Here is a 143,637-nt window from a genome sequence, read left to right as displayed (position 1 = left end):
TGGTTGTCAGGCTTAAAGTGGTTCCCACAGGCTTCTAAATAAACCAGAAATGAAACCAGAGGTCTGGCTCCGTTTCCTCTGCCACCTCCACTGTGGCTCTGTGTGGTGAGTTGAAAATTCCCCCCCCAGCATTAAAACTGCCAGCCCAGCCCAGCTGGAAGCAAATGGGGCTGTGTTGACAAGCAAAACTACAGTCTACAATGAAATGCAATGAGTATGTACAAAATATACAATAGTTACAGGTATTTACAATTGATAAACAGCACAATAACCCCCCTGGACAAACCAAGGGATTGCCAACAGCTTCCTCCTCATCCCCCCCATTCCCTCCTGTACATGGGACAAGAGAAGAAAGGAGAAAAGCAGAGAGTTTGGTGTTAGTACTTAGCCATAGCAAAGGAACACAGCCAAGGTCAGCAACAGAATCACACAGAATCACAGAATCAACCAGGATGGAAAAGACCTCAGAGATCACCAGGTCCAACCTATTACCTCATACCTAACACCTGCTGACAACTAAAGCATGGCTCCAAGTGCCACATCCGAGCTTCTCGCAGCAGTTAGTATCTGCTAGAGTGAAGGAGACTGAAAGGAGAGCCAAGTTAGTGTGCACAACTAACTTTCTGTTGTTTTTCAGCCCACTGGGATTATTTAGAATCATAGAATCAGTCAGGGTTGGAAGGGACCACAAGGATCATCTAGTTCCAACCCCCCTGCCATGGGCAGGGACACCTCACACTAGATCAGGCTGGCCAGACCTTAGCATTATTTTCCTTTTTACATCCAATGGCAATTTATTTATGTTCTACTACTTTTCTACTCAATCTGTGGAAAATTTTCCTAGGCACAGCCTAAAACTGCCACAAGTCACCAACCCAACACCACCATGGCCATCAAACCATGCCTCAAAGTGCCATGGCCAGATGTTTCTTGAACACCTCCAGGTATGGGGACTCCACCACCTCCCTGGGCAGCCTGTGCCCATCTCTGGCCACTCTTGCAGCAAAGAAATTTTTCCTAATCTCCAACCTAACCCTCCCCTGGCACAATACTGATACTAGGGAGAAGAGCCCAAGCCCTGCCTCACTGCAACCTCCTTTCAGGGAATTGTAGAGAGCAGCAAGGTCTCCCACTTGCTTGGCCAAGTGATGGATGTTTGGTGAGCAGGATGCTTGAGGCAGCAAAGGGACACACCTGCAACTCACGTAGAGCTCCTGGAGAAACCAGGAAAGCAAGCTGGGGAATTTCAGCTCTTTGTGATGTGTGGTGTTCCCAGCATGACAGCCACATTTCCCCCTTTCCTCCCCTCTCCTTAATCCACATGCAAAGGTGAAAGAAAATCTGCTCCTGAATGATTTATCTAAGTGCTATAGGAGGGTCAGGCCTCCTGGTGGATTTGTCAGTGGTCTGTTGCATTGCACCACAGGAGCTGCTGGTCTTTGTCATGCTCCTGGCAGGGGGTAGGGTGGAGGTGTTGGGTTGTGTTACCAGCAGCATAAATTTTGCTGTAGACAGTGTGTGAAAGGAGAATCCTCTTCCTGGTTCTCCGAAGTCACACATTCAGAAGGGCCACCTCAGTAAGAACTTCAGCAGCTGAGAAGGAAGTGTCTGGTTGTGTTTCAGTCACCACAAAGAAAGGTTTGATGGGATAGGCACCACAGGAAATAACACCAATGATTTATCTCCATCTGCCTGGGGGCACTCTGAGAGACTTGGGGCTGTTCAGTCTGGAGAAAAGAAGGCTCTGAGGAGACCTTCTTGTGGCCTTCCAGGATCTGAAGGGGGCTACAAGAAAGCTGGGGAGGGACTTTTTAGGGTGTCAGGCAGTGATAGGACTGGGGGGAATGGAAAAAATATAGAAATGGAGAGATTCAGATTGGATGTTAGGAAGAAGTTCTTCCCCATGAGGGTGGTGAGACACTGGAACAGGGAGGTGGTGGAAGCCTCATTCCTGGAGGTTTTTGCAGCCAGGCTGGATGTGGCTGTGAGCAACCTGCTGTAGTGTGAGGTGTCCCTGCCCATGGCAGGGGGTTGGAACTGGATGAGCCTTGAGGTCCCTTCCAACCCTAACAATTCTATGACTCTATTTTAACTCCACAGCTTCAATGTGGGTAATGACCTTCACTTCTCAGTCTCCAGATAACTTATTAAAGATGTGAGAGGACATATTTCTAGATCTGGTGGCTCAGATTTTGCTTTTTAAAGCAGAGCTCTCTGGGCATGAGCACAGTGGTAGAGCATCTGATTTGACAGACTTTGCCTTTGGAAGGTGGGAAGAGGCAAACAAGGAATGAGTATAGGTTGTTGGTTTCTCTGCTTCAGGAGAATACAGGAAAGGAGTTGGGGACCAAGTAACTGAGAACAGATGGAACAAATTCAGAGGCAGCTTAAAAAAAATTTAAAAGCCATTTCAAAACTGATTTGAATTGAAAGTCTGAGAGCCCTGGGGCTGTTGAGCTTGCAGAAGAGCAGATTGAGGGGGATCTGTTCAATCCTCAGCAGGCCATCAATGACAGGGGGCAAAAGGATGAAGCCAGGCTCTTGTCAGTGGTGCCCAGGGACTGCACAAGGGGCAATGGGCACAAGCTGGAACCCAGAGAGTAGCATCTGAAAAGGAGGAAAAAATTCTTTGGTGTGAGGGTGCTGGAGCCCTGGAGCAGGCTGCCCAGAGAGGTTGTGGCATCTCTTCTGGAGAAATTCCAAACCCACCTGGACATTGTGATCCTGAGCAACTTGCTATGGGTGTCCCTGCTGTAGGACCCTGCTTTAGTGGAGGGGTTGGACAGGATGATGTCCAGAGGTCCCTTTCAATACCCACCATGCTGGAATTACGTGAAAGAAGAGACCAAAATCTGCAGTCAGTATATTGTGAGTTTCTCTTCCCAGAGCAGCCTCAAAATTCTGAAGTCTGCAATTTCATAGAAGGAGGCACAGGTCCCTCTGCACACTTGGCTTGGAGACCTCTTCCAGGTCAGTCATATTTAAAGAAAACTGACTGAAAAACAAAACCCCACCATGGCTTTTGGAGGATGAGCAGCCTGGGATTGGTTGTGTTTCTTTTCATATTCCCTGCTCTCTTTTGGGTTGTGAATAAAAACGTTTCCAGAAATAAGATTGAGAAAGATAAGTGGGAGAGTTAAAAGTGAATTTGCCATCAGAGGACCTTCTGTGTATCCAAAAAAATCTTACTAAGGACCTGATGCTCATTTTGATATGAAGTCTTTCTTCTTCTGGTAGGAAGGATATGACTAACAGAGGCTTTCCTCTTGGTGTAACGAAGCTCAGGATTATATTTGCCTGGCACATGGCTGATGACTCCAGGCCCCTGTATTTCATCTAGCTGTGACTCACTTATTAAATAATAATAACAACCTTATTTATATTATTCCTGTCAACTTTTTATCTAGATGTTTAGCTAAGGAGGCAACTCACCATACAAGTCACCCAACAGAAAGCAAGTTCAACAGATGAAGACTGCAAAAATTGCCTGACAGAAGTAAACACAAGAAACACAAAGATATGCAAAACAGGACTTAATCTCCAGCACACCTAGGTGGATGCAGCTCTACAACCCTTGTCCACTTCCAGCACCTCCAGATCCTTCCTGGAACAGAGGCTCCAGACCTGGACACAGAGCTCCAGGTGTGGTCTCAGCAGAGCTGAGCAGAGGGGGAGAATCCCCTCCCTGGCCCTGCTGGCCACACTTCTCCTGCTGCAGCCCAGGCTCTGCTTGGCTCTCTGGCCTGCAAGTGCTCACTGCTGGCTCCTGGGGAGCTCTCCTCCCCCAGCACCACCCAAAGCCTTTCCATCAGGGCTGCTCTCAAGCCAGTCCCTGCCCAGCCTGTATTGGTGCTTGGGATTGCTCTGACCCAGCTGCAGGACCTTGGTCTTGTTGAACCTCCTGAGGTTGGCTTGTGCCCAGCTCTGCAGCCTGTCCAGATCCCTCTGGATGGATCCCTTCCCTCCAGCCTGTCAGCCACACCACACACCTTGGTGCTCAGGGTGCCTCAATGCCACTGCCCACTGATGAAATTCCACAGATTGAAATTGTTTGTATTGAAAGAACACTTCTAGCATCTCAAGGAGAAGGAAACCCTGATCTGAACCCAAAGTCATCTTCAGAGGGACATGTCCTCCTTCACAGGGGTTCATTCTTCCACAGGCTGGAACTGCCTGTCTCTCCTACGCCCACTCTGGCCTCCCAGGACCACCTTCTTTCTCCATGCAGTACATCTCTCTGAGTGTAAAATTGTTCTTCCTCTTGGAATGAGACAAACCAGTGCTGGAAGACTCCATGTGCAGTCTTCTCAAGTGCTGACAGTCCAGGAAGCCCTTCTGTGATTTCCTGGGAATTGCTACAAAGTGGTAATAGCAGCAAAAACACATTTATAAAGGGGTGTGCCAGGACTAATTCCATCAGCCAAATCCTGCAAATCCTTGGCTAAGCAACACCTTCCAAGGGAAGTCCAAGAAACACCACAACAGACATCAAAAAGGAATACCTCACCAACATGAGGACTTTGCTGCTTCTTCTTCTCAGATAGTGGACACTGAAGGTTTGTGTAATGGTCTCTGGTATCTATCCACCAGCCAGAGAGGCCTGGCCACAGAGTGCATGGGCTGGGAGCTGAACTAGCAGCTTTGTTTGCTGCTGTTGATGTGGATGGGGCTGACCTATGTAAGGGAGCTTCAGTGACACTCCAAAGACAGGAAAATACATGGATTTGGAGGATTCTCCCTACAAGAAAGACAGTGAGTTGCTGGAGCTTATCCAGAGAAGAGCAACAAAGCTGGGGAAGGGTCTGGAGAACAGGGCTGGGGAGGAGCAGCTGAGGGAACTGGGAGTGTTTTGTCTGGAGAAGAGGAGGCTGAGGGGAGACCTCATTGCTCTCTACAGCTACCTGAAAGAAGGTTGCAGTGAGGTGGGGGTTGGGCTCTTCTCCATGGTATCAGGTGATAGAATGAGAGAAAATAGCCTGAAATTGTGCCAGGGGAGGGTTAGAAAAAAATCTATTGGCTGCAAGGGAGGTCAGGGATTGGAACAGGCTGCCCAAGGAGGTGGTGGAGTCACCATGCCTGAAGGTGTTCAAGAAACCTGTGGCCGTGGCACTTGGGGCCAGGGTTTGGTGTTCCTGGTGGTGTTGGGTTGGTAGTTGGACTCAATGATCTCAGAGACCTTTTCCAACTGAAACAATTCTGTGATTCTATAATATCCACATGAGCAGAGGCAGGAGATGATGAGCTTGTGACAAGTGTTGGTAATTCTGGTGGAGAGCTCAGGGGGATGAGTGAGGAAGGAAGGAGACACAACATGGACCTCTGTATGTGCTACTAATGAACCAAGGGAATTGCTGATACTTCACCCTGGGGCTCGACTGCATCAGATTTGTTAGCCTCAGAACTAATTCTGCTACTAGAGTGTAAGGAAAGCTCTGGACTGAAACTAATACCCCAGATGTAAGTAAACAGCTTGGATCTAAACCATGGAAGTGCTCTTCACGTAAATGCTGCTTTATCAGTTTGCTCAAGTGCTGCCTCTTAGCTTATAAAACACTTCCATTTACCCTCTGCTGCAGTCAGCTTCCAGAAACTGCTTGTAAATAAACGTTTCTGATGAGGACTGATAAGTCTCAGAAGCCATAAAAGCATTTTTGTTTGCCAGTTAAAATTCAGTGACCTGAATAAAAAGCAGATAAGGACCAGATATTTGTTCTCTACAAATAGCTTCCCCCCTCTCTCCTTTTTTTCTTTTCTTCACTTTTGTAGCTCCTGCATGTTTGAGATAAACACCTGATGGTTAGGGATGGTTTCTAATTCTTTCTACATTGTGGCTAAGGAAGGGAAACAATGCCTTCAAGATTTTGTGCTGCCTGCCTCTGCCACTTAGTTGAGAAAGCATGGCTGATGTGCAGGAACTCCTTCTTTTTTTCATACCAAAGAATCATTTTGGTTGAAAAGGCCTTTAAGATCATTGAGTCCAACTGTTACCCAAGTCTGCCAAGGCTGGTTCTAAACCATGTCCCTCAGCACCACATCTCTGTGTTTTTTCAACACCTCCATGGATGAGGGTTCAACAGTCTCCCCAGGGAGCCTGTTCCAATGTTTGAGAAGCCTTTCAGTGGAGAAGTTTCTTCTAATATCCAAACTAAACCTCCCCTGGTGCAATCTGAGGCTGTTTCCTCTCTTTCTATCACTTGCTATTGTGGAGACCCAACCTCCACCTGGCTCCTACCTCCTTTCAGGGAGTTGTAGAGAGCAATGAAGTCTTCCCTCTGCCTGCTCTTCTCCATACTGAACACCCCAAGCTCCCTCAGCCACTTCTCCCCAGCCCTGTTCTCCAGACCCTTCATCAGCTTCGTTGCTCTCCTCTGGACCTGCTCCAGCACCTCAATGTCCTCCTTGGAGTGAGGGACCCAAAACTGAGCCCAGCACTCAAGCTATGTCCTCCCCACTGCTGAGTACAGTGGGACAATCACTTCCCTGGTCCTGCTGCTCACACTGGTGCTGATCCAAGCCAGGATGCTGTTGGCCTTCTTGGCCATCTGGGCTTATGTTCAACTGGCTGTTGACCAGCACCTCCAGACAAGAGATCTGAGAATTTCAGAAGGAAGCCAGAACAAGAAGATTTTCATTACCTAATTTGTTTCATGGCTTCATTTCCATTGCTTTCTGCTACTTGAAATTACTGAACCAGTAGTGTGCTCAAGTCGTAGTGAGCAGCACACATCAGCAGTACCCTGCCTACAGCCAGCACGTTCACTGCCAGGGCTTCAGGGCTCTCAACACCTTCCATCAATCACCAAACACACTGACATCCCATTTCCTAAAGACGTCTCTACCCTGCTGTCACTCCAGCAGCAGCAGAGTGCAGACACACCTATGGACAATGAATCTAAATCAGCCTGTGCTGCTGCAGCTGCTTCAGCAAAGCCTTTCTGACAGAAGCTAACCCCCTGAGGACACAGGCTGGTGTGTGAAGCATGACTCCTTTCACTTAACTTGAGCAATCTGAAGACAGCTCTCTGCTCTCATAGAGTCATAGAATCATTCAGGTTGGAACAGACCCTCTGGGATCCTCAAGTCCAACCATTGACCCTACTCTACAAGGCTCACCCCCAAACCATATCCCCAAGCACCACATCCAAACCACCTTTAAACACATGCAGGGATGGTGCCACCTCCCTGGGCACCCTGTTCCAATGCCTGACCACTATTTCTGTGAAAAAAAAGTTCTTAATGTTCAATCTAAACCTACCCTGTTGGAATTTGAGGCCATTCCCTCTTGGTCTGTTGCTAATTACCAGCACCAACCTCCCCACAACCTCCTTTCAGGTAGTTGCAGAGAGAAATGAAGTCTCCTCTTAGTCCAGAGAGAAAGACAGACACCTCTAGAAGATGATTCCTTTCTTTTGGGGTGAATAGGATAGGAGAAGTGAAGTGCTTGAGTGGTCTTACGTGCCCAAACTTCAAATCCAAGAAGGGAGGTGAGAAGAACCTTCTGCAACGTGGTTGCTGTGTGTTTCTATCCAGTCACTGTGCACTCAGCACATCCCTCAGGACTAAACCAGCTTTTCACAGGATCACAGAATTGTTTTGGTTGGAAAGGACCTCTAGGATTACCCAGTCCAACCATCAACCTAACACCACTATGGCCATTAGACCGTGTCCCTAGGTGGCCACGTGTTTCTTGAACACCTCCAGGGAGACGTGAGACAAGAGCTGACCTGGGCCAGTCTTGGTGTGTCCCCTGACAGTCCTAACAGGTTCCATGAAGAACAAAGCCTGAGGTCATATTGAAGACTTGCACTTAGCAAGGGAGAGATGAAATGGATAGGTTGTGTCAGATTTTTAATTACATAGAATCATAGAATTCACAGAATCACAGAATGTTAGGGGCTGGAAGGGAACTCGAAGGATCATCCAGTCCAACCCCCCTGCCAGAGCAGGATCACCTAGAGCAGGTCACACAGGAATGCATCCAGGTGGGTTTTGAATATCTGCAAAGGAGGAGACTCCACAACCCCCCTGGGCAGCCTGGCATTCACTGACTTTAGCACAAGCTGGCTGTTTGAATCCCTTTTCATCTTCCTGATGCACAGCTGGCAGGTTTTGAATCTTTCCAAAGAGGGAGACAACACAAACCCCCTGGGCAGGCTGGTCCAGGACTCTGTCACCTTCACAGTGAAAAAAAAAAAAATCATATTTCCATGGAACGTCCTATGCCTCAACTTCCACCACTGCCCCTTGTGCTGGCATTGGGCATCACCCAGCAGAGCCTGGCTCCAGCCTCTGGGCACTCCCCCTGCACATCTTCATCAGCATCAATGAGGTCACCTCTCAGGCTCCTCCTCTCCAAGCTACAGAGCCCTCAGCTCCCTCAGGCTGTCCTCATAAGGAAGATGTTCCACTCCCCTAATCATTTTCATGGCTCTGAGCTGGACTCCTTCAAGCAGTTCCCTGAGGTCCTTCTTGGACTGAAGGGCACAGAACTGGGCACAATGTTCCAGATGTGGCCTCACCAACCTATCCTGCTCCCTGGCGTTGTGCTTTGCCAGGTGCAAGCCTCTACACTTGTTCCAGTTGGTAAAGACCTCTGAGATGATTGAGTCCAACAGGAACATAGCAGGCAGTGAGCTGGTCCTGCAGAGATTTTTATTCACTATATTCCAGCTTCTAACTGTAGTGGACATAGAACTGTGCAAACAGAAACCACCAAGTGTTTGAGAGGCCTTGCTGTATATTTTCTTGGCCAGACAAAAGAAGGTATGAGCATTGGGCACAGGAATGAAAGCCACTTCACATGGCTGCCTTTCAAGGAATAACATCAGCAGTTAATCTTGGTGTGTGTTCATGTGGTCCCATTGAAATCCTCATAAATGACACCAGAAAGATATCTGCAGCCTCCAATATCCTTTTTAAACCCAGCAGCACTTTTTTCCCAAGACATTTACAAAGTCAATATTTGATATTCTGGTTCCCAGATATCAATAATCTGCAGGTGATGTCATTATAATGTTCACCAATTAAAGGAGGGCTCTCAAACACAGAACCAATGCAACCCCCTCCAGAACAAATAAGCAAATGACTCTTCCTTTCCAACTTCTGCTGCTCTTGCTTCTCTTTTTTGCAAGAAAAAAAAAATGTATGAGAAGGAAATATGTGATCACAGGCTCACAGGATGACAGGGGCTGGAAGGGACCTCTGGAGATATTCAAACCCAACGCCCCTGCCAGAGCAGGAACATAGAATCCAGCACAGGTCACACAGGAACACATCCAGACAGGGCTGGAAAGGCTCCAGAGAAGGAGACTCCACAACCTCTCTGGGCAGCCTGCTCCAGGGCTCTATGGCCCTCACAATAAAGTTCCTCCTCATGTTGAAGTGGAACCTCCTGTGCAAATGAGCAGAACCTGTCCCCTCCCTCTTGATCCCCAGCCCTCAGATATTTAGAAACATTTATTAAATCCCCTCTCAGTCTTCTCCTCTCCAGACTAAACAGCCCCAGGTCTCAGCCTGTCCTCACCAGGCAGTGCTTCAGTCCCTTCAGCATCCTTGTAGCTCTCCCTTGGACTCTCTCCAGCAGATCCCTGTCCCTCTTGAACTGGGGAGCCCAGAACTTGATGCAATATTCCAGGTGAGGTCTCAGCAAGGCAGAGTAGAGAGGGAGGAGAACCTCCCTGGATCTGCTGCCCACACTCCTCTGAAAGCATCCCAGGGCCCCATTGGCCTTCTTGGCCACCAGGGCACATTGCTGTCCTGTGCAGAACTTGTTATCCATCAGCACTCCCAGGTCTGTCTCCTTGGGGCTGCTCTCCAGCAGATCACCTCCCAGCCTGTCCTGCTGCAGTTTGTTCTTCCTTCCCAGCTGCAGGACTCTGCACTTATTCTTGTTGAACCTCATCAGGTTTCCTCTCTGCCCAGCTCTCAGTCTGTCCAAGTCTCACTAAATTGCCACACAGCCTTCAGGTGTCTCAGCCAAGCCTCCCAGTTTGGTATTGTCAGTGATATGATGCTGTTCCTGAGAGCTTCTGGAGCATTAGCACTGCTGACAATAGTTCCTATGGTCCTGTAATAAATGTTGTGATTGTATTGGAGCCTGACACTGCTATAAAAAACAGCTTTTTAACTCACCTGTCATTATTCAGCCTTGCATGGAAGTGGTTCTACACCACTGCTTTTAAATAGTTTGAATAGTTGGCAAGCCTTGGTTAAAAGTTTACCTCTTATTCCACATTTTCCATATTGGTGATCTCTGATTTTGGTTAAAGTTGAACATTCCTGGTATCCCTAATATTCAGTAAGCACTGACACTGTGACCTTTAATATCATAGAATAATTAAGGCTGGAAAAGACCTCCAAGACCATCAAGTCCAACCTTCAATAAGCACTTGAAGAGCAGTGCTCTTGGCTTTCCTGACCACTGGGATCGTGTGTCTGCAGGGAAAATGTTGACCTTGCAAAGGTGTAACAAGTACCTCTGAGTCTGGGTGGTTTTGATGAAGAATTCCAATCCAAACCCCAATTCTGAACCCTTTTAAAGCAAATACTGTGCAGATGTAAACCTGAAACCCTTTGGAAAGATCCATCAGGGCCAGAGAAGTGGCTGAGGGAGCCCTGCCTCTGACAAAGTCCTAGGCTTAGAAGCCCAAAAGCCACTAAGTGACTCCTTAGTGAGGTACTCTACAGAGTCACTGTGGCACCTTGGGAACAGGCTAATGTGCACCAGTGTGCTCCAGCTTTAGTCTTTTGTGTGATAAGGCCTCATGTGCATGATAGATTGCAGAATCATGAATGGTTTGGGTTGGAAGGGACCTCCAAAGCTCATCCAGTCCAACCCCTCTGCAGTCAGCAGAGACATCCTCCACTAGATCAGGTTGCCCAGAGCCCTGTCCAGCCTTACCCTGAATATCTCCAGCAATGGGGCCTCAACTACCTCCCTGGGCAACCTGTTCCAGTGTTCTACCACCCTCATGGTAGTGGAATAGGATATTCATCAAAAATTCTTCTTCATGCATTGATTTAGTATGCAATCATGGAATCATAGACTGATTTGGGTTGGAAGTGACCTTTGAAGGTCACAGAATCACAGAATTATCAGGGTTGGAAGGGACCTCAGAGATCATCCAGTTCTAATCCCCCCTGCCATGGGCAGGGACACCTCACACTACAGCAGGTTGCTCACAGCCACATCCAGCCTGGCTGCAAAAACCTCCAGGGATGAGGCTTCCACCACCTCCCTGGGTAACCTGTGCCAGTCTCTCACCACCCTCATGGGGAAGAATTTCTCCCTAAAGTCTAACCTAAATCTGCTCTCCTCTAGCTTGTATCCATTCCCCCCAGTCCTATCACTACCCTACACCCTCAAAAGTCCCTCCCCAGCTTTCTTGTAGCCCCCTCCAGATACTGGAAGGCCACCAGAAGGTCTCCTGGGAGCCTTCTCCTCTCCAGACTGCACAACCCCAACTCTCTCAGTCTGTCTCCATGGCAGAGCAGCTCCAGCCCTCTGCTCATCCTCATGGCCCTTCTCTGTACCCCTTCCAGCACCTCCAGATCTAACAGAGGCTCCAGCACTGGACACAGAGCTCCAGGAGTGGTCTCAGCAGAGCTGAGCAGAGGGGGAGAATCCCCTCCCTGACCCTGCTGGCCACACTTCTCTTGCTGCAGCCCAGGCTCTGCTTGGCTCTCTGGCCTGCAAGTGCTCACTGCTGGCTCCTGGGGAGCTTCTCATCCCCCAGCACCCCCAAGGCCTTTCCTTCAGGGCTGTTCCCAAGGTCATCTTGTCCAACCACCCTGCAGTGAACAGGAAGGGCTTTGTGAACTGCTTGGTGCTCTTGCACGCCAGATCAACCTGATTGAGAGCTGGTGATCCACTGAGCAGGGAGCAGAGCTGGGACATGTGGCTTCTCCCTTGCTTCACTGCCTGTGTGTGACACCCGGAGATAAAGGCTCTGCCTTTGCCGCAGTATTTGCTTCACTGACTCACAGGCACCAAGAGCCTCTGTACCCATGCGTGGAGCAACAAAGCCACCAGGCTGATGTTAGAGGGGGTGGAAGCGTAGATCTGTATCTTTAGTAACCATAACAAACCTCACTACCTTGTCTGGCATATTTCTGCCTTAGCAGCATGGAGTGCAAGGGCCTGCCGGGAAGGTGCTGCAAGCACAGCGAAAGAAACAAACTCTGATCAGTTGTGTGCAGTTGCCTGGTGTGCTCTGAGTAGTTATTTCTCTCTTTTGAAGATTGAGAGTCTACAATAAAAAAAACAAAAAACCAACACTATTTTCACAAGAGGTAGACCCAGTGCTTGTGGTCACACTTATCTTAGAATCATAGAGTTGTTGAGTTGGAAGAGACCTTAAAAAGCATCTGGTTCCAACCCCCCTGCCATGGGCAGGTGCCCTTCCTGCTACACCAGGTTGCTCAAGGTCCTGTCCAACCTGGCCTTCAATACTTGTAGGCTTGAAGCTTCCATAACATCTCTGGGCAACCTGTTCCAGTGCCTTAGCACCCTCACAGGGAAGGATTTCTTCCTCATATCTAATGTAATTCTTGCTAAGACCTATCTCTGCTTATATATATTGCACAAAATCTTTATCATGCTTTTGACATTATCTCCAAAGGGGCTTAAACTTCCATTGTTTCCTCAAACAAATTTGCCAGTGATTTCTCCAGGGCATCAGCCTCCTGGATTTCAGTCAGGTCTTGAGGAACAGTGCTTGATACTGATTGACAGAAAAGAGAGACTCCTATGACACAGATCATCACAGAATGTTAGGGGTTGGAGGGGACATCCAAAGATCATCCTGTCCAACCCACCTGCCAGAGCAGCATCACCTAGGGTAGACCAGGAATGCATTCAGATGGGTTTTGAATATCTGCAGAGAAGGAGACTTCACAACCCCCCTGGGCAGCCTGGCATTCACTGACTTTAGCAGAAGCTGGCTGTTTGAATCCCTTTTCATCTTCCTGGTGCACAACTGGCAGGTCAGTCTGTGTGTGGCTGTAGATTGAAGACCTGCTAATTCCTTCATGGGTTGGTAGCATGTTAAAGGCATTGATCAATAAGTAGATCACAGAATCACAGAATTAACCAGGTTGGAAAAGGCTTTTGAGCTCATCAAGTCCAACCTATCACCCAACACCATCTAATCAACTAAACCATGGCACTAAGTGCCTCATCCAGGCTGTTTTTAAACACTTCCAGGGATGGTGACTCCACCACCTCCCTGGGTAGCCTATTCCAATAGGTAATAATGTAGCTGAGGAAGGAGTGATGTACAATGAGATCACTGAAGCAAAAGGGAAGATGCACTGATTTGGGGATCATGCCCCACTGGAGGAAGTGAAGACCAGATTCCCACCCTTGGGCTAATAACAGAGAGGCATCAGGAAGTTTATTGTGGAAACAGGTTAACACAGTTACAGAGAAGGTTGCACCCAGTTAATTCACTACATTTCTTTGATTTGAGAAACCAACCAAACAAGGAGCTACTGGAGAGGGTCCAGCAAGAGCTACGAGGATGATTAAGGGACTTGGACATCTCTCCTATGAGGAAAGACTGAGAGCCCTGGGGCTGTTTAGTCTGGAGAGGAGAAGGCTGAGAGGGGATCTGATCAATGTCTATCAATATCTGAGGGGTGGGTGTCAAGAGGAAGGTGCCAGGCTCTTTTCAGTGGCACCCAGAAGTAGGACAAGGAATAGTGGATATAAACTAGAACCTAGGAAGCACCACTTCAACATGAGGAGAAACTTTTTCTGTGAGGGTAATGGAGCCCTGGAGCAGGCTGCCCAGAGAGGTTGTGGAGTCTCCTTCTCTGGAGACTTTAAAACCCAACCTGGACATGTTCCTGTGTGACCTGTCCTGAGTGATCCTGCTCTGGCAAGAGGGTTGGACTCTATGATCTCTTGAGGTCCTTTCCAACCCCTAACATTCTATCACTCTATGCTTCCAAACTGTTCAAAACACTGCTTACTGCATGTGACTGATAAACAAATTAATAAAACAAACACAGGAGGAATTTTCTGAGGCAAAGTGGGAATTAGTTGCTTTAAGAAGTCTCCAAGCCAATATTGGATTGCCCTTCTGGATGGGAATCTGATGGAATGTGCCTGTAAATGAAAAGCATTCAGAAGTGTACTAGACATGGACCAAAACCTGTTGAGCCACTCCAGTACCGTCACACAGAGCTTGTTAGCAGGATCTCATCTGTGATTAGGCTCTGATATGTGAAGGTTTCCATGAATCTCATTACCAAGGCAACCACAGGGAACCCACAGGAGGCCCACGTGAAGATCCATAGATATTATATGGCAGTGTGTGGGGGTTAGAGTGAATGGCAGCAGTAGAGATTAGAGAAAGGTCTTTAGAAGGAAGTTTTGACACTCTTGCAGGTATGAGTTTGCCACTGTCCTGAAGGACATGGAGTTTTGATAGCAGGGAAATCACAGGATCACAGAATGCTAGGGGCTGGAAGGGACCTCCAAAGCTCATCCAGTCCAACACCCCTGCCAGAGCAGGATCATATAGAGCAGGTCACACAGGAACACATCCAGGAGGGTTTTGAATATCTCCAGAGAGGGAGACTCCACAACCCCCCTGGGCAGCCTGGTCCAGTGTCCTGTCACCCTCATAGGGAAAAACATTTTCCTCCTGTTTCCATGGAACTTCCTATGCCTCAACTTCCACCACTGCCCCTTGTGCTGGCATTGGGCATCACCCAGCAGAGCCTGGCTCCAGCCTCTGGGCACTCACCCTGCACATCTTTATCACCAGCAATGAGGTCACCTCTCAGGCTCCTCCTCTCCAAGCTACAGAGCCCTCAGCTCCCTCAGGCTCTCCTCATAAGGGAGATCTTCCATTCCCCTAATAATTTTTGTGCCTCTGCACTGGAGTCTGACAAGCAGTTCCCTGAGATCTTTCTTGAACTGAGGGGCCCAGAACTGGACACAATATTCCAGGTGCAGCCTCACCAGGGCAGAGTGGAAGTGGAGGAGAACCTCTCTCGACCTACTCACCACAACCCTCCTCATCCACCTCAGGATGCCATTGATCTTCTTGGTCACAAGAGCACATTGCTGGCTCATGGTTAACCTCCCATTCACCAGGACCCCCAGGTCCTTTTCCCCAGCAGAGCAGTGAAGCTCTCCAGCAGGTCAGTCCCCAACCTATCCTGCTCCATGGGGTTGTGCTTTGCCAGGTGCAAGACTCTCCCCTTGCCCTTGCTGAATTTCATTCCATTTCTCCCTGCCCAGTTCTCCAGCCCGTCTAAGTAGTTATGCTTTCAGGAGAGTTCTGCTTTCAGGAAAGTGACCTCAGATTACAGCTGCATTCCTTAATTTAGGAAAGATTTCAGATACATCACTTCTTTTGCAGGGTGTGATCTGGTAGAAGAAGCTCAGCCACTTGATATTTGATTAGTACCTTTCAGAGACCCTGAACATGAACCCTTCAGTAGGTGACTCAATCCCCTTTTATCTCAGCTTTAGGCTGTTGTTTCCCATCCAATGTGCCTGTCAAGAGATGGTGATGCTTTGCTGGAAGAAGAGTTATACAAATGAGAATTGATGACCAGAGGTAAGTTCAAAGATACTAATCCCATGGTGGTCTGACTCTGCTTTGGAGGGGTTTTTATGGCTAGAAAACATGCCTTTTATTTTCAAGTAAACATAGTGCTAGTATTGGCCTCTACTCACCAGGGTTCCTCTAACACAAACTGGAGCCCAGGAAGCTTCACTTGAACATAAGGAAAAACTTTGCTGTGAGGGTGCCAGAGCCCTGCAGCAGGCTGCCCAGAGAGGTTGTGGAGGCTCCTTGCCTGGAAGGATTCCAGACCTGCCTGGACATTGTGATTCTGGGCAAGCTGCTGTGGGAGACTCTGCTTTAGCAGGGGGGTTGGAATAGATGATCTGCATAGGTCCCTTCCAGCCCCCACCATGCTGGGATTCCCTGAATATGGTTTGCCACTGGCCATGGGTCCAGTCAAGCTGACCAACCACCTAGAATCATAAAATCATAGAATCAGCCAGGTTGGAAGAGACCTCCAAGATCATCCAGTCCAACCTGTCACCCAGCCCTATCCAATCAACCAGACCATGGCACCAAGTGCCTCATCCAGGCTTCTCTTGAACATCTCCAGGGATGGTGACTCCACCACCTCCTTGGGCAGCACATTCCAAAGGACAATCACCCTCTCTGTGAAGAACTTCCTCCTCACCTCCAGCCTATACCTCTCCTGGCACAACTTGAGACTGTGTCCTCTTGTCCTGCTGTTGGTTGCCTGGGAGAAGAGCCCAACCCCCACCTGGCTACAACCTCCCTTCAGGTAGTTGTAGACAGCAATGAGGTCACCCCTGAGCCTCCTCTTCTCCAGGCTGAACACCCCCAGCTCCCTCAGCCTCTCCTCATAGGGTTTGTGTTCCAGGCCCCTCCCCAGCCTTGTTGCCCTTCTAGAACTTACATGGGTTCTGACACCAGCCATGCAGAACTGAAGCCTGTAGCCTCCCAAAAGATTTCCACTTCCTGTCAACCCACAGTGATTCTGGAATTCTGTGTTGTGCATTGCCTCCAGATGGTAATCACTTAACCACAGACTATTCCTAAACCACCCTGTAAAGCTGTGGGGGGTGAAGGGACCTGAATTCATGTGAGAGTGTTGTTCCTGGAGGTGTGTCTGTGCTTCACATGCAGAGAACATTGCGTGTTAGACAGAGGAAATGCTTATTCCAGTAGTCTTCATGCTCTTTCTGGTTCACTTTTGTCCTGTCTCATATCACAAACTGGCAGGATGAAAGGAAGTGAAAGATCAGCAATTTTTCTCCACCTGTGTCCAGAGTAGAGATCACGTAGGAAAACATTCTGGAGGAAGTCAACACCTTGCTGCTTTGCCTAGAGCTTAAGCACTGCAAGCAGAGGGGTGAGCCAGTGAGCACATGCAGGGAAGAATCTGTCTACGTGTGCTCACGCTTGGCTTTGCACAGTGCTGCTCTGGCAGTAAAGCTGAAGCTGTAACCAAAATTGCACGGTCCTTAATGGGGGCCTTGGGCCCCTATCTGTCTTAAATCTCAACCCTAAGGTTTTTCACTTGACCCCAAAGAGCAGAGCAGCCTGGCTGTGGTGGGAGATCTGGTCATCTCCACGTAGCAGACTGACCTGCCTGCTGCTGACTTCCCATCCATGGCTGCAGGGTCAGGGTCTGCCCACGTGCAGATCTTAACGCCCAAAGCTGATGGACAGGAGTTGCACAACTCCTGGCTCCTGGCTTCTGACCTGTCACACTCTGACCACTGCTCACGTTCTGCATGCAGTAGAGAGATGTATGGAGAGCTAAGTGTCTGCAGAGATGTTCCTCAAAGGCATGGAGATCACATGCCAAGGTAATGCCCCTCTGGCATTATCTGATCTTTGGCAGGAGTCGTGATGCTGACTTTTCTCATCCCTGGAAACATTCAAGGGCAGGTTGTTTGGGGCTCTGAGCTACCTGCTCTAGTTGCAGATGTCCCTGCTGACTGCAGGAGGGTTGGACTGGTTGACCTTTAAAGGTCCCTTCCCACCCAAACCTGTCTGTGACTCTACAACTAAGAAATGCATGTAGGATGTCTGGGCTCAGTACAGGATACAGGATCTGATGCAAATGTGTGTGTGTGATGGGGGTGGCTGGCAAAAGGCAAGCCAAGCCAACTCTGAACAGCAGCAAAGACAACATTTAAGTGCTCTTCATTCTTTAGCAACTGCAGAAAGGGTGTGCACTGAAGCCAGGTTCTAATCTAGTTCCACAATAAGCCTGGAGAATTCTGGCACACAGATGCTTCCCAGTCCTGTGTCTATAATTCAGAGTATACATCCTTAAAGAATGTAGTAATAATGTCTGCACTCTTTGGGACAACTCACACAGCAGATGCAGCAGCATCCTCTTCTCAGTGCTGCAGAATGAGTGAATTGCATGAGCAGGAGATCCTCAGGTTGATGGAGATGGGGACTGCTGCAAGCTGTGTCATCAAGGAAGTGGTGAAGGTACATGGGAGATGTAAAGCTGCCAGTGAAGCTGATGGAGGTAGTAGCAAGACTTGGGGATCTGATAGGCTTTGAAAACCAACCATATCCTGAGCTGCAGCAAGAGAAGTGTGGCCAGCAGGTTGAGGGAGGTGATTCTCCCTCTCTGCTCCACTCTGGTGAGACCTCACCTGGAGGACTGCATCCAGTTCCAGAGCCCCGGTTACATGAAAGATCTGGAGGTGCTGGAAGGGGTCCAGAGAAGAGCCATGAGGGTGATCAGAGGGCTGGAACTGCTCTGCTATGAGGACAGACTGAGAGAGTTGTGTTTGTTCAGTCTGGAGAAAAGAAGGCTCAGGAGACCTTCTGGTGGCCTTCCAGGATCTGAAGGGGGCTACAAGAAAGCTGGGGAGGGACTTTTGAGGGTGTCGGGGAGTGATAGGACTGGGGGAATGGAGCAAAACTAGAAATGGGGAGATTGAGATTGGATGTTAGGAAGAAATTCTTCCCCATGAGGGTGGTGAGACACTGGCACAGGTTGCCCAGGGAGGTGGTGGAAGCCTCATCCCTGGAATTTTTTGCAGCCAGGCTGGATATGGCTGTGAGCAACCTGCTGTGGTGTGAGGTGTCCCTGCCCACAGCAGGGGGGTTGGAACTGGATGATCCTTGGGGTCCCTTCCAACCCTGACAATTCTGTGGTTCTATGAATGGAGAAAAGAAGCAGATGTTTTCATGATGTCTCTATTTTTATTTAAAAGAGAAGATACAGACCTTGCCTTCTAGTCTTCCTTGCTTTTATGTCCTGAACTCCCTGAATTTCTGTTGCTCTAGACTCACACCAGGCAGGCAACAGCACTGCCTTGTGCTCTGCATTTCATGTGCAGGCTTTCATAGCATCATAGAACCCCTCAATCATAGAATGGTTGGGGTTGGAAAGGCCCCCTGGTGATCATCAAGTCCATCTGCTCAGGTAACTCCCAACACAAAGACAGAAGTGGTATTTCTAACAGGTTAAAAATTATGTCTGGATAATACCTCTTATCCTAAAAGGACCCCAGGGGATTCAGCAGCACAGGTATGCCAGCAGCAAACAGCAAAATGAGGCCAGAGGAGCAGGTCAGGTAATTTCTTATCCCTCAAGCAGAAACATGGAGACATTTAAGCTGCATGCCACAGACCTCCCAGGAATTTACATCTATCTGGAATTTCATAGCAGGGGAGATATCATAAAAGGCAGCTGCCAAAATGCTGTGTAGAGGGAAGTAAAAGCTTAAAGGATACATGGACAGCTCATATCCTCTTGACAATCAACCATCTCTATTTAGCCAGCATAACTGCTGCAAATAAGTTTGTGCCTTATCAGCTTGACCACAAAGGTTAATTAAACTTCTCTCTGGATTTGATATCTTTCCAAGAACATGTAGCAAATGATTTGTAGAGGCTAGCCAGCCCGCCACAGGTAATGCTGTTAAACACCAGAGAAGACAAATCAATGAGGGCACAGCAAGCCTGTCAGAAACCTGCCAGGAAAACAGGGAACAGCTTCCACTTGCATAAATTTTCCTCATGTCACAGAGACTACATGATAGAGCCTGACTTGGCATCACTCACTGCTTCATGCCAGTCCTCAGAGCCCTTGGGTGCCTGTCGGAAAGCAAACAGAGCTGATGTTGAGGGGTTGTGTGAAATCTTTCCACTCAGCAGAGTGCTAGCAGGATAAAGCTCTGAAGTGGGCAGGGAGCTGCCATTGACCCAGCAGTGCTGTGCAGGCAGGAGAGCTCGTGGAAATGCTGCAGCAGATCTCTGCTTGTCACTGCTGCTGCACAGGGGAGATGGCCTAAGTGTCAGATCTCACTGTACCCTTCTAGAGCTTATTACCTAAAAGCCTTTGCCTTGCCTCTGGAATGGGTATCACATCAACATTCCACCACCTCCCTGGGCGACCTGTGCCAGCCTCTCACCTGGGGAGAGAACAACTTCCTAACATGCAACCTGAATCTCCCCATTTTTAGTTTTGCTCCATCCCCCCCAGTCCTATCACTCCCTGACACCCTCAAAAGTCCCTCCCCAGCTTTCTTGGAGCCCCCTTCAGATCCTGGAAGGCCACCAGAAGGTCTCCTGGGAGCCTTCTCCTCTCCAGCCTGCACAACCCCAACTCTCTCAGGCTGTCTCCAGAGCAGAGCAGCTCCAGCCCTCTGCTCATCCTCATGGCCCTTCTCTGGACACTTTCCAGCACCTCCAGATCTTTCCTGTAGTAGGGGCTCCAGAACTGGACACAGAGCTCCAGGTGGGGTCTCAGCAGAGCAGTAGAGGGGGAGAATCCCCTCCCTCACCCTGCTGGCCACACTTCTCTCGATGTGAGAGAGGAGAGGAGCTATGACCATTAGTGAGGGAGAGCTGAGGGATGAAGGTGGAAGTCCTCCTCATCCCTCAGCCTGTGGGCAGTGTTCTGCACAGACAGCTGTGTTTGTTAGTGATTTGATTTTATGACAAGTAAACAGTCCCTGCTGCAAATGGATTTATGAGGGAATCTAAGGCAGCTTACCTTCTGCTTTCAGCAAGTGTCAACACTGCTCAAGCCTAATATTGTATCAGGTTTATTGTACTCTTCAGTGGCACTTGTCTGATCTTTTCTATTTGCATAACTTGATAAGGCACCACTGAGGCACACAACTTGGTATAAACGCTTTACCTTGTTATGCCCCTCTCTGGTTCCAGATAAATCTTCTGTGGTTGCTGTAATAGAACATGTTTGCTGTGAGGAAACAATCCCTGTATTCCTGCTGGAAACATAAGAAAAGCTTTCTTACATAGCTGCCATCTTTCCAAGAGGTCCCACTGGCTCTGGGTAATCACCAAACCATGCTGGGTTTTCCTACATGATTGCAGTCATAGAATGGGGGCCCTGGAGCATCTCTGTGAGGAGCAAAGGCTGAGAGCCCTGGGGCTGTTGAGCCTGGAGAAGAGCAGCTCCAGAGGGGATCTGAGCAGTGCTCAGCAAGAGCTAAAGGAGCTGTGGGGGGCAAGAGGCTGGGTGTGTCAGTGTGAGCTCTCCTCCTTCTCTACTCCATCCTAGTGAGGCCACATCTGCAATATTTGGTCCAGTTCTAGGCTCTCCAGTTCAAGAGAGACAAAGAACTACTGGACAGAGTTCAGTGGAGGCAACAAAGGTGACAGAATCATAGAACTATAGAAATTTTTAGGCTATAAGCACCCTTTAAAATCATTGAGTCCATCCACTGAGCCCCCATGATGAGGGGACTGAAGCATCTCTGGGAGGAGCAAAGGCTGAGAGCCCTGGGGCTGTTGAGCCTGCAGAAGAGCAGCCCCAGGGGGGATCTGAGCAGTGCTCAGCAAGAGCTAAAGGACCTGTTGGGGGCAAGAGGCTGGAGCCAGACTCTTGTCAGTGGTGCCCAGGGACAGGACAAGGAGCAATGGGCACAAACTGGAAGCAAGGAGGTTCCATCTGAAGCTGAGGAGAAACTTGTTTGATGTGAAGGTGCTGGAGGCCTGGAGCAGGCTGCCCTGAGAGGTTGTGGAGTCTCCTCTGGAGAGCTTCCAAATCCAGCTGTACATTGTGCTCCTGGGCAAGCTGCTGTGGGTGCCTCAGCTGGAGCAGGAGGTTGGACTGGATGGTCTCCAGAGGTCTCTTCCAACCCCCACCATGCTGGGGTTCTGTGAAATGGGTGATGTTGCCATGAGGAATGGGCACTTCAGTTCTCTTCAGCTGGCTAATCTGTCACTGCCCAGCCACTGATGTCAATGGCTTCCAAAGGGCAATCCACCTCTAAGCTGCCAATGGGATTGCTTTGAATATGGGGGAGAGAAGCTGTAAGCATGTGAAATGAAGGCCTCCTGGCTGTTCCAGTGGTGTAGCATTTTTGTCAGGAGCCTGCTTCTAGCAGATTTATGATGCTTCAGCCCTGAGAGCTGTCACGTAAGGGACTGCTCTCGAGCAAACAATCTTCTTTGCATTGTAACTGCTCAGGCTGTGGGCAAAGGTTCCCTGAGGGGAAAAGCCACTTCCCCAACCTACTACAGGTCATGTTCCTTCCCTTCTGTGCTTTTGGGACACGTGCCTGGGATTTTGCTATAACAGCTGACTGGTGTCCCTGCTTGCATTCATCCCCAGCCCTGCCTTCTCTGAGGTCATTCTGGCAGGACTGTCCCATGGTAAGGTCCATATTCCTCTTCCTCAAGTCTTTTCAATCCCTTCTGTATCAGTAGGATTTCCCACCTTGACCAGTGGGTGTTGCCATGCTCCCCATGGCAGCAAAAAAAAGCTTAAAAACTAAGGAGATGCTTGCTAGGAAAATAATTCTGTATGGGGACGTTCACTACTAAGACAAACATGGTTCTGAGAGCTCAGCAACCCTTCCTTCCCTCTAGTACCTCACCAATCCCTATCACTGAGTCCCAGGATCCCAGAATTGGGGGGGGGGGAGGGGCAATGGACCTCTGGAGCTCATCCCCTCCCACCCCCTGCTGAAGCAGGGCACCCACAGCAGCTTGCCCAGGAGCACAATGGGGTCGATATCCCTGGAGGTGTTTAAGAAGAGCCTGGATGAGGCACTCAGTGCTATGGTCTGCTTGATTAGTTAGGGTTGGGTGATCAGTTGGACTTGATGACTTTAGAGGTCTCTTCCAACCTGGCTGATTCTGTGATTCTGTGTGATTCAAATGGAGAAAGGAACTAGAGGTTGCTGTGCATCAGGCTCCACAAAGTTTGTGACCAGCGTTGGTATTATGCCAGGCTGCAGGGTAGGTGCAGCAGCAGGTTGAATTTTCTCATTAAATGAGCTCAAACTGGCATTCCTAGGGAACTAAATGGCTGAGTGCCTTCAGGAAGGATGCAAAGACTGAGGAAGAAGCAGTCACCTAGACAAAGACAAGGCATGGTGTAAGAGAGGAAAAAGACTGAGCATGAGATCTACTGGTCAAAAAGTAAGTGAAGACCCTGGCATGCATTGATTGGTCCTAGGCAACCTCCACTTTCTGCAGGCATTTCCTCTAGCTGTGCTCATTGCTTTCTCTAGAGAGAACTTTCTTTCTACAGATAGCATTAGCTACAGAGCTAATGCTGCATTGACCAACTGCTCCCCATCTGGCTTACAAGAGGGATTCAAGAGGACGTTAGTACAATGGGTAGCTGGGTTTAGTGGTTCACTGCTAAGATTGCTTCTCCTGTGTGTAACTCAAGGGGCTTTGGTTACCCTTCCCCACACTCACAGCCCTCACCTTTGGCCGGTCACCTCCCACTGTCCCCCCCAGCCAGCAGAGCAGGAAGACTCAGGCTTACACCTACCCACCCAGCACACTTCTTCCTTCCCACTGCTACAAGTCCACACACAGAGATTAAACACTGCAGCTCTGATCACAAGTGTTGAATCAATAAATCAGGAGGAAGACTAAGCAACCTCCAAAGTTTCAGTTTACTTTGAATTGTTTGGAGTCAATTGCTGAGATATTTTTTTCTAAAGGTGTGACCAGATTCTACCAATCCCAGCCACCTTGGAAAGGAAATGGTTCGGCTTTCCCCTCTGAGTACAAACCATGCCCCAGAAAACAATGCCCCAGTTCTTAACATCTCTCCCTCCTCTCAAGTTGCCTGTTGCCATGTCATTTGTTAACTCTTCCAGCTCTTCCCAAGATTACTGTGTTTGCAGAGCTGGAAGATTCCCAGTTAAAGAGAGACAGGAACTACTGGAGAGAGACCAGAAGAGGCTACAAAGATGATGGGGATCCTGGAGTACCTCTGTGAGGAGCAAAGGCTGAGAGCCCTGGGGCTGTTGAGCCTGGAGATGAGCAGCCCCAGAGGGGATCTGCTCAGTGCTGATCAGTACCTAAAGGGCACAGTCAAGAGGCTGGGGCCAGACTCTTGTCAGTGGTGCCCAGTGATAGGACAAGGGGCAATGGGCACAACCTAGAATGCAGGAGGTTTCACTGGAACTTAAGGAAAAAGTCCTTTAGTTTTAGGGTTATAGAATCATACAATCAGTCAGGGTTGGAAGGGACCACAAGGATCAGCCAGTTCCAACCCCCCTGCCATGGGCAGGGACACCTCACACTACATCAGGCTGGCCAGAGCCTCATCCAGCCTGGCTGCAAACACCTCCAGGGATGGGACCTCAACCACCTCCCTGGACAACCCATTCCAGGTGGTGGTGAGACCCATTCCAGGCTCTCACCACTCTGATGGGGAAGAACTTCTTCCTTACATCCAGCCTTAATCTCCCCACTTCTGGAACCCTGTTGCAGGCTGTCCAGAGAGGTTGTGGAGTCTCCTTCTCTGGAGAGATTCCAAACCCACCCAGACATTGTTATTCTGGGCAGGCTGCTGTGGGTGCCCTGCTTTAGCAGGGGTTTGGACTGGATGATCCACAAAGGTCTGTTCCAACCTGCACCATTCTGGGTTCTGTGTGCTGTGGGCCACGTGCTGTTCCTGCACTTGTATCACGAGCACAAGATGTGTGAAGAATGAGTAGAGGAATGAGGATAAGCAGTAGGAGAGGCAATGCAAAAGGAGCTTAGCCTCTCCCAAGCAAAGCAACATCCATTTGTCTTCTCTTTGAGAGAAGCTGTGAAAAGGGAGAAGTCCTGTATGAAAAATCAGAATACAGAATTCAAACAGCTCAAAGTCTGGTTGGTTTTGGTTCCAGTTATCTGGTTTGAACAACTCCTAAAGGTTTTCTGGTTTGCTTGAGGGAGAGAGCAGATTCTGGCCATAGTCATAAGAGCAGTGTGAGTACAATTGGGTCTCTGCTTATCACAGAGTCACAGAATGGTAAAGGCTGGAAGGGGCCTTGAAAGCTCATCCAGTCCAAGCCCCCTGCCAGAGCAGGGTCACCTAGAGCAGATCACACAGGAACACATCCAGGTGGCTTTTGAAAGTCTTCAGTGAAGGAGACTCCGCAACCTCTCTGGGCAGCCTGCTCCAGGTCTCTGTCACCTGTACTGTGAAAAAGTTTTCTCTTATGTTCACATGGACCTCCTCTGCTCCAGCTTGCCCCCATTGCCTCTTGTCCTATCCTTGGACATCACTGAGCAGAGCCTGGCTGCATCCTCCCCACACTGCCCTGCACATCTTTATAAACATGACTGGGGTCACCCCTCAGTCTCCTCTTTTCCAAGCCAAAGAGCCCCCAGCTCCCTCAGCCTGTCCTCAGAAGGAATCAGCAGCTGAAGATGGTGCATAAAGAAAGATGTTCTAAATACTCTCAGTTAGAATTTTATAAGTATTAAGTCATCTCTTTCCTAAAGAGAAATGCCAGCTGATACAAAGGAAGATGAACCATCTCTTTGCAACCTGCTTATTCTTCTGAAAAGGTGGAAGTGACCAAAACAACAACAGGAATGTGCCCTGGAGAGGAGTTGTTGTGTTGGGGTGGATGGAGAAAGTCTCAGCTCATCTAAGCTTAGCAACCATACATCAAATGAGCTGGGAGGGGCACTGCATCCTGATTTTGAGCTGGCCTGCTTAGAGCAGGGGTGGGGAGGTCCCAACCAGCACAGAGCATTCCAGAAACAAATTTCAGCCTCTGTTTCAACCCAGGCCTGAGTTCTACTGATTTCACATAAAGAGTTTGACCAAAGAAGTGACATTTTCAGTTTTAGTTTCTGTTTCCTCTATTTATGATATATTTCAGTGGCTCTGCTGTTTCTGCTCTGATTTTGCTTTTGAAAAGAGCACCACAGACCAGCAGCAGCTCTGGTTATCAGGTGCAATTCTTGGCAGTGAAGGCAAGGAGACTGGAAAATGACTCTGTTGATGGAATTTCCTCAATGCCTTTGGCATTAGACACAATGGAGTGATCATGACTTTGACGTAATCAATTCATTGGAGTATTTGTTTAAGACCAACCCTCCATGACTCCTGAATACACCTCAGTGAGGAAGGGATGGACTAGAAGCCCAGCAATTAACTTTTCAAAAGGAAAAGTCCTTTTTAGAAACAAGAAATCCCCACAGCTTTAGGATCTGAAAGGGCAATAAGTTGACAAACTAAGGATTTGGTTGTTATTAGGACATGGTGCATCAAATACTTGATGCTTCTGACATGGTAGCAGCAGAAATGTAGCCAACTTCCTAGGACTGTGTGCATTGTGAAGTCAGAGAAATGCATGGCTCTGAGGAGAACTTCTTGTGGCCTTCCAGGATCTGAAGGGGGCTACAAGAAAGCTGGGGAGGAACTTTTCAGGGAGTGATAGGACTGGGAGGAATGGATCCAAGCTATAGGAGGGCAGATTTAGATTAGACATTAGGAAGAAGTTGTTCCCCATGAGGGTGGTGAGAGACTGGCACAGGCTGCCCAGGGAGGTGGTAGAAGCCTCATTCCTGGAGGGTTTTGCAGCCAGGCTGGATGTGGCTGTGAGCAACCTGCTGTGGTGTGAGGTGTCCCTGCCCATGGCAGGGGGTTGGAGCTGGCTGAGCCTTGAGGTCCCTTCCAACCCTGACAATTCTATGATTCTATGCTGTGGCCCTTCTAAGAAGCAAAGAAATTCCTCTGTAAATGTAATAGGGTTGATAATTTTTTGGTGTCTTAAACCTGCCTCTACCTCCTCCTCCTCCCTGTTGCTTCTTGCACGAAGCAGCAAAGTGGCAGCTCCAACAGTAGTTTCAGAATAGAGTGGCATAAAGAGCTATCAGTTAGTGACAGGTCCAAGACCACACTAAACAATGACTAAGATTTAACAGCAAACAGCTTTCAGTGCTTCACTGTTACAGCCTTACTTTCCTGAAAAAGGCTGGAGTTGGGATTTTCCCAAAACAGAGCAAAAATCCTGAGATGTGCGTGAGAGGTCTTACCAGACTGAATGTCTGAGGATAGCAAGAGGGGGAAAAGGAAGCAAATCTGGGCCGTGCAGAAACCTCTTTCTGACTACAAACCCAGCTGAGGCCAAATAAAATTAATTTGGAGGGCAGTGACTCAGTGATGGAGAGATCAGCTGCACATGCTGCAGGGAGAGGCACCACAGTTAGGTCCCCAGGAAGCTGGACTTTGATGAACCCCACAGTAGGACTGGCCAGGGCACTCCAGGGCCACACAATGCCCATGACATCCCACCACCCATGTGCCTTCTTAAACTGGAGTAGTCACTGGAGAAGTGCTTCCCCACTTCTCTCACTCCTCCTTCCTCATGTTTTTAGGTTATCAGGTAGTGAGAGGACTGGGGGGACTGGAATAAAGCTGGAAGTGGAGAGATTCAGACTGGACATGAGGAAGAAGTTCTTCCCCATGAGAGTGGTGAGAGCCTGGAATGGGTTGTCCAGGGAGGTGGTTGAGGCCCCATCCCTGGAGGTGTTTGCAGCCAGGCTGGATGAGGCTCTGGCCAGCCTGATGTAGTGTGAGGTGTCCCTGGCCATGGCAGGGGGGTTGGAACTGGCTGATCCTTGTGGTCCCTTCCAACCCTGACTGATTCTATGATTCTATGATTCTATGTTGCTTGACCCACACCTCCCTAGGGAAGAGGACACCAGGTTAGAAAGGAGCAATTTCCCCAGTTTCCCAGTGGCAAGGAGTCCCACAAGATGTGAGCCAATGTACAGGCCGCAGGTCCATGACTATGGCTTCTCCTGGCCCACAGCAGTTTCTATCTGCAGTTGTCTTGGCTGGGAGATTTAGAAATACCCAAAGAAAAAGCTAGGGGAAAACAAGAGGGGAAGTGGAAACCTCCATGCTAGTGCATGCTGTGATGTGATTTGGGGAGGGGTAGAGGTGGCCTGCAGGGCTGTCAGGACACCAGGCAGTGGCTTACACCTGGAGCTGCCAGAACTTAATCCATGGCCTGGAAGAAGGTCCTTGGATAATCTTGAAGAGTTTGCACCTGCCACTTCCTTCCCTCCCTCTCCCATCCCATCAAACACTCCTCCCACATGCAAGCCAGGCAGCTGGGGTGCAGGAATCATTCTCAGAGAGTGCTCCCAGCTGGTGAGGGAAAGATCAAGCAATCCATGGAGGCTTTTGCAGTATCATTGAGGACACACTCCCCCCATCCCTGTGCCGTGCAGCTCTTTGGGCTATTTAAAGAGGAAATGTGTTGACAAGGCTTAGCACAATCTAACTGGAATTGCTGTAAATGCAAAGCACCCATTGGGCTGGAGATCCTGCAGACAGATGGTGATGCGGGGGGTGGTGATGAAAAAAGCAGCACTGGAGCTCTTTCAGCCCTGCTGGGAGGGATGCTGTGCCAGGAACGTGTGTTGTGGTTTAACCCCAGCCAGCAACTAAGCCCCACAGAGCCATTGGCTCTCTCAGAAATGCCAAAACTGGCTTGAAAAGGCCAGTTGGAGCAGAGGGGTTTTCCCTTGGCTCACATGTGCTAGGAACATTATGCAAAAGAACACGTATCCCCTGTCATGAAGGAAGAAAGAGAGTTGACTGTAAAAGTGGGAAAGCCGGGAAAGAATCAGACAGGAGCAGATCCTTGCCAAAGTAAGTGAAGTCCAAACATCCCACCCTTCCCAAATTAGCTTTCTTTCCTGCTTAAGGCACTGTAAATGAAATTCAGTTGGACTCTGACACTATTGAAAGCTGGATTCGGTCCCAATTACGTCGTCCATTGATAGCAAGTGATGGGAAAGTAATGCTGTTTGAACTAATAGCTCACTTCCTTTGCAGTAATTCTTACAACTGTTAGCACATCAATAACTTTAATCATGGGCTGCATTTATAATGGTGCCTTTCTTCACCAGGAATCCTAAGGCTCTTATGAAATGAAGTGATTGCACTGTGTGTGTGCTATCTTAAGTGGAAACACACCCAGCTCCACAGCTCTGCCACACAAACCATGCTTGAAAACATAAGGAGATTAACATTCCTACCAGTCCCTTGCATCTGCTGTTTCCCACAGCATTCTCCTGGAGAAACTGGCTGCTCATGGCTGGGACAAGTGGCTCCTCACTTGGTGAAAAGCTGGCTGATGGCTGGGCCTGAAGAGTGGTGGGGATGGAGTTAATGTAGGTCAGCAGTGGTGCTCCCCAGGTGTCAGTACTGGACAGGGAAATACTCTCCACCATGCATGGCACATCATCATTGTCACAGAATCACAGAATCACAGAATCACAGAATGCTAGGGGCTGGAAGGGACCTCCAAAGCTCATCCAGTCCAACCCCCCTGCCAGAGCAGGAGCACCTATACCAGGTCACACAGGAACACATCCAGGTGGGGTTCTGGATATCTCCAGAGAAGGAGACTCCACAACCCCCTGGGTCCAGTGCTCTGTCACCCTCACAGTGTAATAATTCTTCCTCCTGTTTCCATGGAACTTCCTATGCCTCGACTTCCACCCTGTGCCCCTTGTGCTGGCATTGGGCATCACCCAGCAGAGCCTGGCTCCAGCCTCTGGGCACTCCCCCTGCACATCTTTATCAATATGAATGAGGTCACCTCTCAGGCTCCTCTTCTCCAAGCTACAGAGCCCTCAGCTCCCTCAGTCTCTCCTCAAAAGGAAGATGTTCCACTCCCCTAATCATTTTTATGGCTCTGTGCTGGACTCTTCCAAGCATTTCCCTGAGGTCCTTCTGGAACTGAGGGACCATAACTGGACACAATATTCCAGATGCAGCCTCACCAAGGCAGAGTAGAGAAGGAGGAGAATCATGAAATCATTGAGTTGTTGTGGTGATCATCGGGTCCAAAGGCCAACTTAAGACCACCATGACCATTAAACCACATCCCAAAGTGTGTCCATCACTGCCTGGACTGCCTCAACATCTCTGAGTGATGGGGATAAGAGCACAGAATCAGTGCCACTCTCTGAGAATGCTGAGAAATGACTACATTTATTTTGTCTCTTAGGAAATGTGAGTATATTACAATTATCATTATCCACTGTTGACAGCAGAAGGAGTCAGCACTGGCACTGCTCACAAGCCCAGCATCAATACTTAATCAATCTCTATTCACCATGGTGCAGAGCTAGCATACAGATTGTACCTTCTGCTGCTTTTAAACATATCTAAAGATCAGAACACAGGGAAAAGAGAATGAAATGGCAATCACTCATATTGAGGAGGGAAAAAAAAAAATCATAGTCAGAAGAAGTCAAACTGCATTTCTGAGAAACAAGGTCTGCAAACTATTTCTCCAGTAAAAACCAAACCAAACCAAACAAACCCCAAATCTCTTGCTGGCCAAGCATGGAAAAATGCCTATTCCTTAGGTAAATGTTTGAATAGTCAGAAGAATGGGGGAAAGATGGGGCTAGCTACAGTGTTTTGTGCAGGGGTGTTATAAGGAGCTTTCTTTAGCAGACAGATGTAATAGTGCAAGCTGTAGGAATGCCCTGCCCTGTGAGTCAACAGGCTGACCACACTGCTGCTCTTTGCCACCTCAGAATGAGAAGCAGCAAATGCTTGGGCTACAGGAGCTGAAACTGCAGGGCTAAGATCACAGTCTCACAGTCTCACAGTATATCAGAGGTTGGAAGGGACCTCAAGAGATCATCAGGTCCAACCCCCCTGCCAGAGCAGGATCACTTAGGGTAGTCTGCACAGGAATGCATCCAGGTGGGTTTGGAAAGGCTCCAGAGAAGGAGACTCCACAACCCCCCTGGGCAGCCTGTTCCAGGGCTCTGTCACCCTCACTGGAAAGAAGTTTCTCCTCATGTTGAGCTGAAATCTTCTGTGTTCAAGTTTGAACCCATTGTTCCTTGGCTTGTCACTGTGAACCACCAAAAAGAGCCTGGCCCCCTTCTCCTGACACCCACCCCTCAGCTATTGATAGACATTGATCAGATCCCTCTCAGCCTTCTCTTCTCCAGACTAAACAGCCCCAGGGCTCTCAGGCTCTCTTCACAGGGGAGATGCTCAAGTCCCTTAAGCATCCTCATGGCTCTAAGATTGGTAATGTGGAAATGTGCACCCTGGAATATATCCAAGGTGGCAGGTTGGTCACTCTCCTACTTTTGTAAGAATTACTATCACAGAGTATTGCCCAGAGATGAGGAAGAACTGTAAATGTTATCCAAAATTCCAAATCAGTCACAGAAGGCATATGGAAACTGAGCTTTTATCTCAATTGCTATCAGCTCTTGCTGGTTATGTAAAAAGGGATGGGTTCATGCTTGATGTTACGGCCAAGAGCTTTCCCTTCTGCCTCTCGAGCATAGAAACAGAAAATCAGAGAATCAGAGAATCACAGAAGCACAGAATCAGAGAATCACAGAATCAGAATCATAGAATCAGAATCACAGAATCACAGAACCATAGAAACACATAATCAAAGAACCATAAAATCATAGAATCAGAATCACAGAATCACAGAATCACAGAATCACAGAATCACAGACTCACAGAGTCACAGAATCACAGAATCATAGAATCACAGAGTCACAGAATCACAGAGTCACAGAGTCACAGAATCACAGTCACAGAATCACAGAATCAGAGAATCACAGAATCATAGAATCATAGAATCATAGAACCACAGAATCACAGAATCACAGAATCACAGAGTCGCAGAGTCACAGAATCACAGAGTCACAGAATCACAGAGTCACAGAATCACAGAATCACAGAGTCACAGAATCAGAGTCACAGAATCACAGAATCACAGAATCATAGAATCACAGAATCAGAATCATAGAATCACAGAATCACAGAATCAGAATCATAGAATCAGAGAATCATAGAATCACAGAATCACAGAATCATAGAATCATAGAATCATAGAATCACAGAATCAGAGAATCATAGAATCACAGAATCACAGAATCACAGAATCATAGAATCATAGAATCACAGAATCACAGAATCACAGAATCACAGAATCATAGAATCACATAATCACAGAATCAGAATCATAGAATCACAGAATCGTAGAATCATAGAACCACAGAATCACAGAATCACAGAATCATAGAATCACAGACTCACAGAGTCACAGAATCACAGAGTCACAGAATCACAGAGTCACAGAATCACAGAATCACAGAGTCACAGAATCAGAGTCACAGAATCACAGAATCATAGAATCAGAGAATCACAGAATCACAGAATCATAGAATCAGAGAATCAGAGAATCACAGAATCATAGAATCACAGAATCAGAATCATAGAATCACAGAATCAGAATCATAGAATCATAGAATCACAGAATCACAGAATCAGAATCATAGAATCAGAGAATCATAGAATCACAGAATCACAGAATCATAGAATCATAGAATCATAGAATCACAGAATCAGAGAATCATAGAATCACAGAATCACAGAATCATCGAATCATAGAATCATAGAATCACAGAATCACAGAATCATAGAATCACATAATCACAGAATCAGAATCATAGAATCACAGAATCGTAGAATCATAGAACCACAGAATCACAGAATCACAGAATCATAGAATCACAGAATTAGAATCATAGAATCACAGAATCATGGAATCATAGATTCACAGAATCATAGGATCACAGAATCATAGAATCATAGAATCAGAGAATCAGAATCATAGAATCACAGAATCATAGAATCACAGAATCATAGAATCACAGAATCACAGAATCATAGAATCACATAATCACAGAATCAGAATCATAGAATCACAGAATCGTAGAATCATAGAACCACAGAATCACAGAATCACAGAATCATAGAATCACAGAATTAGAATCATAGAATCACAGAATCATGGAATCATAGATTCACAGAATCATAGGATCACAGAATCATAGAATCATAGAATCATAGAATCAGAATCACAGAATCATAGAATCACAGAATCACAGAATCATAGAATCATAGAATCACAGAATCATGGAATCATAGAATCACAGATCACAGAATCATAGAATCACAGAATCACAGAATCATGGAATCATAGATCACAGAATCATAGATCACAGAATCAAGAATCAGAATCATAGAATCACAGAATCATAGAATCACAGAATCATAGAATCACAGAATCACAGAATCACAGAATCGAGAATCATAGAATCACAGAATCACAGAATCACAGAATCATAGAATCACAGAATCATAGAATCACAGAATCAGAATCATAGAATCACAGAATCACAGAATCATAGAATCACAGAATCATAGAATCACAGAATCACAGAATCACAGAATCAGAATCATAGAATCACAGAATCACAGAATCACAGAATCAGAATCACAGAATCACAGAATCATAGAATCATAGAATCACAGAATCAGAATCATAGAATCACAGTATCACAGAATCATAGAACCACAGAATCACAGAATCATGGAATCATAGATTCACAGAATCATAGGATCACAGAATCATAGAATCATAGAATCAGAGAATCAGAATCATAGAATCACAGAATCATAGAAACACAGAATCATAGAATCATAGAATCACAGAATCATAGAATCATAGAATCACAGAATCATGGAATCATAGAATCACAGTATCACAGAATCATAGAACCACAGAATCACAGAATCACAGAATCATAGAATCACAGAATCATGGAATCATAGATTCACAGAATCAGAATCATAGAATCTCAGAATCATAGAATCATAGAATCACAAAGTCACAGAATGGCCACTATCACCAAGCCATGTCCCTAAGCACCACATCCAAGCAACTTTTAAACACCTCCAGGGACTCCACCACCCTCCCTGGGCAGCCTGTTTCAATGCTTGGTAACCCTTTCTGTGAAGAAATATTTCTTAATATCCAACCTGAACCTCCCTTTGCACAACTTGAGGCTGTTTCCTCTTGTCCTATCACTTGTTACATGGGAAGAGACCAACCCCAACTGCGCTCCAACCTCTTTTGAGGTCACTGTAGAGGACAATGAGGTCTCCCATCGGCCTCCTCTACTGAAGGATAAATAACCTGAGGTCCCTCAACCATTGCTCCTAAGACTTGTGGTCTCAAGGTCCTTCACCAGCTTAGCTGCTCTTTGAACATGCTCCAGTACCTCAGTGACCCTTGTGTAGTCAGAGGCTCAAAACTGAACCTAGTGTTGAAGGTGTGGCCTCAGCAGAGGGGGACAATCACATCCCTAGACCTGCTGGCCACACCATTCCTGATGCAAGCCAGGATGTCATTGGCCACCTTGGCCACCCTAGCACACATGAACACATGAACAGCCCATGTTCAGCTGGCCATCAGTCAACACCTTCAGGTCCTTTCCTGACAAGCAGCTCTCCAGCCACTCTTCCCCAAGCCTGTAACATTGCAAAATCACAGAATCACAGATTCTCTTGGAAGAGACCTCCAAGATCATCAAGTCCAACTGATCACCCAACCCTAACTCACCAACCAGACCATGGCACTAAGTGCCTCATCCAGGCTCTTCTTAAACACCTCCAGGGACACTGACCCCACCACCTCCCTGGGCAGCCCATCCCAATGGGCAATCTCTCTTTCTAAAGCCAAACTTCTTTCTAAGCTCAAGGCTAAACTTCCCCCTGCACAGCTTGAGACTGTGTCCTCTTGTTCTGCCTCTGGTTGCCTGGGAGAAGAACCAACCCCCACCTGGCTGCAACCTCCCTTCAGGTAGTTGTAGAGAGCAATGAGGTCTGCCCTGAGCCTCCTCTTCTCCAGGCTAAACAGTCCCAGCTCCCTCAGCCTCTCCTCACAGGGCTGTGCTCCAGACCCCTCCCCAGCTTTGTTGCCCTTCTCTGGACACATTCATGGAGCTCAAGCCGAAGAAGACTCAACCCTGCACGTGGATAGGAGGGATGAAGGCCATAGAGCCTTCAAAGATGTTCAAAAGCATTTGCTCAGCTACAGCAGGTTAACATTCAGTCTGGTAGTGCTTCATCCTATCTTCAGGAAGGCAGGGACTTCAAACTGTAGCTGCTTCCTTGTAATTAACTGAGCACAAAAGCTGAGCCCATGGAAATTGCACAGCAAACAACTGCTGCTTACTGCTCTGCAGGAGAGAACAATGAGGGCACAGACTCCCATGTTACAACCGCAGAGCAACACAATGTGCTGCATTTTGGGGTGATTCCACTGTGCTGGCATTTGATTGAGGGGGGGGGGGGGGGAAATTGCTTTTGCCAACACCAAACCAGAATTTTCTCCTGGCATGATGTTTTGGTCCCTTCTCACCTCTCTGCCGTGTACAGTCTTTGCTGGAGTCTGCCTGGCCAGTTCAGCAGGAGGTTAGCTGTGCTGCAGACGTGTGGAAAGCAATTCAGTGATTTATGACCTGTATTGAACAAGGGCTTTGAAAAACAAACATTGTCCAGTGCAAAAACACCACCAGTGACACACAGACACACAGCAGTTTGCTGCCCTCGTGTTTTCCTCTGGGATCTCCCCAAGCATGGCAGAATACCACTGGAGTAACTCTTGCTCCCACGGGATATGCCATCTTGGAAGGAAAACCTGGCTGAGCTGAAGGAGATCCAGCCATCTTTTCTGCAGCATGGACACCCAAGGGAGTCTGAGTTTGGGACAGTGAATTTTAAATTACACATGGATCATGAAACAGAGATGGTCTTGAAAGCTTCCACATCTCCTTGTCAGGCATGGCAAAAAGCCCTCTATTGAACATGGGCTTTGGAAAACAAACATTGTCCAGTGCAAAACACCACCAGTGACACACAACAGTTTGGTGCACTCATGTTTTCCTCTAGGACCTCCCCAAGCATGGCAGAATAGCACTAGAGTTACTCTTGGTCCCACAGGATATGCCATCCTGGAAGGAAAAGCTGGCTGAGCTGAAGGGAGTCTGAGTTTGTGGCAGTGAATTTCAGATTACACATGGATTGTGAAACAGAGAGGGTCTTAAAAGCCTCCACATCTCCTTGTCAGGCATGGCAGAAAAAAACAAAATAATCCAACACCAGGTCACTTGCTTTAACCTGAGGCTTTTAGATCAGCACAGTCATGGTGAAGAAAGGGTCACAGAGAGGAGGGGGAGATGACTTCCAGTGGCATTGCTTCAATTAGAAGAAATCATGAAGCTGGTGCTAGAACCCCAGTGTGGGAGCTGGGCAAGGAACCCTAGCTCAGGATGGAAGCTGTGTTAAATGCTCAGCCTGGCAAAGCTCCTGCACATGCCGCGGCAGCCATGATTTATGTCAAGTCATGCACTGAAAGCTGACTTGGCTCTCTGGTCAGGAACATGTTGTTCAAATGAGCAATGTGGACTTCAATGCACACTGAAAGCATCAACATTCCTGTCCCGACTTGTACCACCAAAGCTAATGTCCAGGGTCTGCCCATGAACAATATGAAGAACCTTGAAGTGGAAGAGAGTTCTCAGGTCATCAGATTAGCTTCTTGTATCTAAGAGGAATCCAATCAAATGCTCTGATGTGAGCTAGACAAGAATCGATTCTGTTCAGTGCTCTGCTTACCGAGGCACGTCCTGCAGCTCAGAGCATCTTGGCACAGCCAGCTTTGCACTGCCACAGCTTGTGCCCCACCTTGGGGGGCAGGAAGGCAGAGGTGGCAGCTGTGGGGAGGAGCAGACAGGACAGGGTACCCTTAAGTGCCCCCCAAGGGATTGCAGCCCATGGAGAGCATCTTCAGGAGCAAGATGAGGGATCCCCAGGGTCAAGCCTCCTCTTCATTGGCTGGTGTCCCAGCAGGACTCCAGCCTTCCAACCCAAACTTCCAGACTTCTGCCTTCCAACCCAATCTGTGTTCCTGAGTCCAGCTCTTGAATCCAGTTCCCATATGCTTCTAACTCCGGTCTGAAACTTGCCCAGAGCCTGTCTCCAGCAGCAGTGGTGCCAATGGTGCTGTCATTGCCATCAGGGCTTGGGTTCCATGTTGGTTTGTGTCTCTGTGTCTCCCTTTCGTTGGATTGTTCTCATTCCCATCCCAGCTGGTTCAGTTTCTTTCCCACCCCATCAGTCTCTCTCCCTTCTTCCCTTTCTCTCCCCTTTGGGAAGGCAGAGGGCTTCCTGGAGAGCCTCTGGCACTCAGCTGGTGGCCAGCCCAGCCCTGACCCTTGACATATTCTTTTATAAACATATTTCTCTCTACCCCAAACTCAGCAGATTTTTTTCCTTAGCCATTTCCTGTGGATCATGGATTCATCAAGATGATCATCATGGAACCATCAAGATGATCTTCATGGAAAAGACCTCTAAGATCATCAAGTCCAACTGCCAACCCAGCACCATCAAGCCTACTACCCACTGTCCTGAACTACCATGTCCACATGTTTTTTGAACACCTGTGGGCATGGTGATTCCACCACTTCCATGGGCAGCCTGTTCCAATGCCTGACAACTCTTGCAAGAAAGAAATCTTTCATAATATCCTACCTAAACCTCCTGTGGTGCAACTGGAGGCCACTTCCTCTCATCCTATCACTTGTTGCTTATAGAAGACACTGCACTCCACCTGGCTCAAACCTCCTTTCAGGTAATCATAGAGAGCAAGGTCTCCTGTCAGCCTCCTTTTCTTCAGGCTGAACAATCCCAGTGCCCTCAGCCTCTCCTCTCCAGCCTTATTCTCCAGACCCTTCACCAGTTGCCCTTGTCTGGACCCACTCCAGCACCCCAAAGTCCTTCCTGTAGTTAGGGATCCAAAACTGAGCACAGAATTCAAGGTATGGCCTCACTGGTGCTGAGTACAGAAGGATGTGCCCTGCCTTGACATCCCAGACAGGATGCTGCTGGCTTTCTTGGCCACCTGGGCACACACTGGGCACCTTCAGCCTGCTGTAGACCAACAGTCCCAGGGCTTTGTCTGCTGGGCAGTTTCCAGCTGCTGTTCCCCAAGCCTGTAGCATTGCATGGGGTTGGTCTGACCCAAGTGCAGGACCTGGCACTTGGCCTTGCAGAACCTCACACAACTGATCTCAGCCCATCAATCCACCCAAGATTGATGTTCCAGGGCCTTTCACGCTTGATGGTGTACAAACCATGTCTGATTTCAGATTAAGGAAGAAAAAGCAAATACCTCTGTAAAACCTTTTGCTTATTCCACCCTTCAGGTATTGACTTTCTGGGTGCAGGTGGTGTGTGCACCAAAATAAGCAAATTGACTCTTGAGTCTTCCCCTCAGAAGGCTCTGTCAACATCAGCTCGTTTTGTTTCTCAACAAACATTTGAATTTACAGCCAGAAGGACTGTGGTTGTGAGCAGGAATTAGGAGAACTGTAATAGAGGACACATTAAATTACAGGACTGGTGTAAAACCACTGCAGAGGGCTGCAGTGCTCAGAAACCTCCTGCTGTACTGTGAAGAACATACTAACTCTTCACACTGTCTCTTCAGTGTCTCACTGAAGTTCTGTTGACTTCAGTGAGTTTTGTTATAGCTCCTGTTGGCCCAAGTGAAAGCAGCAACTTGTGCAATAGCAATAGAGGATTGTTTCAAATGGTTCTTGAAGGACTTCATATTTTTATAGAGTCGTGGAATGGGTTGGATTGGAAAGGATCTTTCAGCTCAACACCTCTGCAGTGAGCAGGGACCTATTCAACCAGAGCAGGTTGCTCTACACTTGCATGTGTTCAAGAGAGACAGGGGAAGGCTAGAGAGAGTGCAACAGAGGCTGTAAGGATGACAAACGAACATCTGTCTGATGAGGTAAGGCTGAGAGACCTGGGACTAAAGGGAGAAGAGAAGGCTGAGAGGAGATCTTATGAATGCTTATAAACATCTGAGGAGGGGATGTCAAGCAGAAGGGGCCAGGCTCTTGTCAGTGGTGTCCTGTGATAGGGCAAGGGGCAACAGACAAAAGCTGGAAGCCAGGAGGTTCCACCTCAACATGAGGAGAAACTTTACTGTGAGGATGCTGGATCCCTGGAACAGGCTGTCCAGAGTGGTTGTGGAGTCTCCTCTGGAGAGATTCCAAACCTGCCTGGATGCTTTCCTGTGCAACCTGCGCTAGGTGATCCTGCTTTGGCAGGGGAGTTGAACTCAATGATCTCCAGAGGTCCCTTCCAGCCTCTAGCATTCTGTGATTCTATGATTCTATGCTGTGCTAAAGCTGATGCAAAGTCATCCATAATAAGCTCTTCTATCACTGATTACAGAAATGTAATTAAAACACCACCAGTAGTGAAGTGGCTACACTGGGCCCTGCTGCAAGCAGGATTAAAACAAGCAGACTGTCAAAATGTATATTAGGATCATAAATTACAGCTGCAAAAATGAAAGACCATTTAAGAAGAGTTAATTGTGTTGATCAGGATCATAAATAAAAATCTCATCATGCTAAATGTGTTGATATTTAATGAAAGGAAAGCCCATGAAGTACTTTATCTCCAGAACTGCCTCAAAAAGAATTAATCTCCAAAAAATAATCCAAGACTCCAAAAATAATTCCCAGTAAATCAAGAAAATGTTTACCTTGGATCGGCACATAGGCAGAGAATGAATCACAGAATGGTTTGGGTTGGAAGGGACCTTAGAGATCATCCAGTTCCAACCTCCTGCCATGGGGAGGGAAACCTCACACTGGACCAGGATGCTCAAGACCTTGAACACCTCCAGGGAGAGATCATCCACAACCTCCCTGGGCAAGCTATTCCAGGGTCTCATCACCCTCACTGAAAAGAATTTCTTCCAAATCTCTACTCTAAATCTTCCCTCTTCCAGCTTCAATCCATTCCCTCTCCTCCTGTCACTCCCAGCCCTTGTAAAAAGTCCCTCCTCAGCTTTCTTGTAGCCCCCTTCAGATACTGGAAGCCTGCTGTAAAGTCTCCCCAGAGCCTTCTCTTCTCCAGGAGGTCAAAACTTGTCAGAATCTCCAGATTAAAATCTCCAGATAAAATTGCTCCTTTTTTTTTTTTTTCTCCCCTTAGATTATTTTTCTTAGCATTTTGCCTTCTGGGTGCAATTCATTCTGATCCCCTATCAAAATCTGACAAAGCATCTCAGCATTTTTAGGTCCAACAGTGAATTTTGACTTTTCATCTGCTTTCTTAATAGCTTCACTGCATTAATGGTGCTCTCTAGAGATTATAAAGATTGAGACCTGCCAGAGTGAATCACCTGGCACTTTATCAGGTTGCATTTCTGATATGCTTTCAGTGCCCCTAGTAGAGTTTAGAAGCCAGAGCACAAATAATATGATGAAGTTAGCAGGGCAGTAATCTAATCTAAGTCAAACAGTTTGAAAAATGTTCACTTCTGGAGCTCTTTTTCACCTTGGCAATTTGTCACATTCAAAAATCCTGCAGAAGGTTCAACCAAGGCTGTTTCCTGACACAGCCTTGCAAAGTTCTGCTCAGAGCAAATCAGGATTGATGTGAAATAAAGAAGGTTTCATGCAGAGCATTGGTGGTGAGCTCAGGAGTAGCAACATCACAGGAGGAGAAAGATGGCTTTGCAAAGGGTTTCTGTTTCAGGGCTTTTGTGCATGAAAACTCAGAAATTGCTGCAACTCGTGGTTACTGCACGAAGATTTTAGTGGGGCAGGAGCCTGGGGTGTGGCTGCAAAAAGGTTGGTGACCAGGTGGAGGTTCAGTGAATCATTGAAACATGGAGTCAGGGAATGATAGAATGATAGACTCATAGAATGATAGACTCATGGAATGGTAGAATGATAGAATGATAGAATGTTAGAATGACAGAATGATAGAATCATAGAATGATAGACTCATAGAATGATAGAATGATAGAGTGATAGAATGATAGAATCATAGAATGATAGAATGATAGAGTGATAGAATGATAGACTCATAGAATGGTAGACTCAGAATCATAGAATGATAGAATCATAGAATGATAGAATGATAGACTCATAGAATGGTAGAATAATAGAGTGATAGAATGATAGAATGATAGAATGGTAGACTCACAGAATGGTAGAATGATAGAGTGATAGAATGATAGAATGATAGACTCATAGAATGGTAGAATGATAGAATGATAGAGTGATAGAATGATAGAATCATAGAATGGTAGAATGATAGAATGATAGACTCATAGAATGGTAGAATGATAGAATGATAGAGTGATAGAATGATAGAATGATAGAATGATAGAGTGATAGAGTGATAGAATGATAGAATGATAGACTCATAGAATGGTAGAATGATAGACTCATAGAATGATAGAATCATAGAATGATAGAATGATAGAATCATAAAATGATAGAATCATAAAATGATAGAGTGATTCTATCATTGACCAGAATCATTGATTCTATCAATGACCAGGCAGGGTCTAGACTGGGGGAAAAGAGCCACCCTTCATGAGCACAGCTCACAGGGGACATATGTAATCAAGCCTCTTAAAAACAGATTTGTCCAACAGCTCAGGAGTGCCTCTGCTGAGAGTCATCCTGTTGCAGGTTGTTATTTTGTACTCTAGTAAAATCCAGCTACAGGGACTGGAAGCATCTGGTATTTTTTGGCACGGGAGAGCCCTTTTGACTGTAAAAACATTCCACTTCAATGAACTGGCTGGCTGGGACACACAATCCTGTCACACCATTAAGGTGTCAAGAGGGAGGGGACAGGCTCTGCTCAGGTGCACCCTGTGATAGGACAGAGAGTAATGGCTATGAACTACAGCACAGGAGGTTCCACCTCAACAGGAGGAAGAAATTCTTCACTGTGAGGGTCACAGAGCACTGGAATAGACGCCCCAGAGTCTGTGGAGTCTCCTTCTCTGGAGACTTTCAAGCCTTGTCTGGATGTGTTCCTGTGTGACCTGTGCTGCATTCTCTGGTCCTGCCCTGCCAGGGGGCTTGGACTTGATGATCTCTGGAGGTCCCTTCCAACCCCTAACATCCTGTGAGCCCGTGATCCATGCTTCTGTCACATCATAACATTGATTCCTATGTCAGCTTGTGTTGAGTGACAGCTTGGGTGTCCCACAGAGAGCAAAGAGCTTTTCTCACCCCCAGGTTCTGCACTGGCTTCACTCTAAAGGACAGCGCTGAGTCACCTCACATCTCCAGCTCCAGTTCAGACTGAGCACAAAACTAACCTGTATTTCCTTCCAAGAAAGCTCTGCAGACAAAGCAGGACCTGCCAGTCCAACCAGAATCCATTAGCCACAAAGATGACATATTTCAATGTTTGCTGCCTTGTTTTGACTTCGGGAACAAGGAGAAACAGTACTTAATTACTAATAATCCCTCCAGTGCATTATTAACAGACTATTCTGTGCAAAGAGCTGGAGCCTGCAGTGTTTTACCAGCACCATGTGCAGAGTATTCATCTTTGCTGCTGCTGAAAAGCTTTGCTGTTTTTTTTTTTTGTGCTCTTAGGAGAATCTTGCTCAGGCAAGGCAGGCACTGTATGGGGGAGGCAGGCAGGCTGCTGCAGCTGACTGGGAGGAGTGGCTGACACCCCTCAGGCTGAGCGGTCATTCAGTGAGACCTGGGCAGGATGGAGAGTTGGGCAGAGGCAACCTCATGAAGTTCATCAAGGGCAAGTGTAGAGTCCTTGCACCAGCACAGGTGAGGGGGGACCTGCAGGACAGCAGCTCCACAGGGAAGGACCTAGGAGTGCTGGTGGACAATAAGTTCACCATGAGCCAGCAAGGTGCCTTCATGACCAATGGTCTCCTGGAGTGCACTAAGAAGAGTGTGGCCAGCAGGTTGTGGGAGATTGACCTCTCTCTGTACTTTGCTCTAAGGAGGCCACAACTGGAGCACTAAGACCAGGTCTGGGCTCCCCAGGCTGGGAGAGACAGGGAACTACTGGAGAGAGTCCAGCAGGGGCTACAAAGCTGCTGAGGGGCCTGGAGAAGCTCTGTGAGGAGCAAAGGCTGAGAGCCCTGGGGCTGAGAGCCTGCAGAAAAACAGTCCCAGAGGGGAGCTGAGCAATGCTCATCAACATCCCACCTGGACATTGTGATCCTTAGCAACCTGATTACATTAGCAGGAAGGTTGGGCTGGATGATCCTCAGAGGTCCCTTCCAGCTCCCAACATACTGGGATTCTGTGATCAAAAATAAAACTGTAATTCAGTTTTAAAGCTGTAATAAAAAGCTGTGATTAAAACAAACAAACAAACAAACAAAAAAACCCAAACAAACAAAAAACCCAAACAACCCAAACTATTCTTTCTGAATTGTAGCAGGCTTAGAAAAAAGAAAATAGGCAACAACCAGAAAAACCAGGCCCAAAGCTCTTAAAAAGCAGTGAAATATAACTGTATTATAGAATTCTCCAATATCTGTGAGCCTGGGTGGTATCAGACAGTGATTTAGAACTGTTCCTCAGATAGAACAACAAGTCCTTTCTGCAGGACTTTTCTGTAGCAGACATTCTAATGATCAGGAGTGCCATGCTGTCCTGGGACAAATACCTGTTACAGGTTAAGACTAAATGTCTTAACTGTAAACAAGTTGGCTTTTTTTTTTTTTTTTTTTTTTTGTTTGCTTTGCTTTGTCTTGGTTTGGTTTGGTTTGGTTTTCCCAGAGAATTTGAGTCTTTAGGGACTGGACACAGAATAATCATAGAATCACAGAATTGTCAGGGTTGGAAGGGACCTCAAGGCTCAGCCAGTCCCAACCCCCCTGCCATGGGCAGGGACACCTCACACCACAGCAGGTTGCTCACAGCCACATCCAGCCTGGCTGCAAAAACCTCCAGGGATGAGGCTTCCACCACCTCCCTGGGCAACCTGTGCCAGTCTCTCACCACTCTCATGGGGAAGAATTTCTCCCTAACATCCAATCTGAATCTACCCACTTCCAGTTTTGCTCCATCCTCCCCATTCCTATCACTCCCTGACACCCTAAAAAGTCCCTCCCCAGCTTTCTTGTAGCCCCCTTCAGATCCTGGAAGGGCACAAGAAGGTCTCCTCAGAATCTTCTCTTCTCCAGACTGCACAACCCAAACTCTCTCAACCTGTCCCCATAGGAGAGGAGCTCCAGCCCTCTGCTCATCCTTGTGGCTTTCTCTGGACACATTCCTAGATAAGTTGACCTCATCTCACTGGGCTGCAGAGTTTCTTCTATTTTGCAGCACAAACTTGCTTCTCTCTCTCTGAGCTGCCTGTGCCTGGCTTCTTGCTTCTCTGCTCTGCCTGTGACTTGCAAGCTGCCTGGCTGACCTTCTTGTTTGGGTTTTGTAAGGTACAGCAAGGCAGGGATAACTGGGGCTGGCTGTAATACAGCCCTCTGGACCCTTTGTGTCTCCAGGGGTGAGAGAGGGAGAGCTGGATTATTGTACAAGGAGGTGTTTGTGCTGTTGTTGAACTGTCAATATATGTGAATAGATTTTGTACCTGTTTATTGCCTTTTAGACTTTTATATTCAGTCTACTCTCGTAAAGAGAATTTCATTTTACTTCTAAATTCTGAGTGAGGGGTGGTAAATTTACTCCTTGGGGTAAATTTCCAGTTCATTGAGGGGTGCAATCCAAATCCACAAGCATACCAGGCAGGTAGAGGTAAGACAAAGGGGTGAACACATCATGTCCAGCATGCAAAGAACCTCTGAGGTCTTACTCTGCATTGAAAACAAAACAAGGCAAAACAAACCAAACAAAACAAAACAAAACAAGACAAGACAAGGCAAGACAAAACAAAACAAGACAAACCAAACCAAACCAAACAAAACAAGACAAAACAAACACAACAAAACAAGACAAAACAAACAAAAAAACCAAACCAAACCAAACCAAACACAAACAAAAAAACCCAAACCAAAACAAAACACCAAAAGCAAGCACCTTAATCCATTAGTGATTGGTAAAAACCCCTTGGGGAAGTTGAGCACACTCAAGCATTGCTCCTAAAGCAAAATATGAGACTGCTGGGGAAACTTAGTTTGTTTTTGTGGGGTTTTTTTAACTTAGTGTTTTGGTTGTTTGTTTTTTTTTCAGCTGTTTTTCATATCATTGAGCCTGAGGGAAAGGTGAATTAAGAGGCATAGTTTCTGGTTCTCCCAGAAGTCTTTATGTGGGCAGTAACTGAATACCCAGTTATCCAAGTCTGACAGTGCGGATGGAGGGTGAGAGAGTGCTTGAAGCTGCTGTTCCTTGCACAAAGGCTGGGAGAATCTTTGTAGATCCATAGATTCACAGAATGGTTTGGGAGTTCAATACCATCTAGCTCCAATCCCTCCTGCCATGGGCAGGGACACCTTCCACTATGAGAACCTAGTCTGGGCAGCATGACATAGGATACAGTCCTGACACCCAGGTCAGTGACTTGCTGCTGGAAAGGCACAGATGTCTCTAGCAAGATGGTCAGTCTAATTCTTTTGGTGATGGAGAAGAAACATCCATGGTGGTGCCAGGAGGGTCAGTCTGTCACTCAGACAACAGCCTGCAGACAGACACCTCTCTGTATCAAGCACGCACTGAAGGCTATAAAAATTCATGGATCTACAACAAAACAGGGGAGAGACATTTTACAAGGGATTGTAGTGATAAAGGAAGAGGGAATGGTCTGAGCTGGAAGAGGGGAAATTTAGACTGGATAGCAGGAAGAAATTCTTTACAGTGAGGCTGGTGAGACACTGCAACAGGTTGCCCAGTGAGGTTGTGGTTGTCCACTCCCTGGAGGTCAGACTGGAAAGGGCCTTGAGCAACCTGGGCTAGTGGGAGCTGTCCCTGCCAACTGGATGGTCATTAAGGTCTCTTTCAAACCAAACCATTCTGTGATTCCTTGAAGGATTTCCCAATCTAGTTCTTTAGGAAAGATGTAACAAATCACACCAGTTTCTGAGAATTTTCCTGGGTTGTCACAGAATCACAGAATTTCAGGGGCTGGAAGGGATCTTGAAAGCTCATCCAGTCCAACCCCCCTGCCAGAGCAGCATCACCTACACTACGTTGCACAGAAACACAGCCAGGCAGGTTTTGAATATCTCCAGAGAGGGAAACTCCACAACCCTCCTGGACAGCCTATTCCAGTGTTCTGTCACCCTCACAAGGAAAAATATTTGCCTCATATTTACATGAAACTTCCTATGCCTCAACTTCCACCACTGCCCCTGGTGCTGGCATTGGACATCCCCCAGCAGAGCCTGGCTCCAGCCTCTTGGCACTCACCCTTTACATATTTATAAACATTGATGAGATCACCTCTCAGGCTCCTCTTCTCCAAGCTAAGAGGAGACTGAGAGGTGATCTCATCCCTGTAGTAAAGAAAGATGGGTGTAAAAACCACACTGCACATGCAGGAAAGCTCTGCCAGGCAATGACTGCAGCTGAAAGAGACAGAGAAGATCATCAAGAGCAAACAGGAAGAGTCAAGAGGGCAAGCTAGAAGTGAGTTGGGGTGCTTGGTGATAGGAAGGTATCTTCTGTGGTCCTGGAGAGAAGTAGACCTGGGGGTAAAGCCAGCTCCAAGCCATAAAGTAGCAGGTGGTATGGCTACACTGCGCTTTGGTAGCCTTTTGTTTGTAGCACAGTACTCACTGAGGATCAGATTAAGCTCTGGGTTGAAGCCAGGATTTTCTGTTATGGGAAAGGGATCAGTCAATACAGAAAAATGGCTGAATGTGCACAGAAGTGAAGGCAAGATGCTGTAAAGGAGTGGCAAGGGACTTGCCTCATGACCATCTCTGAATAGCAACAAAGGGAGAGGTGATGACATGGAACAAAACACTGCAGTGCTGGAACACAAAAGGCTTCAGTGGCCTGCAGAAACTAACTGACACATAAACCACAAATGAATGGCAGCAAACTCCCTGCTTGCTAAGTCAGCCCAGTTTTAATCTCCCTTTGATTTGCTGGAGGCATGCAGGGAGACATTGGTGTAGGTCAAAATCACAGAGTCACAGATTCAGTCAGGGTTGGAAGAGACCACAAGGCTCAGCCAGTTCCAACTCCCCTGCCATGGGCAGGGACACCTCACACTACATCAGGCTGGCCAGAGCCTCATCCAGCCTGGCCTTAAACACCTCCAGGGATGGAGCCTCAACCACCTCCCTGGACAACCCATTCCAGGCTCTCACCACTCTCATGGGAAAGAACTTCTTCCTCATGTCCAGCCTGAATCTCCTCACTTCCAGCTTTGTTCCATTCCCCCCAGTCCTATCACTACCTGATATCCTAAAAAGTCCCTCCCCAGCTTTCCTGTAGCCCCCTTCAGATCCTGGAAGGCCACAAGAAGGTCACCTCAGAGCCTTCTCCTCTGCAGACTGAACAGCCCCAACTCTCTCTCTCACTCTGTGTCAAGGATGAGAATGAGGTCAGTTACTGGGGGTTACATTTAAAGAACCAAAAGGGAATAAAGGGAAAGTTTGCAAGACCACTACAAATATCAAAAGCAAGTGACATGAAGCCCTCACCAAAGAACCTGTAAAATCAATGAAACTCTGCTCAGCATCATTCCTCAAGGAAACCAAGGTGAAATGGTCTTTCCCTGGAAGTCCTGAGAATGGTTGAGATGTTCATGGTGGGACAATGGCAGAACCTGTGATAAATTCCTGACATTTCTTGCTAAAATACAGGAAACTGGCATTTGGGAAACTGTCACAGACTGGTGTGGTTGGAAGGGACCTCTGAAGATCACCTAGACCAAGCCCCCTGCTAAAGCAGGGTAACCTACAGCAGCTTGCCCAGGATCACAATGTCCAGCTGGGTTTGGAATCTCTCCAGACAAGGAGACTCCACAACCTCTCTGGGCAGCCTGCTCCAGGGCTCCAGCACCCTCATACCAAACAACTTTCTCCTCCTGCTCAGATGGAACCTACTGGATTCCAGTTTGTGCCCTCTGCCCGGTGTCTCCTGGGCACCACTGAGCAGAGTCTGGCCCCAGCCTCTTGCCCCCCACAGCTCCTTTAGCTCTTGCTGAGCATTGCTCAGCTCCCCTCTGGGGCTGCTCTTCTGCAGGCTCTCAGCCCCAGGGCTCTCAGCCTTTGCTCCTCACACAGCTGCTCCAGACCCCTGAGCAGCTTTGGAGCCTCTGCTGGACTCTCTCCAGTAGTTCAGTCTCTTGAACTGGGCAGCCCAGAACTGGTCCCAGTACTGCAGATGTGGCCTGACTAGGGTAGAGCAGGAGGGCAGGAGAACCTCCTTCTACCTGCTGGCCACATTGTTCTTCATGCACCCCAGGACACCATTGGTCTTCCTGGCCATGAGGGCACACTGTTGGCTCATGGTGAACTTGTCCACCAGCACTCCCAGATTCTTCTCCACAGAGCTGCTTTCCAGCAGGTCACCCTCTCAGCTGTACTGCTGCAGGAGGTTATTCCTTGTTAGGTGCAGGACTCTATGCTTGCCCTTGTTGAACTTCATGAGGTTCCCAACTTATTCTGTGCTGTACTTACCTTACACTGCCTGTCAAGTCAACAGATGGAGAGGTGGGGACATTTCCAGAAGACAGTGGAGCTCCCAGCTAAGATGCACAGTAATTTGGAGTAGCCAGACAGAAATATTCCAGTGCCTCAAGTACTAGTCTATACAGAAATGTCTTTAGGCAGATGGGATGAGCCAGAGCCTATCCACCAAAGGGTTCTCTTTTGTTTCTTCACACATCTCAGTGGATCGCCTCACTGGACTGAGCCTTCTGGAGGACCACTACTTAAATCCTTTTCTTCATGACAAGGAGGATATGTTAGAAACAGGTCTTCAAAGAAAGCAAACAAAGATGTCTATCAACTGGGGAGTCAGCCTCCAGTTACAGGAAGCCACTGCACACATTCCCTTTGAATTAAAAAAAAAGAAACTCATGATATTAAAGCTAGTACCAACTGAGCTGCCTCAGGGGCTGTTGATGAAAGCTGGGACTTCACATCTAGAGAAGAGTAAAGCAACCTCTCTAGCTCCATGATCAAGCCCTGGCCTGCTGTTGATACGAAGCCAGTTGCCTAGGCACAGAGCCTATGGGGCTGATATCCTGAGAGAGGGATTGCATTGTCAAAGCATTAAATGGATGTGAGAATGGCCTTGCAGAGGGTAAACTGAGACTCCATTGTTGCCCTAAAGATACTGAAGAATCAGATCCTTTGAAGTGTAAAAACCAGAAAGATTTTCACAACTGATACCTTTGTCTTGGTGTCTTTGGCAGATAGTCCTAACTCTTTCTCCTCCAGGATGGTTGGGATGCCCAGACAAAAGAGAGTGTGGCAACTTCAGATTTGCAAATACAGTGCTGCATACTGCTGCAGAAAGGCTTTCTCCACTTAAACCCTAAAACAACATCAACCAACCAAAGGCTCACCTTTATCCTTATCTTAGATCAGAAAGGAAACAGGAACAAGGCCAAGGACATGTATGTGAACACACGAATCTGCAGGTGAGTCAGGCACAGCTCTCAGGCCACCCAGTGCTTGGTCTCCCCCTTCCCTGCAAGGTGATCCATCACATTTGCCAGGTGATTTTCTTTGCTGGGTCATTACAAATCAGATAACTTTCTTGAGCCATTTTGGACATTTTTTTTTTTTTTTGCATGTTTATATGGCAACTTTCTAATTGTTAGACTGATAGGCTGAAATAAAATTGGTGCAGCATTCTTTTAAACAATCCCTTCTGTATTGGAGGGCATTTACAGTTCACAGCTTTTGTTTTCAGCTGGAGATTGTAGATAGCAGAACTGATGGGTATCGATGGAGCACAGCAGAGAGAACACCAGAGGCCTGATCCCACAGCCAGGGAAAAGCTCAGTGGAAAACTTTGTCAAAGAACACTGCCTCTCCCCCAAAGCAAAACCCAGAGCACACCTTTGCTTTTCTTCTCCTCCATGCAAACACCCAATGATTGGCAACAAAAAGCCCAGCAAAAACTTAGCTAGGAGGACGTCAAAGGGCTGTTGAACAACTAAACCTGAGCTCAATGACATCAAAGTCGTGCTGGGAAGTGACCTTTCCAAGCTGCAAACCAATGGACAAGGCAGAGTGCATCCCATAATGGCAAGCCAGGCTTGGAGCACAGCAGTGACGTGCTCAGGTGTCTTCGGGCTTGTTCAGCTGACACAGGGCAGTATCTCCAGCAAATATTTATTTTAGCAGTAGGGGACAGGACTTCCTGGTGTGTTGCCTCAGAGCCGTTCAGTGAGTTGGGAGCACCATCCTCACATGATAAGAGAAGAATGGCTGCAGGCTGAAACCAGCTGAGCCCTGGCCCCAACTGGCTCAGCCCTACAGCCATTCTCCTGGGGTTACCCCACTGAGGTGGGTGCTCGTGTAAAGACTTCAAGCAGAAGGCAGAAACAGTCCTTGGAGCAATGCCACTGATTTTTCTTGAGTTATGCTAGGGAAATGGTTGACTTGCAGAGACTAGCCCTTAATTGGAAGAAGTGGCCTGGGGCTACACATGAGGAGCAGTGGCACATAGCAATGGCAGCAGGATCATGCTCAAGTCAAGTGTTTACAGGGAAGCTTTCCCTGGAGGAGCAGCCCATGTTTAACTTTGCCAATTCAGGTGCTGGGCTCCTGACAACAGCCTAAAGACTTTACTGAAGTCCAGCTTGCTCTGTGCAAGCCTCAGTCCTGTGGCACACAGAGGCAGAGGACTCATCAAGAAGGACCACCTTGGAGATGGGTCATTACATCCACTTGCCTTCCCAACATCAAGCAGCTGACTTCTGATTCTGTGCATTTGGGGAGTGAGGGGAGATAATCACAGAATGTTAGGGGTTGGAAGGGATCTCCAGAGATCATCCAGTCCAACCTCCCTGCCAGAGCAGGATCACGTAGGGCAGGTCACACAGGAACACATCTCCTGAGAAGGAGACTCCACAACCTCTCTGGGCAGCCTGCTCCAGAGGCAATTAAAGTATTGCCTTCTTGTGTGGATGTGGAACCTCCTGAGTTATTCCTTGTTATTCCTTGTCCTATCACAGGGCACCACTGCAGCGAGCCTGGCACCTTCATCTTGACACCCACCCCTCAGGTATTTATAGACTTTATAGACATTGATCAGATCCCCTCTCAGCCTTGTCCTCTCAAGACTAAACAGCCTGAGGTCTCTCAGCCTTTCTTCATGGCAGAGATGTTTCAGTCCCCCACTCATCCTCTTAGCTCTCTGTTGGAACTCTATCCAGCAGATCCCTGTCTCGAGATGTTTGACTCATTAGAATTAACTGAACCCTTCTCTATATAAGAACAGTATGGCCAGCAGCTCAAGGAAGACTCCCTTCCCATTCTACTCTGCCCTTGGGAGGCCACAACTGGAGTACTGAGTCCAGTTCTGAGCTTCTCAGTTCAAGAGAGACAGGGAACTGACACAGAGAGTCCAATGGAGTGCTACAGAGCTGGTGAGGGGACTGGAACATCTCTGTGAGAAGGAAAGGCTCTTCTCAGTGGTGTTCAGTGACAGGACAAGGACCAATGGCCACAAACCAGAAGATGCCATCTGAATATGAGGAAAAACTTCTTTGCTGTGAGGGTTCTGGAGCTCTGGAGCAGGCTGCCCAGAGAGGTTGTGGAGTCTCTTTCTCTGGAGAGCTGCCAAAGCCACCTGAACATCATGATCCTGGGCAAGGTGCTGTGGGTGCCCCTGCATTAGTTAGGTGCTGGACAGAATGGGTAAATGAAATGCCAGGAATAACTGGGAATGGAGAAGCAACATGTGAAGTTTCATCTGATCCTCTGTTCAAAAGCACTCTGAAAAGGGGAATATGCCTTCCACATGCTAAAAACCAAACAGCATGCCAAAGATCACAGAATCCCAGCAGGGAGGGGATTGTAAGGAACCTCTGGAGATCATCCAGTCCAATCTCCCTGATGTAAGTCTCCCACAGCAGCTTGCCCAGGATCACAATGGAATCTCTCCAGAGAAGGAGGTTCCACAAGCTCTCTGGGCAGCCTGCTCCAGGCTTCCAGCATCCTTATAGCAAAGAAGTCTTTCCTCATGTTCAGACGTGAACCTCCTGGGTGCCACTTTGTGCCCACTGCCCCTAGTCCTGTCCCTGGGCACCACTAAGCAGAGTCTGGCCCCAGCCTCTTGCCCCCCACAGCTCCTCTAGCTCTTGCTGAGCATTGCTCAGCTCCCCTATGGGGCTGCTCTTCTGCAGGCTCTCAGCCCCAGGGCTCTCAGCCTTTCCTCCTCACAGAGCTGCTCCAGGCCCCTCAGCACCTTTATAGCCTCCATTGGCCCCACTCCAGTAGTTTCCTGTCTCTCTTGAACTGGGGAGCCCAGAACTGGTCCCAGTACTGCAGATGTGGTCTCCCTAGGGCAGAGAAGAGGGGGAGGAGACCCTCCCTTGATCTGCTGGCCCCACTCTTCTTAATGCACCCCAGGAGACCATTGACCTCCTTGGCCACGAGGGCACTTCGCTGGGCTTTGGGGAACTTGTTGTCCCCTCGGTCTGCAGAGCTGCTTTCCAGCAGTCAACACCTAACCCATCCTGGTTAGTATAGCTCTAATTCAATGCCATTTGCAGTTGCTGTAGGAAGTCTCACTGTCACTAAAAGGCAGGAGAACAGAAATCTAAGGGCACCTGGTAAGATCAGATTAGGTTGTGTGTCCTTTCCCACCTGAAGACAATGCAGAGGTGGGAAAGGTTTCTAATCCTCTTCCTCCTAAGCCATCTTGCTGCTAATGATTGATTTGCTGGGTTTCCATGAGTGTGTCTCTGTCTGCTTACAGACTCTGTTTACTCTTCTGATGACAAAAGCACTCAAGAATTATTTCCTCCCCCCTCTGGGAAAGGCAAGGAGGAAAGAAGGAAGGAATGTCCTTTTCTTGGTGCTGTTCTTTGCATTGTAAAACCCTGAGTGCACTTGATTGGTATCAGTAAGAAGGTTTGGGGGCTAATGTGAAATTTATACATGAGCCTCTCTATCAATTGCAACACATGCAATTGCATTGCACTGGCAGCTGACTCAATCACTTGGAGATTCCTATCATTTATAACCAAGCAAACTGCTCCACTGAAGGGTGCAGAGGCTGGGAACAGGGCATCATGCTCAGCTTGATGATTCTCATGGGCTCCATCCAACTTGAGGTCTTCTATGATTCTATTCAAACGCCTGGATGGATTTTGTTGCCCATCTTTCCCAAAGATACCTGAAGTGCCATTATTTCCACCATGAATGCTAGGGAAACAGAATTAAAAGAAAGGATGGAATTCACCTCCTCTAAGCCAGCAACTCCGGCTCTGAAAATAACCAGTGCTGAGAAACTGGAAACTTCCCCAAGTGCTCTTACACCAGTCTGAGGCTGAGACAAAGCATTCTAGAAAGGGGCTGGAGAATGGGTTAGTTAAAACAATTTGAGCTGAATCCTGCACAGGTATAGCACAAACTGCTCTGTTGTATCCCAGTGGTGATGCAATAAGGATGGGACTTGGTTTAGAGCAGACAAGAACCTGTACCATTCAGCTTGTGCCAAGGGAAGGTTCAGATGGATATTTAGGTAAAAAAATAAACAAAAAAATCACTGAAAGGGTTGTCAAGCCCTGCACCAGGCTGCCCAGGAAGGTGATGGAGGCCCCATCCCTGGAGGGACTGAAAAGCTGTGTAGATGTGATGCTGAGGGGCACAGTCTTGTGGTCCCCTGGCAGTGCTAGGGTTACTCTTGAACCCAATGATCTTAAAGGTCTCTTCCAACCAAAACGATTCTCTGAATCTGTGAACTTCTCTGGCTATCCCAAATCCAGGAGTCCCACAGGTTTTAAGATCAATAAACTCATAATAAAACAGTACACATGAAAGTAAACTGACATCAGCTGAAGTTATTTCTCTAAATCATAGAATCACAGAACAGTTTGGGCTGGAAAGCATTTTAAAGGTCATCTACCACCAACCACCCTGCCAGGCAGGGTCACCTCTTACTAGACCCAGGTTGCTCAAGGCCCCAGCCATCCTGCCTTTGAATATTTCCAGGCTTGGAGCATCCACAACTTCTCTGGCCAACCTGTCTCAGTGCCTCACCACACTAATGACAAAGAATTTCTTCCTAATGTCTAATTAAAAGTGAGCTTCTTCCAGTTTGAAGCCATTACCCCATGTTCTGTCACTCCATGCCTTCCTACAAAGTCCAAAGAACTTATTACAAAGCAAGAATCAAATTAAGGATTACTTGGGCTCAGTAGCTGCTCAGCATTTCCAGATGGAAAGCTAAAGGTTAATGCACTTCATCTCTGCTTGGTCAGTTCCAAAGCATCCCCTCCAAAACAATTCCCCAAAGCCCCACACACAGCAGGCTGACAGGACACTGCCCTCTGAGAAAGTCTCTTTCAGGTGACAAAAGACCAAATTGCTCAAGCAGCCAAAGCATTTGGTCTGAATTGTGTATTCTGAAGGTACTCTTGGACCATTTTAATCCTTGTCCATATAAGATGTTGTGGTTTCTAACACAGATCATAGCCATGCAGCCAGTAGTGAGACTGAACATCAGGCTCTCACCCAACACACGGCTCCCACCTTGATGTCAGCAAGTGATAAAAGCTGCCAGGGGGATAAGGACTCACCACAGGGTGCAGAGGGAGGCATTTGTAGTGCATCTATAGAACATGCTTTTACACTCCTGTGCAGAGGGAAAAAAGCACCTGGCTTTCCTCCAGCCAGTGACCCAGAGTCACAACCAGAGGAGATTCAGGACCTCTGGGGAGAAGAGCACAAATGTGCCCCTGAGCCAAGCCCTGCTTCTCTGACTGAACCATAGTGACTGCTGTTCTCCTTCTAAAGGTCTGGAGCCCTCAGTATAGGAAGACATGGACCTGATCGAGAGGGTCCAGAGGAGGGCCACAAAAATGCTCAGGGGGTTAGAGCAGCTCTGCTACGAGGACAGACTGAGGGAGCTGGGGGTGTTCAGCTTGGAGAAGAGGAGACTCCAGGGAGACCTAATAGCAGCCTGCCAGTGCTTGAAGGGAGCTACAAGAAGAGTGGAGAGAGACTGTTTGCAAAGGCCTGCAGGGACAGGATGAGGGACAATGGCTTCAAACTAGAAAAGGGCAGATTTAGACTGGATATCAGGAAGAAGTTCTTCACTATGAGAGTGGTGGAGCACTGGAACAGGTTGCCCAGGGAGGTAGTTGAGACCCCTTCCCTGGAGATATTCAACGTGAGGCTGGACAGGGCTCTGGGCAACCTGATCTGGTGGAGGATGTCCCTGCTGACTGCAGGGAGGTTGGACTGGATGAGCTTTGGAGGTCCCTTCTGGCCTGGCCCATTCTATGATTCTATAAAGGAGATTAAGTGATGGTTGTGGTTATGTTTTCACAATGCACACTTTCATCAGGCAGGACTTTTGAAAGGCAGCAGCTGTCTCCCGATTTTCTTGGGATAACCTGGGCTCATGCACCACTGTGGGATTCAAGACATTAGCCACCTTGCCCCCTTTGCAGCACCACTGAGAGAGGAGAACAAGCCCTCTTTGAAATGCAGTTTATTCAACAAACAGAGGGAAGTCTTCAGCTGATTTCCATAACTGCATGTAACACCAGAGGGGAAAAGCACAAGGGAGATGTGTGGTCATGTGAAGGTTACTCACAGCTTCTTTTCTAAACTACTCACTTGCTAGGGAAGCATTAAATGGGAGCTGAAAGGTTTCTTTTAGCTTCTGCTCATGTTCTCCCGTTTAGGCAGTTTGTTTCCACGCAGCCACATTCATCTACATGCACATATGTGAACTGGATTCTCTCATGCTCAGAGCAAACCAGTTCCATCTTCACTTCGTGACTCCTTTTCTCGTGGCAGCAAATGCATTTGTGTTCCATCGCGCTGGCCTCAAAGGAGTACCTACAGAGAGGAGATTTGCACATCACTGCTGCCTGCTACCTTCTCCAGCTGATCTCCAGGTACTCTGCAAACAGAGGTACTGCTAAGGAGCAGAGGAGCAACACTTCCTATTTATCTGCTTAAGAGTCTTCCCTCAGGGTGCTACAAGTCACACAAGGCTGGATCCTCTGGAAGCACTGGGGAAAATGCCAGGAGCTTCAGCAGGTTTTGGATTGGGCCCGTTCTGATAGGAGAAGAGCTGGGAGAGAGAGGAGCCAGGAGAAGGAAGAGCCAGGAGATGGAAGAGCTGGGAGAGGGAAGAGCATGGAGAGAGAGGAACCGGGAAAGGGAAGAGCCGGGAGAGGGAAGAGCCAGGAGAAGGAAGAGCATGGTGAGAAGGGAACCGGGAGAAGGAAGAGCTGGGAGAGAGAAGAGCCAGGAGAAGGAAGAGCATGGAGAGAAAGGAACCAGGAGAAGGAAGAGCCGGGGGAGAGAAGAGCCGGAGGAGAGAAGAGCTGGGAGAGGGAAGAGCCGGGAGAGGGAAGAGCTGGGAGAGGGAAGAGCCGGGAGAGAGAGGAACCGGGAGAAGGAAGAGCCAGGGGAGAGAAGAGCCGGAGGAGAGAAGAGCCGGGAGAGGGAAGAGCTGGGAGAGAGAAGAGCCGGGAGAGAGAAGAACCAGGAGAGGGAAGAGCTGGGAGAAGGAAGAGCCAGGAGAGGGAAGAGCACAATCCATGCGGAGACCATAGAGCGGGATGAAACTCCACTGAACAGCAGAGCTGGGAGAGGGAAGAGGCGGGAGAGGGAAGAGCGGGAGAGGGAAGAGCTGGGAGAGGGAAGAGCCGGGAGAGAGAGGAACCGGGAGAAGGAAGAGCCAGGGGAGAGAAGAGCCGGAGGAGAGAAGAGCCGGGAGAGAGAAGAGCCGGGAGAGGGAAGAGCCGGGAGAGGGAAGAGCTGGGAGAAGGAAGAGCCAGGAGAGGGAAGAGCACAATCCATGCGGAGACCATAGAGTGGGATGAAACTCCACTGAACAGCAGAGCTGTTCAAAGCCCACGTAAGGACATGTGTAAGAACAGGTAGTTAATTAATTCAGCTGATGTCTGTTGTTTTCCTAACAGGTGCTTCTGTCACCCTAGAGACTTTCAGTGACACCGCTAGTGACTGCTCTCCTGCACACCCAATTTCCTAGCCACCTCTTTTTAAACGGCAGGAAGGGGACAGGCAGCCACAGCACACTGTTGAGAAGAACCCAGAGAGTCCAGACCTGGGGGAGGACAGAGAGAGGTTCCACTTACACAGAGTAGGTGCTGCAGGTCCCTTCACAAAAGGGCACTGGGACTGGAGTGATGGACCTGCAGTTCTTGTAGGTGATATACTGCTCCTTGATGCTGCGCTTGCACTTATGTGGCAGGTCAAGACCTGTGGGGAGAACATCTCTGTTAGACCTCCTCAGACTGGAAGTGAAGTTTTGAAAGGTCTCTGCTAGGAAACCAAGGGCAGACCATCCTACTAAAACTTTTTACACTTCAAGTACATAACCAATAATGCAAATGAGAGTGGAAAGAGGCAGTAATTCAGCAAAGCAATTCCCACCCATTTGTGGACTGGCTTCAATGGAGACTTATGGACATGCTCATGTGAAGATACTCCTGAACCAAGACCTAAAGGAGACACACAGGGTTTGATTACCTATCCATGGGCAGGGACACCTCACACTAGAGCAGATTGGTCACAGCCACATCCAGCCTGGCTGCAAAAACTTCCAGGGATGAGAATTTCACCACCTCCCTGGGCAACCTGTGCCAGTGTCTCACCACCCTCATGGGGAAGAACTTCTTCCTCACATCCAGTCTGAATCTATCCATTTCTCTTTTTGCTCCATTTCCCCCAGTCCTATCACTCCCTGACACCCTCAAAACTCCCTCCCCAGCTTTCTTGGAGACTCCTTCAGATACTGGAAGGCCACAAGAAGGTCTCCTCAGAGCCTTCTCTTCTCCAGATGGAATAACCCCAACTCTCAGTCTGTCTCCATAGCAGAGCAGCTCCAGCCCTCTGCTCATCCTCGTGGCCCTTCTCTGGACACCTTCCAGCACCTCCAGATCCTTCTTGGAATAGAGGCTCCAAAACTGGATGCAATACTCCAGGTGTGGTCTCACCAGAGTGGAGTAGAGGGGAAGAACCAATAACCTATGATTTCTGGGTGCATGCTACAGAAGAGCCTTTTTGTCATGCAGTTTCCAGATGGAAGAACACAAAGCAGAATCACTGAAACAGAGATGGAGGAATTTTCATGCCCTCATTGGAAGAGTGAGGCAGATCTTTAGCCTCAGCTGTAAGGTACAAAACAATTCTGATGCTGTGGGAAAAGTCTTCCAGTAGGTGGAAACCACTCTTGTGGCAAAGAATTTCTTTCTGATCTCTAAAATTGAGCCTCTTCCAGTTTGAAGCCATTACCCCATGTTCTGTCATTCCATACCTTCCTACAGAGTCCCTCTCCAGCTTTGAATTTATTACAAAGCAAGAATCAAATTAAGGATTACTTGGGCTCAGTAGCTGCTCAGCATTTCCAGATGGAAAGCTAAAGGTTAATGCACTTCATCTCTGCTTGGTCAGTTCCAAAGCATCCCCTCCAAAACAATTCCCCAAAGCCCCACACACAGCAGGCTGCAGGACACTGCCCTCTGAGAAAGTCTCTTTCAGGTGACAAAAGACCAAATTGCTCAAGCAGCCAAAGCATTTGGTCTGAATTGTGTATTCTGAAGGTACTCTTGGACCATTTTAATCCTTGTCCATATAAGATGTTGTGGTTTCTAACACAGATCATAGCCATGCATCCATGCATCCTCTTAGTGCAGGCAGAACCAAGGCTATGAGCAGGGGAGAACCCAGCAGTATGGACTCAGTGAAGAATGCACTCACATGTCTTACAGCAGCCATCTGAAGTCACATCAACTGTCCCCTGTGTAGAAAGCAAACCATCAGAAGGGTTCAGATGCAGAGATTGCTAAGCAGTTAGTAGCAGCAACAAGAGTTCAGGTGCATCCCCTCAGCTCTAACCAACACAGAGCCTTGCTCAGAGCTATTTATGTCCTGATTATATAGCAAACTGCTTAAAAATAAATCCAGCCAGCAAGGGAAGGAATTTTCTTAGAGCCCTGTGGCCTCTCACACAGCAGATAAGATATCCTGTAACACATCCCTGACATGATATAGGTGCTACTGAAGCCAGCACACACAATATAAAACCAGCCCCAAGAATGACAGCTGCTCCTGGAACTGAGCAGCCAGACCTGTGCAGAGCACATCTCAAAGCTAACTCAACAGCTGTCCTTGGCCCTGCTTTGCTTCTCAGATCTGCTGTGAAGCCCCACAATCCTTCTAAAAGTTACTGCAAACCACTCTTAGGTGGAAGCTGGGGCATGACTGCTACTCCTTCCTCCTTTGTGTGCCACCCCGTTGCTTAGTGATGCTCCACACATCAGAAGACAGCATTCAGCTGCTCCCCTGAGGCTTTGTGGGGAGTTACCCTTTGCTCAGTTGCATTTCCTAACACTGATGTTTCTCAAGTGATAAACTCCCCCCCAAACACACTTCTTGCCCCAGAACTCTTCTCTTTCAAGTTCCACTGCTTATCCTACAACAATTGTTTCCAAATAGCTTTGTTTTACTCCCAGGGGACACTCCATTCAGGGCTGAATAAGCACATTGCCTTCCAGCAAGGAGGATCACCTCAGAAAGATCAAGAAATACTGCATGGGTTGTTCAAAGCAGTAATGAAAACTCCCAGGGCTCCCTCCAGAAGGCTTTTTTCACTCCCTGCAAAATACTTACTGGGACACAGTTTGATTCTTCAAATGGTAGGCAGACCTTTACTGTGCTTGTCAGGGAAAACTGTCCCCCTGCTTCAGTGCATGTGTACTGGGTGCAGTTATCATATGGAGCTTTGTAACTCTTTCCAACCTGAGTAAAAACAGGGGATAAAAAAAATCCTCAACCCAATATAGTAGAGCAGTGAAAACAGAGTAATGCAACAGGAATACAGAGTCACAAAATAACAGAGTTGTCAGGGCTGGAAGGGACTTCAATGATCATCCAGTTCCAACCCCCCTTGCCATGGGCAGGGACACCTCACACTACAGCAGGTTGCTCACAGCCACATCCAGCCTGGCTGCAAAAACCTCCAGGGATGAGGCTTCCACCACCTCCTGAACTCCTCTCCAGCCTGCACAACCCCAACTCTCTCAGGCTGTCTCCAAGAGCAGAGCAGCTCCAGCCCTCTGCTCAACCTCGTGGCCCTTCTCTGGACACCTTCCAGCACCTCCAGATCCTTCCTGGAACAGAGGCTCCAGAACTGGACACAGAGCTCCAGGAGTGGTCTCACCAGAGCTGAGCAGAGGGGCAGAATCCCCTCCCTGGTCCTGCTGGCCACACTTCTCTTGCTGCTTCCCAGGCTCTGCTTGGCTCTCTGGGCTGCAAGTGCTCACTGCTGGCTCCTGGGGAGCTTCTCATCCCCCAGCACCCCCAAGGCCTTTCCTTCAGGGCTGCTCTCCAGCCAGTCCCTGCCCAGCCTATATTGGTACTTGGGATTGCCCTGACCCAGCTGCAGGACCTTGCCCTTGGTCTTGTTGAACCTCCTGAGGTTGGCTTGGGCCCAGCTCTGCAGCCTGTGCAGGTCCCTCTGGATGGATCCCTTCCCTCCAGCACCATACAGCTTGGTCCTGAGGGTGCCTCAATGCCACTGTCCACATTGCAAACAAAGATGTTAAACAAGACTGGTCCCAGTACTGATCCCTGAGGGAATCAGTGCACTGGCAGAGAGGCTGGATTGCTCAGATCTCACTGAAAGTGCTGAGATGTTTGGAGCTCACATCTGCAAATGAAGCACCAAGCTCACCCACCACCTATCTATGAAAACCCTTTCTGTGGCCCCCCTAGATGGAAAGAATCAAAAGCTGGTGGCAGAATGAGCACAAGAGGTAAAAACAGGAATGCCATGAGGTAGAGATGCATTAATGATGTAGAATAAAACACACATCAAAGAATTCTTGTAAAGAATTTCAAGTTTTCTTTTTTTAATAGCTGGAAGGAAAGCAAAAAGTGTGAAAGAAGAGAAAAACTCTTCATGACAGAGGTTAGTGGATAAAAGCAAAGCCTGCTTCTGGAAACATAAAAATTGTATGTTGGCACAGGAGAAGGCAGCTTGCAAGATAAATTGTCAAGGAATCACAGGATCACAGAATGGCTCAGGTTGGAAGGGACCTCAGAAATTATTAACTCCAACCTCCCTGCCATGGGCAGGGACACTTCTCAACTGGATTTGGCTGCTAAGGCCTCATCCAACCTAGCCTTGTACATCCCTGGGCAACCTGTTCCATAGTCTCACCACCCTTGTACTGAAGAACTTCTTCCTAAGATCCAGTCTAAACCTACTCTCCCTCAGCTTCAAACCATCCCCCCCTTGTCCTATTGCTAGACACCCTTAATCAATTGACAAACAAATAAATAAAAATGAATCAAAGGATGAAGCAGGGAAGACGCAGAACACAAGAGCTGCCAGAGAAGCAATAGCCTGGAAGAGAGCAGGGACTGGTTGAGGCAGTGTCACTAACAGTTCACAGGAGTGGAAGGCTGTAGTGGACCCAAAGAGGTATCCTGAGGCTCAGCCTGTGGCTACACAAGGCCATGCTCACAGGACCTGATCTGTTCCCTGGCTGTGTTCCCAAGTCACACCACACTACAGAAGCTGTGCCCTTTTTCTGCTCAGCAAGTTCAGAACTGGTGGTAGAACCAGGTCACTCCCACTGTTTAGCCTTATCTCCAGGCAAGATCATGACACCATTTCCAGGTCAGAGCAGTGTGACATGAAGCCAGCTGGTGTCTCTCTGCAAGAGCAGTGTTACATCAAGTCCCCAGTCCCTCCAAATTCTTTCTCTCTCTTGCATGTCAAGAGGATGGAGGTAAGATGATTTCCACCCCTCCCAGAGATGCATAGTTTCCAGCAGAGAAGTTGCTGTAGAAACACCTCCACCTTGCTTTGGAAATGCAGAAGTTTTCAAATCTCCTGAAGCTCTGCCCAGCCTCCAAACATTTGGCACTGGTTCAAGAGAACCTTTGAAGGTCCATTGCAACTCAAACCATTCTGTGGTTCTGTGAAATGTTGAGGTCTTTGTGACAACTCAGCTTTGTGTGCAGAGCAAGGGGAGTGCTTACCTCAATGGTCACATTGCCAAAGGGGAAGTTTGCCACACATGCCACTTGCTGGCACTGGCTGCAGCACTCACCCTCCTCTTCCACATAGTGGAAACCCTGTGGGAGGAGGAGTTGCCAGTTAGCCAAGTTACCTCACACCTTGTTCATGAAGCACCTTTGGAGCAGAGTTGGGGTAGTTTTAGGCTGTACCTTTAAACTTTTCCACAGACCTTGAACAGAAAGTGGTAGAATGTAAACAAATCACCATTGGGTGCAATAAGGTTGAATTGCAATTGTAATTACAATTACTTAACAATTACAATTGATTAGCAATTAAATAAACAATTACAAGTAATTATTTAAGTTCTAAGCAATCCTAGTGGAGAGAGATCTACCATTTCTGTCACTTGTTTTTTGGCTGCTTTGCTCTGGGAGATGCTGTGTGCTGTGCTGGCTTCTGCTTGACCTTGGCTGCATTGTTTTGGCTAAGTTCTAACAACTCTCTGCTCTCTCACTTGTCTCTTTGTGACCAGGAGGGTAAGGAGGGGGAGGGGGCAGGGAGTGGAGTAAGCTATTAGCTCCCCTGGGTTTTGGCCAGGGGGGTCCTAGTGCCGTTTATCAATTGTAAATGCCTGTAACTATTGTATATTTTGTACATACTCATTGCATTTCATTGTAGACTGTAGTTTTGCTTGTCAACACAGCCCCATTTGCTTCCAGCTGGGCTGGGCTGGCAGTTTTAATGCTGGGGGGGGGAATTTTCAACTCACCACACAGAGCCACAGTGGAGGTGGCAGAGGAAACGGAGCCAGACCTCTGGTTTCATTTCTGGTTTATTTAGAAGCCTGTGGGAACCACTTTAAGCCTGACAACCAAAGCTGAAAGCTTCTTTCCCCTATTGCAAAGTGACTTCTGGGCACTTCAGTCACCATGAGGACACTCTCACTGGCTATGCTTCCTCAGGACAGAAGTTGGACCAATTAAGTTCCTCACATAAGCTGGGGCAAGTGGATGACTTCAGCACACGATTCCTTGCCCCACCTGGCACCAGGGCCTGGTCTGATGGGATTGCTGTGCAGCACATCACAGATTGCCCACCAGAAGTGCTGCTGTCAGCCAGGGGAAGATTATAGAATAGAATCCTTTTGGTTGGAAGAGACCTTCAAGATCATCCAGTCCAACCATTGACCCAGCACTGCCAGGACACCTCTAAGCCATGGTCCTCACCACCACATCTTCAATGGCTTTTCAATCCCTCTAGGGATGGGGACTTCACCACTCCCTTGGGGAACCTGTTACAGGGCTTGTCAATCCTGTTTGGGGGGAGACATTTTTCCTCATGTCCAACCAAAACTTCCCCTGGCACAACCTGAAGCCATTTCTCCTTCTCCTATCACTGTTTACCTGGGAGGAGAGACCAACCCCCACCTGGCTCCAATCTCATTTCAAGGAGCTGTGGAGAGTGAGGAGGTCTCTGTTCAGTCTCCTTTTCTGCAGAGTAAGCAACCCCAGTTCCCTCAGCTGCTCCTCCTGCATCAGTTGTTCCTCCCTTGTGTTTTAGGTATTGGTTGGTTCCTTACTGGGTGTGGATGTGGCTGGCTTCAGGATAAAGAGGAATGGCTCTGGTGGTGGCTCTGGCCTTCTCTGGGCCAGAATGGAGAACCACCACATTCAATAGCAGCCTTTTCTGTGCAGACTCTCAGCACATGAGTACTGAGAGGCTGCTGGAAACATCTAAATCACTGTGCAGCTTCTTTACAGTCTTAACTTTTGTGTTGAGAGTGGGCAGCACCAACAGCAGGGCACAGACTTCATCTTTCAGCAGTCAGGTTTCTCTTGAACAGATTTGCCACCCTTGTCCCTCAGGGCCCCTCTCCAAGGGTGTCCTCTTGAATTTGCTAGAGCCAAACTAACCTACAAAGGCCTTTACCAAACACTCTGCTAGAAGTTCAGTGAGGAAGGGACTTCTCCCCTCCCAGTCTCACAGTGCAGCCCCCCAGCAGCCCTGGGTGGTGGCTGGGGAGGCTGAGTGTTCCATACAGACCTGTGGGCAGGTGGTTTGGCACTGCACTGGCACACAGTGGATATGGTTGGTCTGGGTCACAGCATCCTGCTCATCTGTACACACACAATTCTCACAGGAGCGTTTAGGCACCATTGCTCCAGGCTGGAAATAGAGAAGAGAGAGGAGACAAGCCATGGAAAGAGCTCAGTGGGTTGTAGAACAAATATTACATGCCATGGACTAATCAAAAAATGAATGCTTGTGCCTGGGGATTTATTTTTGGGACAACTTCCTGAAATGAATGCTTCCAGGGCTCTCAAACCTCACCCTATTGGTAGCACTAAATGAAGACAGGGCTGCTGTTGCAGTGTGGTAGGCTGGAATTCCCCTCCCCCACTCTTCAGTGCATAAATCATGTTAAATGAGTTGTCAACGTATCTATAAATCCCACACATCGATTTTTCCCTCACTTTGTCCTAGAAATTAATCTTACCACATCCAATAACATTTTCAATTTGTACTCAATCACAGTTCTGACCTCTTGGCTCTAAACCACAGGTGAGACCTCGTTTAGTAAGCAAGCCTCTAGTCACCAGTGCTACCTGTTCAGTAACATTTCCAATAGCACACAAACCTACTGACAGGGGAGAATGCTGGCCTGTCCTAATCCTGCTTTTTATGGGAGTGTGGCCAATAACAACTGCAGAAAATTCTGCCTCTGGCAGCATTCACCTGTGGAAAGAAGTGTTTGGAGGAAGACCTACCTTAAATTCGACTCCTTCAAACACACACACATCTTTTGGAACTGTAAGAGAAAATAAAATGAGGAGAATGGGCTAGGAATGAGGCAAAGAGTTGCTGTACTCATCTCTCTGAGTGATTTAGAGGAGACAGAGTAGAACTGATGACACCAAGCTGTGTGGTACAGCAGACAGGCTGGAGGGAAGGGATCCATCCAGAGGGACCTGGACAGGCTGGAGAGCTGAGCACAAGCCAACCTCAGGAGGTTCAACAAGACCAAGTGCAAGGTCCTGCATGTGGGTTGAGTCAATCCCAAGCACAAATCCAGGCTGGGCAGGGACTGGCTGGAGAGCAGCCCTGAGGAGAGGGACTTGGGGGTGCTGGTGGATGAGAAGCTCACCAGGAGCTGTCAGTGAGCACTTGCAGCCCAGAGAGCCAAGCAGAGCCTGGGCTGCATCAGGAGAAGTGTGGCCAGCAGGTCAAGGGAGGTGATTCTCCCTCTCTGCTCAGCTCTGGTGAGACCACACCTGGAGTACTGCATCCAGTTCTGGAGCCTCTGTTACAAGAGGGATCTGGACATGCTGGAAGGTGTCCAGAGAAGGGCCATGAGGATGAGCAGAGGGCTGGAGCTGCTCTGTTATGAGGACAGACTGAGAGAGTTGGGGCTGTTCAGTCTGGAGAAGAGAAGGCTCTGAGGTGACCTTCTTGTGGCCTTCCAGGATCTGAAGGGGGCTCCAAGAAAGCTGGGGAGGGACTTTTTAGGCTATCAGGTAGTGACAGGACTAGGGGGAATGGAATAAAGCTGGAAGTGGGGAGATTCAGGCTGGAGGTGAGGAAGAAGTTCTTCCCCATGAGAGTGGTGAGAGCCTGGAATGGGTTGTCCAGGGAGGTGGTTGAGGTCCCATCCCTGGAGGTGTTTGCAGCCAGGCTGGATGAGGCTCTGGCCAGCCTGATGTAGTGTGAGGTGTCCCTGGCCATGGCAGGGGGGTTGGAACTGGCTGAGCCTTGTGGTCCCTTCCAACCCTGACTGATTCTATGATTTATGATTCTATGATTCTAACTGAGTTTTTTAGGTTGAAAAAAAAAATTAAAGGGGGGGGGGGGGGGAAATGTTACTAGTACATGGTGCTAATTGTTATTTGGAAGCCCACATGCAGCATCTGCTCAGATGTCATGCATGAAGGGAGTGTAATTCACAGATTCACAGGATGTCAGAGGTTGGAAAGGACCTCCACAGATCATCCAGTCCAACCCCCCTGGCCAGAGCAGGATCACCCAGGGGAGTCTGCACAGGAATGCATCCAGGTGGGTTTGGAAAGTCTCCAGAGAAGGAGACTCTGCAACCTCTCTGGGCAGCCTGTTCCAAGGCTCCAGCACCCTCACTGTAAAGAAGTTTCTCCTCATGTTGAGGTAAAACCTTCTGTTCCAGTTTGTATCCATTGTTCCTTGGCTTATTCCTGTACACTACCAAAAAGAGATTGGCCTCCTCCACTTGCCACCCACCCCTCAGATATTGATAGACATTGATCACAACCCCTCCCAGCCTTCTGTTCTCAAGACTAAGCAGCTCCAGGTCTGTCTCTCTTCATAAGGGATATGCTCAATTCCCCTAATCATTCCATATCCTTGTGTTTTCCATATGGAAACATCTATTTACTTCATGGGATTTTCCACCCATACTTGAAATTAGTTGACTTTTTATTTACTGTTAGCCACCTTGCTAGTAACAGAGCTGGGTCAGGTATATGAATCTGGAAATATAATCTGGCTGCAGAGCTTTTGGATAGGTTCAATGTGACCAACATTCAGCATCTGATCAATAGACTCACACTCACTGAATGCTAGCTGCAAAGGACCTGCACCAGTTACTCCACCTCCAAAAACCCCCACACCAGTTGCAAATACTGAGAGGGAAGGGAGGGAGAGGGAGGGGAGGAGGCTACTGCTTATGATTTTGATTCATTTAGGCAAAATGAAACAGTTCAAGGAAGAAATAAAACACCTTAAGTGTTGGGTGTGAAGACGCAATACTTACTACAGGAGAAGACAGGACAACAACCACTCTCAGATATAGCAACCACAGGTTGGAAGCCTATGTCACATGCTGTTTTGTTGATGATGCAGGTTTTGATATCACATTCTGCAACAGACAACAGAGATAAGGGAAGTCAAAGCACCTTGTCCAGCAGTGATACTTGCAAGCAAAGTTTGAACAGCCAAGAAATTGGGTGGAAAGAGATGATTCTGGAACCACACATTTTTGGGGTTTAGGACATGTTCAAGTGAAGCATCTGACCTGAAGGGGAAAAGGACCTGGGGGTCCTAGTGGAGTTCTCTTTTGATAGCAACAGCTCCTGGCATGTAACTGGAAAAGTAACCACTCCAAAGCCTTTATGTGAATCTGGTACCTGTGGGAATACCAGCTCTCACTGGAGACGAGTTCACCTGTACTCAGAACTGGTGAGGCCACACCTTGAGTACTGGGTTCAACCTTGGGCCTCTCACTACAAGAAACACATTGAGGTGCTGGAGTGGGGACAGGGAAGGGCAACAAAACTGATGAAGGGTCTAGAGAATGAGTCTTGTACAGGGCAACTGGGGGAACTGGGGTTATTTATGCTGGAGAAAAGGAGGCTTCTCACTCTCTAAAACTCCCTGAAAGCAGGCTGGAGTGAAGTGAGGGTTGGCGTATTCTCCCTAGTAACAAGTGATAGGATGAGAGGAAACAGCCTCAAGTTGTGCCAGGGGAGGTTTAGGTTGGATAGTAGAAGAAACTTCTTCACTGAAAGGGTTCTCAAACACTGGCACAGGCTGCCCAGAGAGGTGACTGAATCCCCATTCCTGGAGGCATTTACAAGAGGCAGAGTTGTGGTGCTGAGGGGACACAGTTTGGCACCAGACTTGGTGGAGAATAACTCTGTGATTGCTGCTAAAGGCCAATGATGCTGCATTATGCCATCTGAACTCTCTACTCACCACAGACTGTCTCTGTGCAGCATGGGTCATCCAGCCGTGGTTTCATCCTGGGGACAAAGCCCTCTTTAGTGCAGCTGACCGGTGGAGATTTAGCACAAGGGCGAGGGAAGCAGGAGATCAGCAAAGTTGCTTCATCACAAGTGCAGTACTGGCAGTTGTGCTCCCAAGCCTCTCTAGGCTGTGGGGAAACAACAAACAAACAAAAAAAAACCGTTGTGGTGGGTTGAAAATTTACCACACACCCCCCCCCCCCCAATGTTAAATTTATCAGCCCAGCCCAGCTGGAAGCAAATGAAAGCTGTACTGACAAGCAAAGCTGCAATCTACAATGAACTGCAATGAGTGTGTACAAATACACAATAGTTACAATTAATAAATAGCACAAGAAGCCTCCTGGATCAAACCCAGGGGAGCTGCTAATAGCTTCCCACTCCCTGCCCCCCTCCATGCCCCCTGGACACAAAAGGATCAAGAGACAAGAGCAGAGAGTTATTTTGTTAGACTTAGCCAAAACAACACAGCCAAGGTCAGCAGAAGCCAGCAGAAGCACAAAGTTAGTGTTTCCCACAGAGAAGAAACCAAAAGAGAGACAGAAAGTTGACCAAACTAATTCTTATGGCAGATATCTCTCCAATGGGATTGTTTAGAACTATCATTATTTTCCTTTTTTTTTTTTTTTTTTTTTTACACCCAATGGTGATCTATTTACATTTTACCACTTTCTGTTCAAGATCTGTGGAAAAGTTTAAAGGCACAGCCTAAAACTATCACAGCCATGGACAGTAGTCCAAAGTGCCAAAACTAGCAGCATTTTATGAATGAACACCAGTGGAGGGCTGGGCTGCCCTAATTTATCATATAGAAAAATCAGAGTTCAGATCCTAGAGGGCAGAGAAGGGAAGAGAAAGGAGAAAAGTTGTTATGTGCCACCTTCCTTTGCAGGGTGACATGATTCCAGAAGGGAAGCCTGGAAGTTCTACCAGGAAACTCTGATCCCACAAACTGCTATTGCTGCTTCTGTACCTCAACTGATTAACAAATCACTGGAGTTAATAAAATCTGCTGTTTTTCTTCCCCACTGCCAGTGCAGCTCACTGGCATTTAAGCTCAGAATTAGAGGAAGAAAGTGGTGCAGTCATTTTTTCAGGAGGTCACAGCACCCAGCTGTGGTATAAAGCAGCAATTTCCTTTTGCTCACCTGTTTCACTGACCCATCCTGTGCAGTGCAACCTGCAAAATTAATTAACAGATTCCTTTAGTGATAGCTGATCCAGGGGAAGCAACAGAAGCAGGAGGACAGCAATACAAGGAAAGAATTCCCATGAATAAATACAGGCTGGGGTGTGCACAGAAGAATGTGGCCAGCAGGTTGAGGTTCTCCTCCCCTTCTACTCTGCCCTAGCCAGACCACAACTGGAGTACTGGATCCAGTTCTGAGCTACCCAGTTCAAGAAGGACAAGAAATTGCTGGAGAGAGTCTAATGGAGAGCCACTAAGATGATCAAGGGACTGAAACATCTACCTTATGAGGAAAAGCTGAGAGACCTGGGGCTTTTTAGCCTGGAGGAGACTGAGAGGGGATCTCACTAATGATGATCAACATCTAAAAGGTGAGTGTCAGGAGGGTGGAGCTGGTGTGTTCTCTAGCAGTGTCCATTGACAGGATAAGGGGCAATGGACACAAACTGGAACCCAGGAGGTTCCACATTGACATAAGGAAAAAATTCTTCCCTTTGAGGGTGCTGGAGCCCTTGAGCAGGCTGCCCAGAGAGGTTGTGGAGTCTCCTTCTCCGTAGAGATTCCAAATTCACCTGAGCATTGTGGGCCTGTGGGTGGCCCTGCTCTAACAGGGATTTGGGATTAGATAATCTGCAGAGGTCACTTCCAACCCCTACCACTCTCTGATTCTGTGAAATCTGAGAGAGAGTCACAAAAAGAATGAGATCCAGAATGCAAAGTCACAGGCTGTGTACCCAAACCATCTTAAAGACCCTCCCTTGATCTTTTGCCAGTTGCATTTCCTGCATAAGGGCAGGCAGAAACTGCCAGTCTGAAACATTCCCACCTTGACTAGAAAGGGTGGGTTTCACGGGCTCCCTCATTTCTTCTGTACCCAGAACATCCCCCTTAGTGTCAGGCTCTTCTCCCCCTTCCCATCCCATCATTTACATCATTCCTTACCACAGACAGAAACACAAATGCCATCATGCTCATTCAGTAGAATTTTTCCATCAGGACAGAAGCATCCTTCAACAAACACTGGTGTGCTGTTTCTGGAGGGGAGGGTGTCCATGACAGCTTCTCTGCACAATTGCAATAGAAACAGGAGTGAATGAGAGGTAGAAATACAGCCCCAGGGCAATCAGGCACCTAGATCCCAGGGGAATGTGAACTTCCAGCCTTCCCTGGCAATTTTTCAGTTCTGAACTTGGAAAGTGCCTCAGGAAATGACCCACCTGCTGATGCAAGTGTTTCTTTTAGCTTCCCCACATGGCTTGTACACCTGATCCTTGTCACAGCTGGCTTCTGTGGAGCACCACAACACTCAGGTTAGTAAGCCCAGACTCATGTGCACCTTTCATGCACAACAGATAAACCACAGCCCACCCCAAGCTGGCACAGACATCCCAGCTCCTGCCCAGTGAGGATGTCCCTGCAGCTTCAGCAAGAGAGGATTGGTGCTGAAACGTGGCTGAAGAAGGTCAGTGAAGCTGGGGAAGGGTTTGGAGCATCAGTCTTGAGAGGAGTGGCTGAGGGAATGGGACATTCAGCCTGGAGAAAGAGAGGCTGAGGAGACACCTTCTTGCTCTCTACAACTCCCTGAAAGGAGGTTAGAGAGAAGTGTTACTCACAAGTAAAAAGCGATAGAATATGAGGAAATGGCCTCAAGTTGTGTCAGGTTTGTTTAGGCTGCACATAAGGAACAATTTCTTCCCCAAAAGGGTTGCCAAGCCTGGAACAGGCTGCCTGGGCCCCATCCTTGAAGAGGTGGGGACAGAAGCTGTGTGGATGTGGTGCTGAGGGACATGGCTTAGTGGTGACCTGGCAGTGCTGGGTTAATGGTTGGAGTGGATGATCTTAAAGGGTCTCTTCCAACCCAAACGATTCTATGATTCAGCAAGGTGCTTGTAGCAGTTCTAGAAGTGCTAGAATCACTGGGTACCCCTGAGCAGAGCAAAGCATGCAGAGGGAAGATGCATTTTGCCATCTAGTGATGAAGCTCTAGGTAACAGACAGGGCTCCTCAGCTGAGCTGCTCAGGAGAGTCTGTCAGCCTCTTGCCCACTTGTTCTGCACCAGTTCTGGACTGGACCAACCTCTTTGATCCTGCCCTTTTCTTAGGTCCAGGGCGGCTTGGGAAGGATTGAAGGTTTATGAGGTGCAGGCACACAAGCAGAGGTGCAGGTGGGGACAGAGGAGAGCAGAGTGCCTTCCCCAGGTCTTTCCAGGCTTACCGCACTGCCCATTCGCCTGCCTCCTCCAGTCCACGCAGACCCCGTGGAGCCCACACAAGGCTGCATACGTCTGCATGCTCTGGCACTGGGTGCTGGGGTGTTGCTTGGAGCACCCACTGGCCACACACGCCTCGTAGTAGGGCTGGGGGGGCACCACGCTGTGGCACTCGGTCAGGTTCCTTCACAAAGCAAGGAGAAAGACAGAACGTTTCACTCCCCTGGGCTACTGCCAAGGATGGATTCATCCCAGAACCAAGCCCATCCCCAGGCAGAGAAACCCTCAGGGTGAGGATACAACTACAAAAGGCTCTGGCATGCAGTAAATCCACACAGCTCAATGAAGAAGCAGCTTTACCTCCTGTTCTTTACGCTGCTTTGAAAGGAAGCCGTTTCGTGTTGGGCTGATAGCTGCAGGGAAATGTCTTCTTCACAACTCATAACCATAATTTCTCTATGCTGACATCTTTTTGTCAGTGTGTTTGACAATCCTCTTTTAAACCACACATTTATTTTAAAAACAACCACACATATCTGCTTACTATACTCTGGCTCTGCTTTTTTTTTTCATCCAGAGCTTTCAGATGCTGAATTATTGCCAGTTCCTGATTGGTATCTCCAGAACTGACAGGCAGAAGGAGTGCCAAGCAGAAGATATTAAGGGACGATTGATTTTGATGATGCAGCTAAAAAAACCCCAAACATATCTGCCAAGCTCAGGAACATTGGCACATCATTTCCCTCCTCAGTTATTCAGGGTATGCTAGTCCTCATGGTTTCATCACATCCTAGGAGCAGTTCACCCAAGTCATGCAGTGAAGCACAAAATTATCCTGTGGACTGATTTTTCTGGCACTTTTGGGAGTTGTCTTACCAGATGATTTTACACAGATTGGAAGGCTCACAGTGCTGATCATACTCCAGCTCAGCTGGTTTGGAGACACCTGGATTACAGTATCTGTTGGAGGCCTTTGGGACTTTCCAGTCTAATGCCATCTCTTTGAAGGACTCAATAACCTCACCATCCCTCTTCATAGCATCATCAGACTTCTGGTTGGTGCAGGTGCCTGGTAGCAATACAAAAGTGACAGTCTGAGAACAGTTGAAGTGGATGAAGCTGCTTTTAGAGAAAACCTGGCAGGATGTTTTCAAGCTTGTGAGATGTGGATGAGTTCACAAGCACCATTTGTAGGAAGAAAAGGTTGGAAGAAATAGTTTGCCAGTTACTCCTGAAAAGCAGAGTTGCCATATTGATTGATGCATTTATCCTAATGGCTAAAGGAACTGAGCTGGCTCTGTCTCCTAGCACAGGACTCTTCCAATTTCACACATTCCCAGAGTGAGTAGATATGATCAAGAGGAAGGGCTTAGAAAGAGCTTCTCTCCATCCACCAGTAGACTGTGAGCAGAATGAAAGGAAGCAACTTAAAACTCTGTCTCCTGACAGTGTCTTTCCACCAGATAGAGATAAATCTATTAAAAGAGAAATAACAGAATCTTCTGTGTTGGAAGGAATGTCCAAAGGTCATCCAGTCCAACCCCCTTTTTGCAGGATGTTGCCCCCCCTTCCCTCCTTATCTATCAGCAGATGCTTGAATGGGGAAGACAAAGGTGCTAAATGGCCTTCCCTCCTCCTGGGGACAGGGAATTTTGCCCATTGGCAAAGGCCCCCACAGGTATTTACCGCTGGGGGGAGAAGTCCACTGGGATTTGGCAATGTGATAAGGGAGTACTTCACATTTTGGCCTGGACAATTGCCTAGGAATACCTTAAATAGGGTGAGCAGGGAGCTCTCTCGTTTTCCGCCGCTCTCGCCCATTTCCTGGCAGCCCGCTCGGTTTTGGCTCTGCTGTTTTGGGTGCTCATTTTTGGACTCTATTTGGCTTGCTCCTCATTTGTGGCTACCTTGGAGGGACCAGCACTCGGCTGGCATCTCCCAGACCCACCTGCCTGCCACCACCCTGCCTGCCTGGGACCAATCCTGTTGTGATCCTGCCTGCTCGGGACCGATCCTGCAGCTTTCCCTCACACTGCACGAGTGTCCCTGGTGGCAGCCTTGTCTACAGACACTTTAGATTTCTGGCAGGTCCCTGTAACAGTGTGAGAACTGCAATCCCCCTCCCACACTGACAATAGCCAGGCTAGCTCAGTCTGGAAGCAAATGAAGTTGTGTTTACAGGCAAAGCTACAACCTATGATGCAATGCAATGAACATATACAAATGTACACTATTCACAACATTTACAAATAGGTACAATCAATAGAAAAACACAACAAAGCCCCCTGGCTCCCCCTCCCCTCGAGGGGCTATGCTTCTTCCCCAAGGGGCCTTCCCCCCCCCAGCCAGAAGGACTCTCCTCAGACTCCCCTTTGGCAGAAGGCAGAGAGTCAAGAAGCAGAGAGGCTGTTAGACTTATCTTGCCAAGGTCAGTATGAGCGTTATCTTCAGACAGAGAAAAGAAGAAGCAGAAAGAAACCAAGCAAGCTGAGACTGAGTGACTTTGAGTAGTGATTCTTAAACATTTCTTTCTCTCCAATGGAAGTGTTTAGAACAATCATTATTTTGCTTTCTTACACCCAATAGTGATTTATTTACATTCTTTCACTTTCTCTGCTCGAACTTTGTGAAGAAAAATTAAAAAGTCTTAAAACCATCCACAGTTCCCCCCTCCTGGATTTGAGCCACGTCACCCACTGAATTGAATTAGAAAACCAGCAGTTTCTGGAGCCTCTCAGCAAGAGAGGGAGAGCTGGGGACTGTCTTCAAATTCCTACTCCGATTTGATGAGTAAAAATCGGCATCCCATACTTCCCTATAAGTTTCTTGGCTGGCCTTTGGTTTGTAAGAGGGGTGAAGCTATTTGTGGCTTAGCCTTTTCCATTACCTGAATTTTCCAAATGGTACTAAAATTGCCATAAACATCCTGGAAGATACGACTGAATAGAACCTGTAAATAACTTTTTTTCAACTCAATTTTGGACATGATTTTGGGGTGGGGTTTTCAGGAAAATAAAAATAACTCTATTTTTATAATTCCCACCTTGTTAACTTAACCCCAAACTAACACACCCCTCTGCAGTCAGCAGGGACATCCTCAACTGGATCAGATAGTGCAGAGGCACAGTGAGTGGAGTTGCAAGCATTTGGAGATGTTGACAAAAGGACAAGAAAAGAAAGGAGGCCAATGGATGGCATTCATTGCCATCAGCTGATGAGGACACTCACCACACAGTCCCATGGTGGTGTTATAAAACTTCCCAAATGGCAGCTTGATGTAAAATGCAAGGCGACTGTAGGAGACATAAACTTCTAGCTCAAGTATTTCAACTATGACGTAAATGCCAGAGCTGATTATCCTGATACCATGCTTGGAAATGTCTGGAATAACTTTCTTGTCGTTAAACAAAACCTGAAAGCGAAGAGAAGCAGAAGGCCTCTGTAGACAGTCTCACAGTATATCAGAGGGTGGAAGGGACCTCAAGAGATCATCAGGTCCAACATCGCTGCCAGAGCAGGATCACGTAGGGTAGTCTGCACAGGAATGCATCCAGGTGGGTTTGGAAAGTCTCCAGAGAAGGAGACTCCACAAGCCCCCTGGGCAGCCTGTTCCAGGGCTCTGTCACCCTCACTGGAAAGAAGTTTCTCCTCATGTTGAGGTGAAATCTTCTCTGTTCAAGTTTGAACCCATTGTTCCTTGGGTTGTCACTGTGCACCACCCAAAAGAGCCTGGCCCCCTCCACTTGACCCCCACCCCTCAGCTATTGATAGACATTGATCAGATCCCTCTCAGCCTTCTCTTCTCCAGACTAAACAGCCCCAGGGCTCTCAGGCTCTCTTCACAGGGGAGATGCTCAAGTCCCCTAAGTATCCTCATGGCTGTCCCTTGGATTCTCTCCAGCAGGTCTCTGTCTCTCTTGAACTGGGGAGCCCAAAACTGGACATCATTCTGCAGCACGTGGTTTGTGCCACTGGAAAGGGGAGCAGCACAAATCTGGGGCCTCAGGTACACCAAATGAGGGTTGTCCAAGGCAGTCATTTCAGCAGCTCTCTGTGATTCCTTTTTACTGTTTGATTATTTCTATTTGAATATTTGTGTCTAGAAGAAAACCACAACTTTCAGTTGTCTTAGGGTCATAGAATAACAGACTGGTTTGGGTTGGAAGGCATCTTTAAAGTCCAACCCCCTGCAGTTAGCAGGGACATCTGCAAACAGAGCAGGTTGCTCTGATCCCCATACAACCTGACCTGCAATGGCTCAAAGGATGGGGCACCGACCACCTCTCTGTGCTGTCTGGGCCAGGGTCTCACCACCCTCAGTGTCAAGCATTTCTTCCTTCTCTCTAGTCTGAATCTTCCTCTTTTAGATTAAACCATCACCCCTTGTCCTGTCACAAGGCCTGCTAAAATTCTGTCCCCAGCTTCTCATAAGCCCCTTCTAAGCAATGAAAGGCCACATTTCCCAAGTTTTTAGAACATACACATTTTTGTCCACACTAAGGGAAAAGGAAGAGAGAAAGAAAGTAATACAACTACATTCCCTACCCATTCAATTTTTCACAAGTTTCATCCTTTTCCATGACAGGACATTTGACAACAGAGCAAAACAAAGTCGACAACTCATTTCAAGACAACATTTTACCAGGTTTGTCTCTTTTCCATGCTCCTTTGCTTGTGTCAGAACAACCACAGAGTTGGAGTGAAAAATGAGAAGGGACATTGAACAAATTGCTCCACCAACAGCACCGCAGTAGTAGTTGTCAATGTGAATCTTGAAGTCAGGATGAATCGACTTCACGAGGACGTAGGTGCAGTTTTCTTTAAAATGATAATATGTGCCATCAAAAGTCACATAATGCTCATTTCCCCATCCACTGCAAACACCTGGAAGACAGAGTCACACCCCTCAGGTTTGGCTTCTGAGTTTCCTGTAAGTCTAAGCTAGTTTTAATTCTTCTACTTGTTTCCAGTGAGAGCTGAAATGGCAGCTTTGATCATGAAAGAGTAGCCCAGGAAGGACATTCTTATCTGCTCTGAACATCCCACAAAGGACATTCTTATCTGCTCTGAACAGCCCAGGTTTTTGTCTTAGTTTGGAGCAAGACAGATGCTCTTCTACCTCTTGCAAAAGGGATCAAAATAAAAGTGCTCCACGCTGGATTGGATAGGATTGGAAAGTTTCAATGGAGATGCTCTTCATAACTACATGCAACAGTACAAAGGCATATAAAATACACAAAATCCATAGTCCACCGTGGCCATTCTTCTCCAAGAGCCTCCTTGGGCCAAAGCTTCACAGCAGCCTCCCTCTAAATCAGTCCAACAAACCCAGGTCTCAAATGGCCCCCTTCCCACCACCATGCCTCTCAACCCCCCCATACCAAACCAGTGTGACGCAGCTAAAATTCAGCTTGGCAGCTCCAGGCCCCACCTGGCAGCACTGCCAAGGCTGAACCAGGCCTCACTCCCCATACTAAACCCATGTGATGAAGCTAAAATTCAGCTTGGCAGCTCCAAGCCCCAGCCAGGCTGCCCCAGGCCCCAGCTGGCAGCATTGCCAAGGCTGAACCAGGGCTTGCTCCCCCGTGAAGAGCTAACAGCCTGTGCATCCTCCTGGGAGCAAAGGGAGGGAAAAAGGGAAGAAACTGACTCTGCAGCCAGTTTTGTAGGGATGCAGGCATTATGGGAAGGAAATGACAAAAATTACACTCTCCAGTCCAGCTCCTGGACTTATCTAGCCTCTGGAGGTGTTTCACTCTATGCTTTTTAAGGCACCCACGTCACACCACAACAGTTTTAGATGAGACTTCTGTACCATTGCATCGTACTGAATTAATATGAACACTGTAGATGCTGACCCCAAAGATTTATCTTTCTCGAGGCCCAAATGAACACAACATAAATTTCAGGAGTTCTCCTGCTGCAGTACTTACACCGACACTCAAAGACTTCACAGCAGCCAGTTTCATCGTGGTGCTTCCTGAATGGGAAGCCATTGACACAGGGTTTCACCTGCTGAGGAGGGCAAGCCACGCTGGACACTTTAATGTTGTTTCCTTCTCCCAGGCAAGTGGCAATCTGGCAGTTGCCAAAGTCCCACGTTTCATTAAACTATGGACAGATTGGAGGAGAAGAGGAGAGGCACATAGGAACATGGTGGAACAAGATCTGCAAAATTACACACAGCAGCTATGCTCCATTCCCTTAATTATCTAGCATGGCATTATTTGCTATCTGCTCTTTCCCTGGAAACCAGGCGATGTGGTAAGCAATAAAGACTTGATACCTACTTATGCTCTACTACATTTTGTACAGGACCCAAGTATCAAAGTCCTGACCACTTCTGATGATAGGACACATCATGTTGCTCAGAGCAATAGAACCTGGGAGTATTGGTCATTAGTCAGCTAAGTATGAGCCAGGAGTGTACTCAGGTGGACAAGAAGGCCAATAGCATCCTGGTTTCTATCAGATACAGTGTGGCCAGCAGGACCACAGAAGTGATTTTATCCCTGTACTCAGCACCAGTGAGGTCACACCTCAAACACTGAGTTAAGATTTGAGCCTCTCACTCCAAGAGGTGCTGGAGTATGTCCAGAGAAGGACAACAAAGCTGGGGAAGGGTGTAGAGCACAACTCTCATGAGGAGCAGCTGAGGGAACTGGAGAAAAGGTTGAGGGAAGACCTCATAGCTCTCTACAACTCCTTGACAGGTGGTTGGAGCCAGGGGAGGGTTGGTTTCTTCTCCCTCATAAAAAGAGGAAAGGGCCTCAGGTTGCACCAGGGAAGATTTAGGTTGGACATTAGGAATGATTTCTTCCCCAAAAGGATTGTCAAGCCCTAGAACAGGCTGCCCAGGTCAGTGGTGGAGCCCCCATTGCTGGAGGGATTGAAGAGCCCTGTAGATGTGGTGCTGAAGGACATGGTTTAGTGGTGACCTGGCAGTGCTTGGTTAAGAGTTGGTTTGGGTAATTTTAAAGATCTCTTCCAACCCAAACTGTTCTGTGCTTCTACTCTGTGATGCTATCCCAGGTGTGATTTCCAGCCTTTGTTCAGCTGTGATAGCTATTTCCATGTACAATAATTTAGATGTTTCAGGTGAACAGAATAATCTTCAACTTATTTCCTCAAGTATTTGCAAATTCTCATATATTCTGAACCACCCAATTCAACCACAACTACAGTCCAGCTACAGTGATGGTTCCCAGCATCAGAGAAGAGCATCACATCTTGTCTGTAGCTGAAGAAATTTGTCCTCTTTGGAGTCTCTCACCTTTCTGGGAGGAATGAGTCCAAGACAGTCGCTGACAGGAGCACTTGTGGAAGGGACTTGACTTGTTGCACTGGGTGCAGATGTTGGTAGACAGGTTTCAGAGTCTGAATCACAGAACTTGGGGGCTTTGGTAGGACCATTTTTACACTCTGTCCAAACAACTTCAATCTGACAGGAGGCATTGCAAAGGGAGTAGGCACAATGGCCTGATACATTCACCGGCAGAGAAACATTTTCTCCTGCAAGGGCAAAACCCAACTGTTAGATGTGGACAGTGCATGAAAGTGGTGACTGTCTGCTCAACAGCTGACTGAACACGAGCCCAGGGTGTGCCCAGGTGGCCAAGAAGGCCAACATCCTGGCCTGGATCAGGAATAGTTTGGCCAGCAGGACCAGGGAAGTAATCATGCCCCTGTACTCAGCACTGCTGAGGCCACACCTTGAGTATTGGGTTCAGTTTTGGGCCCCTCACTACAAGAATGACATTGAAGTGCTTGAACATGTCCAGAGAGGGACAACAAGGCTGGTGAGGGGGTTTGAATACAAGTCCTATGAAGAATGGCTGAGGGATTTGGGGTTGTTCAGCTTGGAGAGGAGGAAGCTGAGGGAAGACCTCATTGCTCTTTAAAGCTCTCTGAAAGGAGTTTGGAGCTGGGCTCCTCTTCTCCCAAACAATAAGTGAAAGGGCAAGAGGGAGTGGCCTCAGGTTGCACCAGGAGAGGTTTAGGTTGGGTACTAGGAAAAATTTCTTCACCAGAATGGTCCTTGGGGCACTGCAACAGGCTCCCTATGGAAGTGGTGGAGTCACCATCCCTGGAGGTGTTTAAAAGACATTTGATGAGGATCTTAGGCACATGGTCTGACAGTGGCATACAGGGAGATGTTAGGGTATGGTTGGACTTGATCCTCTTTTCCACCCAGGCAATTCTATGACTCATAGCCTACATGTCACAGATGGGCCACACACCCAACCCTGCCTGCCTGTACCCCACGGCCATGTTAGGTGGGACTGTGCCTGCACCTCCTTGAATTCAGTGACTGATGGCAAAGGCTGAGGGAGGGCCACAAGCAGCCAAGCTTAAATTCTCCTCTTAAGCACATTAGTGGGAATTAAAAATGAGTGCAAGAGGAGACAACACTGAACACATCACTGAGTGCATCTGGTCTTCACAAAGACCAGGAGATAGGTGGTCCAACAGCTATTAAGAGATGAGGAAGAGTTTTCTCTCCTCTGTTTTTGGAATATGGCTGTGAATTACAAGCCCCTGTCCATCAGTTTGGGATGTGGGGTTTGTGCTGGAGTCCACTGACTACCACTTATACCACACCTGGTATAAGCTTCCAGAAATATCCAAATCAGGACAAAGTTATGGGGTGTGGGAAAGTTGTAGTTCTGAAGGTGCTGGTTACAGTTCAAAGACAGAACAGCTTGTGGTAGGTAATGTGTAACCACAGCATGCTGAAGGAGCCCTTGCTGAAGCACTTTATCTAACAGTACATCTTCCCACATCAGTGGTGCAGAAAAAAATATTTGCTTGGTTTCTCACCCATTTGTATCAATTGTCCATTGTCACTGCAGAAGCAGGGAGTGGCTACCACTGATGATGGAGGTGCAGATGTTGTTACAGGTTGCACATGTGCTTCTGCAGGAAATAAAAGAGGTTAACATTCAAATCCTCTCCCGCTCTACTTTCAAGCCCCATGGATTCTATTTCATCCTTTCCAATCACCAAAAAAAGAAAAAAAAATACTAATTTTCATACCACCACCACAGTGTGTACATCTACACACTGAAACCAACCTCAGTGTTTATACACAGCCTCTTTACTACACTGTATACTACTAGAGTAACACACACACACTTCCCCTCATAATGAGGGTTTTCCTACACAGACTACATTAAACTGCCCTTTAACTCCTGCTTATTCATTCCAATTTCAGGTTCCTTTGAATTTTCTAATCCTGCAGGACTTCATCTGACTTTGGAGACTTGACTCCCAGTGGCACTACATTTTGCTTTTTAATTTCTTCTTGTGAAGAAACTGTTGGTTTAAATACAGAGAGATCATTTAGACACTTCCCTATGCCACCTACACTCCACTTGGAGCAGTCCTCCCTTTCCTAGCTGTCACTCCATTACAGTTCTTATTCCACTTGTTACCACTTTTTGCAGATACCAAACACAGGAGCCCACCATCAAGCCTTTTGCTCTTCCACTCCTTTGAGCAGAGAAACTAACTTTTCATTTTTCTTGCCCTCTTTGTACAATTTAATAAATTGTACAAAATTATTATAAACCACAATTTTCATAGCCACTCGTTTTTCTTTGTTATAGTCGTGTTAAAATTCCACTCTTTCTTTATTTCTTCCTAATTCCTATTTTCTGTCCATCCAAAACCCCTGCAACTTCTTTTTTTTAGGAAGGAAGTAAAGCAGCAAATAGCTTTAATCTCTTGCTCCAGTGACCCATTTGAGATTTACTTACTCCAATGAAGAGTGCAGTAAGTACCACAGTGTGATATAGACAATGAGAAGGAGAAAACCAAGGTGTAGAAGTATGAATTCTTGAGACCAGCACCACCCACCAGTGTCAGCTGTGGTATGCACAAGCTTGTTGTAAAAGCTGTGCTGAAGAATGCCCAGATCACAGAATGGTCTGGGTTGGAAGGGACCTCCAAAGCTCATCCAGTCCAGCCCCTTCTGCAGTAAGCAAGGGCCTTATGAAGAAAGGCTGAGAGTCCTGGGGCTTTTTAGTCTGGAGAAGAGAAGACTGAGAGGGGATCTAATCAATGTCTATAACTATCTGAGGGCTGGGGGTCAGGAAGAAAGGGACAGGGACAGCCTCTGTTCACTTGTGCCCTGGGATAGGACAAGAGGCAATGGATAGAAACTACAGCACAGGAGGTTCCACCTCAACACGAGGAAGAACTCTTCTGTAAGGGTCACAGAGCTCTGGAGCAGGCTGCCCAGAGAGGTTGTGCAGTCTCCTTCTCTGGAGACTTTCCAGCCCTGTCTGGATGTGTTCCTGTGCAACCTGTGCTGGATTCTATGATCTCACTCTGGCAGGGGGGGTGGACTCAAAGATCTCCAGAGGTCCCTTCCAACCCCTAACCATCCTGTGATGGGCATCTTCACCTAGATCAGGTTGCCCAGATCTTTCTATATTGTCTCTTTATCCCATTGCTACTAAGACTCTATCAAAACTACACTTTTGGTCCCTACCATGAGACCCACAAATTCTGGCTCTTATTCCTAAGCCTTCAACTACCTTCAGTTGTGTTTACATTCAGTAGGAGCCTTCTTCCAAGGGGGAGAAAACTTATTATGATTTTAGACTTCCATCAAATCACCATAAAACCTGTTACAAATGTGGTACCTTGTGCTGCTGTGGATGGTGTGGTGCAGGGTACAAATGTTCTGATGATGGCTCCATTAGGGCCACAGATGGCTTCTCCACACTCAGTCCCAGCTACTTGGCTGTATATGGTTTCATTCAAGGTGTAAGTCTTCCCATTGTAGCAGCAAAGGCAATCTGAGGGACCAAAAGAGCAAATGCCATGGTAAATAGGGGACACTTGTAATGTAAACACAAATGAAATGAAAGCCCAGCTGTGGATGTGCCCTTCTGTAGCTGATATCATCAAACATGACTTGATGCTCCTGAAGGTCTTTTCCCACCTGGTTAATTCTGTAACATGAATTGTTTGGCTGAAACACTTCATCACATTTCTGATGGAGAAGGTGCACTGGGAGTCTGCCCCATTTATTGAAGGTGGGTTGGAGTTTTGTCTTTGCTGGGGTGTTTCCTGGAGTCAGTTTGCATAGAGGAATGAGTGGCTGGTGAAAGCATCAGAACTGGCACTGTCTTCACCTAGCATGGAGCACAGGTGCACTCCCTCTTGGCAGGGAACAGGCTGGGATTACTGCCTTGCTGAGTGATAAAGCACTGATGCAGAAGGTGTTGCACAGCCATTTCCATCCACTAGGGAGGACAACCAGTGACAAACAACTTCCTTCTTATGAAGCTCTCCAGATTCTGGAGAATGTACGTTCAGGAACCCAAGGCAATATATCTGTAAGTGTACCAAACCCAGAAAAACTGAAGGTGTGTCACCCTGCATTTTGGGATGGGGTTTCCCCTAGATATAAGAATGAACCGGTACTACACCTTCAGTGTGTCTTTTAGCCACACAAGCACATCTCTCATTAGCTGGCTGGCTAAGCTTAGTGTGACATTAGTGGACAGGCAATAGCACCTCTAGAAGATTTGCCCTGCTCTAAAAGTTCTCAATAGAACAGGTGCCACCAATGGCCGACTTCAGGCTAGTGTCTGTCTGTCTATCTTCACTGACTGCAAAAAAAGTGTAAACATGAAGAAATGGTATTTACCTGGCTGAGATGATTCCCACCTTTCACACCTCTCTCCTTCCTCCCTGTGGTTATTCTTCAGGTGACAGGCTGCATTTTGTTATCAAAGTCTATCTGTACTGCTGCATCCACCCACTGAACTATCTAGCTGCAGTCTCATCACCAAGGCATCTGAAGCAACACATGATGTTGGGTTGTTTCAGCCCTACCATCACTCAAAGAGTGGTGAGGGTGTTGGAAAGTTACCTTTGGAGTCTTCAGTACATAGTTTTTCTTCAGGATCACTGAAGATAAAAAAAGTGAAGGCTTGTTTTAGTGACCTGAACTAGGATATGGAACAACAATGTCTGCAAGGCTGCCTGCTTTTACATAAAAAGTTAGTCCTGGAGGGTTTGCTGATAGTTGCTACCACCTATGAACATAAACCAACATAAACCTGGTGGGCTCAGAGCAACCTGATCTAGTTGCAGATGTCCCTGTTTTGATACAGGGAGGTTGAACTAGATGACCTTTAAAGATCTTTTCCAACCCAAACCATTCCTTGATTGTCTGATTGCCTAGTGTTACAGTGTGAGAGCTGCAATCCCCCTCCCACACCTACAATGACCAGGCTAGCTCAGTCTGGAAGAAAATGAAGTTGTACTTACAGGCAAAGCTACAACCTATGATGCAATGCAATGAACATATACAAATGTATACTACTCACAACATTTACAAATAGGTACAGTCAACAGAAAAACACAACCAAGCCCCCTGGCTTCCCCCTAAGGGGCCAAGTCAGAAGGACTCTCCCCAGGCCCCCCTGGCAGAAGGCAGAGAGAGCCAAGAAGCCAAGAGGCTGTTAGACAGCTTGTCAAGGTCAGTATGCAGGGGATGAGTGTTACCTTCCCAAGGCAGAAGGAGAAGCAGAAAGAAGCAGAGCAAGCTGAGACTGAGTGACTTTGTTTTGAGTAGTGATTCTTAAACATTTCTCTCTCTCCAATGGAAGTGTTTAGAACAATCACTATTTTGCTTTCTTACACCCAACAGTGATTTATTTACATCTTTTCACTGCTCAAACTTTGTGAGAAGAAAAATTAAAGACAGTCTCAAAACCATCACACCTAGGTTGTCCTTTCCAGTCCTGTTCTACCTCTCTCACCATCAAATGACCTACCATGAAGTGCAGTTAAGGAGGGAGACACATTTCCTGCTGTCCTCATCAAAGTATGGCTGGTCAGGACTGCACTCTGGGTAGCAGCCTGGAAAGAGAGAGTAAACCAAGCATTCTTTGGCTGTGTTGCATGGGTTCAGTGAAAACACACAAACACCTCTGTCAGATGCAGATACCATCCCTAAATCAATGTGATCCCAGGGTGAATGTTCTTTATACTACTAATTATTTTTTCCACCTTCTCTTTTTCCCTTTCTCCCAAAAGTTTAATTAACTTTCTATGTCAACAGATAATTATTTTCTGCATATTTAGACTGAATGATCTTTTATCTCTCCCCAGATTCAAAGACAACAGGCAAATTATGCTACAAGTGACACCATCACGTGGGGAATTAGCCCAGGTGAGGCATGGTCAATGAGTTGCTGGGGCACATGGGACAGCTTTTCAGCAGCCTTGATGCTTAAGACATATAAAAGCAGCTTAATAGCTTCAATTCCCAGAAACTGCATCTAAGCCAAGGAAGAATTACCTTCTAAACTGTACAGCAAGTTCCCACATTTCCCTTGTGGGTTCCTGCAGGTCTTCAGACAAGGAGCTCCACAGGGTTTATAGAACCACTCGTGCTTATCAGGTGGGTTGTAATAATCACAGAACACAGCTGGAACAGAAGAACAAAAGACCTGCAAGTCTCAGACACTGGCAGGGGTTAATTAGATGTTGTAAACAAGCGTTTTAGCACCAGACTTGGTGTAGTTAGAGAATGGTTAGACTTAATGATCAATGATGTGATTGTCCTGTGGGACTCAGCTCTGGTGAAGCCACACCTCGAGTATTGTGTTCAGTTTTGGGTACCTCAATACAGGAGAGATGTGGAGGTGCTGGAGCCAGTGTGTGAAGGGCCTGGAGAATAAATCTGATGAAGAGTGACTGAAGGAGCTGCAAAAAACTTCACACACAGCCTTTCTGGAAGAAGTGTGTTACCATAAAACCTACCAGGCTTGGCTGCCCAGCATGAAACACTGCTGGAGCAGGACACCCACTTTTGGAGCTCTGCTGCACTGTTGCCTCTTGGTTTGGTTTTGGACATCTTACACTCTTCCCAGTTGGTTAATTCCCAAACAACTGATGTGACAGCTGTTGCTCTCTTAGCAATCCCAGCAACTCCACTTCCTAGACTAAGCAAACTTTCTCCTTTGCCCTCATTATTCTGTAGAAAAGTGCTAAATTAAGGGCCTGGAGAATAAATCTGATGAAGAATGACTGAAGGAGCTGGGGATGGTTAGTTTGAAAAAGAGGAGGCTGAGGGGAGACCTCATTGCTCTCTACAACTGCCTGAAAGGAGGTTGTGGAGAGACTGCTGCTGGCCTCTTCTCACAGATAATTAGTGATAGAACAAGAGGGAATGGACTCAAGCTACAATAGGTAGGTTTAGACTGGACAGTAGGAAAACTTTTCCAGCAAGAGTGGTCAGACATTGGAATGTTGCCCTGGGAGGTGGTGGAGTCACCAAGCCTGGATGTGTTTAAAGGTGGTTTGGATGTGGTGCTTGGGGATCTGGTGTAGGGGTGAGCCTTGTAGAGCAGGGTTCTGGGTTGGACTTGGTGATTCTGAGGGTCTGTTCCAACCTGAACATTTCTGTGAGTCTGTAAAGGTCTTTTCCAACCAAAACGATCCTGCAACTCTAAGTCACAGCTGCACAGTGATGTCAGGATTCTGCTGCTCTCTGTCTCCCACATGCCTGAGCACAGAGGGCACTGCTTTTCTGTGAGCTTCCCAGTGCAATACTCACGGCAAATGGCAGGGGTCCTCCAGTCCACACAGACCCCAGCTCTGCTGCAGCTCCTCGAGTAAGCCGCCACGGAGGTACAAAAGCACTCACAGTCCCCCACACTGTCACAGCCACAAAAGTCAGAAATGCAAGATTCATAATAGGGTATTGGGTTCACCTGTCAAAAGACCAACAGGTCTGGTTTAATGACAGCAAGGGCTCTGAATTGATGCCATCCACTGGCAGTTCCAGGCTGAGCCTGTGGCAGGCTGGGATTGTCCTGAAGGAGCTATGATATCTTAGAATGGGCAGCTTCCTACTTTCACCTGCCTGGCAGAATTGGACTCAAAATCTTCTCATTCCCTTGTGTGTAACAGTGCTGTTTAGTGTCCAAATAGCTTTCCCATGTGATTTCTGCACCACCTTCCTTTGGGTTAGCAAAAGGATGTGGTGTGTGCATTCCCTGAGAGGCAGAGCATTTCCTTTTGTAGCTTGTCACTGAACTCCATGTCCCTTCTGGTTTCACCAACGTGAAGCAGTCAAGGAAATGGAGCCAAGTTTGCTCTGAAAGCGACTTGCTAAACTGCACTGAAGCTTTTTATAGACATTCTAATGAAGAATTAATAGGCTTGTTACTCTTTAATTCAATTGGTGTCTAAAATAAACCAAATAATCAATCTCTTTTTGTGATTTGAATGAACTTTCCCATGGCTCCCCATACAAAGAGTTCTACACTAACTTATCTTTAGATTTTACACACTGCTACCTAATATTTACTTCTGGTAGCTAGCTATGACCCTCTTTGTCTTCAGTTGCTCGAAGCAGGCACTGCTGTTTCCTCAGCACTGTGCAACAGGGTTTGACTGGTGCAGCTGTAAAGGGAGGTTTTGAGAGAGGTTGGAGTTGAGGTTGCTGTGTAATAGCCTCTAACAGCAGGAATTCTGTGTGCAAATGTTCTGCCTAACAGCAACAAATACCTAGTGTGAAACTGCTGAGGGTGAGGATTACCTTGCTGTGGCAGGCTTCAAAGATGTGACTCTTGATGATGCTGCAGTGCTTCTGTCCCAGGGCAGACTTGAAGGGCTGATTGGCACACAGGTCTGTCATGTTTATGTTGGAGCAGGTGCTTGTGATTTTCCAGCTGTTTCCAAACTCCTGGATGCTCATCTCCATGGACTGCCCTCTGGTTGTGAAGTCATTCCTTGAGCGGCCATCGAAGTCCCCACAAAGGCCACAGACTTTTCCCTGGGGGATTTGGGTAGGCACAGTACATGGGTTGGATGGTTTGAGTGCAGCCCATTGTATGACAGAAAGCAACCACAGAACAGGTCAAGGCAGAACAGCTGCAAATTTCGAACCAGCCATCAATATATGGCTTAGAAAACACTGGCCTTCAAGTGACAAGATCACTCCATTATCATGAAATCATAGAATGGCTTGAGTTGGAAGGGACCTCCAAGATCATCTAGTTCCATGTCCTCCTGACATAGGCAAGGACACCTCCCAACAGACCACATCGCTCAAAGCCTCATTCAGCCTGGTCTTAAACACTTCCAGGGATGAGGTATCCACAACTTCTCCAGGCAATCCATTCCTGTTCCTCACCACCCTCACTGTAAAGAATTTCTTCCTGATGTCCTACTTAACTCTCCCCTGCTCCAGTTTAAAAATCATTGCCCCTTGTCCTATCACTCCCAGTCCTTGCAAAAAGATCCTCCCCAGCCCTCCTGTGGCCAGGTACTGGAAAGCTACTCTAAGGTCTCCCTGTAGCCTTCTATTCTCCAGACTGAACAGTCCCAACTCTCCCAGCCTGCCCCCATAGGGAATGTGCTCCAGCCCTTTATCATCTTTATGACCCTCCTCTTGATCCCCTCCAAGAGATCCATGTCCTTGTTGTGTTGGGGGCTTCAGACCTAGAGCTAGATGAAGTACTCCAGGTGGGGACTTACGAGAGCAGAGCAGAAGGGCAGAATCCCCTCCCCTTGACCTGCTTGCTACTCATAGAATCATAGAATCAGCCAGGTTGGAAGAGACCTCCAAGCTCATCCAGTCCAACCTATCACCCAGCCCTATCCAATCAACCAGACCATGGCACTAAGTGCCTCATCCAGGCTTCTCTTGAACATCTTCAGTGATGGCGACTCTACCACCTCCCTGGACAGCACATCCCAATGGGCAATCACTCTCTCTGTGAAGAATTTCCTCCTGAATCATCTTTTGATTCAGCCCAGGACATGGTTGGTTTTGGGGCTGCCTGTGTACATTGCTGGCTCATATTAAGCACTTCATCAACCAGCACCTCCACATTCTTCTCTGCAGGGTTGCTCTCAATCCACTTCTTCCCCAGCCTGTACTTGTGCTTTGCATTTCCCCAGGACCTTGCACTTGGCCTTGTTGGATTTCCTGGGCTCACCTCTCCAGCCTATCAATGTCCACTCCACCATTGCAAACTGTCCAGCTTTACCTTCAGCTCCAAATATTCTGGAGCATTTCATACTGACTGAACAATGAACTAAAACACAAGACATCACCTGCTTGCTTCATCTTGTCCACTGAACCCAACACTTTGCCAAGCCTTACTTTTCATACTGGGGCTCCATAATGCTGAGTTTGAAATCAATCCATCCCATACCTACCTGGAAAGATGGTGCCACATGAACCACGACAGTAGTCTTCTGGTCCCACATGAAGTTCATCCCTTGATTTGTTTCAATCACAATGTAACCTCCTCTGAGATCCACTTTGTAGTTCTTCACAGCTCTTGGATCAGTGGCTATCTCCTGAATTCTTCCTTCCAAGAGCCTGATTTCACTACTCTACAAGGAACAGGCACATTGTATGGGGGAAATCAAACACAAAACTTAGTGGAACAGCACTGGTACTCTGCCTCTTCTCCTTTAGCTTACTTTTCTGTACCCTTTACACTACATTTAGGTCTGTCACCAGAAATGTGAGCCACAGGCAAGCCCCACTGAGTTCAGTGGGAAATGTCTGTCTTTCCATGACAAGCCTTACCTCAAGGCCACAGAAATTGTCCTCATGCTAGATGAAATCTGTTCTGCTGGCAGAGATTTCTCCTGAGTGCACAGTCAATTGAGCAGGCTAGAACACCCCTTGTCATGCTGCTTTGTTCCACTATCCCCTCCCTCCCCACTATGGGAGACAAATCACTTCAGAGAAATGCTAAGCCCGAGCTGGAGGGAAGAAATTCTTTCCTCTGTAGTTCCATCTACCTCGTGTTTGAGCTGCAGTACAGAAACATGCTCCTCTCAAAACTTTATCATCCCTTCTATGCTATTCATGTCACAGCTGTAAACACACACAGAGAATCAGAGAATCATAGAATGGGTTGGGTTGTAAGGGACCTTAAAGACCACCTAGTTCCAACCCCCCTGCTATGAGCAAGGACACCTCCCAGGTTGCTCATAGCCCTGTCCAACCCTGGCCTTGAACACCTCCAGGGAGAAGGCATCCACAGCCTCCCTGGGCAACTTGTTCCAGTGTCTCCCCGCCCTCCCTGTAAAGAATTTCTTTTCTCACTCACATACAGTGCTGTTAACCCCTTGCATCTGTCCCCTCACCTGCAGAAGTGTCCAGCCCTGTTAACACCAAATACCTGAACCCAGCTTGCCTGCTTCTGCTTTCTGGCTGTTTGGTTTCCCTACTTATTCTCTAGCAGCAGCTGAGCTGGAACAGAAGAGATAATAAACTAACTGCTGCAAAATCAAGACCTCAGCTCCTCAGTTATAACCAGCTGTAGACAAACCTCAAAAATCAGTGTGATCTTCAGGGAACAGATGGAAAGGGACTTCCCACAGGCATTGTTCTGAATGACAATCCGGAAGGTGCCAGCATCCATGTTATTGGGGCAAAAATCCTTAGAAAAAGAGATAATCACAGAAACATTCAGGTTGGAACAGACCCTCAGGATCACCAAGTCCAACCCAGAACCCTACTCTACAAGGCTCACCCCTAAACCATATCCCCAGGCACTACATGCAAACCACCTTTAAACACCTCCAGGGTTGGTGACTCTACCACCTCCCTGGGAAGCACATTCCAATGTCTGACCACTCCTGCTGGGAAAAATGTTTCCTACTTTCCAGTCTAAACCTACCCAGTTGTAGCTTGAGGCCATTCCCTCTTGTTCTATCACTAATTACCTGTGAGAGGAGACCAGCAGCAGCCTCTCTACAACCTCCTTTCAGGTAATTGCAGAGAGCCATGAGGTCTCCTCTCAGCCTCTTCTTTTCCAAACTAAACCACCCCAAAAGTGGGGAGATAAGGAGATAAGTGTCATATTAGATCTTTTCAGGCAACCAGACCAGTCTTAAACAATTTCAGAAGCTTCCGAAATGAGTGGCAATCCAATCTGATTTCTCCTATTTTGTCTTTTTAGTTATTATTTTCCCCCTGAACTCTGGGCATTCAAGAAAACTCTGGTGGCAGCTGACCTGGTGGCAGGTTCACATTTGACCAGGAATTTCACAGAAGAAAGCTAAGGAAAACCTGAGCCTTTCATAGCAGCCCTGCACAGACAAGAAGGTAAAAATAGTGTGGTGTGGGGTTTGGTTTTCTTTCTTAAAGTCAGCAAAACCAGCTGTAATTTGGGGATGACAAAATGTCTCAGCCAGTGCTGCCTCATTACATGCAATTATCGTACACCAACCTCCCCGGGCTTCTGTCACTACTCAAATACTGGCAGTCTGGGATGGCTGAGAGAAACGCTTGGCTTTCCAACACCACACCTTGCCGATGCTGGAATTACATCAGGAAAGGGCTGCCCAGCCCAGGAATGGATCGTTTGGAATCACACAGTGCCCTCTTGTGTCGCTTCTGAGCCTCAATTGTTTTGCTTTTACATGAAAAAAGAAATCACAGACTCTGTCCTAGCTGCAAGAGGAGGGGAGTAAGCTCTAAGGACAAGGACATGGATCTCTTGGAGAGGGTCTAGAGGAAGGCCATAAAGATGATCAAAGGACTGGAGCACCTTCCCTATGGGCTGTGAGAGTTGGGGCTGTTCAGCCTGGAGAAGAGAAGGCTACAAGGGAGACCTTAGAGCAGCCTCCCAGTACCTGAAGGGGGCTACAGCAGAGCTGGGGAGGGACTTTTTCAAGGGCTTGTAGTGATAGGACAACAGGCAATGATTTTAAACTAGAAATACTGGAAATATGCCCAACAAAATCTGTGGTCTATCCCCCATCACTTCTCCAGGGCATGCAAGGTTTCACATGTGCTCTGAAAGCACTGACTGCTGTTTAGCTTCTCCATTAAGAATCAGAGACCCAGACTGTCCACTGGCACTCTACCAAAAGCAGCAAATTAATGCTGTGCTCCCTTTGGTTTCATGTGGGAAATTACCCAGACTGAATCATCCCATACAGACCAAGCTGGGAAAAGAATATGGCTAGAAAAATTAAAAAAAAAAAATAGAAATTACAGAAATTGGTACCTGAGCTAGGATATAGTCACAGTCTCCCAGGAAATCGAACTTCTCCCCATCAAAGCTCATGTAATGCCCATTTCCATAGACAGTGCAGGTTCCCTTGCAGGGGTTCTCTGTGCAGTTCCACTGCCTTTTGTTACAGGTGCTGGGAGGGGAAATGCAAAGAGTCATCATCTCTGTGTGAAGCCTGCTTTTACCTTAGCCCCAAACAGGGCAGAGTGATTCAAAGGTTTGTCTTTTGTGGTACATCAAAAGAAGTAATCAACTCTCACTTGTTCAGGCTTACCCTCTCAGCCCTTTTAGGACAGTTTCTTTACTCTGAGGGTGGTGGAACTCTGGGACAGGTTGCCCAGGGAGGTGGTTTGGGCTCTATCCCTGGAGATATTCAAAGTGAGGCTGGACAGGTCTCTGGGCAGCCTGAGCTAGTGGAGGATGTCCCTGCTGACTGTGGAGAGGCTTGGGCTGTAATGACCTTCAGACATCCCTTCCAACCCAGACCATTCTGTGATCCTATGACCATGCTATGATGTGTTTTACTAATCAGAAAGTTCATGTTTACCACCAAGACACATTTGAACTTTACCTATTTTCAATCCATTTTTTCCTCCAAGCCTGATGCTCTGGTGAAGAAGAGGAAGGCTTCAAAATCCTGCCCTAATCATGCACAGATAGTTCTAACAACCTCTGATACAAATCCAGGCTCCCTGGAAGAACGTACCAGGTGTTGCAGTCCACTTTGATGGTTTCCCCAGGTTTGTAGAAGCGTCCTCCATGGACACAGGGGCATTGATCTTTGGGGATGCATCCTCCACTGCCATCCAACACCAACCCATCAGGACACATGCAGCCAGAAACACACTCTGTGACGTACTGTGAGTGGAAAGATACAACACAAGGCAACTTGTCAATGAACAGGAAGTACAGGGAAGGAGCATAGGTGCTGGATCTGGGTGCCAGACTTTTTCTGGGGGGAGGAAGGGTCTCCATGTCCAAGTGGAGGCCAGGGACAAGTGGAGTCCCTTGGGGGTCAGTCCCGGGACCAGTCTTGTTCAACATCTTTGTTGGCAACATGGACAGTGGCATTGAGTGCACCCTCAGCAAGTTTGCTGATGACACCAAGCTGTGTGGTGCAGCAGACAGGCTGGAGGGAAGGGATCCATCCAGAGGGACCTGGACAGGCTGCAGAGCTGGGCACAAGCCAAGCTCAGGAGGTTCAACAAGACCAAGTGCAGGGTCCTGCATCTGGGTTGAGGCAATCCCAAGCACCAATATAGGCTGGGCAGGGACTGGCTTGAGGAGAGCAGCCCTGAAGAAAAGGCCTTAGGGGTGCTGGTGGATGAGAAGTTCAGTGTGAGCCAGCAGTGAGCACTTGCAGCCCAGAGAACCAAGCAGAACATAATGCAGCATCTTTTGCCTTTAGCAGCAACCACAGAATTATTCTCTACCAAGAATTATTCTCTACCAAGTCTGGTGCCAAACTGTGTCCCTCAGCACCACAACTCTGCCTCTTGTAAATGCCTCCAGGAATGGGGATTCAGTCACCTCTCTGGGCAGCCTGTGCCAGTGTTTGAGAACCCTTTCAGTGAAGAAGTTTCGTCTACTATCCAACCTAAACCTCCCCTGGCACAACTTGAGGTGGTTTCCTCTCATCGTTTAACTTTGGGGGGTGGAATTCAAGCCACCACAGTGTGTGAAGGACAATCACACACACGGGCAGTCATTTGTGCCCTGCTGCTGCTGGGAGGGGAGGTCCTTACACAGTGCATGTCCTGGGTCTTGCAGCTTTTCTGACACTCCGATCCGATCGCGCCGGGACCCGCAGAGCTGCAGTTGAAGTAATACATAGGAGCTGGGCAGTCTAGAGGAGGGAGAAAACATTTAGAGAAAGCAGTGGGGATGCCATCAGCAATTGCAAAACAGAGCATTTCAGGGGGCAGTGAGTGTCTCTCATTCACAGTTTCTATGAGGTTTTGCTTCTGCCCACTGGAAATGTGGGGAGAAGGAGGCAGATAGCTTCCAAGCTTTGAGAAGCATCTTCAGCTTTCAAAGAATTCATCAAGCTTGGTGACATTTTAGCAAAGAACTGTTAGCAACAGCCAGCATGCTTCAGGGAGAGGGCAAAAATATGCAGAATACTGAAATGTTACAGAAAGATAGCACAGAAAAGCGGTCTAAATACTCACAGACACCATAATGCCATCAGTTAACAACATCTCACCTTTCACCAGGACAATTTCTCCAATGCAGTCCAACCTTCCTTGAATGCATTTGCTAAAGAGATATAAAAAAAAAAAAAAAAAAAAAAAGGAAGACATCAGCTCTTTGCATGTTCCTTTCTCACTCCAGAGCAGGGCACTGCAAAGCTTCACTAGCCACACCAATAACAAATTCCTACCCAAATGAGTATTTGCTACAGCTAGCAGGTTCCCAGGCATGAATCCCCATACCCAGAAGGAAGGTTAAGACTTCCAGCTCTTCAATACTTTCCCTTCATCTTCACAATGGCTTCCTGTGTGCTTTCCCTAAATTATTTTTTCCCCCCTAAGCATTTCTTTTCCAATCAGTGAAATAAGGCTAATAATTTCTTAAGTAACTTTTAAATTACTACATGAATCTGTATTTGCAGAATAGTCTCTAAAATCCTCAGGAAAAAAAAAAAAAAGGAAAAGAAAAGAAAAAAGTGGGAGTTGAGAGAGAAAGAAAAAAAACAGGAAACATCTAAAGATATAAATAGATTGAATAAAGCAGCCTGGCATTTGATAGCATTGCTGCCCTGAATTGATTGAAAGTGAGGAAGAGAATTGTTTTTCACTGTAGATGAAAAGTAGTTTTTAGTATTTTCCCCCCAAAATTTCTCTCTTTCCCCCTTTTTAAAGGACTAATTTTAAAAAAAAAATGAGATTTGGAGGTTTTCTTCCTCCACCACCTGCAGGATGGTGTGTTGGAAGGTGTCTTTTACTTTATTTTTTCATTTTAAAGCCACAGGCTTTAAAGGCTTCTCCAGTCCCAGAATCCCAGCATGGTGGAGGTTCAGAAGGGAACCTCTGGAGATCAGCCAGTCCAAACCCTCACTTAAAGCAGGGTCACCCACAGTGGCTTGCCCAGGATCACAATGTCCAGGTGGGTTTGGAATCTCTCCAGAGATGGAGACCCCAAAACCTCTCTGGGCAGCCTGCTCCAGGGCTGCAGTACCCTCACAGCAAAGAAGTTTTTCCTGCTGTTCAGATGGAACCTCCTGGGTTCCAGTTTGTGCCAGATTCCCCTTGTCCTGTCCCTGGGCACCACAAAGAAGAGCCTGGCCCCAAAAGCTTCCTCCCCCTGCATATGGATGTTGTTCACACAACAATGAGCTTTGCATGCAGACTGCACACATCACTTCACAGGTTTTCAAGTTCTTGTTTGCTAGCAGGAACACAGGGCCTTAAGCTTTGCTGTGGCTGCACTTCTTGCCAGCAGAATATTTGCTTTGGTAGAATCTAGGAGAAATTTGTCATAACTCCTTGCAGTCAAATGAGCTCATTGAGGGATCAGAGCAGGGACTTCCCCAGCCAGCCCTGGCACCCCCCCAGGCACGGCAGCCTTTGCACCGTCAGAGCAGCTTACCACATCAGCTTGTCCTCTTGGAAGGAGTTGCCAGGCTGAACAATCTTGCCTTTGTAGTAGCAGGGGCACTCATCTGGAGTGACACATTGCTCCTCATCGTTGAGGTAGGTGCCTTCAGGGCAAGCACAGCCCTCCATGGGAGCCATCTGCACTTTGCACAGCGGGTCGGCTTCATCCAGCGAGCGGCAGGACTGGTTGCAGTGCTTCACGCTATAGTTATAAACCATAGTCTCAGGACACTCCTCAGAGGGATCTTTGCAAGAGAAACAAAATGGATGTATGGCCTTCTCTGTGCAACCATTGCTCACACTCCTAGTGCAGCTTTCTGCTCCTTGGTAGCCAGAAGTGGGCTTACTTCAAACCAGAAGACCTTGTGTCCTAGTGGGCTGGGGGAAGTTTGCTCAGGTAGCCTGAACTGCATGACACTGAGCACAGAAACACTCAGCAGGGTGGGTTTGGACTGGATTAGGGAATTAGGATGACTTTGTCATTTGCACAGTTTGTATGCCTATCTTACGTCAAGGCCTGCAGCCAAGAGCTTCTAAAAATTCATTCTCTGCCCTCTACTAATGATTTCTTTGGCTGGGAGGAGTTTAAGAAATGAGGATATTTTGTAAGGGGTACACTTTGATGTTACACAGGCAGTACCCAGAAACTCTGATCATCCTTCCTGGTTGATTTCTCATTAAAGTCTGGAGGAAAAAAATCATTTTGTCATTCTCTGGGCAAAACGGAAAAACAGGACCAAAAAAAGTTAACTACCAAAATTTAAAGAGCCCAGCTGACCATGTGAGCTGGTAAACAGCTGGCTGATTTTCACAGGCTGCCAAGAAACACCACCTTCAAAACTCTGCCATGAAATCTGCAGTAGTGATCCAGAGGGACGACACCAAATTTTGTCAGGAAATATCACCCACCTCAAGGCTCTGCTTTTCAAGAAAGCCTGGCATTTGAAATCCTCAGAAATTCAACAGGAATTCAGAATCCAGTCTCCTTAAGCCCTCTTGCTAACTCACATCTGCAATTCTAACTCCATAACTGGTTTTCAGACCCATGCAGATGAGTCCATTGCTGGAAGGTACAGAGGAGTTGTTTCCTGGCAATTGTGCTCATCAGCTTTGCAGCAATGTTGTCACCACATCAGCAACAGGCTCCATGCTTGAACAAAGCTTTGTGTGGTTTCCAGCCCATGACCATAGCACACTTCCTTAGAATGGCTAATGTGCTGGGTCTGGGTACACATTAAAACCACCAACACAACCAAAAAACAGTTGGTTTCCTGGTCTTAGCTGGAGTAGATGTGATACCCTCTGCATAAACTGGACAGGTCATATTCTCCTACTTTCTAGACATGTTATGAAGATTCAGCAACTAATATTTGTCAATCAAAACAAGCCAGACAAGAAAGCTATTAATGATGTTGAAGAGGAGTTTACTTCAGATTTACCAGATGTGAGGGTTTCAACCCTTAGCTCTTAATGCAATAAAAACCTGGTTATTTCCTCCCTTTGGTTTTGGGGTTTTTTTTGTTCATTTGTTTGGGTTTTTTTTTTGTTGGGGTTTTGTTTGTTTGGGGGTTTGGTTGGTTGGTTGGTTGATTTGGTGGTGTGTTTGGGTTTTTTTTTTTTTTTTTTTTTGTAGAGGAAAAAGATCAGTTTTGGTAAGAAAAATGTTATTTGGTTATAGTGCTCATGGACATAGATTTGAAATCATAGAATCAAAGAATTGTCAGGGTTGGAAGGGACCTCAAGGATCATCCAGTTCCAACCCCCCTGCCATGGGCAGGGACACCTCACACTAGAGCAGGTTGCTCACAGCCACATCCAGCCTGGCTGCAAAAACCTCCTTAAAAAACTTCCACCACCTCCCTGGGCAACCTATTCCAGTGCCTCACCACCCTCTTGGGGAAGAACTTCTTCCCAACATCTAATCTAAATCTGCCCTCCTCTATCCTGGATTCATTCCCCCCAGTCCCATCACCACCCAACATCCTCAGAAGTCCCTCCCCAGCTTTCTTACAGGCCCCCTTCAGATACTGGAAGAACACTGGATTACATACATGACAACTGAGGGATTGAGTGCAGAGAACACAAGCACACCAAGGACAGCTTTCAGGTTGCAGAAGGAGCACTAGGACAACCATGCCAGGACTTAGCAGAGGCTGCTAACTCAGTGGTCTTGTGGGTAACACTGCAGTAACTCAATTAATGGTTCATGCTTCCCCTAAAGGTCATTGTCTGACATGCAGTTACCTAGCAGGGTTTACTTACTTCATACACTACTTGACTGCAATGTAGACATTCCCTTAGGACACAGCCTGCCTTGGATGCTGCCTGCAGCCTGGCACAGCTGGACCAGCTGCAGGAGCTGGAAGAGCCTCTCCAACCCCCCCCAGTGGGGCAGAGCAGTGAGAGTGGCTGTTCCAGCCCATTGGTTCTTTCACTCATAAACAGTGCAGCCTTCAATCTTATCTCAGGCATGTTACCAAAAGCTTATTTCTTCTTAAATTAGGCCTCAAATGATTGTCCTGATTAAACCATTAGGGTTCTTTTTTTCCCAGGGTTACTGCAGTGTTTGAGTCAATATCACTCACTGTGCCTTGAGTGCACAGATTTCAGTCCAACCCATGCTGCAAACCAGCCTTGCTTTGGCATTAGAAAATGTCAGTGATTCTGGGTTGATAACAAAGCAGGGACTGTGTCTGGTCCATAAATCTGCATGGGTCTAGGATAATTTGCTGTGGACTACACTGTGTTCCCTTTGAATACTTCAGCATGGGTTTGTTGGCTTGTTCTTACTGCAATCTTAAATGCCTTCCACAAAGCACCATACCAGGTACATTGTTTGTCTCTGTTAGATAGCCCTGCCATTCCCTGAGTCAAGCAGTTCTATAGATCACAGCTGCATCAAACCTGCCTGAAAAATAATTGTTGTGATGTTTCCCATTCAGATGTGTTATTAGTCAAGAAACCCACACATCTATTTGCATGCTGATACAGGCAGAGCTCGTTGGAACTATCTGACTGTCAATGGGAAAATGGAAATCTTGGAGTAAAATGCAGAAGCTGGGACTTGTGAGTTCAATTCTCAGCTCTGATCATAGCATCATAGAATGGTTTGGCTTGGAAGAAACATCAGAGATCCTCCAGCTGCAACCCACCTGCCATGGGCGGGGACACCTTCCACTAGACCAAATTACTCAAGACCCCATCCAACCTGGCCTTGAACACCTCCAGCGTGTTCTACACCTCCCTGGGCAGCCTGTTCCAGTGCTCCACCTCATAATTCAGTCTCATAATCAACTCTGGAAGTGCCAAAGAAAATTATGTGAGTATGTGGACTCCAAACCCAGGATTAAGTGACAATCTGTGTGCCCAAGAAACTGCTGTTCATTTGTAAGATAGCCCTGAGATGAAAATGGCTTTAAACACTTTCCCATTCTCAGGTATCATCACCAATGGATCTTTATTACAAACCATTATTATTTTACTGCAACATGGGAAGGTAATGAGAGCTACACCATTTTTGTGGGCTGTGTCTGAGACATCATGGCTCATCACAGGCTCACAGGATGTTAGGGGTTGGAAGGGACCTCCCTGCCTTGGGGAGGGACTTTTTAGGATGTCAGGTAGTGACAGGACTAGGGGGAATGGAATAAAGCTGGAAGTGGGGAGATTCAGACTGGATGTGAGGAAGAAGTTCTTCCCCATGAGAGTGGTGAGAGCCTGGAATAGGTTGTCCAGGGAGGTGGTTGAAGCTTCATCCCTGGAGGGGTTTGCAGCCAGGCTGGATGAGGCTCTGGCCAGCCTGCTGTAGTGTGAGGTGTCCCTGGGCATGGCAGGAGGGTTGGAACTGGCTGAGCCTTGAGGTCCCTTCCAACCCTGACTGATTCTATGATCATCGAGTCCAACCCCCCTGCCAGAGCAGGAACAGAGAATCTATTGCAGGTTGCACAGGAAGGCATCCAGATGGGTCTTGAAAGTCTCCAGAGAAGGAGACTCTGCAACCTCTCTGGGCAGCCTGCTCCACTGCTCTGTGACCCTCACAGTGAGGAAGTTCCTCCTCATGTTGAGCTGGAACCTCCTGTGCTGGAGTTTCTGTCCATTGCCCCTTGTCCAATCACAGGGTGCAACTAAGCAGAGCCTGACCCCTCCCTCTTGATCCCCAGCCCCCAGATATTTATAAACATTGTTTAAATCCCCTCTCAGTCATGGCTGAGATGAACTGCAAATAAGGTGTTTTTATTAAAATACAAGGGGAGAGCCATACAAAACCAGCCTGACTGCTACCCCTTGGTGGGATTTAGTGCACCCTATACTCTTTTGCTTCTCCTCATATTTTACACGAGGAACATGCATCACAACAGCATGAAGTGGACATGAACTGAGAAGGATGTTGAGATGCTTGAATGTGTCCAGTGAAGGGCAACAAGGCTGGGGAGGGGTCTGGAGCACAGCCCTGTGAGGAGAAGCTGAGGGAGCTTGGGGTGTTCAGCCTGGAGAAGAGGAGGCTCAGGGGAGACCTCATTGCTGTCTACAACTACCTGAAGGGAGGCTGTAGCCAGGTGGGGGTTGGGCTCTTCTCTCAGGCAATCAGTGACAGAAGGAGAGGACACAGTCTCAAGCTGCACCAGGGGAGGTTTGGGCTGGATGTGAGAAAGAAATTCTTCACAGAAAGAGAGACTGGCCATGGGAATGGGCTGCCCAAGGAGGTGATGGAGTCACTGTCCCTGGGAGTGTTTAAAATGAGATTGGAAGAGGCACTTAGTGCCGTGGTTTAGTTAATTAGATGGTGTTGGGTGATAGATTGGACTTGATGATCTCAAAGGTCTTTTTCAAGCTGGTTAATTCTGTGATTCTGATTTTGGCTGCAGAGCTTTTTTAATGGAATTTATACTTATTCTGTTCTTCAAAGACCCAATAATGCAGCACAACAGACACTGACTGCCACAGACTGGGCTCTCCTGAAGCTGTCCCCCACTACCCAAGGTATTTTAGGGTGCATACCACAGACGCCCTGCCTCCATCCCTTCAGGGGCACGCCGGCTGCAGCACAGTCTCTGGAGTAAGTAGAGAGCACACTGCACAGGGCCACTTCACTCTTCTCAGCATTGCAGGTGTCATACATACATTTCTAGGGGACAGGAATTCAAAAAGTAGTCAATCAACACAGGGAGGGGAAAAAAAGAAGTATTATTATCAAGGAAACTTAATTGGTGCTATCTCTAAAAGAAAAAGTGAGCTAATGAGACACTGAGAAGCAGGAAATCAATGAGAGTCACGTAACTGCTGTGAGGTCATGTCTGACACTGATGAACAGATGAGTAAGAAGAAGCATAAGGGCAACTATAGTTCATTAAAGCACTATGAAAAGTCTATCCCAACCTCCCATTAGGATGTACAACCTGGGAGATGTCCCAGTACCACAGTCTCACAGTATATCAGGGGCTGGAAGGGACCTCCAGAGATCATCAGATCCAACCCCCCTGCCAGAACAGGATCACTTAGGGTAGTCCATACAGGAATGCATCCAGGTGGGTTTGGAAAGTTTCCAGAGAAGGAGACTCCACAACCCCCCTGGGCAGCCTGTTCCAGTGCTCTGTCACCCTCCCTGTAAAGAAGTTTCTCCTCATGTTGAGCTGAAATCTTCTATGTTCAAGTTTGAACCCATTGTTCCTTGTCTTATCACTATGCACCACCCAAAAGAGCCTGGCCCCCTCCACTTGACCCCAACCCCTCAGCTATTGATAGACATTGATCAGATCCCTCTCAGCCTTCTCTTCTCCAGACTAAATAGTCAACATATCTCTTCTCCAGGCTAATGTCAAAATATGTCCTTTGAAAATACACAGAACTGAAATCACTGCCCAGCAATGACTGGCACTTTTGTATGTAGTGTGCAGGTAAGAACCATCAGACTGCAAGGCAGGTGCCTAAGAGATGATGGTTTAATAGGAAATCACATGACACGACATCAAAAGAAACAGCTAGGCAAGTATACAAGGGGTTTAAAGCTCGAGTTCTTCTAACTGAGCAGCTGGATAGCAGCACCCAGACACAGCCAGGCACTCGAGGTCATGCTGCATGGCTGGTGACTTATCCTACCACTCTTGATGCCATGGAAAACACTTCCATGACTCATGGCTTCAAATCTGGTGAGATCAGCAGCAGCAACAGACATGTCCATCAGAAACTGGTTGTTGAAAACTGCAGATCCCTATTTTCCTTAGAGTTAGCATAGATTCTCAGGCAGACATGCTTACACAGGGCACCTTGGGAGAGGCAAAGCATCAGCCAGAGTTTTGAAGATACCTAATGATGCCTAATTTCAGATCAGCTATTTTCTCATTATGTTGCATCACACACACTCCCCACATTCATTTTCTGTGTTTGCTATCCACATAAATGCCTCAACTCTCTAGCTCAGCCAGCTCCTAAACAGCATTACAGAGCTGTACACCAAGAGTACTTACAGACAGCTTCTTGCATTCGAAATACAAGGAGGATAACAAGATTCCACAGTAATAAATGGCATAGAAATGATATAAAGACATGTTCTCCCTCTAGATGTGAATTTTAATCCAACCCAGAGGGAATCAAAGAATCACAGAATGTTAGGGGCTGGGAGGGGCCTCCAAAGCTCATCCAGTCTAACCCCCCCTGCCAGAGCAGGGTAACCTAGAGCAGGTCACACAAGAACACATCCAGGAGGGTTTTGACTGTCTCCAGAGAGGGAGACTCCACAACCTCCATGGACAGCCTGTTCCAGGGTTCTGTCACCCTCACAGGGAAAAACTTTTCCTGTTTCCATGGAACTTCCTATGCCTCAGCTTCCACCCTTGCCCCTTGTGCTGTCATTGGGCATCACCCAGCAGAGCCTGGCTCCAGCCTCTGGGCACTCACCCTGCACATCTTTATCAACATGAATGAGGTCACCTCTCAGGCTCCTCCTCTCCAGCCTACAGAGCCCTCAGCTCCCTCAGGCTCTCCCCATAAGGAAGATGTTCCACCCCCCTAATAATTTTTATGGCTCTGTGCTGGACTCTTTCAAGCAGTTCCCTGATGTCCTTCCTGAAGTGAGGGGTCCAGACAGGACACGATATTCCATGGGGCTGAAACAAATCTCAGGTCAACTCCTACAATTATAGAATCATGGAATCTTTAGGGCTGGAAAGACCTTCAGGATCATTCCACAGGGAAACTAATTTGGCTTTTCCAAGAATGAACAGTTTGCAGGACCATTAAATCTGTTTTTTTCTCTTTCTCACAGAGCAGTGACTGCAGTCACTTCATATTTTCAGCCAAAAAGGGCCATCGAACCTTGCATAAACTCTCACATTGGTGTTTTTCTCACCAGCATCAGCAGTCAGAGCTTCCCTGCAAACATCCATTACTGTAACCTGCTTCATTCCCCAGGCTACTTTCATGGCAGCTCTCTCTCTGGACTAGATTAAATCACCCCCTTAAATCCAGTGCCTTACCTTGATGTACACAGAAGGGTCTACAGCAGCATGGCAGGCAGCAAATGCACTGCTTGTGTTGGACAGGAGAGCACACCAATGCTGGGCAAATTTTTCTGAAGTGAGAGAAAATATTACAGTCCACAGTCACTTAAACCATTTGGCTACCTGGATCAATATTCTTATCAGGTGTCACACAGAACAGGAATGTCCTGAAGTGTTCAGATTATGTCAAAGGGAAATACAGGACATGAGCACAGCCAGGTGACAAGCATAGGCAGATGGCAGACCAGGCATCTCCATAAAAGAAGTTTCACCTGCCAAGTGCTAACATTGTGGCTGGGCTTGCAGAACATCTGCAAAGCCTCCCCATTTTTATTATTTTCCATCCAGCTTTCCTAATCCTTTACAGTCAGGCTAAGCTTTATACTCAGAAAATAACAAGGGGACAGAGAGGGGCCAGGAGGATGAGCAGAGGGCTGGAACTGCTCTGCCATGGAGACAGCCTGAGAGAGTTGGGGTTGTGCAGGCTGGAGAGGAGAAGGCTCCCAGGAGACCTTCTTGTAGCCTTCCAGGATCTGAAGGGGGCTCCAAGAAAGCTGGGGAGGGACTTTTGAGGGTGTCAGGGAGTGATAGGACTGGGGGGGAGTGGAGCAAAACCAGAAATGGGGAGATTCAGATTGAATGTTAGGAAGAAGCTCTTCCCCATGAGGGTGGTGAGAGACTGGCGCAGGTTACCCAGGGAGGTGGTGGAAGTTTTTTAAGGAAGTTTTTGCAGCCAGGCTGGATGTGAGGTGTCCCTGCCCATGGCAGGGTGACTGGAACTGGATGATCCTTGAGGTCCCTTCCAACCCTGATGATTCTATAACATCAAACATGCAATGACCAGTGAGCAGTGTGGCTGTGAGCTGCAGCCTCAATTTCCACATGGCAACACCCAGAGAGTAGAGTCTGAATCCTGTGAAGCATAGAATCACAGAACTACACAAACTGCATCGGGTTGGAAGGCACCCTCAAAAGTCATCTCCAACCCCACTGCTGTGTGCAGGGACCTCAACTAGAGCAGGTTGCTCAGGGCCCCATCAAGTCTGATCTTGGAGCTGCCCAGGGATGTGGCCTCTACCACGTCTCTGGGCAACCTATTCCACTATTTCACTACCCTCATTGTAAAGGATTTCCTCCTAATATCCAACTTAAATCTACCCTGCTCCAGTTTCAAGCTGTTGCCCCTCACCCTATCACTCCCAGCCCTTGTCAAAAGTCCCTCCCCGAGCTCTCCTCTAACCCCCTTCACACACTGGAAGGCTGCTTTAAGGTTTCCCTGAAGCCTTCTCTTCCTCAAACTGAACATTCCCAACCTGTCTTTCTAAGAGAGGTGCTCCAGCCCCATACCATCTTCAAGGCCCTCCAGCAGGGCCATATCCTTCCTGTGTTGAGGACTCCAGAGGTGGACACAGTGCTGCAGGTGAGGTCTCACCAGAGCAGAGTGGCAGAATCACCTCTCTATCTGCTGGCCACACTTCTTCTGATGCAGCCCAGGTTCTGATTTGCCCTCTGGGCAAATCCAAACCCAGTGAAAACAAGAAGCAGAGAGGACCCCTGGTAGATCAGAGAAGTACTGTTGGTAACTTACTCCTTTTGACTTCAGCACAGCTGTAACAATCTAGACTAGATGAAAATCTTGCCCAGATACTAACAACCAAGTACACTCTGCCTTAAAACTACTCTGTTCTCACTGCTGCTGTGTGTGTTTTTCAAGCCATGAGTGAAGGTGTTGGTTCTTTCTCCAGCAGTGCAGTTATTTCTCTTTTAAAAGCAAAGCTGTCTCCTTAAAAAAACCTCCAAAAGCCAAATGTGTTGTCTCTGTAATAGCCTCAAAGATGGTGGTTTCTGATGTTTTGGAGGTTTTTTTTTGAGATTTTTGAAAGGTGTTTTTTTTTTTTTTTGGTTCTCCATCATGTGAAAATTATTTAGCACTGCTAATCCAGGGATGAAAAGCCTGCTACCTTTATCCACACTGTTTGAACAAGGATCTTCAAAGCTGTCCTCGACATCAAAACAGCTGGCTCGGGTTTTCCATGAGTTACCAAAAGCAGAAGCTGAGTCTTCCACAGCTCCAGTGACTGTTCTGAAGTCATCAGTCTGGATGTTATTGAAATTGCCACAAAGACCTTGTGTGGATGGTAGGAAAACGAAAGAAAAAAAAAAAAAGAGAGAAGAAATCACTGCATGAGTGGAAAAAGGAATGGCATCTAGATGAACTCTCTTCACCCCATAATGAACCTCGTCTGAGAGAAGCCAAATTTCCTTCAGAGACTTCCTGATGTTACCACAAATCAAACCTTGTATTTAGAGTGTAATTATTATTCTTTTTTTTTTTTTTTTTGCATTAGTGTAGCACTTAGTGATAGCGCAGAGATTAGGAGCTGCTTAAATGGATTTCAGTAAACACTGGCAGGCAGAGAAGTACCTTCCCCAAAGGCTTGTAAGCAAAGGAAATTGCAAAAGCAAAACAAAAGGGGTTGGAGGCAGACAGGATGTAATCCCATTACACAGACAGAAGCACAAAAAGCTTGAAGGATGTAAACAGGAGATGGGTGGCAAGCCCAAGAGCACAGGCTGCATCTCCCAAGTCTCTGCTGAAGGCTGCATTTACAGAAAGAGTCTAAAAGACCTGCACGCCCCAAACATCACAGAAACCACCTCATTTTCCTCAGCAAGTGGAAGGGTTTTGCAGTCTCACAATGTATCAGAGGTTGGAAGGGACCTCAAGAGGTCATCAGGTCCAACCCCCCTGCCAGAGCAGCATCACTTAGGGTAGTCTGCAATTGAATGCATCCAGGTGGGTTTGAAAGTGTCCAGAGAAGGAGACTCCACAACCCCCCTGGGCAGCCTGTTCCAGGGCTCTGTCACCCTCACTGGAAAGAAGTTCCTCCTCATGTTGAGGTGAAATCTTCTATGTTCAAGTTTGAACCCATTGTTCCTTGTCTTATCACTGTGAACCACCCAAAAGGGCCTGGCCCCCTCCACTTGAAACCCAACAGGTTTAGCCAACACCTTGTATCAGGACAGCTACAGATTTAACCAGGGGTCCTAGCATACCAAAGGCAATATAAAAACCAAACCATTTGTTCACTTAAAGCGGTAGGCAAGCAGCTGTAACCCAGTGTGAAAGCAGAAAGGCAGAGTGTGCTGTGCCCCACCTGCAGTGCGGTTCTGGTAGGAGTGATGGACCTTGATGGAGACCTGCATCAGAGGTTTCATTTGCACTCGGATCCGGACTCCAGCTGAGCTCAAGATTGTGATGAAAAAGGTAGAGGGTCTGAAGATGGTGATGCCATCTAAGGGGGAGGAATGGGGGGGAAGAAGAAGGAAAAAAATGTATGAACTTACAAATCATAGAATAGAATCATAGAATCAGTCAGGGTTGGAAGGGACCACAAGGATCAGCCAGTTCCAACCCCCCTGCCGTGGGCAGGGACACCTCACACTACATCAGGCTGGCCAGAGCCTCATCCAGCCTGGCTGCAAACACCTCCAGGGATGGGGCCTCAACCACCTCCCTGGACAACCCATTCCAGGCTCTCACCACTCTCATGGGGAAGAACTTCTTCCTCAAGTCCAGTCTGAATCTTCCCACTTCCAGCTTTATTCCATTCCCCCTAGTCCTGTCACTACCTGATAGCCTAAAAAGTCCCTCCCCAGCTTTCTTGGAGCCCCCTTCAGATCCTGGAAGGCCGCAAGAAGGCTCGGAGCCTTCTCTTCTCCAGACTGAACAGCTCCAACTCTCTCAGTCTGTCTCCAGAGCAGAGCAGCTCCAGCCCTCTGCTCATCCTCATGGCCCTTCTCTGGACACCTTCCAGCATGTCCATATCCCTCTTGTAATAGGGGCTCCAGAACTGGATGCAGTACTCCAGGTGGGGTCTCACCAGAGCTGAGCAGAGGGGGAGAATCACCTCCCTTGCCCTGCTGGCCACACTTCTCCTGATGCAGCCCAGGCTGTGGTTGGCTTTCTGGGCTGCAAGTGCACACTGACAGCTCCTGTTGAGCTTCTCATCCCCCAGCACCCCCAAGTCCCTCTCCTCAGGGCTGCTCTCCAGCCAGTCCCTGCCCAGCCTGCATTTGTGCTTGGGATTGACTCAACCCACATGCAGGACCCTGCCCTTGGTCTTGTTGAACCTCCTGAGGTTGGCTTGTGCCCAGCTCTGCAGCCTGTCCAGGTCCCTCTGGATGGCATCCCTTCCCTCCAGCCTGTCTGCTGCACCACACACTTGGTGAATCTTTCTGAAGCTGAGTAAATGGGAATAGGTTTAAGCTGGATCTAAGGAAGAAATTCTTCACTTAGGAGGGTGGCAAGACCCTGGAATGGATTGTCCAGAGAGGTTGTGGATGCTCCCTCCCTGGAGATGTTCAAGGTCAGGTTGGATGGGGCCTTGAAGAACCTGGTCTAGTTGAGAGGTGTCCCTGCCCATGGCAGTGAGGTTGGCTTAGATGATCTCTAAGGTCTCTCCCACCCTAAGCTGTTCTGAGATTCTTTTTGCCAGTTCACCCAGTGTAACACAAGAATTCCCAGGCAGTCCCAATCCCAAATGACCCAACAATAAGCAGGATCATGTTCTTTTCAGAGAAAGGAGCACGAATCCCTCTGTAAATAGATGTTGGATAGTCTGGGGATGATGTTTACAGGATGTCACAGGATGTTAGGGGTTGGAAGGGACCTCTGGAGATCTTTCAGTCCAACCCCCCCTGCCAGAGCAGGACCACAGAATCCAGCACAGGTCGCACAGGAACACATCCAGACAGGGCCTGGAAAGGCTCCAGAGAAAGAGACTCCACAACTTCTATGGGGATCCTGTTCCAGTGCTCTGTGACCCTCACAGTGAAGAAGTTCCTCCTCATGCTGAGATGGAACCTGCTGTGCTGGAGTTTATATCCATTGCCCCTTGTCCTGTCACAGGGATAAACTGAGGTGTGAAAGAGGACATTTACCTTTGCTTACTGGCAGCTTCACAATGAAATTGTTCATGTAGATATTTCCACAGGAGCATACTTTTATAGTCTGCATGGAAGAGGTAAAAAGAAACATCCCAACAGTGATGAATGTGTAGACATGAGAGAGATTACAACAACCTGAGAGGCTTCATTAAGCTTCCTCTATTGACTATAGAAGATCCCTGCCTTCCGCTATTGACTATAGAACATCACTGCCTTCCTTTATTGACTATAGAAGGTCTCTGTCTCCCTTTATTGACTATGGAAGGTCTCTATCTCCCTTTATTGACTATAGAAGAGCTCTATCTCCCTTTATTGACTATAGAAGAGCTCTATCTCCCTTTATTGACTATAGAAGAGCTCTATCTCCCTTTATTGACTATAGAAGGTCCCTGTCTCCCTTTATTGACTATAGAAGGTCCCTGTCTCCCTTTATTGACTATAGAAGGTCCCTGTCTCCCTTTATTGACTATAGAAGGTCCCTGTCTCCCTTTATTGACTATAGAAGGTCCCTGTCTCCCTTTATTGACTATACAAGAGCTCTATCTCCCTTTATTAACTATAGAAGAGCTCTATCTCCCTTTATTGACTATAGAAGAGCTCTATCTCCCTTTATTGACTATACAAGAGCTCTATCTCCCTTTATTGACTATACAAGAGCTCTATCTCCCTTTATTGACTATAGAAGAGCTCTATCTCCCTTTATTGACTATACAAGAGCTCTATCTCCCTTTATTGACTATAGAAGAGCTCTATCTCCCTTTATTGACTATAGAAGGTCCCTGTCTCCCTTTATTGACTATAGAAGAGCTCTGTCTCCCTTTATTGACTATACAAGAACTCTATCTCCCTTTATTAACTATAGAAGGTCTCTATTCCCTTTATTGACTATAGAAGAGCTTTATCTCCCTTTATTGACTATAGAAGAGCTCTGTCTCCCTTTATTAACTATAGAAGAGCTCTATTCCCTTTATTGACTATAGAAGAGCTTTATCTCCCTTTATTGACTATAGAAGAGCTCTGTCTCCCTTTATTGACTATAGAAGAGCTCTATCTCCCTTTATTGACTATAGAAGAGCTCTATCTCCCTTTATTGACTATAGAAGGTCCCTGTCTCCCTTTATTGACTATAGAAGGTCCCTGTCTCCCTTTATTGACTATAGAAGGTCCCTGTCTCCCTTTATTGACTATACAAGAGCTCTATCTCCCTTTATTAACTATAGAAGGTCTCTATTCCCTTTATTGACTATAGAAGAGCTTTATCTCCCTTTATTGACTATAGAAGAGCTCTGTCTCCCTTTATTAACTATAGAAGGTCTCTATTCCCTTTATTGACTATAGAAGAGCTTTATCTCTCTTTATTGACTATAGAAGAGCTCTATCTCCCTTTATTGACTATAGAAGAGCTCTATCTCCCTTTATTGACTATAGAAGAGCTCTATCTCCCTTTATTGACTATAGAAGAGCTCTATCTCCCTTTATTGACTATAGAAGAGCTCTGTCTCCCTTTATTGACTATAGAAGAGCTCTATCTCCCTTTATTGACTATAGAAGAGCTCTGTCTCCCTTTATTGACTATAGAAGAGCTCTGTCTCCCTTTATTGACTATACAAGAGCTCTATCTCCCTTTATTGACTATACAAGAGCTCTATCTCCCTTTATTAACTATAGAAGGTCTCTATTCCCTTTATTGACTATAGAAGAGCTCTATCTCCCTTTATTGACTATAGAAGAGCTCTATCTCCCTTTATTGACTATAGAAGAGCTCTGTCTCCCTTTATTGACTATAGAAGAGCTCTGTCTCCCTTTATTGACTATACAAGAGCTCTATCTCCCTTTATTAACTATAGAAGGTCTCTGTCTCCCTTTATTGACTATAGAAGAGCTCTATCTCCCTTTATTGACTATAGAAGAGCTCTGTCTCCCTTTATTGACTATAGAAGGTCTCTATCTCCCTTTATTGACTATAGAAGAGCTCTGTCTCCCTTTATTGACTATAGAAGGTCTCTATCTCCCTTTATTGACTATAGAAGAGCTCTGTCTCCCTTTATTGACTATAGAAGGTCTCTATCTCCCTTTATTGACTATAGAAGGTCTCTATCTCCCTTTATTGACTATGGAAGGTCTCTATCTCCCTTTATTGACTATAGAAGAGCTCTATTTCCCTTTATTGACTATAGAAGAGCTTTATCTCTCTTTATTGACTATAGAAGGTCCCTGTCTCCCTTTATTGACTATGGAAGGTCTCTATCTCCCTTTATTGACTATAGAAGAGCTCTGTCTCCCTTTATTGACTATAGAAGAGCTCTGTCTCCCTTTATTGACTATAGAAGAGCTCTATCTCCCTTTATTGACTATAGAAGAGCTCTGTCTCCCTTTATTGACTATAGAAGAGCTCTGTCTCCCTTTATTGACTATAGAAGAGCTCTATCTCCCTTTATTGACTATACAAGAGCTCTATCTCCCTTTATTAACTATAGAAGGTCTCTATTCCCTTTATTGACTATAGAAGAGCTCTATCTCCCTTTATTGACTATAGAAGAGCTCTATCTCCCTTTATTGACTATAGAAGAGCTCTATCTCCCTTTATTGACTATAGAAGAGCTCTATCTCCCTTTATTGACTATAGAAGAGCTCTGTCTCCCTTTATTGACTATAGAAGAGCTCTGTCTCCCTTTATTGACTATACAAGAGCTCTATCTCCCTTTATTAACTACAGAAGGTCTCTGTCTCCCTTTATTGACTATAGAAGAGCTCTATCTCCCTTTATTGACTATAGAAGAGCTCTGTCTCCCTTTATTGACTATAGAAGGTCTCTATCTCCCTTTATTGACTATAGAAGGTCTCTATCTCCCTTTATTAACTATAGAAGGTCTCTATTCCCTTTATTGACTATGGAAGGTCTCTATCTCCCTTTATTGACTATAGAAGAGCTCTATCTCCCTTTATTGACTATAGAAGTACCTGTCTCCCTTTATTGACTATAGAAGAGCTCTATCTCCCTTTATTGACTATACAAGAGCTCTATCTCCCTTTATTGACTATAGAAGAGCTCTATCTCCCTTTATTGACTAAAGAAGATCCCTATCTCCCTTTATTGACTATAGAAGAGCTCTATCTCCCTTTATTGACTATAGAAGAGCTCTATTTCCCTTTATTGACTATAGAAGAGCTTTATCTCTCTTTATTGACTATAGAAGGTCCCTGTCTCCCTTTATTGACTATGGAAGGTCTCTATCTCCCTTTATTGACTATAGAAGAGCTCTATCTCCCTTTATTGACTATAGAAGGTCCCTGTCTCCCTTTATTGACTATAGAAGAGCTCTATCTCCCTTTATTGACTATAGAAGGTCCCTGTCTCCCTTTATTGACTATACAAGAGCTCTATCTCCCTTTATTAACTATAGAAGGTCTCTATTCCCTTTATTGACTATAGAAGAGCTTTATCTCTCTTTATTGACTATAGAAGGTTCCTGTCTCCCTTTATTGACTATGGAAGGTCTCTATCTCCCTTTATTGACTATAGAAGGTCTCTATCTCCCTTTATTGACTATGGAAGGTCTCTATCTCCCTTTATTGACTATGGAAGGTCTCTGTCTCCCTTTATTGACTATAGAAGAGCTCTATCTCCCTTTATTGACTATAGAAGGTCCCTGTCTCCCTTTATTGACTATACAAGAGCTCTATCTCCCTTTATTAACTATAGAAGGTCTCTATTCCCTTTATTGACTATAGAAGAGCTTTATCTCTCTTTATTGACTATAGAAGGTCCCTGTCTCCCTTTATTGACTATAGAAGAGCTCTATCTCCCTTTATTGACTATAGAAGAGCTCTATCTCCCTTTATTGACTATAGAAGAGCTCTATCTCCCTTTATTGACTATAGAAGAGCTCTATCTCCCTTTATTGACTATACAAGAGCTCTATCTCCCTTTATTGACTATAGAAGAGCTCTATCTCCCTTTATTGACTATAGAAGAGCTCTGTCTTCCTTTATTGACTATAGAAGAGCTCTATCTCCCTTTATTGACTATAGAAGAGCTCTATCTCCCTTTATTGACTATAGAAGGTCTCTATCTCCCTTTATTGACTATAGAAGATCACTGTCTTCCTCTATTGACTATAGAAGGAGGTTAGGATGTTGGAGCTCCTAACAAGGTTAGGACTGCATTGGTTAAATACCAGGTGTAAAGAAAGGATCTATATAACCTGAGGAAAGCCTAAATACCAGCCCTCACTCAGCTTCCACTGAACTCAGTTTGAATCATGGCACAGCTTCTGGCCTTCATTTGCAAATACTTGTTCACTCATTGAAGTAGGACTTAGAAGTGTTGTAAAGAGAAGGGGTTATTTTCCTGTAGAAGTCTCAATCTTCCAAAACAACACAAGTGAAAAAGTTGGAACTCATGGGAAAACAAAAAGGGAAAGCTAACAAGGATGATTTTTAACCATCTACCTGTAAAGAAAATGGAAAAGCTGGAATCCAAAAGAAGTGGAAAGGAAAGAACTCTTGTAGAACAAAACCAATAACTGCATACACCACATCATCTACTGGTATTAATCTTGCAGCCTCAGGATTGCAACAGACCAAAATGAGTCCAGGGTATCAGAGAGATCCCATCTTTGAACCTAAATATAAGTGACATGGTATGCCACTAATTAAAGCAAGTTACTTACAGTTCTGCCAATTGTGACTAATACATTCTTCAGGCAAGTCATTGTCTTTGATGTCCCACACTGGATGATCTCACCAATCACCACAAAGGTGTCAGCAGTGTTCTGAAAAGATGTGGAAAAAGAGATGTGCAGACATTGTTAGCATCTCATAGGGAGGCAGCAGGGAGAGAAAAAAAGCTGTCTCTGAAAGGCTAAACTGGAATAATGAAAGAGCTGAGGCATTTAATCTCTGACTGCAAACTGCTTTGTGTCATCGCCAAAATCAATAATCATAGACTTGTCAGGGTGAGAAGGGACCTCAAGGGTCATCCAGTTCCAACCCCCTGCCATGGGCAGGGACACCTCACACCACAGCAGGTTGCTCACAGCCACATCCAGCCTGGCCTTAAACACTTCCTTAAAAAACTTCCACCACCTCCCTGGGCAACCTGTGCCAGTCTCTCACCACCCTCATGGGGAACAACTTCTTCCTAACAGCCAATCTCAATCTCCCCACTGTGAGTTTTGCTCCATTCCCCCCATTCCTATCACTCCCTGATACCCTCAAAAGTCCCTCCCCAGCTTTCTTGTAATCCCCTCCAGATAGTGGAAGGCCACCAGAAGGTCTCCTGGGAGCCTTCTCTTCTCCAGACTGCACAACCCCAACTCTCTCAGTCTGTCTCCAGAGCAGAGCAGCTCCAACCCTCTCTCATCCTCATGGCCCTTCTCTGGACACCTTCCAGCACCTCTGGAACAGAGGCTCCAGACCTGGACACAGAGCTCCAGGAGTGGTCTCAGCAGAGTGGAGCAGAGGGGGAGAATCCCCTCCCTGGCCCTGCTGGCCACACTTCTCTTGCTGCAGCCCAGGCTCTGCTTGGCTCTCTGGCCTGCAATTGTTCACTGCTGAATTCTCATCCCCCAGCACCCCCAAGGCCTTTCCTTCAGGGCTGCCCTCAAGCCAGTCCCTGCCCAGCCTATATTGGTGCTTGGGGTTGTCCTGACCCAGCTGCAGGACCTTGCACTAGGTCTTGTTGAACTTCATGCCCACTGGCTTTCCTCTGCACTCTACTTCCTTACTCTCAGCCTGTGTGGATTGTGTATTTGTGGACAGTCAACCTGGAATTCCATCTTTTTTTTGGAGGGATTTCTGCTCATCCCCTTCCTTTTGACAGTCAACAAATATACAAGATCACAGGATGATAAGGGTTGGAAGGGACCTTTTGAGATCATGAAGTCCAACCCCCTCTCACTTGGAGAAAGCTTCAGGAGAAATACTTAAATCTAATACAGCCTCTAAGGAAATGAATTCATTCAAATATTAAAAAAAAAAATAGTGAAATTATGTTGAAGCTGCAAACCTGTGATGCTAAGCATCAAGCAGCTGACTTGCAATCCATTGCCAATGGGACAATTTATGAGGTTTAAGGCTGAGCATGTGTTGAAGTGCTTTGCTGGATTGGTGCCATTTAATGAAGTCACACAAGGCTCCAGCACAGCTTAACTGCCTCATGCCTCTCCAGAGGCTTAGGAGTGAAACAGGAGTTTGTCCATACCTTAGCTAAGACATAATGACAGTTGCCATGAAAATTGAACCTCTTGTTATCAAACGTGGTTATGTGGAATCCTCCATCTAGATGGCAGCTTCCAGAGCAGGGCAGAGAGATACAGTTCCAGTGGCCTCCTTGGCAAGTGCTGCACAGAACCCAAAAAGGAGCAGTCAGAAGATACACAGCTTTGAAGGTGAGCTAACACAGAATCATAGAATCACAGAATCATAGAACCATAGAATCAGTCAGGGTTGGAAGGGACCTCAAGGCTCATCCAGTTCCAACCCCCCTGCCATGGGCAGGGACACCTCACACTACATCAGGCTGGCCAGAGCCTCATCCAGCCTGGCTGCAAACACCTCCAGGGATGGGACCTCAACCACCTCCCTGGACAACCCATTCCAGGCTCTCATCACTCTCTCCCTCACATCCAGTCTGAATCTCCTCACTTCCAGCTTTATTCCATTCCTCCCAGTCCTGTCACTACCTGAAAGCCTAAAAAGTTCCTCCCCAGCTTTCTTGGAGCCCCCTTCAGATCCTGGAAGGCCACAAGAAGGTCACCTCAGAGCCTTCTCTTCTCCAGACTGAACAGCCCCAACTCTCTCAGTCTGTCCTCATAGGAGAGGTGCTCCAGCCCTCTGCTCATCCTGGTGGCCCTTCTCTGGACACCTTCCAGCATGTCCATATCCCTCTTGTAACAGAGGCTCCAGAACTGGATGCAGTACTCCAGGTGGGGTCTCAGCAGAGCTGAGCAGAGGGGGAGAATCACCTCCCTTGCCCTGCTGGCCACACTTGATACAGCCCAGGATCTGGTTGGCTTTCTGGGGTGCACGAGCATCTTCCTCTGAAGCTGCACAGATGACACCCTCTTGGTTTGGTTGGGTTTTTTTTTCAGCTTGTTATCCAGTTGTTTATTAAATCCCTCAGGGAGGAAGACTTTTTATTAGGCCCTTCCAGTCTCACGGTGAAATGCCTCTCAGTGACAGACTTAAATGCACACTGAGCTTCCAACCAGCTCCTTCAGAGACATGGAGTTGGTCAAGCAAGAAATGTTTTCCAGGGCCTAAATGCTTCCCTTGACTTTTTAAAGAAAGAAGAACCTCTTCAAGTAGGATCTTGCAACATTTTATGCTCCTGATGCAACCTTTCAGCAGGTTGCTCATGCAAGATTTCAGTAACTAATGGTGGAAGACCTGAGATAATGAGCAGGTACAGCTCTCAGAGCTGTGCACACAAGGGGAGAACAGCCCAGCCACATCAGCTCAGGCTTTGTGAGGAGTGAGGATGTGGCTGGGTGGGAAACACCCAAAACCCATCAAGTTCAGTCCCTCAAAACTGCAGTTTTGAGAAGTATTTCCTCAAAATGCAGGAAATACTCAGTCCAAAAGGGTTTGCAGAACATTTGGTCTACCCCACCATGCACCACAGCATATTTCATTCCTCTGTGTGGCAAAGGTTATGCTCAGGGCCATGGAAAAGTGCTGTGTGTCCCAGGAGCTCCAATAGAACATTCACCAGATGGATATCAGAGCAAGACATAAAACTGGTTTGAGAATAATATACCTGAGGTCTTATCACCTTGAACTAGTGCAGGGTGGAGATGGGTTCAAGTTACAGGTTTTTTTTTTTTTCCAAATCAGATCATTCTCAAGGATCAGGACTTTTGAGATCCAGGCCTTGAGACAGCCTTCTGTAGATATGGAGATGGTTGGAAATCTAATTTATTATCGTGGTAGGATCCCCTGCCTCACTTGAGAGGCCAATGCCTCCAAACTAAGCAATCTAGAGTCTCATTTTTCTGCAGCCTGAAACCTTGAGCTCATTTTTTGCTGGCAGTTCCAAAAGAAACTGTGTGAGGTTGAGGACTACCTCTACGTTTTCCTATATTGTTGAAATTCAGACCCAGGTTCTCATTATTAAGTGTTAGAAATAGGTGGGGGGAAAATGGAAAAAAGAGCAGAAAGCAATTCATCAACACTCTGACATCAATTCCTTGGCTTGGTCAATGCAATCAAGTTCTCAACAGTACCAGTTTTGGCAGGGAGTGGAGTAAGTCCCTCCAGACATGTAGACTTTGCCTTGGAACATACAGGGGCAGCTGTCTCTGGGGATGCATTTTTTGCCTCCGAGGTCATCCAGGATGGTTCCTGTGCAGACACATTGGCTAGTTAATATTCCTTTGGTGAGGCTGGGGGGGGGGATGGTTTTAGGGCTATGCCTTTCAAATTTTTCACAGATCTTGAGCAGAAAGAAGTAAGAATGTAAATAAATTACTATTGGCTGTAAAAAGGGGAAAAGAATGACCATTCTAAACCATTCCACTGGAGGGATAGCACCCTTGAAGTTCTCAAAACAAAGTGCAGTCTGGTCTGTTCTGCTGCAGCAGCCTAGCTGGGTGTTGTTTTCTCTTCTTGCTTCCTTTGCTGGGGAGGTAACAAACCTGCAAGCTGACCTTGGCAAGGTCTAACAATAATCTCTGCTTCTCTCTCTCTCTTTCTTTCTTTCCTTTGGACAGGGTGGGGGAGAAAAGCAGAGAGCCAGCTTTCCTGGCTTTGGCCAGGAAGGTTTTTGGGCTGGTTTTGCTAATTGCACATATCTGTAAATATTGCAAATAGTGTATGTTTGTACAATATTCATTGCATTCCATTGTAGATTGCAGTTTTTGCTTGTAAATACAGCCTCATTTGCTTCTGACCTGAGCTAGTCTGGCGTGGTTGCTGTGGGAGGGGGAATTTCAACCCACCACACTGGGAAACACCATGAAGGGAAATTAGAACAAGGAGAAGACTCTCTGGGCAAGTCAGCATTTCTGTAAATGGCTGGGTAAGTTTTCAGGAGAAGACCACACCAGGCCCTTTTCAGGTGTCAGTGGCTGGGTAACATTTCTCACTAGAGCTCAAGCGAAAGCAACACAAAACCCAAAGAGTATCTTTGCTGGAACTAGTCACTATGAGCAGGATTATCAAACACCAGGTTGCAAGGATGGGAAGCAGTTTCCATCCTCTTCTCTTAGTGAATCTCAAAAACCAGATCTTCATCTTAGCCTCTCCTTCATGCATGTGCCTGGCAATGCATTTACACTATGTGTGACTGAAGCTACAGTAAGATCTGGCACCTCACCAAACATCTTCTCCTGCTTTCTTACTGTCTGAGGAATATCTCTCCTCATTCCACAACTCTACCATTTTTTTTTTTCCTGTCTAGCCCTTATAAATCTTTCCCTCCTTTCCTTGAGGTCTGGATCCTGCATCTTTAGAGATCTGGTTCTTCCAAGAAGAAAGTTGTGAGTTTATGCCAGAAGGAAGAGTTTATTCATAGCATTCCAGGTTGGAAGGGACCTCAAGGATCATCTAAGTCCAGCCTTTCAGGTTAAATTCTTACCCTGAATTCTTAGTTTAAATGTGACGCCCCAGCACTTTGTCAAGCTGGGCCTTGGAGCTGTTGTTCATTGGTTTTAGTGTAAAAATGTTAAGAAGAAAGAGTTCCTCCATTGATTCTAATATAAAATGCTGAAGTAAAAGGACTGCCACTGAACAGCTTCCCCCTTTGCCCCTCAATATTGTTGCAGGTAGAAGTGAATTCCTTGCCTTACCAGGAGGACAGAAGCAGCCATCTGTACAGGGGGCTTTACAAATCTTGCTCCTTTCTGGGTCAGCACATGTGTCAGCACAGGAGTTTCCACATTCCATGTATTCCATGTTGTTAGGGCATTCCTGATCTGCAAGATCAGATGAAAACAGCCTATGTTAATGAGGTACTCATAAGAGCTCTCAAATCATTGTATCACTACTCAATTCCTTCTTCCTCCTTCCCACCCTCCCCCCAACTTGTTTGCAAAACTTTCTCTCCAGCTGTGTCATGTTTGTTTAACCTCTGAAAGGAACTTTTTATGGTCACTTCCATGTTGGCTTTGGAGAGAATCGGACTGCTGGGAAATCTGAGTTGTTTCACAGCCTTTGTACTAGCTCAAGGTTTTCTGAAGTTATGATACGAGCAGAGGACACCAGAATCATTTATGGGGTCATAACAGCTTATTTTTGGCTGAAGCATCAGTCATTCTGGCATTAATTTTCTATCCCAATCCACACCAGCAGTTTGGGAGAACTACCTGTAGCCGTCCCCCTGGATTTACAGTGATTTCCTGCTCAATAGCTGCCACTGCTGAGTACAAAAGCACAGGATGAAGCTAAGGACAAACACATTAGGCTTCTCAGTGACTTCTTATGACCAGACTAGATGACCTCTAGATTGTGATTCTGTGTCAACATTCAAGCCAGCACTGTTTAGGAGTTAACCATCCATGGTAAAACTCAGGACTGGAGCAAACGCAGCCATAAGGAGAAGGAGGACAACAGTGAGATGCAGTTCTAATTCCAGGAGCAAAATCAAGTCACATTTGTAGAAGCTTTTCCTTCAGCAGTGCTTCTGTCAAGTACTTCTACAGCTGGATCCCAAATGGTCAACAGAGCTCCTAGCTTTGCTTTGCTGGGATCAGGACATGTGCTCCTACATCTACCAAGAAAGAAATCTCCAGAGCAATAGTTACTTACAGCAAAGTTCTTTGGTTCTCCATTCCCCAGGGTCTCCTTTCCTGAGCACACAGTCTCGAGAGTACTGGTTTAAAGTGCTGCATATGCAGCTGGAAACCAAATCAGAGTGAGAAGAATTAACTGCACAGCTGCACATGTCCTGGGTGCAGGTCTCAACGTAGTCATCAAAGGCAACCACTCTGGGGCAGTCTCCAAACCGGGACATCAGCTTCTTGCATTTCTTCCTCTGTAAAGAAAGAAAAGAAGGACAGGAAAGGCAGCTCTGGTGAGACCCCACCTGGAGTACTGCATCCAGTTCTGGAGCCTCTATTACAACAGGGATATGGACATGCTGGAAGGTGTCCAGAGAACAGCCACCAGGATGAGCAGAGGGCTGGAGCTGCTCTGCTATGAGGAGAGATTGAAAGAGTTGGGGCTGTTCAGTCTGGAGAAGAGAAGGCTCTGAGGTGACCTTCTTGTGGCCTTCCAGGATCTGAAGGGGGCTACAAGAAAGCTGGGGAGGGACTTTTTAGGGTCTCAGGTAGTGTCAGGACTGAGGGGAATGGAATAAAGCTGGAAGTGGGGAGATTCAGACTGGAGGTGAGGAAGAAGTTCTTCCCCATGAGAGTGGTGAGAGCCTGGAATGGGTTGTCCAGGGAGGTGGTTGAGGCCCCATCCCTGGAGGTGTTTGCAGCCAGGCTGGATGAGGCTCTGGCCAGCCTGATGTAGTGTGAGGTGTCCCTGCCCATGGCAAGGGGGTTGGAAGTGGCTGATCCTTGTGGTCCCTTCCAACCCGACTGATTCTATGGTTCTATGATTCTAAAACTTTCCCTTTTACCAACTTCAAGATTTATGAATCAGAGAATTGTCAGGGTTGGAAGGGACCTCAAGGATCATCCAGTTCCAACCCCCTGCCATGGGCAGGGACACCTCACACCACAGCAGGTTGCTCACAGCCACATCCAGCCTGGCTGCAAAAACCTCCAGGGATGAGGCTTCTATCAATCTTTGATGACGCAGTTCCAGGGTCACAGGATGATTCAGGTTGCAGATTTGATGATTCAGGTTGCCCTTCTCTGGAACTGCTCCATCAGGTCCAGGAAAGACATGGACCTGATGGAGTAGGTCCAGAGGAGGGCCTCAAGAATGATCAGGAGTTTGGAGCACCTCCACTATGAGGACAGGCTGAGGGAGCTGAGGGTGTTCAACCTGGAGAGGAAAAGGCTCTGAGGAGGCCTAATAGCAACCTTCCAGTGCCTGAAAGGGGCTGCAGGAAGGATGGAGAGAGACTGTTTACAAAAGCCTGCAGTGACAGGATGAGAGGCAATGGCTTTAAGCTGGAGAAGAGCAGATTTAGATTGGATGTTAGGGACAAGTTCTTTACTATGGGGGTGGTGGAGCACTGGAACAGGTTGGTTGTTGAGGTTCCTTCCCTGGAGATATTCAAGGTGAGGCTGGAGAGGGCCCTGGGCAACCTGATCTAGTGGAGGATGTCCCTGCTGAGTGCAGGGAGGTTGGACTGGATGAGCTTTGGAGGTCCCTTCTGGCATGGACTGTTCTATGATACTGTGATTCTCCAGCCCAACTTTTGGTCATGAGAGGCTTTTTCTGGGACTGGACGTTGTCATTCAGTTGTGCACTTTGCCACTATCTACTTCTTTAACACTACAGCAGGATATTCTTTCAGCTAGAAGATCAACATTTTGCTCAGATCCATGGGTAAAGGCCTGAAAAATCCAGTCTAGTGCATGCTCTGTCCTTCACATGTGTTTCAGCCCAGTCTCCCCACAAGGCTTTATACTTCTTCTCCACACACACTTACGTATTTACTGCATCTGTCATCTTCCCTCCTAGGATGTCTTCCGCTGTGGTCATCTGGAGTCACATCAGCACACTTCCCTGATGGATCCTCTACTTTGTGGAAGTTCCCAAACTGCCTTGGGTGCATTTTATACCCTGCAAAACCCCCAGACACATCCAAGTTACTGCTTGAAACCTTTCAGGTCTGTTAATGGGTGATGGAGGTGCACTTTGGGCTCAAAGGCAGCACACTCTTCACCAAGTGCCCACATTTAAGCACAGCAGCTGGAGCACCTCTCCTATGAGGACAGACTGAGAGAGTTGGGGTTGTGCAGTCTGGAGAAGAGAAGGCTCCCAGGAGACCTTCTTGTGGCCTTCCAGGATCTTAAGGAGGCCTACAAGAAAGCTGGGGAGGGACATTTTAGGGTGTCAGGGAGTGATAGGACTGGGGGGAATGAAGCAAAAGTAGAAATGGGGAGATTGAGATTGGATGTTAGGAAGAAGTTGTTCCCCATGAGGGTGGTGAGAGACTGGCACAGGTTGTCCAGGGAGGTGGTGGAAGCCTCATCCCTGGAGGTTTTTGCAGCCAGGCTGGATGTGGCTGTGAGCAACCTGCTGTGGTGTGAGGTGTCCCTGCCCATGGCAGGGGGTTGGAACTGGACGATCCTTGAGGTCCCTTCCAGCCCTGACAATTCTATGATTCTATAATGGCAACTTTGGACTGGATGACCTTTGAAGGTCCCTTCCAACCCAACCCATTCTATGAACTCATTATATAAGTTTCTGCTGAGCTAGAGCAAGGAGTCTGGCACCTTTGTATCAAGGCCTGCTCTCAGGGATCCAAAATCACATGAGACTTGACCTTTCTCTTGCACCTCATCACTTCCAAAGGCTTCTGTTTGTTAAGACTGTATTTTACCTCACAGAATCTTTCATGTGCATCTGTAATGCTCATACATTTTACTCTGCCTTCTACTATCACAAACTCAAGTACAGCCTTAGGTGCATTTGTTTGCAGTCATCTGTATTGTTTCTACAGGCTAGAGAGGATGGGAGAAGAGAGCAGGAGAGGAGGAAGACAGCCACAAAACTTCTGGGTGTAACCATGACAGTAGCTGGAAGAGTGCATTTTAACAAAGCATCACCAGAAATGTGATCCTGGATGGGAGAAATCTTCCTGGAAAGGTTTGGAATCTCTTTCTCTTTTATTTTTTTTTTATGGAGAGCCTGCAGAAATTGCCATTCTCTGATTTCATTTTACCCATGACTGAAGGACCTCCACAAAAACATTTTTGGGTGCCTTACTACTAGCTGTTCTGCAAACAGAAGCTCTTCCAAAGCCCTGGGATTTGCCAAGGACTTCAACTGACATAGAGAAGAAAGTTTCAAGAACAGCTACTCCATGCAGAAATGACATTTGCTAGCTAATAATTTTTTTCTTCAAGAGAAAGGTCTGAAGGTAAGAAACAAGGAACAAGTTCTTTACCATGAGGAACACTGGAACAGGTTGCCCAGGGAGGTGGCTGAGGCTCCATCCCTGGAGATATTCAAGGTGAGGCTCTACAGGGCTCTGGGCAGCCTGATCAAGTTGGGGATGTCCCTGCTGACTGCAGAGGGGGTTGGACTGGATGACGTTTGAGGGTCCCTTCAACCCAAACCATTCTATGATTCTATGAAACTTTGGGGTTTTACATGCTCCCTTAGCTTGGGAGCCAGAGAGGCTGCAGCCTGCTCAGCACAGGGAGAAGAATGTGTTCAGAACAGAAAGGAGAGACATGGGAGGCCACTCAGTCCCCAGGTGTAGGAACCTGATGCATAAAAGAAAACCTCATTTTTCTTAGAGCACTGCTTACAATCACAGACTGGTCTGGGATGGAAGGGACCTTTGCAGCTCATCCAGTCCAACCCCCCTGCAGTAAGCAGGGACATCCCCAGCTAGATCAGGTTGCTCACAACCCCATCAAGCCTGACCTTCAAAGTCAATTTGCTTCTCAGTAGCAAACTGTTTATTCAGAAACATTTCAGCCAGCTCTAGTTTCTGCCTAGTGTGCTTGTGAAGTAAAGGGCAGAAACACTGCTGAGATGCAGCCAAAAACCTTGTGAGGGCCTGGAACAAGCTGCCTAGAGCAGTGCTGGAGTCCCCATCCCTGGAGGAGTTTAAAAGCCAGGTAAATGAGGTGTTGAGGGCCATGGTTTAGTGGCCACCTGGCAGTGCTGGGTTGGGCTGGATGATGTCAAAAGCCACTTACAACCAAAACAATTCTGTGACTCTGTGAGATGAAATGTGAGAATCAGCCCCAAATCTATCACTGCAAGTGGTCCTTTTAATGGGCTCTCAAGAATCTTTCTGAAGGGGTGAGGTATCACACAGTCTCCCAGTATATCAGAGGTTGGAAGGGACATCAAGAGATCATCAGGTCCAGAGCAGGATCACTTAGGGCAGCCAGCACAGGAATGCATCCAGGTGGGTTTGGAAAGCCTCCAGAGAAGGAGACTCCACAACCTCCCTGGGCAGCCTGTTCCAGGGCTCTGTCACCCTCACTGGAAAGAAGTTTCTCCTCATGTTGAGGTGAAATCTTCTATGTTCAAGTTTGAACCTGTAGTTCCTTGTCTTATCACTGTGAACCACCCAAAAGAGCCTGGCCCCCTCCACTTGACCCCCACCCCTCAGCTATTGATAGACATTGATCAGATCCCCTCTCATCCTTCTCCAGACTAAACAGCCCCAGGGCTCTCAGTCAGAGGACAATCATAGAATGGCTTGGGCTGGAAGGGATCTCCTCAGGTCCCCTGTGTTTTTCGAGCCCGAAGGAGCCCAGGTACTACATAAAGGGAAGATGTTATCACTTCGGCTTCAGCCCTGCAGCTAACACCCCAGGAGGAAGGTTTCTTTCACGCAGCCTGCTGCAGGGGGTAGCCTCAGCTGCTTGCTGTTTGGCCTCCCTCCCGTTCAGTGCCATACCTGAAGGTGTCAGTGGAGGGCACCACAGCTTCTGCACAGGCGCTCAGGGAAAGCTCTGCCTGAGCGCTGATGATTCCCTTCCACCACAGAGGCAAAACCAACCACACCTGATGCCCAGCAGTCACAGGATGAAAACAAAAGGACAGACAATGCACTCGTGCCTCAAAGGGGACTACAAGTTCCTCACACTTTGCTACTATCAGTAGGAAGCCTGATAATGTGGTTGCACAACAACCAAGTAAGTAATTTTGGTCCAAAGTTGGAGCCTGCAAGGTTGCAAGCAGCAGAGAATCCTAGAACTACAGAATCACAGAATGGTTTGGGTTGGAAGAGACCTTTCAAGGTCAAGATGGAGCAGAGGAGGTTCCACATAAACATAAGGAAAAACTTTTTCACTGTGAGGGTGCTGGAGCCCTGGAGCAGGCTGCCTAGAGATGTTGTGGAGTCTCCTTCCCTGGAGACTTTCAAAACCTGCCTGGATGTGTTGCTGTGTGACCTGCCCTAGGTAATCCTGCTCTGGCAGGGGGGGTTAGGCTGGATGATCTTCAGAGGTCCTTTCCAACCTCTGACACTCTGTGATTCTCTGTGATCTAGTGCAATCCCCCTGCAGTCAGCAGGGACATCTGCAACTGGAGCAGGTTTCTCAGAGCCCTGCCCAGGACATCTGCAACTGGAGCAGGTTGCTCAAAGCACTGCCCAGGACATCTGCAACTGGAGCAGGTTGCTCAAAGCACTGCCCAGGACATCTGCAACTGGAGCAGGTTGCTCAGAGCCCTGCCCAGGACATCTGCAACTGGAGCAGGTTGCTCAGAGCCCTGTCCAGGACATCTGCAACTGGAGCAGGTTGCTCAGAGCCCTGTCCAGTACATCTGCAACTGGAGCAGGTTGCTCAAAGCACTGCCCAGGACATCTGCAACTGGAGCAGGTTGCTCAAAGCACTGCCCAGGACATCTGCAACTGGAGCAGGTTGCTCAGAGCCCTGTCCAGTACATCTGCAACTGGAGCAGGTTGCTCAAAGCACTGCCCAGGACATCTGCAACTGGAGCAGGTTGCTCAAAGCACTGCCCAGGACATCTGCAACCGGAGCAGGTTGCTCAGAGCCCTGCCCAGGACATCTCCAACTGGAGCAGGTTGCTCAGAGCCCTGTCCAACCTGACCTGGAACAGTCCAGGGGATGAAAACCCTGGATCTGCCACCAATTTGGGTAACCTGGGCCAATGTTTCACCACCCTCATCAAAATCAGCCCAGAATCTGATAAAATGCATCTCCAGTATGGGGAACTATTCCTGTGTTTCAGAGTGCCTGTCAGGAAATCTAGAACCTTGCTTAAAGGAAACAGACAGCAAGATTCATGTCACCTATTAACAGTGTGGAATGTGCTGTATTCATGGCCTACCATCCAAAATCAAATCATTCTTCTCACTGCCATCATAGTTCCCACACAGGCCACATATTTTCTGTTTATATGTTTCTTCCAGGTCCAGCTACAAAAGAAAAGGAAAGAGAAACCCCAGAGTTTAAAGGCTGTTCCCCATACCAGCAGCAGAGGTTATGAAGCAGCTCACAGCACTAAAGCACAGGGGCAGAGAGGTTCACTACCACTTGGGAGCAGTCTCCTTTTCTGTGCCATCAAACGCACCTGCAGGCAGGTGGAATTGAAATGGGAAGATGTTCTTCCAGCAATCATCATTCCTACCCACTGAAGAGCTAACTGAATGCTGGATTAATCCTTGGACCAGGGTCTCCTGGACTAATCCTTGGACCTGTGTCTCCTAGTGCAGAGCCACTGGTGTAAAGACCTGTGGTACCACTTGCAAGGTGCCACAGCTCCACTCTGGGCAGGTCAGACAACTGTGCTCTGATGCTGGGTGCTGTGCTGAAGTAGCCTCTGGTCAGCTTTTAGCCATACCCAAGGTTTTTTGTAGTCCATAGGCTAAATTGAAAACCTGATAGCATTTCTAAGAGCAGGTCTATCTAGTGTCACTTGTTCTGCCCATAATCAGGGGCCAGGTTAGCACAGTGCTGCCTTGCTAGATAAAACTATCAAACCTGATCACTCCTACATGCTTGGAGGGTAGCATTGCTGACACCCAGCTCCACCAAAACCAGGCAGTGCTTTGACAAGTGTCTCACCCTACCCCTGTGTCCACTCTGCAGGTGGTGCCTAGAATACTTCAGGAATGAATTAGTACAGGGCAAAGGTGGGTGGGGAACAGATACTTCATTACATCAGAATTTGAATATTTCTTCCTGAACTTGATTGCTTCCTGGTTTTTCTTGGCTCTGTTCACCTCCCACCCTCTCTCTCTGAGCTGCAAAACACAACATGCAATTTCTACTTAATTTAATCTCAGTCCTGACCCTGGAGGTTAATCATTGCAGAAAAGGTTGGGTTTGGGTGGATGTATAGATGAAAACTCCCATATAGCAAGGCTTTGGAAGGAGAGGCCAGGGTCTGAACTGGCCACACAGATTAGCTTCCCACACAAGCTGAGCATCAACATGTAAAGGATAACTGACAAGTCAGAGCTGGAGGGACAGGCAGTGCTGCTGCCAGTGCTCCAGGAGGAAGCAGATACTACAGAGGTGCTATCTCCAGGGTTAACACTAGCACCTTTTGTCACAGAAAATGACAAAAGAGGTTGCCTGGGCATTGTGGCTCCATGCCTCTGTCCCAGAAAACTACTACCCAGTTGAGTGTGTCTCTATCAGCTATAGATACAGCGATGCCTTCCCCCAGAGTCTCTTAACAGCAGCACAGTGCCTGTATCCAGCTCTGCTTTTCATCACTGATGAGGTTCAGCAAGAGAAAAATAACTAACTGGCTGTTCATACTAGGAGAGTGTCAGCCCAGTTCCACTTGAGTGTCAGGCCCAGCTTGGAAGTGACTTGGAAGTAAGTGCAGGTGTCCTCGATCAGGATGCTCTTCAAGCTGAAGGGCATGGGGATCCTGGAGAGTGGAGGGAACAAAGCAGACTGCATTGAGAAAAACACTGATTAAATCCTCTCAGAGACACAGGAAGGAAAAAAACCTGGAGTCAAAAGGAGCATAAATAAGCCAAGAGGACCTTCTTCTCAAGGTCAGCCCTCATCCCCACAATGCATTAAATGTAGGTGTGATCACCTTCTGCCCTGGGACCTTTACCCATACATCACAGTGTATTTGGTCAGGACTGGGTCAATACCACAGCAGCTGCTCAATGGACACCAATGCAGCTCAGTTTGGTAACATATCCTGAGGATCTCACCCAAAAGGTTATAAGGAGCAAGTTCACAGCACTGAGAAAATCATAGAATTGTCAGGGTTGGAAGAGACCTCAAGGATCATCTAGCTCCAACCCCCCTGCCATGGGGAGGGATACCTGACACTAGAGCAGGTTGCTCACAGCCACATCCAGCCTGCCTGCAAAACCCTCCAGGGATGAGGCTTCCACCACCTCCCTGGGCAACCTGTGCCAGTCTCTCACCACCCTCATGGGGAAGAACTTCTTCCTGACATCCAATCTCAATCTCCCCATTTCCAGTTTCGGTCCATCCCCCCCAGTCCTATCATTACCTGACATCCTCAAAAGTCCCTCCCCAGCTTTCTTGGAACCCCCTTCAGATCCTGGAAGGCCACCAGAAGGTCTCCTGGGAGCCTTCTCCTCTCCAGCCTGCACAACCCCAACTCTCTCAGTCTGTCTCCAGAGCAGAGCAGCTCCAGCCCTCTGATCACCCTTGTGGCCCCCCTGTCCTATCACTATTTGACATCCTAAAAAGTCCCTCCATGTGAGGATACTGCAGGTCCTCATCATCCCCCCAGGCTTTCTTTGCCATTGGGGATTCACAGGGGTGTGAATAGAGCTCTGGCTTGACGTGCTGACATGACTCAGACCTAGGTTATTTTTCCACCTCATCAGGACAATCACTGTTGATTTCCTCAGAGGCTGAAAAACCCAGAGAATGGCTAAAAGAGGTTTCTTGCCCTTTTGATTTAGCAAATACATCTGGGCTTTGCTACTATGGTTGCAACTGAGTGATGCTGTTCCATATTTGGTTGTTTCTAGAAGGCTGTCAGGAGGACTCAGCCCCATATGCTTACAATTTTATCTCCAACAAGATTGTGAGGCGTTTCTCCCACTGCCAAATATTTCCTTGGCTCTTCATGCCTGCACAATGGGAGCAAGGTCACTGCATGTCTCATGAAGGCTGCCCCTAAATTTGTGCCCAAATTTCAGCTGCTGGTGCTTGCCACTTTTTACTTATGGAGTATTTTTGCTCTTTGCAGTTTGCTTTCTGCTTCATTACAGACTGGAATTAAAGTTGAGCATTTTTTGACTACTATAACTTTTGTCTTCTGTGTAAGAAGACCCCAAGACAAGCTGTGATCCACAAACCACTGCAATATCCTAGACTAATCTATCTGGAAACAGAAAACCCTTTCTAGAAGAACCATCTGCTCCTGAACAGCTACATACAAGAGTGGGGTTAATACCACAGAAAGAGCATTTGGAGGGAAAAAAAAAAAGCAACTACAAAGTTTCTACAAAATCAAACCCTTCTATAAGTAGAGCTTTGCTTTTATCTCCTTCCCTCCCAAAGCAAAGAAACACAAAGGTAAACCTACTTCTTCTGGCTTTATAACATACACACTGCCCTGGGATAGGACAAGGGGCAATGGATGGAAACTGCAACACAGAAAGTTCCATCTCAACATGAGGAAGAACTTCTTTACTGTAAGGGTGACAGAGCACTGGAACAGGCTGCCCAGAGAGGTGTGGAGTTTCCTTCTCTGGTGCCTTTCCAGCCCTGTCTGGATGTGTTCCTGTGTGACCTGTGATGGATTCTATGGTCCTCCTCTGGCAGGGGTTTGGTCTTGAAGATCTCCAAAGGCCCCTTCCAACCCCTAACACCCTGTGAAGGGCATCTTCACTTAGATCAGGTTGCCCAGATCTTTCTATCTCTATTGTCTCTTTATCCCATTGCTACTAAGAATCTATCAAAATTCTACTTTTGGTCCTGCTCTGGCAGGGGGGTTAGACTTGCTGATCTTGGGAGGTCCCTTCCAAGCCCTAATGTCCTGTGAGCCTGTGTGATCCTGGTGTTGATGTGTCCCACATCACATCCTGGTCTCCAAACTGGTGACACATGGGTTTGATGGGTGGACCATGAGATGGATAAAGAACTGGCTTGATGGCTGCACCCAAAGAGTGGCTGCCAATGGCTCCATGTCCCAGTGGAGGCCAGAGACAAGTGGAGTCCCTCAGGGATCAGCCCTGGGACCAGGCTTGTTCAACATCTTTGTTGGTGCCATGGACAGAGGCATTGAGTGCACCCTCAGCAGGTTTGCTGCTGACACCAAGCTGTGTGCTGCAGCTGACAGCTAGAGGGAAGGGATCCATCCAGAGGGACCTGGACAGGCTGGAGGGAAGGGATCCATCCAGAGGGACCTGGACAGGCTGCAGAGCTGGGCACAAGCCAACCTCAGGAGGTTCAACAAGACCAAGTGCAAGGTCCTGCATGTGGGTTGAGTCAATCCCAAGCACAAATCCAGGCTGGGCAGGGACTGGCTGGACAGCAGCCCTGAAGAGAGGGACTTGGGGGTGCTGGGGAATGAGAAGCTCAAGAGGAGTTGTCAGTGAGCACTTGCAGCCCAGAGAGCCAAGCAGAGCCTGGGCTACAGCAAGAGAAATGTGGCCAGCAGGTCAAGGGAGGTGATTCTCTCCCTCTGCTCAGCTCTGGTGAGACCCCACCTGGAGTACTGCATCCAGTTCTGGAGCCCCTATTACAAGAGGGATATGGACATGCTGGAAGGTGTCCAGAGAAGGGCCATGAGGATGAGCAGAGGGCTGGAGCTGCTCTGCTATGAGGACAGACTGAGAGAGTTGGGGCTGTTCAGTCTGGAGAAGAGAAGGCTCTAAGGTGACCTTCTTGTGGCCTGAAGGGCCTACAAGAAAGCTGGAGAGAGACTTTTTAGGCTATCAGGGAGTGACAGGACTGAAGGGAATGGAATAAAGCTGGAAGTGGGGAGATTCAGACTGGCCATGAGGAAGAAGTTCTTCCCCATGAGAGTGGTGAGAGCCTGGAATGGGTTGTCCAGGGAGGTGGTTGGGGCCCCATCCCTGGAGGTGTTTAAGGCCAGGCTGGATGAGGCTCTGGCCAGCCTGATGTAGTGTGAGGTATCCCTGCCCATGGCAGGGGGGTTGGAACTGGCTGATCCTTGTGGTCCCTTCCAACCCTGACTGATTCTATGATTCTATGATTTATGTGCTGCACCACTATGGGATGGACTCTTCACCCCATGCTGTGACCACCTTACAGGGCCCTGGGCACCTCTGCAGAAGACCTTCCAGATGAGACCACCGTCGCTGACACACCGCAACGAGAGTGCCAGAGAGGAGAGCAGCAGCGTGGCCTTGGCTCACCTGTTGCCATTCACCGTGATGCCTGTCTCCTTCACCTCCAGCAGCACTCCATCGATGGTGGCAGTGAAGTAGAGCAGGAAGCTGTCCTTGCTGCTGCGCCTGACGCGGATGTTGAAGTCCTGGTAGCTGTCGTTGCAATGCGAAGCAAAGAGGTAGGTGCAGGTCCCAGGAAAGGTGAACTTCACATGGTCAAAGGTACGGAAGTGGAAATTGCCCCAGGTGGCACATTCACTTCTGCTGACAGTGGAGACATGGACTAAAGAAAGAGACACAGGAGGGGAGCTTAGAAATTTGCCCCACAGGAATTGCTCTGCGTTTTTTTCCCCCCCCTGTCGTTGGAAAATGTTAAAGGAGAGATTTTCAAAGGCAAAAATATTAAGCCCTAAAAGAGAGTAGTTAGTGGGCAGGAGTTAATCTCACTGAACCATCAAAGGCCACACCAGAGAGACTTCCACTACGAGCAGGTGAGCTCAGGCTCCTTTGAAGTTGGCAGTGAGAAGCTGAAGAGGTTTACTTCCCTACCTTACTTATCTACCTAGGATGAAATCATAGAATAAATGCTCTGAGATTACATGCTTCTGTCCATTGTCTACAAAGGCTGTTGAGGGGTGCCAGAAGAGATGGCTGCCTAAAGTTCATTTCTACTTTGGAATCCCACCCTGGCTGCCTACATCTCCTTTCTACTTTGGAATCCCACCCTGACTGCCTACATCTCCTTTCTACTTTGGAATCCCACCCTGACTGCCTACATCTCCTTTCTACTTTGGAATCCCATCCTGGCTGCCTACATCTCCTTTCTACTTTGGAATCCCACCCTGACTGTCTACATCTCCTTTCTACTTTGGAATCCCACCCTGACTGCCTACATCTCCTTTCTACTTTGGAATCCCACCCTGACTGCCTACATCTCCTTTCTACTTTGGAATCCCACCATGGCTGCCTACATCTCCTTTCTGCTTTTGAAAGCCTGCTTCTTGCAGTCTTGAATTGAGTCCCTTGCAGGAGCAATCATGGCTGGCATGACTCCTCAGCAAAATGGCAGCAGGTGAGGCTACCACCAGCTGCAGCAGTTGGCTCAGAGCTACTTGCTTTTCATCTCAACCAAAAGTCATGCCTTGAACCTTTGAGCTGTAGCTCTCTTGAAGGTGTTGATGCATAGTTAAGTGCTTATCAGACAACACTTCAGAAAGTAGTTTCCATGGCACTGTGCTGCACAGAGCCTGTGAGAATCCCTTTGAATCACACAACATATGCTGGCTACAAAATGTTTTCCTTCTAGGCCCATCTGAAAGAGGAAGGAAAACAGGAACATTTCTTTGTGTTGAGAAGGTAGCACACACAGGAAAAAGCAGCACAGCAACATCCCTCACAGGTCAAATCACACACAGCAGTTAATGTTCTCTCTGAACTCAAAAGTATTGTTAAATATTCCTACCTAAGAACTAACCAGGGAACACTGAAAAATGCAGATTTTGATGACAAAAAATGTGGAATACAAGCCCAAGTGCCAAGAAATCCTCAGAGAAACAGCTCTGTAAAGGAACTGTGGTTTGCCACAGGTGTTTGCAGCACTGGGGTAGGGTCATTTATAGAATCACAGAAGCATTCAGGCTGGAATAGACCCTCAGGATCACCAAGTCCAACACAGAACCTTACTTTACAAGGCTCACCCCTACACCATATCCCCAAGCACCACATCCAAACCACCTTTAAACACATCCAGGCTTGGTGACTCCACCGCCTCCCTGGGCAGCACATTTAATGTCTGACCACTCTTGATGGGAAAAGTTTTTTCCTACTGTCCAGTCTAAACTTACCCACTCATAGCTTGAGACTGTTCCCTCTTGTTCTATCATTAATTACCTGTGAGAGGAGACCAGCAGCAGCCTCTCTACAATCTTCTTTCAGATAGTTATAGAGAGCAATGAGGTCTCCCCTCAGGCTCCTCTTTTCCAGACTAACTATCCCCAGCTCCTTCAGTCACTCTTCATCAGATTTATTCTCCAGGCCCTTAATTTAGCACTTTTCTACAGAATAATGAGGGCAAAGGAGAAAGTTTGCTTAGTCTAGGAAGTGGAGTTGCTGGGATTGCTAAGAGAGCAACAGCTGTCACATCAGTTGTTTGGGAATTAACCAACTGGGAAGAGTGTAAGATGTTCAAAACCAAACCAAGAGGCAACAGTGCAGCAGAGCTCCAAAAGTGGGTGTCCTGCTCCAGCAGTGTTTCATGCTGGGCAGCCAAGCCTGGTAGGTTTTATGGTAACACACTTCTTCCAGAAAGGCTGTGTGTGAAGTTTTTTGCCAAGGGTGTCAGCCCTTGTTTGCTGATGCAGACTGCACCCAGAGAGTCTCCTCTTTCAGATTAGTCAGGACACAAAACAGTTGATAAACCACCTAGTGATATAAAGCAACAAGTCCAGTGCCTAACTGGTTGGCATTAAGGATGAAAATGTAGCATCTTAAACAGCACCTGGCATGCCTACAGCTCTTACAGGAATGTGTTCCACATTTTAATTGGAAAAGTCTATTTGTCACCTATGGAGAGCAAACAATCCAAGAATTAGGTTTGGGGTTTTGTTTTTTTCTTACCTATCTGAACTGGTTCTTTGCCTTTGCAACAACTCCAGATTAGACAGAAGATCCAAAATGTCCTCCCCCTTTTTATTTCCATCTTGCCATGGAGCAGTAAGTTGAAAATCCTTCCTGGGGAGTGTTTTTTTCTTGGCTTATAGGCAGATTTTTATAGCCCAGGAATCTGGCATGAGAACAAAGCGTTGATGGCAGGCTCCATGAAAGGTGGAGCTTCATTCAGTTTTCTTTCAGTGGTTCATGTTTAGCACCCAGCAATCTCCTGCCTCTGAGACAAGACAGGTATCCAGTTCCCTCTTGCTTTCTGTGGAGGCAGAGCCATCCTTTTCTTGTTTCCTTTCTTTAATATAGCCCCCCCCCAGCCCCACCCCTCCAGTGCTGCCTTTTCTTTGGCAGCAATGGTTTTTCATAACATCTGTCAGTAACAAGCAATCCCTGCCCTCTTCCAGAGCTGCTCTCAGGCTTGCACATCAGCTCAAGAAACAGAGTTTTGTTACCTCTGCTAGCTTGATGGCAACTTCTAAATGCTGGAGCCACAAGTATTGCAAGGGCAAGAATAATACATGGTTTATTTAGAGCAAAATCTTTGAGCAGGAGGGTGATAGCCTTTAAGAAGAGAATCCAAAATATCTTACAAAATAGGCCAGAGATTTACTGCTTCAACAGACCAGGAATGACAGTAGCCCACACAGTGCAAACTTCTCACCTCCTCTGCACAAAAGGGCTTTCATTGCACCAGACAGAGGTGGGAAGTGAGTCTCTTCTTCATGTACACACTGGTGGTAGCTTCTCCAAACAGCAGAAAGGAGCAGTGCCCAAGTCCCACCAAAACATAGACCACTATTCATCCTTTCACCTCCTCAAGTATGCTGCCAAGGGGTCCCTTGGTGCTCTCAAAGAGCTTTCACACCCCACCAGAAACTCATGAGACATCCTGGTGGGTCAGCCATGAGCTGATCTACATCCCTCTGCAGGACGGTTCTTAGTTCTTGTCACAGATGTTTGATGTCAGGGACATCAGGGTCTCCATTAGAGATACTTGCTCTGTGGGCACAAGCTGGCCCAGCATTTCTTTACCCTATCCATGCCATGAGGGAAATGCTCCTGACATGGAGGAGGCCTCTCACCTAATCCCAGCAGATCAAACATGGATAGCAGACATTCCTACACTTCCAACTGCTCCATCTCCCTTTGGGAATACACTGATGCCAACAGCAAGTGGGCACACACACAGTTTAAAGCGGACTTAGGTTTCCCCCTTGTTGGAAGTCCTCAGGTTGAGCCTGTCCATTCACTGGGAAGCCTTTTAGCTGGCTGACAGACACCAAGCTGGTCCTTGAGAACTGCATCCTGCTCACTGCTCTGCCAAGCTTCCCAGCATTTACCAAGTGTCCTAAAGCTGTTCCCCCTACACAGCTCTGAGCTGCTTGCTAAGTGACTTCCAGAAGTGCAGGTGCAAACCTCTGCCAGACAAAGATTTGCTGCTGCTCTTGCTCTTAAGAAAACCCTGCAAGAGCATTGTGCAGTGCATGAAACATGAGTTCATGTTACCCCTTTCCCACTGTCCTTGCCCCATTAATTCCATTGTCAGCCTCACTTGAGGCAGGGCACCACTGGAAGGTAAAGTCTGTTCTTGAAGCTCTGCCATTTTGGCTGGGATACAGAACTGACACACTTCATGGCACAGGTGATGGGAGTAGGAGGCTTGTGCTGTCTGCTAGTTTTAGGCTATGCCTTTAAAAATTTTTCACAGATCTTGAACAGAAAGTAGGAAAATGTAAATAAATCACTATTGGGTGTAAAAAGCAAAATAATGATCATTCTAAAGAATCCCAGTGGAGAGATATCTACCATAAGATTGGGATCCCAAAACAATCTCTCTTCTCACTTCTTCGCTCTGAGAGAGATTAACTCTGTGCTTCTGCTGGCTTCTGCTTGACCTTGGCTCCATTGTTGTGACTGCTATTAACTTCTCTGCTTCTATCTCTTGGTCCTTGTGTACAGGAAGGGTAGGGGAGGAGGCAGGGAAGGGAGAAGCTGTTGCAGCTTCCCCTGGTCTTTGGCCAGGAGGGTCCTTGTGCTGTTCACTACTTGTAAATATCTGTAAATATTGCAAATATTGCATACTTTGTACATATTGATTGCATTCCATTGTAGAGTGTAGTTTTGCGTGTAACTACAGCTTTCACAGAGTCATAGAATCAGTCAGGGTTGGAAGGGACCACAAGGCTCAGCCAGTTCCAACCCCCCTGCCATGGGCAGGGACACCTCACACTAGATCAGGCTGCCCAGAGCCTCATCCAGCCTGGCTGCAAACACCTCCAGGGATGGGGCCTCAACCACCTCCCTGCACAACCCATTCCAGGCTCTCACCACTCTCATGGGGAAGAACTTCTTCCTCATGTCCAGTCTGAATCTCCCCACTTCCAGCTTTATTCCATTTCCCCCAGTCCTATCACTCCCTGACACCCTCAAAAGTCCCTCCCCAGCTTTCTTGTAGCCCCCTTCAGATACTGAAAGGGCACAAGAAGGTCACCTCAGAACCTTCTCTTCTCCAGACTGAACAGCCCCAACTCTCACAGTCTCTCCTCATAAGAGTTCATCTGTTCTCAATTATGGTTCTCTTCCATTCCCACCCAGGCAATCAAGGCACCTATTTAATTCATTTTGGTGTGAGAGAAGACAATGAAAAAGCACAGACAGGATCCTAGGAGTAAGATTTCTGACCCTGGGAAAAAAAAAAAAAAAAAAAAAAAAAAAAGGCATCTCTTTATTCCCAGTGGGCAGAACAAAAGCAGCAGGAAGTACTTTCACCCTTCAGATTGGAGTAGTCTTCAGCTGACAAAGACATGGAGGCTGACCACTGAGACTCCCAGCCCTTTGTCTTCTGCATGTGGGGTGGTGGTTCAGGGGCATGTCAGCATGGGCAGGAGGGATGAGCTAAGGCTTAATTTTCCCCTGTGAGCCCTACTAGCACCTAGGGCCCTGAGCAGAGCCTGAAGAGCACATGTTAAAACTGTGCCCAGGGAACATCAGATCATGCAATTGTGGCAGCTGAACGAGACCTCTACTATGATCAAGGCCAAGCATTGACCTAACACCACCACAGCCTTTAAAACACATCCAAAACACATCCCTCAGCACCACATCAACACAGCTTTTAAACCCCTCCAGGGAATGAAGACTCCACCAAGGCCCTAAGGAGCTTGACAACTCCTTTAGGGAAGAAATTGTTCCTGATGTCCAAACTGAAATTGCCCTGCTGCAGTTTGAGGCTATTTCCTCTTGTCCTGTCAATTGATACTTGGAAGAAGAGACTGATCCCTACCTTGCTCCAACCTCCTCTCAGGGAGCTGTAGAGAGCAATGAGGTCTGCCCTCAGCCTCCTCTTCTCCAGACTAAACACCCCCAAGCTCCCTCAGCTGCTCCTCCCCAGCCCTGTTCTCCAGACCCTTCACCAGCTTGTCTGCCCTTCTCTGGACCCACTCCAGCCCCTCAATGTCCTTCTTGGAGTGAAGAGCCCAAAACTGAACCCAGCACTCAAGGTGTGCCTCAGCAGTGCTGAGTACAGAGGGATAATCCCTGCCCTGGTCTTGCTGGCCACACCATTCCTCATCCAGGCCAGGCTGCTGGTGTCCTTCTTGGCCACCTGGGCACACAGAATCACAGAAGATGCATGGCTCTGAGTGATCTGATCCAGTGTCAGGTGTCCCTGCCCATGGCAGGGGGCTTGGAACTGGATGATCCTTGAAGTCCCTTCCAACCCTGACAATTCTATGAATATCAGGGGGTGGAAGGTACCTCGAAGGATCACCCAGTCCAACCCCCTGCCAGAGCAGGATCACCTAGGGCAGATCATACAGGAAGGCATCCAGGTGGGTTTTGAATATCTCCAGAGAGGGAGACTCCACAACCTCTCTGAGCAGCCTGCTCCAGGATCCTCACAGTGAAAAACTTTTCCTCCTGTTTCCATGGAACTTCCTATGCTTCAGCTTCCACTGGTTTACGTTCAGCTGCCTGCCAGTAAAACACAAAGTTCCTGGAACCACCATCCACTTCTGTTCCTCTCAGCAGAGGAAGAAATATCAGCCACCAGGGATCCTCTCCTGAGCAAAGCAAGAGCACATCTCTTGCTACCCAGAGCAAGAGGACACAGCAGTCCCCTGGCTCTGTTCCTGGCCATTTCCTTACCTCAGCTTCTCTGCTCTGTCACTTTTGCCATTCCTTTGCCATTTCTTGGGGTGCAGAGCTCCTGTCAGTGACTAAGCAGAGCTGCTGCTGCTGGCTCCTCCTCAGACAGCACTGAGTGCTTCCATCCCCTGCGGTGCTTTGAGGGCCACCCTGACAGGGGAAGGATATTTGCATTCAAATGAAGCTTTTTTTACATGCAAATGTAGCAACACTGAGGGACTCAGGAGAAATACAGGGCAGCTTTGGAGAAGGAAGTGTGGATTGAGAGGAAGCAGGTGAAGATGCTGATCACTGGCCACCAAATCCCTGCTGCTGCAGGAGCACAGGTTAAAGCTTTTCCCCCTGCAGAGGTGGGCATTAGTAACTCTTCCCTTTACTGGGCCCTGGGGCTTTCAGTCTGCTGCAGCTGCCCCAGCAAGAAGAACAATTCCTCTTGGCCCCACTGCAGCCCATTTCATGGATCATTTGCTGTAAAGGGTAGGTGAGTTCAGTAAATACTACAGGTAAATATTAACTGCACTTCTTTATCACCACTGACTCACTGGAGAGAAACCATCACCAAGCTAAGGCAGGACACCTGTGACTCACAGCTTGTATTTTTTGAGGCAAACTTGGTAAAGAGGCACTCACATGGAGGGCATCTGGTGGCCACAAAGATGGTCAGAGGGCTGATCCTACCAGGACAGGCTGGGAGAGTTGGGCTGTTCAGTCTGGAGAAGGGAAGGCTCCAGGGAGACCTCAGAGCAGCCTTCCAGTACCTGAAGGGAGCTACAGGAAGGATGTGGAGGGACTGTTCAGAAGGGTCTGTGGGGATAGGACAAGGGGCAAGGGTTTGAAACTGGAGCAGGGTAGAACATAAGGAGGGAGTGAGGGTGGTGAGACACTGGAACAGGTTGCCCAGGGATGTGGTTGAGACCCCATCCCTGGAGACATCCAAGGTCAAAGTTGCTGTGTCCCTGAGCAGCCTGCTCCAGTTGGAGGTGTCCCTGCTGCCTGCAGGGGGCTTGGACAAGATGCCTTTTGAGGCTCCCTTCCAAACTGATGCTTTCTGTGATTCTTAATACTGCTCATAGCCAAGCACCCACCTGAAGCCTGGCAGCTGTGTTGACATCACACTCCTCTGGCAGAAGGTGATCCCATGTGTAGTAAAGTGCTAAGGCTCCCAAGACTTCCATAACACACCAACAAAGGTCAGTCCAAGACATGATGGGGTTCATCCTGGAAGTCCTCTAATATTCCAGTTCACAGAATCACAGAATTAACCAATTTGGAAAAGACCTTGGAGCTCATCAAGTCCAACCTATCACCCAACACCACCTAATCAACTAAACCACGGACTAAGTGCCTCATCCAGGCTGTTTTTAAACACTTCCAAGGACTGTGACTCCATCACCTCCTTGGGCAGCCCATTCCAATGGTCAATCTCTCTTTCTGTGAAGAATTTCTTCCTCACATCCAGCCCAAACCTTCCCTGGCACAGCTTGAGACTGTGTCCTCTCCTTCTGTCACTGATTGCCTGAGAGAAGAGCCCAACCCCCACCTGGCTACAGCCTCCCTTCAGGCAGTTGTAGAGAGCAATGAGGTCTGCCCTGAGCCTCCTCTTCTCTAGGCTAAGTTCATTTCAAGCAAAGCTGGTTCTGCCTCTAGCACTGTGAGTCCACTACAAAATGGTGATTCATAAGCACTGCCTCAACAGTAACTTCATTAACCAGTTAGTGTTAGCAGGGAAACAACTGCTCTGGATTTGGTATCCTGCCCTTTTGTGCCAATGATCATAGATCAGTCAGGGTTGGAAGGGACCACAAGGCTCATCCAGTTCCAACCCCCCTGCCATGGACAGGGACACCTCACACTAGAGTAGGTTGTTCAGAGCCACATCCAGCCTGGACTTAAACACCTCCAGGGATGAGGCTTCCACCACCTCCCTGGACAACCCATTCCAGTCTCTCACCACCCTCATGGGGAAGAACTTCTTCCTTACTTCCAGTCTGAATCTCCTCACTTCCAGCTTTGTTCCATTCCCCCCCAGTCCTATCACTCCCTGACACCCTAAAAACTCCTCCCCAGCTTTCTTGTAGGTCCCCTTCAGATACTGGAAGGCCACAATAAGGTCACCTTGGAGCCTACTCCTCTCCAGGAGGAGAATAACCCATGTGATGAGAACATCTGAAGTGAATTTGGTGAAACATTTAACATAACTGATGCTTACAACTCTGACTTGAACATTCTAAACTGTCAGAAGAACTAAAGAACAGCAGGGGTTATATTTGTTACCCTTGGCATAATCCCACCCAAGTTAGGAAATTCACATCAAAGGTTTATTTGGTCCATCAGGTTTGCATCCACTGCACAGATTGAAATGGTGTAAGGTGACCTGTAACAGGCAGAGGAGGAAAAGCAGAAGATGGATCTCTGTCATTAATAGTCAGAATCCCAGCGTGGTGGGGGTTGGAAGGGACCTCTGGAGATCATCCAGTCCAACCCCCCTGCCAAAGCAGGGCACCCACAGCAGCTTGCCCAGGATCATGATGTCCTGGTGGGTTTGGAATCCCTCCAGCAAAGGATACTCTCCACAACCTCTCTGGGCAGCCTGCTCCAGGCCTCCAGCACCCTCACAGCAATGAAGGATTTCCTGCTGTTCAGATGAAACCTCCTGGGTTCCACTTTGTGCCTGTTGCCCCTTGTCCTGTCCCTGGGCAGCTCAAAAAGAGCCTGGCCCCAAAAGCCTGCTCCAGTGCTTCAGCACAGAGGACTCTCCTCGGGATTTTAAACCTGGTAGGAGATGGTTGGGTGGTTTTGTTGGCAATTTGCTATAGAATGAACACAAAACTCCTTAACCTCTCATCTTGCCAGGGGGTTCCTTGACTTTTTCCTGAACTAACCAAGGCCACTTGTGACCCCTGTTTGCAAGGAATCAATTAATAATGGCTTTAACATCATAGAATGGCTTAGGTTGGAAGGGACCAGTTCAGCTTCTCCTTTCTGCTGGGTTTCTTTTTATTTTTTTTGGAGGGTTGGGTTGTTATTTTTGTGTTGGGGTGTTTTTTTTGTTTGTTTGTTTATTGTTTCTTTTGGTTTTTTTGGGGGGGTTGGGGTATTTTTTGTTTGTTTTGTTTTTCCAAGGAGATGTAGGTCTTTCCAACTCCACAATCAAGAAGTCATGACACGGCTGATTGGTGTTTGTGCACACAGGTCTCATTGACCTATTGGCACTTCCTCACATAAGAAAGACTCCCTGCATAGAAATCCACCTCATCAGGAGGTTTAGCCATGCAGCTTTTTTTTTTTTCTACTTGAAAGATTTTTCTCTAAACAGCCTTCTCAGTGAAAAGGATGGGGGGAGCAGAACAAAGGGAAGCCAGGGCCTCATGCAGGGAAGTATATGAACATTCTGCTCTAAGAGCTTTATGGGTTTCAGGCTAGAGCATATTGCATCCAGTTCTGGAGTTCCTACTACAGGAAAGATCTGGAGGTGCTGGAAGGTGTCCAGAGAAGGGCCATGAGGATGAGCAGAGGGTTGGAGCTGCTCTGCTCTGGAGACAGCCTGAGAGAGTTGGGGTTGTGCAGGCTGGAGAGGAGAAGGCTCCCAGGAGACCTTCTGGTGGCCTTGCAGGATCTGAAGGGGGCTCCAAGAAAGCTGGGGAGGGACTTTTGAGGGTGTCAGGGAGTGATAGGACTTGGGGGGATGGAGCAAAAGTAGAAGTGGAGAGATTGAGATTGGCTGTTAGGAAGAAGTTGTTCCCCATGAGGGTGGTGAGAGACTGGCAGAGGTTGCCCAGGGAGGTGGTGGAAGCCTCATCCCTGGAGGGTTTTGCAGCCAGGCTGGATGTGGCTGTGAGCAACCTGCTGTGGTGTGAGGTGTCCCTGCCCATGGCAGGGGGGTTGGAGCTGGATGATCCTTGAGGCCCCTTCCAGCCCTGACAATTCTGTGATTACACACCTTTCTTAAAAGCAGTTTCTTATTTCCTGGCTGCCAAGACAGTTCAGGAGAGTTCACTGCATACTGACTCCTGATGTCCAGATGACCCTGACATCACATGCAGTCACACACCCAGTAACCACTGAATCACACAGCAGCTTAGGCTGGAAGAGACCTTAGAGATCATCTATTCCAACCCCCCTGCCATGGGCAGGGATGCCTCTCAGCTAGCTCAGCTTACTCAAGGCCCCATCCAACCTGACCTTGACCATCTCCAGGGAGGGGGCATCCACAACCTCTCTGGACAATGCATTGCAGAGTCTTGCCATCCTCATAGTGAACTATATCCACCATGAAGGAAAGTTACTGCAAGCCAAAAAAGAGAGAGGTGGGACAGAGAACAGGTTGAGGTAACATCTAAGTAGCCTTGACCTGTTGTTGGTTTGGGTTTTTTGTCCTAAATTGGACTTTTGCTTTGTCACCTCAAAGGACCTGAGCTAAAAGTCCATCAGAGCATTCTGTGTCCAGAGGAGGGCAACAAAGCTGGTGAGAGGTCTTTAACACAAGGCTTGTGAGGAGTGCCTGAGGGAGCTGGGATTGTTCAGCCTGGAGAAGAGGAGGCTGAGGGGAGACTTTCTTGCTCTCTACATCTCCCTAAAAGGAGGTGGAAGCTAGCCTGGGAGGTGGCCAGTCAGGAAAACAGTTCACAGAATCACATAACGACGTTAGGGGGTTGGAAGGGACCTCCAGAGATCATTGAGTCCAACCCCTCCTCAGGATCACCTAGGACAGGCTGCACAGGAACACATCCAGGGAGGTTTTGGAAGTCTCCAGAGAAGGAGGTTTTGAAAGTCTCCAGAGAAGGAGGTTGGTCCTGAAAAGACTGAGTTAATTTAGCCCTGGGAAGAGGGCTGCTTGACCTGAGGGACTTGTTCTGCCTTAAAATACCCCTAACCCTCCAAGCTCCTGCTGGCATATTTCAGACATGTACAGCAATGCTAGAGTTATTTAAATGGATTTCCATTTTCATGGAGCCTAGAGCTTAGGACAATTTTCTTTCCTACAATCTTAGAGTTTTGAAGTCTATTTCTGCCTCTTTTCCCAGTATCTGTATTTGCTTTTCTAAACAAGCTCCAGCAGTGTCTGACAAGCACAGTAACTACAGGATTGTTTGCTTAGGGCTTTGCCTTTGCTGAAGTCCGTTCACCAGGGTTTATGTGCAGGGTTGCAAGTCCTTAGCTCAGTGAAGTGTGGCTTAGCAAAGTACAGTCCAACAGCTTTGGGCTCCCCAGTTCAAGAAAGACAGGGATCTACTGGAGAGAGTCCAGTGGAGAGTTACAAGGATGATGAAGGGACTTGAACATCTCTCCTGTGAAGAGAGACTGAGAGCCCTGGGGCTGTTTAGTCTGGAGAGGAGAAGGCTGAGAGGGATCTGATCAATGTCTATCAATAGCTGAGGGGTGGGGGTGAAGATGCAGGTGCCAAGCTCTTTGCAGTGGTGCCCAGTGACAGGACAAGGAACAGTGGGTATAAACTGGAACCCAGGAGGTTCCACCTCAACATGAGGAGAAAATTCCTTGCTGTGAGGGTGAGAGAGGCCTGGAGCAGGCTGCCCAGAGAGGCTGTGGAGTCTCCTTCTCTGGAGAGATTCCAAACCTGCTTGGACATTGCAATCTTGGGCAGCCTGCTGTGGGTGCCCTGCTTTAGCACGGGGGGTTGGACTGGATGATCTCCAGAGGTACCTTCCAACCCCCTCCATTCTGGGCTTCTGAAGGAGCAAAAGTGCTGCTCACTGCCACTACTACTCTCTTAGTAGACATACACAGCTAAAGCTTCTTTCCTTTGTTTCTCTCCAAAAGACTTATTTGTGGTGTTCTCTTCTGGGAAATGTTTAATCTGTTCCATTTTGTCACCTAGTTCCAATGGAAGTAAAGGTGCAAAGTAAACTGCAAAGTTCTAAGGTGACTAGGAGTGCAGAAAGGGCTGGAGGTTTGACACGTACACTTTGACCTGGAACTGCCAAGCACTGGTGAGTAAGAATTCACTGACAGTGCCCACTTGGGAGCCTGCTTATGGGCAGCACTGACCCAGCACCAAACCTGATGGGGCTGCTTAAATCCAGAGCACTGCTGGGAGCACCACCCTCTGCATGCCTGTGAATTCATCTCAGAATGATCACTTCTCACTACTTGCTAGGTGGATACAAGTGCCTGTGGGGAAAACAGCATCATTCTTTCCTCTCAGGGGTAAAACCCTCTACTTGATGAAGCACAAACTCCCTTTGGGAGGCAGCTTGTTTTTGTGTCTAAAATTATTCTGCATTCTTAGCCAGAGACTGCCCTGCAGTGGTGAAGACAAAATTTGCAGCCTCACTGATTCTTAGACAGGATCTTTTGACTTCCTTATGTCAAAGTAGTTGGCCCATCAGAAAAAGGAACACAAGAAGCCTTCATTAGAGAGAAAAAAGAAAAAAACAAAACAAAAAAAAACACCAGAAGCAAAGATTTTCATCTTCAGTGCAGATAAAGTCTGCAGGAGAGTTCCATTACTGACTTGGAAGATTTTCTCTCATTTTCATAGGAAATGAAGCAGATCTGAACACACCTTTAACTCTTTGTCTCCAGAAGCTGTTTGCTGACTTGAGCCAAATTTAACTGCAGAAATGATGGTCTCAAAGACCAAATGACCAAAGGCCAAATGACAAGAGATGTTTGAGAACAGTGGGCATTGCAGAAGACTCAAGGGAAATAGTGGCTGTAATTTCAGGACAGAAGTTGTTAGACAACAAAGAATCCACAGAGGAGAGTGATCTTCTACATGTCCCAGGAGAAAAGTCTCAGTCACATCTCACAATGACCCCAGAGACAGAAATCCTTAGAAACCCAAAGTAAAGCAGAAATCAGAGTTCTGGAGCTGGCTTTGGAAACTGATGCATCTTACTTCTGCCAGACCAGCTCCTACTCCCCTCTCCACAGCAATTAGCTCTCTAATCCTGGTGCTCTCAAGATGCAAAACTTCTGGAGGTACATTTTCAGTGCCTGCATCCTAAGCTGCAACACGTCAGTCAGGAGTAGTAGCAGCACAGAATGGTGCCACCAGCACTCTAGGTAGCAAAGATGCTTGTGCTCAGCTTGGCTGTGACTCAAGCAACCACTTCAAGTTCTCAGAAGGGTAAAGCACAAATAGTGTGACCAAAAACAGTACCAAAAGAGCTAACACCAAAATACCAAGAGAGACCAAAAAAAACCAAAGAGGTTTTTTCCCTCACACAGCAGAAAGTGTGGATTCCTGTCACAGCAGTTCAGATGATTCAAGAGACATGGCTACCTCTCAGTTCACCTCCTCCTCTTCCCCTTACAGAGTGATCAGACAGGCACTTTAGAGTTCAGCTACTCTCCTTTGGATAAATCCTTGGTGGTGAGACACTGTCCACATCCTTCCTGGAGGAAACCTACTAGCTCAGAGACAGGCACCTGTTCTGCAAGCAGTGGATTTTGAAGTCCTGTGGCAGGTACAACCACTCTGACAAACACCAGACAAAGGGCCAAAGCTTGCTAGAAGCTGGTAAGGATCTGCTTGACACCTCTGGGCCCCGAAGCTCTTCCCCTGCTTTTGTGATGTTTGGAGGAGTCAGCTCCCCAACTCATTAGAGCTGAGCGCAGTGCTCCCTTGACAGGGTATGGAGTCTCCTACATTTGGACATCTGGAGTGGGTCTCCATGCAGTGAAGGGCCTGGCAGTCAGATCACAGTCTCACAGTGTATCAGAGGTTGGAAGGGACCTCAAGAGATCATCAGGTCCAACCCCCCTGCCAGAGCAGTATCATTTAGGGTAGTCTGCACAGGAATGCATCCAGGTGGGTTTGGAAAGTCTCCAGAGAAAGAGACTCCACAACCCCCCTGGGCAGCTTGCTCCAGGGCTCTGTCACCCTCACTGTAAAGAAGTTTCTCCTCATTTTGAGGTGATCCTCTCCCTTTAGGCTGGGATGTCATCTGAGGAGCCCTCACCCCCTCTTCGGTGAGTGCAGATATATTTTGGGTATCCTGAGCAGGAGGTCTTCCTTTTCTGAGTGACTGAGTGTGGGGCAGCTCTGGAGTCTTCAGCACAGCACAGAGAGGGACTTGTGGGAGCAGGGCCAGAGGAGGCCACAGCAATGCTGGCAGGGCTGGAAGCCCTCTGCTGGGAGGCCAGGCTGAGAGAG

The 143,637-nt window shown here is 47.5% G+C and overlaps 1 protein-coding gene across 1 annotated transcript; it reads right to left on the bottom strand.

Annotated features, from left to right (window-relative positions):
- Window positions 1-55,266: 55,266 nt before the first annotated feature.
- Window positions 55,267-131,409, bottom strand: LOC128974186 (mucin-5B). The gene is made up of 47 exons (XM_054390734.1): window positions 131,328-131,409; window positions 128,739-128,994; window positions 125,170-125,284; window positions 123,731-123,818; window positions 119,394-119,527; window positions 117,593-117,818; window positions 116,635-116,760; window positions 115,072-115,189; window positions 113,049-113,187; window positions 111,517-111,618; window positions 106,838-106,907; window positions 105,052-105,189; window positions 103,855-104,019; window positions 101,870-101,964; window positions 99,396-99,522; window positions 94,390-94,642; window positions 93,005-93,057; window positions 92,544-92,644; window positions 91,505-91,656; window positions 90,793-90,931; window positions 89,107-89,217; window positions 87,977-88,156; window positions 86,349-86,585; window positions 85,362-85,518; window positions 84,102-84,230; window positions 83,575-83,659; window positions 82,665-82,702; window positions 81,427-81,582; window positions 79,598-79,693; window positions 78,051-78,289; window positions 76,711-76,888; window positions 75,420-75,661; window positions 74,006-74,189; window positions 71,654-71,846; window positions 70,783-70,961; window positions 69,785-69,854; window positions 69,510-69,631; window positions 68,527-68,558; window positions 67,329-67,506; window positions 66,388-66,492; window positions 64,376-64,416; window positions 63,651-63,773; window positions 61,628-61,723; window positions 59,249-59,377; window positions 58,337-58,376; window positions 56,713-56,836; window positions 55,267-55,441 (listed from the first exon to the last, which is right to left on the bottom strand). Exons 1-47 carry the CDS (start codon window positions 131,407-131,409, stop codon window positions 55,267-55,269), a joined length of 6,318 nt encoding a protein of 2,105 aa, XP_054246709.1.
- Window positions 131,410-143,637: the final 12,228 nt, after the last annotated feature.

Source organism: Indicator indicator, chromosome 21, assembly GCF_027791375.1.
Source record: "Indicator indicator isolate 239-I01 chromosome 21, UM_Iind_1.1, whole genome shotgun sequence".
NCBI classification, from domain to species: domain Eukaryota; kingdom Metazoa; phylum Chordata; class Aves; order Piciformes; family Indicatoridae; genus Indicator; species Indicator indicator.
This window is presented reverse-complemented; position numbering and strand designations above follow the sequence as displayed.

What these genes read in the sequence shown, in the direction of transcription:
- LOC128974186 (XM_054390734.1), bottom strand. Translation starts at nt 131,409, where the DNA reads ATGGAAATAAAAAGGGGGAGGACATTTTGGATCTTCTGTCTAATCTGG. An exon ending in ATGTACTGAAGACTCCAAAG is followed by an intron (nt 81,583 to 82,664) that starts GTAACTTTCCAA and finishes TTGGTCCCTCAG; the next exon opens with ATTGCCTTTGCTGCTACAAT. An exon ending in AAGAATCAAACTGTGTCCCA is followed by an intron (nt 58,377 to 59,248) that starts GTAAGTATTTTG and finishes CTTTCTACACAG; the next exon opens with GGGACAGTTGATGTGACTTC.